The following is a 144179-nucleotide window of genomic DNA, read 5'->3' on the forward strand; positions in this document are numbered from 1 at the left end:
CACTGAGAAAGCTTATTAAAAAGAGAATGACTAAATATGGGAACGAGATGATGGATCCTTTGAAAAGCTGCAGAAGATGATCACAGAACCACCATTACAGTGTACATTGTACTACAATGCTACATTGTATGTTATCACCGAACCAGTGGTAATAAGTCTAGCCGCCTCAAAGGATGGTGTAGGAACTGTGCTTCTGCAGTCAGAGAAACCCATGGTCTATGCCTCTAAAAAATTTACTGAGTGCAAGAAGAGATATCTCAAGTAGAAAAGGAGCTGGCAACAGCTGTTGTGTATGGGACTGGCAAAGTTCAACAGTATGTGTACTGGTACATGAGGAATATCAAAGCGGAGACTGATCACAAGCCACTTGAGAGCAACAACTAGCAGACACACGATCGAGACTGATGTCCATTACAAGAAAGGTGCAGAGCTTTATGTTGCACATACAGTGTACATAGAGCCAAGACTAGAATAGGAGACTGAAGCTGAAGAGTGCAGCTAAGAAGTACAGTTGTACATAGTGGACATACTGCAATGTCTCCAGCAACAGGTCTTGTAGACAAAAACCATCATGAAAAACACGGTACTCTGTATGTTCCAAATGGCTAGCCTGATAAAGCAGTATTGGGACTACCAAGAAGAACTCACAGTGGAAGAGAATCTGCTGTTAAGATGGACACAGTCATCAATCCACCAATGATGAGGAAAGATGTGAAAAAAAAAATTGCACCAAAGTCACCTTCCTGGTTCATATTGAGAAAAAAAAAAAAAGGACTAGCCAAAAATATACTCTTCTGGCCAATCATGGCAGAAGAGATAACCAACACATAGGCAACAGATGTGAAACATGCTCCTCTCACAAGAAACAAGGCAATGCCAAGCGATGTCTCGCCTGCATATTGCAGTTTATGAATATAGTGCTTTTCAATGTAAGTCAACTGAACTTTTGACCTGTGACATTTTCAGACCTGACCTATATTCAAACTTGACAATCATCTTTAGATAACATACCTGTGGTAACTACACTACTCAAAAAAAGTTAAGGACCACTTTTTAATGTGTGTATACAATTTTCAAACCGGGTGTTGTATTTCTAGAAATACCCGAATATGGCTGTCTTGAATCTCCTCAAACACCCTGTAACAATTTCACACATGGGTGGTTTCAGTTGTTGCATGATGTCTCTCGCATTATTGCATATCCTGAAAAGTGGGCCCATTGTGAAGTGGTACAAATGTGGATTCAAATGCATTTTCTGTCTTTAGTCTCTACAATCAACAAATTGCTGACAACAGCAATGCCAAGATACAGCTGTCCAGGATGCCATCAAACACAATTAAATCAATTTCACACATGCAGTTCTTTCATGTCTCTTGCATCATTGCAATGTGCCCGTACAAAAGTGGCTTCCAAAGCATTTTCTGTCTTTAGTCTCTACAATCAACAACTTGCTGACAATAGCAATGCCAAGATACAGCTGTCCAGAATGCCATCAAACACAATGACATCAATTTCACACATGCAGTTCTTTCATGATGTCTCTGGCATCATTGCAGTGGGCCATAAGACAAGTGTCTTCCAAAGCATTTTCTGTCTTTAGTCTGTACAATCAACAACTTGCCTACAACAGCAATGCCAAGACACCACCTAAGTGAAACAGATGTAGCCAGAGCCCTAGGGATGCTGGAAGCTGGCCTCAGTCAGCAAAGAGTAGCCAGAATGATGGGCGTGTCACACAGTGTCATTAGCAGAGCAAATCAAAGACACCGAGAGACAGGGCTATACTCCGAGAGACCCCGCAGTGGCCGACCAGTTTCGACAACCCCTAGAGATGATCGCTACTTGATGAATCTCAGCCTCCGCAACCGCTTTCACAGTGCACGCCGCCTCAACAATGACTTCGCTGCAGCAACTAGAGTGATTGTTTCCACTCAAACAATCCGTAACCGACTTCACAGAGCCAATATGCATGCCAGACGGCCAGCTCAGTGTGTCCCACTCACCCCTGCTCACAGAAGAATTCGTCTCAACTGGGCCCGGGAGCATGTCAGATGGACCAGACAGCAATGGCGTAGAGTTCTGTTCACAGATGAGAGCAGATTTTCCCTTGACCACAATGATGGACGTTCGAGAGTCTGGAGGCGACCAGGAGAGAGATTTGCAGACCCCTGTATTGCAGAACATGACCGTTATGGGGGAGGCAGCGTCATGGTGTGGGGAGGCATCACCTACGCCAACCGTACTCGTCTCTACGTGGTCCCAGGGGGAGCAATGACAGGAGTGAGGTACAGGGATGAGGTCCTTGAACCTATAGTGGTGCCATTTGCAGAAAATGTGGGACAAAACATCATTTTCATGGATGACAATGCCCGTGCCCACCGAGCTAGGGTGGTGACCGAGTTCCTTGAGGGCCAGGGGATTGAGCGTATGGAGTGGCCAGCGAGGTCCCCGGACTTAAACCCGATAGAGCACGTCTGGGACATGATGGGGAGGAGTCTCGAGCAGCTCGAAGCCCATCCACTTGGACTGCAGCAGCTGGGTGTGGCTCTGGAGGCTGCATGGGATGCACTGGACGTCAGAGACATCAATCGCCTCATCAGCTCCATGAGACAGCGCTGTGAAGCCGTTATTGCTGCAGGAGGTGGTCACACTCGTTACTGAACTGCCTGAAAGACACTCAGACATTCGTTTTTACCACTTCATGTCGGTAGCTGATACCCCTCGGGGCCCACTTTTCAGGATGTGCAGTGATGCGAGAGACATTGTGCAACAACTGAAACCACCCATGCGTGAAATTGATTACAGCGTGTTTAAGGACATTTAGGACAGTTGTACTGAGGTATTTCCAGAAATAAAACACCTTGTATAAAATCTTTATGTACGTTAAAAAGTGGTCCTTAACTTCTTTTGATTAGTGTATTTCATGGTCATAGCTGAAAGCTGTGGAAAGGTATTGAGTATTGAGAGTACACCCAAATATTGTGAGAATAGTGTTTTTCAATGTAAGTTCATTGACCTTTGACCATTGACCTTGCCAGGCTTCACCAATATTCAAACTTCACTAGCATCTTTAGGTGATGTACTTGTGGTGTGAGTTTCATCAGACATACTCGTAATCGATATTCAGACTTAACATGCATCTTTTGGTGATAAACCTGTAATCAAGTTTTGTGGTCATAGCACAAACCTTTAAAAAGTTATTGAGAGTAAACTACAATATTGCAAGTACAGTACTAATCAGGGGATAGTTCATTGACCTTTTGCCCTTTGCCCTTGTCAGACTTTACTAATAGGTAATCTAAAAATAAGAGCTGCATGATCACACATTCATAAATAATATAATTTTTATTGCCTAACTGTGACATGAAAAAGTATGAAAAAGTCATAATTGCACTATTAACGCAAACGGTTTTTCATCTGTAGTCTGGGAGACACACCCAGCCACATATTATACACACCCACACATAAATTATGTAGCTTGGCTGGGTAGCAGGCGCGCCTTGCTCCTCTTCACTCTTGTGCTGTGCAACACCACGGCTGGAGGGTCAGATAAGAGATGGAGGAGAATTTGGAAGAAAAGTTGCTAAATTAAGAGAAAAAGCTCAATCTCCTCAGGACTGCTGTCGAAAACTCGTCTACAGCTTCCACTACAAAAGAAGAGAACCTGCCAGACCAGGCCCAAATTCAAAGAGATTCACCCAGCTCTCCTGCTCTTCAAGAGGGTGCGACCGCCAGGCCTTCAAATAGCACCGACCATAACGTTTGTGCAATATCATCGGAGTCTCGAGTTCAGGGTGACTTGTATACCTGTACACATGTCTTGTCCGTGCCTTGTACACTGTATTGCTGACCTCTGGATTGTATCAGTGTTGCACTCCACTAGAGCCTTGGCTTACATTAAACTTATGACAATGTATGAAGTTGTGTGTGGGTGGGTCTCTGTTTGATGTAAATTTCTCAAAACTAAATATCAGAGCTCACTTACATCTCCAGAGGAAATCTAATATGGAGAGATCTGATTTTAAAAAGTACAACAAAATACTTGAAATACTTATTTCCTATGTCATAATGAAGCAGAGTTCTCTTTTCCTCTTCCCTGTTATACGTCAGCTACAGACATAACAAACTAGAATTATCACTGAAGGTGATTAATACCCCCGCCCCTAGTGTTGCTTTATAGTATGTGATGTCATGAGGGCAATGACGTTAATACCAAGTTTGTGCACTTGTCAAATTGGAAACACAATAATTTTAGTTTACTGTACAATTACAGAGTTGACACTGATTTCCACAAGGTTTGGGTAAAAAGTGTGGTTACCATGGCAATGCATTGTCTGATACAAACACAAAGGACATTTTGCATAACTACACTTAAAGACCATCATACACACCAAATTTGACCTTCATAGCTTGAATGGTTTATTTTGATACAAAAATGAGTGGTTACCATGGCAACACATTTTTCTTATATTAACACATTGGTGTCTTGCATAACTACACTTCTAAATCATGATACATACTAAATTTGACTTAAATTGCTTGAATGATGTGGAAGTTATTCAATCCACAAGGTTTTGGTAAAATTATGGTTACCATGGCAACGCTTTGTCCGACAAACACAAAAATTATGTGTTGCACATCTATGCCTCAAGGCCATAATGCCTACCAAATTTGATTTCAATTGCTTCAAAACTGTGGAAGTTGTTCACTCCACAAGATTTCGAAGAAAACATGCGGTTACCATGGCAATGCTTTGTCAAGTACAAACACAACGAGTGTCTTGCATAACAACACCTGTAGATCATCATAGATACCAATGTTGAAATTGATTGCTGAAATACTATGAAAGTTATTCAATCCACAAGGTTTGGTAAAATTATGGTTACCATGGCAACGCATTGTCTGACAAACACGAAAAACATGTCTTGCACATCTATACCTCAATATCATCATTTACCCTAAGTTTCATTTAAATTGCTTCAAAACTGTAGGAGGAGTTCGCGACGCAAGATTTTGCAACAGACCGACCGACTGTCCGCCCGCCCGACCACCCGACCGCCCCCCAACATCATGGTGATTCCTATATACCCCTTCACACTACGTGTGGCGGGGGTATAAAGACCTGACGTAATGAACACAATTTCTTGGTCAATATGACCTCTTTAACCCGTTGAAGACTACAGTCCATGGGCCAGGCCAGATATTGGTACCACCAGAGGTGGCAAAACCTTTTTGGTGTCATTTTGTTTGTCGGGCATAGATATGCTTATCAAGCTATGATAGCATTTCCAATTAATCATAATAAATGAATTTTTAACCAGTTTTTGTCGCGTTGTTATATCCCTATGCTTCTGAATCGAAACTAACCGCAATACAAATAAGAGCACTGTCTTCTGTATGTTCACAGGTGTTCTGTTGTAAACGCGGTGCACTTAGTCTTTCTTGAAGGCAGCGAAGGGAATATCCACAGGTTATGATGTCCACAGTGCTTAGTCTTTATTCAAGACGGCGAAGGGAATATCCAAAGCTTATGATACAGTGTATATCCCTTTATCTAACTAGAAATGTCGCTTTGGCGACTGGTATGCCTCCGCCATAATGCATGATTTTCCCAATAGGTCTAGATAGTACATGTGGACAATGTGTGATTACATTTTCACAAAATTGGCAAAATATTGAAATGACAAGTTTGTCACAAATGTGTTGAATGTTCACCTTCCTTGACCTAGGTTTAATTGGATGAATAGGAGAGCATGTATCTAGGGATTTAAGGACTTTAACTTGACTTTGACCCATTCATACATTTAGGCATTGAGTAAATTTCAAGGTACAGGTGTGGAGAAAAAGTGCAATTTCTGAATTGAATAGTAAATTGTTACCATTTTCATCTGGCCCTTGACCCTAAAATTCATAAGATAATTACTTTCAGGTAGAACATGCATAATATGTACGAAGTTTCAAGATAACTTGAGCCACTTCCGAGATATGGAGGAAAAAGTTAGTTCAGCACTTTCACTTGATCTTTGCCCTTTTGACCTTTGAGGCAAAAAAAGAAGGAAAAAAAAAAACTTTCCATAGAATTTCTATTAGGTTACACACGCATACACCAAGTGTAAAAAAAATAACCCTGCTGGCATTGCATAAATATGAGGGTAATAGTAAAAATTTTGAAGTCTTGCACTTGACCTTTGACCCCATGAACCTTACATTCTCTAGATAATCACTTCATATCTCTTCAGGCATTCAATAGATATGGTGGAAATAGTGAAATTTTATGTATTTGACCCTGACCTTTTGACCTTTGACCTTTGACCTCATGACCCAAACTTTCACCAGAGAATCTTAATTGGGTAATACATGTATACACTAAGTTTCAAGAAAATATCTTCAGGCATTCAATAGATATGGTGGAAATAGTGAAATTTTATGTACTTGACCTTGACTTTTTGACCTTTGACCTTGAGCATGTGCACCCAAAAGTTGATAGGCACAACTTCACCCCCTAATACACATACATGCCAAGTTTCATTAGGATACCTCAACAGGTTTTGATAGTTACATTGTCCACAAAATTCATTACGGACGGACGGAAGGACGGACGGACGGACAACCCGAAAACATAATGCCTCCGGCACCACTTCGTGGCGGAGGCATAAAAACACCCTTAAAAAAAAGCAATGCCTCGTGAATTTTACCGTATTTTTCAATTATTTTTCATTTTTCGGTGAAAATGCTACGGTGAAAACACTAATACCACGCCAATGTCGCTTTATTTCCATCCAACAATGAGAGATAATGCAAAAAAAAATGTACCGGTACACTACAATACATTATGATAAATAATATTGTAAATGAACAGAGTGATTTTTGTTTAAAACTGATGTATTTGTTGAGAGGATAGTATAAAACAGTATAGATAATCCCTTTTATTAGGAACTTTAGATATGATAGCAGTACATTGTTCTAAATAAAGACTAAGCGCACCGCGTGACAGCTGTGGACATCATAACCCTTTGGATATTCCCTTCGCTGCCTTGAATAAAGACCAAGAGCACAGCGTTTACAACAGAACACCTGTGGACATACAGAAGACAGTGCTCTTCTTTGTATAGCGGTTAGTTTCGATTTAGAAGTATAGGGATATAAAAATGAGGCCAAATTGGTTAAAAATTCATTTATTATGACTAAGCTACTCATTTGGAAATGCTATCATAGCTTGATAAGCATATCTATGCCCGACAAACAAAATGACACCAAAATGGTTTTGCCACCTAAGGTGGTACCAATAACCCATTTTTCGGGTCTTGGCCCATGGACTATTAGTCCCGAGTATACTCGGGCAGGTGCCTATGGGAAATGCGTGTTGTAGCAAAATTGGCATGTCTTCAAAAGGTTAAGATATAGCTTCCACTTCACTTCACTGACAGAAGTGCTCAAATACACCTTTATCAGATTGAAGAGATTAACAGGTCAGTTTAGCCTTCAAACATTCATCTTCACTTTCCACAAGGCATGTGCATTCAGATCAAGCATATATCTGCTTCTCTTTTGGATGGTAATCACATGATGACTGTGTCCACATAGAACTTGAAATGTGATTTCACCTGTCTGACAAGAGTGCCAGTGTGGAAGAAATATGTGCTGCCACAGCCAGCAGTCATTTTGCAAACCCCAAATTAATCAATATTGCCATAACAATCAATTTCTAGGTATTATCTGCCAAGTTACTGAACCTCTTGCCAACAGCATGAAAATGAAAAAGTTACCATAAGCAGATGAATAATACCCCCATACTTTTCAATCATGACACAGTTCTGTCCTTCCATACATGATTATCATGGTCTAGCACCTTCCACTGATACAGATTTTGCTCTAATATAACCTAGAGGTTTTATTTTTGGAGACTGTCATGTATGCTCACAACACATAAACGCTTCCATAGCGCCTGAGTAGACTGAGCATGTACCAGCAACTCAGCTTACTGAGATGCAACATGCCAACACTCACAAGTACTTTTGTAGACTTGATTCTTTCTCATCATTGCAGCTGGCCCTGTCTCCCTTTTCTTTCACTTTGGCTTCAGCAATTTTTTGCAAGGAAAGTTCAGAAAGCAAAGTTTCTAGTTTGTTCAGCCTAAGGTCCATGTGGGTCTGCATTGCTTCTAGTCTATCCTCAAGCCTCTTTGAAATTCGCTCCTCCAAAGCAGCAATCATGGGTTGAAGTCGTTCTTCAAAAGATGAGTCTTCAAGCGACGATGTCTCTCTTCTCCGCTCATCTTCACTGAATCTGCATTACAAGAAACACAAACAAGATATTACCTTGTCAATTTAATTAGCCTGGCTTGCATGTCTTGGTTTCCTTGTGTCAAAGAGCAAAACAAAACTAAACATAAGTGTCATATTGTATTGTCTCTATGGTCTATGCCAATCAGATGACACAAACATGGCAAATAACAAACCATGTCAAAGCAAGCTGTAGCTAGAGAACCACACTTCTCCACAAATGCATATTTTTCAAACCAGGAAGTACTGAACAATGTGTAAATGTACCTACACCGTACACTGTATGACCATGTCCCCATCCAGTATGTGCTGGGTTCTGGAGATAACACATACACATGTCCATTCATGTACCCATTTCTGTGTGTGTCCAACAGCTTCAAAAGATGCTGTTTTTTTTTTTTTCACCGACTGATTTGATATCTAATTCTCCCTATCGCATACAACTGTAAAAGCAGGGGTGGCCCGATTCAATTTCCATAACAATATGTCAACAACACTGTGTGGGTACACAGCGCGAGCTCTGTTTGATCGTGCACAAAAAACATGGAGCACTATTTCTCTCTCTGTCATACTTCTGTAGATTTTCTCAACATTTGTTATGTGTTAAGGGAAAAAATGGAGTTATAAGCGCTGACAATGCATTTCTTTGTGAGAAGTGATAATATTTTAGTCATAATAAAAAGGGAAAATTAAATGTGATTACTGCATTACTGCTTTTCTCCGCATTACTGCAAGTGCACAAGTTGACACCAAAATATGACCCACTTGACCTCTACGTGTTGCGTGTGGGTGTGCAAGATCACCTCATTCATTTGCATGGAGCATACAGCCAGCATACAGATCTGACCCAGTAGCAACAGAATGTTTACATTTACATGGCGTATATGCCACAGGGAGATTTGAAACGATACACTGTGAATGGTGAATGAGGTGTGCATTTGTGATTGCTACATTTACATGCTTAAAGAAGGTGCTTAACCCGTTGAGGATGAGGCTCGAGTATACTCGGGCAGGTGTCTATGGGATATGTGTGTTGTAGCAATATCAGTCCGTCCTCAACAGGGGGGTAGTAATGAATGGCATATGAGGCTATGTGTGATACTATGCTGACATCCAATAGTGCAATGGTGGCAAAATGGGATTATTGTGAAAAAGTCTTGTTAGCACTGCATTTAATTAATACAAATTATCCTCTAAATTTTGTGACCTTTTAGATTGCCAATCACATAGAGTAGAAAGTAGTCCAGACAACCTGATTAAAACCATCATCCCCCATGTAACAAATATCAAATGTTCAGTTCTGAATTTGTTCACAGCAGCATGGTGACAGCCCCTATTGGGATATAGTAACAACGAAAAATAAACTTACCTCTCCCTGTGGTCAACTGACTGACTGTTCCTGTTTATCTGATCACTTTCACTTTCCCTCCTTGGCAACCTCAAGTTGGTAACATCTCTGCAGATTGATTTCAGAGTGTTATACATGTCTTCATTGCTCCCAGCATCCCCACCTTGGTTCAGTGAAGACATCAGCTGTGGTGTTTATAGCAGAGAGAGATTTAAATGTACAGTATGAATATTAACGAACAGTAAAAATACAGTCATGCATTTTACTACTTGATGATGTAATACAAGAGACACCCACAGTGAGTCAGAAATGACCACCTCTTTGACCCCGTTTACAGTGCGAGGTTCGGCCGCGGTCGAGCCGCGGCCGAGCCCAGCCCCGCTTCAATGTAAACGTGCAAAAGGCCAAATGCGAGGCCAAAATTGGCGTCGCATTTGGCCTCGCTCTGGAGGTGGCGGCCAAGCCGCGGCCGAGCCCGGCCTCTTCTTGGTGTAAACGCAAACTGGGCCAAATGCGCGGCCAATTTTAGTGTGGCTTCCAGACCCTCTGCCCGTACTATTTCGCTATTCACGATATTAACCCCCTCAACGTGGAAAACTAGTATAGTTTAAGGTGGTTTTGTCCTGCAATGGATTTTTCCTTCGGCAAAGGCCTTTGCCCAAACGGCGACTTCGTCGCCACGGAATCCAGTTGGCAAAGGGTCTGAAAACCAGGCTATACCAAATTGCGTTTGTTTACAAGCAGAGCGCAACTACGACAAAATATTGAAAGGTTTGAATTAAAAGCGCGGCCGAGCCCAGCAGTGTCAACGGACAAAATTGCGAGGCTCGGCCGCGCAATTGAGGTTGGGCTCGACCGCGGCCGAGCCGCGGCCGAGCCCGGCCCCGCACTGTAAACGGGGTCTTAGGTACTAGGTACTACAAAAAACATTTCCCACTTTTGATCCTTAAAAATTCAAAAACTATATATCAGATAACACTGACATTGATATGAGCAATAGCTGAATAGTGTACAATTTTGTTGGAGGTAATTTAAAAATGAAAGCATAAAGCAGTTTCATTTAATCAAAGATTTATTTTCAAATTAAGTTTCAGATTTTGCTCTATTTTCAACCTTCTGTACAAAACTTTAATTTTGCACAGGGGTCAATTGGTGTGTATGGGAATGTGTGGTTAACACCCAGACAATGGTCCTGAACAATGGCCAGGGTTGGAAAGCTCTATTACATATTCATGAGAAATTCCACTATCACAAGCCATGTTCAGATTTCTAGTCCGAGTAAAATTTTATTGCGCAGCAATTAGAATTCAAATTTATGCTTATCTTACCACGACCCTGTGTCCATACGACGGTCGTGGGAAGAAACTCTGACCAATTTACCACGGCCTTTGTGGGGATCACCATGGAGGGTCGGTGTACATGAAACTTTCGAAAGTGGTAGCACCACGCAAGTCAACCATACCATTGCTTTTTACCAGCTGCATTTATCTTCTCCATTCTTGTTGATGAGAATTTCTGAGCGCTAGCTTCTCCGTCATGATCGACTAGGTTAGAATTGTACTGCAAGCACATGTGTACTCGCATTTGACTCCGGAAGTTTTACCTAGGTCATATAAGGTTTGTAAAGTCATAGATACTCCGAGGGCTTGTCCGCACGGGCAATTTACTCCGACCAGCTAGTAGTGGTAGCGAGATACTCCTGAAAAAACTCAGGAGTATCTCGGTCAGAGGAAGAGGTCGTGGTAAGTTCCTCCGAACAGAGGAAGTTACCACGACCTTGTTCAGATGGACACTACTCCGACCAAGCTTCCTCCGACCCTTCCTCCGAAGTTACTCCGACCAAAATTGCCCACGTCTGAACACAGCTACAGTAGTCTTTATTCATCCTGAAATGTAGTGTATGCAAGCACATAAAAACATGTGCTTATTTTTTTCATGTGCATGCATTTACTCTTCACCATGAATTCAGACTAGTAGCGCCCAGGGCAATCCATCATGAATCATTTATAAAGCATTCATGTGCCTTGGAGCAAGAGTCCAGAAGTCTAGTCAGCAGAGCTCTGAAAAGGTGGTATTCGTGGTATTCATGTCTATCGTTCAGGGTCATTGTAAGCACACACTCACATACAATGTACACATAATTGGTTCTTGTGTAAAGTTCCATTTTGTACAGATGGTTCAAATTTGACCAAAATCCAGAACTTAACTTTGAAATTAATCATGGATTTAATAACACTGATTCATGCTTTCGTATTCATATCATCTCCAACTACATATGTAAATTGTACACTATTCAGGTATTACTCATACCAATGACAGTGTTATCTGATATATAACTTTCTTCTTTTTTTTTTTAACTATTAAGGATCAAAAGTGGAAAATGTTTTTTTGTAACACCTAGTATATGATGGCTTAATCACAGCAGAAGACATGGGTCTACTGTAAAAGTGGATATTTTCGCGCGACTAATTTTTCGCGCTAGGCCGGGTCAGAAGAGTTTCGCGTGTTTTTAATTCCGCGGAATCAAGACATCACGCACAGGAACGTATGGCAAGAAAAAATATTCGCGTGTTTTTATTTTCGCGCTAGTTTCTGGTTGCGCGAAATGCGCGAAAATTTCAACACCGTGAAAATTTCCACTTTTACAATATCTCTTATCTGAGCAGCACACTTTCATTGCACTCTATCTGAGTTGAACTATCTAATAAAAATGTCAGATTCAGGGATTGCAGCAGGCTCCGTGGGCAACACCCTCCGAATTTGGGGTATTTGGGTCCCACCCTAGGTGGCCTCTGAGGGCACAACCACCACTTGGTACAAACTGTAATTCCCTCCTTTATTGATGATTCCTACTAGAATTGGTGAAATTCAGGACCCAGTTCTCAGTCACAAGATTAAAATATCAAAAATGTTATAAATAAACTCTTTCCATTTATCAGGGACCACCCTAAGGGTAACCCTATGAAGCACTGTCATTATGATACCCTCCCTCCACTGATGAATGCTACCAAGTTAGATAAAAATGTAAAAAGTCCTGAAAATTTTGCAAATTTCAACTCAACTACAAAAAAAGAAGAAGACAAAAACAAAAAACAAAAATAAAAACAAACTAGAAATGTCACTATGGCAGCTGGTATGCCTCCGCCACAATGCATGGTTCTCCCAATTTGTCAATAGTACATCTTGAAAATGTGAGACAACATTTTCACATACCTGGCAGAAAAAAAAAATGCATATTTGTCACAAATGTGTTGAGTGTTTACTTTCCTTGAACTAGGTTTTATTTGGATGGATAGCTGAATTGTTTGAAAGAGCAGGTTTCTGGGATTTGAGCACTTTCATCTGACCTTTGACCTTTGCCCACTGACCCCATGGACAACAAGTCTTCAAATAATCACTCACTGGTAGTATCCATTTTCATGACAATAATTTGAGCTATTTTCAAAATATGGGAGAAACTGTGACAATTGAACAGTTTTCTTTGACCTTTGACCCCATGGCCAAAATCTTTCCTACAGAATCATTGTGCAGTAATGCATATGCATATACCTAATTTTATCAAGTATATGCATTGAATAATATCGAATGTATCAAGAAAAAGTGTAATTTCAGCAATAGTACAATGTTAGCATTTTAACCTGACCTTTGACCCTTGACCTTTGACCCCATGACCCAAAATTCCGTAGAGAATCACTATCAGGCAGTACATGCATATGCACTAAGTTTCATGATGGTATCTTGTCTTTCTGAGATATGGAGAAAAAAGGGTGAAATCTTAGCATTTTCACTTGACCTTTGACCCCATGGCCAAACTTTCCCAGACAATCTTTATCTGGTAATACATGTACATGTATACACTATTAGTCTCAAGAAAATACCTTCGGGCATTGCATAGATATGGCAACACAGTGTTTGAAACTGATGAAAGATGAAATTCGCATATCTACTTACTATACACGTAGCAGTCACATGTCTCAAATTTCAAGTCAAATGCTCAAAATATAAGGGAGTTAGCTCAATCCACAATATCTTTATATCATTTCCATTTGAAAAAGCTACTAATATGGCAATGCGTGGTTTGACATCGACAAAAGATGAATAATGCATCTAAATAATATAATAGTCACATGTGCAAGATTTTCAAGACAAATGCTAAAAAACTGAGTTACCTCAACCCCCCCCCCACACCATTTGCTCCCTGCCCAACCTCTGAATCCACCATAAATAACCTGAAAGCACATTCACTTTTTTTTTCTTTTTTTTTTACTAAGGGTATCCCAGTTTTAAACAATTTTTTATTTTTTTTAATAAGTGGTTCCAGTGTCCTTGTATTAAGTGTATAAATTATCGCCCTCGTGATAACATGCTGGGTTAGTGACAAATTTAACAATGTGTTTTCACGAAGAAAATGACAATGTGTGCCCCTCCCCCCCCTCCCCCCCCCCGGATCTGCCATGAACAAACAAGAAACATTTGTACAGTCATCAATCTACTCACACATAGCACCAACTTTACTTTTCTTTTCTGGATCTAGATAGACCATAGAAGATTTGTAAAGATTTCTTAAATTTGGGGGTGTTTGCCTTCCCCCACCCCCTTCCACGGGCATTATGACCCTAGGAGCCCCCAGGTGGGAAATGGAGCTCATTTGCAAAGATACATATTCTGTCATCTTGGCAATAATCCCTGCCAAAAATGGAAAAATCTGTCCATGCATTGTCAAGAAGAATCTAACGGTCCCCAACAACCTTGTTAACCCGTTGAGGACAAACTGCCCAAGTATTCTCAGGACTCGTCTTCAACTGGGTGAGCTGGTTTTGTCTTCAGTAGATGCGATATAAGTATATAAGTGCTCTGAAACTCGTAACATACTTTCAGCATAGCATCGGGACTTGGTGGTACTTGTCCTGATGAAGGTGTTCGAGAGACTGTTGATAGAAGGCTTGCCATCTGCCCAATCATGCCTACGTCACTGGCACCTGACTTTTGACTGGTCATTGAGTGGATAGTGGCCTCTTGCAGATTCTGCAACACTGTCCCCTGGTTCTGTATTAAAGGAAGAGAGGAACATTAGGCTCGTTTTCATAAACCTCATCATAATCACAATAGTGTTTACTGTACCATAGTTGTTGAATATTTTTTCTTTACCGAAGTGTGCTCAGTCTTGGTTACTTTCCCATACAGCTCTGCTTTCCTGCATCGTTTTTGTCACCTTCTATGCACACATACGTATGTCTTGTAATATGTGTTATCATAATTTTTGGACTCTTCTACATCAGCTCGGAGATGTATGTATTTTGCTGAATTGCCATCCTTCAGCCATGATAAGATTCTATCCTCCATGCTATTACAATGCATTAAGTTTGTGTCACTTAAACATGACATTGTTGACATTTTTTCTTTTAAAGCTCAGTGACGAGAAACCTACATTTTTCATTACTAAGTTCCAGAACACTAGTTAATATGTCTGCACTTAGAATTGGTGACGTTACCAATCCTTTTATCAGAGACTTCCTAGATGTTGGTGTTGTATAAACGTGTCAATGTCTCCTTACTTTTCTGTACAGATTCATCAAATACTGACTTCTTATTTGGCATGGTCAGACTAGCAAAAGATCGAGAAGTTTAAGATCACAATCTTTAAGATATCAAAGTTTTGCCAGTGTGAGCGCAAACTTCCTGCGAAACTCCCATGAAACTTCCCACTCCAACTGCAAGCTAAGGAATATTTCGCCAAACTTCTTGATCTTTCGTCAGTGTGACTGCTTGAAACTGAAACTTCAAATATTTTAAAATCACGTACATATAACAGTGTATAAACCACTGATGGGGCTAACCTGGGGAGAGAATACTGAAAAAATAGCTAATACACAATGCATCTTTGCAGATTCCGGTGTTCAAAATAGCAAGGAAACATTGTATGTACAGTTACAAATGTATAATACAAACTATTTCAAACGCAATGAATTATTGCATCAAGTTGTTATTTTTATTGCCACTTATTGACAAATTGCCCTACATCAATGTACATATGCACCAAATTAATCAATGTGTTTATTTACGATGATGTAGGGGCAATTTGTCAATCAGTTGCAGAAAAAAAAATATACATTCAAACTGTATAGCAAACTCATGTAAAGATACAGCATGGATACTGAAAGACAAAAGTAAAAATAAACAAACAAACAAACAAACAAATTAAAGTAAAAAACAAAGGGTCTTGCAATATGTCTTGAATACCAGTTAGTAGCTACTAACCTTCTGGTACTGTTCAACAGTGTTCATCAAACTCTCTGCTCGTTCGGATATGGGCTGTTGTGAAGCGAGCAGCTCTCGCACATGATCCATGTCAATATTACCACGACCACCTGATGAGACACCTGCATTATCCCTACTTCTGTTGATCTTTCTTAGTGTTGCTTGAAAGTGATGCAAATGGAGGCGACCTTTGTCACTAAGAGACACAAACTGTGGAATGAAATGAGGGGCTGTGATGATCCATTGCAGTGAAAAGATTGGATCGCTATTATGAAAATTTCATGTTTTCATATCCGAGGGGTGGTACGGCAGGTATACCAGAAAAGGTAACATTTGCGGTCTCAGCGTAAGTTCTAGGTGTCACATGATTTATATGTTGCCTGTGAATCAAAATGATTCCAAATCTGCAGCATTCACATTTCTTTCATGGCACAGTTTGCAATGGATATATTTTCTCATAGGTTTCACTGTTTAGATGCAGTATTGTAATGCTACAGTCACAAACGGCCAGATTTTGAACCAAGTCCATAAGGAATTAAAACCGTATCGACCCAGTTCGAGCCGTAGAGACCCGCACTGACCCGCATCACAACCAGTGTCAATTCCTGATGGATTCCGCAGGCTACAATACAGCGGTGAAAATTTTTTTGTCATGTTCAAAATTTTCTCACAGATTTCAATTCTGTATTGATATCCGAATTGACCTGGTTCGAACCGCATTGACTTGCATTGACCCGCTGCAACCTGCAGCGTAAAACCGTATGGACCCTTGCTGTATACTGCATTGCCATCATGCAACGGATGATGACAAGGTTTACATCCAGGTCGGTACGGGTCGAAGCGGGTTGACATGGGTCGATAGGGGTCGAAAAGGATTCAGTTAAGGATTTGAAGCAGATTTTTATATGGTTCGATATGGGTCAATACAGGTCTCTACGGCTTGAACCAGGTCGATATGGTTTTAATTCCTTATAAACCCGGTTCGAAATCTGGCCGTGTGTGACTGTAGCATAAATTACCCTCCATTCTGGGACTAATCCGGCTCATTTTCACCTGGATCAAATCCGTTTTGTGACCCGCCTGTGTGTGACTGTAGCATAAGATAGCCTACTTTCTCAAGATGGGTTCCCATCATTGTAGTCATTCTAGGCCTGCCCATTCATACCCATAAGTCATGCACTCCTTATCTTTCAAGTTCAAACACGTTTAAGTGCATAAAGATGTCAAATTAGCAATCCCCTGCAATGTCAAGTGAATGGAAAAACAACAATTCAACAAACAGGTTGGCTGAGCAAGTAAGTTAGCATAATTTGCTGTCCTACAGTAATTGATGCATTCTGTAATCTGACATGGATTTGAAGTACTGAGTTGTATACATCAGAAGACAAACACTCATTCTCTATCTAATTTTAAATCTAATTAGAATTCTAATTCTAAATCTAATTCCAAACTCTCCCAAAATATGACAAGAGCATGAGCTCTGGCATTATGATTTCTCCATGATTAATCACAGACTAAGATTTCTGAGACAATCATAATAAAATATACATTGTTATACTGCCAATGTTTCCTACCTTCAATTTAAAAATGTGTTGTGGCCTTCCAAGTGTGAACTCTTTCATGTAGATTGCATATTCCAGTTCTTCTTCCAGCATTATCTTTTCTCCCCTCACTGTCTTCAAGTAGCCATCTGTATTGCTATGAATCTCCACATGACGAGCACTACTGATGATTGCAGCCGAGACAACCTCTCCACCAGGTTTGCATGATACATGCAGTAGACAAGACTCAGACTCTGGAGAGGAGGGTGCCAGAATTACTGTAGACTGACCCAAGCTGCTCATGCCACTTATATCTTGTGCACTGTCATGGTATAGAAATATTATGTGTAAGGATGTAAAATCTCAAATTATAAATGACTACAAATTTGAAGCAATTGCAAATCACATACAATACATGTAGAACAGGAATATCTTGAATCTCACCTCTTTGAGCACATAAGGGATTACATTGCACTCCTGTTATAATGAACACAGCTACAATTGTATAACAAAATTCAAGCTACAACAAAGTAAAAACTCACGTCACAACATTATCTGCTCTATGTTTTTTATTGTTTATTTGTTTGCATGCAGCAAAATTTTGATATAACAAAAGAAAACTGCCTGCCCCTAGAATGAGCTAGCACTGGAGTAAGAGGACTAAATACTTATCACACGACCTTGATGCAGTAGAAAGTGGACATTGTGTCAGTCACTTTCTTCCTCAGCAATACATAAGGGTGATTCCATGAAGTTGGGGCAGTGTCCATGTAGCATCGTGATATTTGAAAAATACATTTCAGCATAACTCAATATTAAGTATGCTATACATTTATTGTTAGTAGGCTTTACATTTGCATTGAGGCCACACATTTTCTTGGAAACTTTGTGCCATTCAGACTCAATTTTGATGAAGTTATTAAACAATATGTAACGGTGTCCTGTAGCATCGTGACGTGTCCATGTAGCATCGTGATATTTTAAAATTTGGTCTTAAGAGACAAATTATGGCAATCAGCTTGACCAAAATTTGATGTAATATGCATATTTACTAGATTAGTCAGGTAGCTAAATATCTCAAATTTCCTGTACAGAGTTTTCATTTTAAAAGAAAATTACAAAATGTATCACGATGCTACGCGGTGTCCTTTTTTGTTACATTTGGTGGACACCGCGTAGCATAGTGACATTTTTTGTAATTTTCTTGTAAAAGTAAGACTGTTGAATGGAGAGTAAAGATATTTAGCTATCTGACTAATTGAGTAATTATGCATATTATATCAAATTTTGGTCAAGTTAATTGCATTAATTTGTCTTTTAGGACCAGATTTTAACTATCACGATGCTACATGGACACGTCACGATGCTACAGGACACCGTTACATTTTTAAAAAATAACTTCATCAAAATTGAGTCTGAATGGCACAAAATTTCCAGGAAAATGTATGGTCTCAATACAAATGTAAAGCCTATAAACAATATATGTATAGCATAATTAGTATTGAGTTATGCTAGAATGTAACACTTTGTGCCCCAACTTCATGGAATTACCCATAAATTTACATTAATTTAAGTTCTCCTCGCTGAAACATACTAAAACTGTCACATATTAACATAACAAATTATGTATAATTCATGGCTAAAACCACACCAAATCAAAACAAGGATATTGAATACGAAAACTAGACTCCGTTCACTTGTCAAACACAAAATTGTAAGGATGTACCTCACAAGCAATGCTGAAAAAAAAGCTGCTCTTTTTTGCTAGGAGCAATTGAAAATGGCTCAAAAAAGAAAAAAAAAAAGATTTCTGAACATTTGAAAACAGCATACAACATTGTAGTCTTTGTTACGTACTTTCAGAAAAAGCAGAAAAATAACCTGTTTCTCCATGTCTAGCATTACAGCATGGGTTAAAAGTGCAAAATTCCATCTTAGAAGTAAGTTAGAATTACTCTCCTCCTAGAACATTACTTCTGACCTTTTACTTTTCTCCAGTAGAAAGGACCACTGTTTTTATTGCATGCAAGGGATGCCCAGGAAAACCCATCTTTGCACGCATCTCAGTCATTTTTGCTTTTTAATATTCTCCCAAATTTGGATATATTGTACTTTGGACAATTGTTTTTTGAGGAAGCATCACTGTTTTTCAATTTGATTAAATGTCATCATATTAAAAATTGTGATTAAATGCAAAGTATCAAAATCTGCCGAGTTTATGTGTTATGTCCATGGAAGGTGATTTTTTTCCCATTCATGCATTGACTTATGTTGTAGCTGAGACAATGAGTTTAATCGAGTGATCTAATATTTATTTATTTATTTTTTTTTTTTGTCAAATGTCCTAATAAGGGCAACAATTTTGTAACTTAAGGGAAAATGGGAATGGAACCCACACAAAATGATTCTTGGTTTATCTTTATTCATGTTCCACATGTTTACTTTGTGGAGACATACATGTAGCTACATTGCTAAGTACTCGGTCTCTGACGCCACAGACAGAAGTTTGGTCATGCACAGGTTCGAACCCCGCAAGATACTAGTACAGGACAAAAATCTTGTTTTCTTTTCCTTTTTCTTTTTTCTTGTTTTTTTTTCAATTTAGCTAATTCTGCTTTTGTCCATGAGAAATCATGCTGTCAAGTAAATGCACCCACAAGCACACACATGCAATTTCTCTTTGTTTTGTATTGTAGGTTGCACTGCTTTGACTGCTGCAAAAATTTTGCAGGCTTGTACAATGTAGATCCGTGAAGCCAGACGCAGTCTCCGCGGAACATATCCCCGAAGACCAGATACAGACCAATCTTTCGGTCAACTGAATACCTAACCCTGGGGCGCTCCTGTTGTACCCTACACAGTTATACTGTGGGAGCGCCCCGAGTTGAAAGAGTGCTGTCACTGAACGTTCGTAGACAACCCCAAATTTTTGCCACTCTATAAGTTATGTATTTCACCAGAAAAAGGCTTTATACTTGTATACTCTACCTACGTCTCTTATCTAATTCATACTTGCCGTTCACTTGCACACTTTGAAAGTGATCCTACGGTCTTGAAAAGACGTTTTTCTACGAGTCCATCTTCGTTCTCCCCGTTCCTCCCTTCCTTTTTCGAAACAATGTGAACAACATAGTGCATTGGCGATATGAATCTACATGAACGGCACAATGTTTTTCGCCTTTGGACAAGGCCCTTTCACTCTCACGCTGTGCGCTCGCCTGGGATATCGCTTCTTCATTCGCCCAGAAATAGAAAGCAACACAATACAGCGAGAAGGCCTTGTTAAAAGGCTACATTACACTCCGGTTCCCCATGCGCACAGGTTTCAAATCCGTCGAACGGAGCAGAAAACATTCTCACAGATTCCTCTTGACCGGATCAATTTTCTTAAAAGACTCTAAAATGGACCAATGGAAGAGCAAAACATACCAAGGCAAGTATTATCAACAATTGGAAAAAAAAAAATTAAGTATTCAAATTCCAACATGCGCACAAATATCAAATCCACTGACCAGATAAGATGTCTGTGTGCGCATGCGCTGGCCGTCAATTCAGTGTAGCTCTCCCACGTTCCTCTCGACCGAGTCACATTTTAAAAGTCATCAATTCGAACAGAAAGGGACTATTGGCAAAACCAAACGATTTCACGGTTGAAAAGCTCCATCTGGAACATCACTCAACGTTGATAACGGTCTGTGAGGGAACGGTATCTAATCGAGCTGTGTGCTCTTTAGCTTTTGTTTGAATATCATTGAGTCCTTTATGAAAATTAATGAGTGGGGGGAGTTCCAATCTTTGGCAGATTTGGGGAAAAAAGACTGTTTGAAGCAGTTGGTCTTGCTAAAAGGAACCTCAAGGGAGAACGGGTGAGATCTTCTTGTAGTCACAGAGGTGTCTCGTTTCTTAAATTCCAAGTAATCCGTAATAGGGAGATCTACATTGTTGTGGATCATATTATGCATCATGACCTGCCTGTTGATGAATCTTCTATGTTGGAGGGATGGGGGGATGCAAGCATGGCTGTGACAGAACTTTCATGTTTATAATCGTTCAGGATGAACCGTGCAGCTCGCCTCTGGACAGCTTCAATTTTCTGTATATTGCTCTTGGTATGTGGATAGCATACTGAACTGCAATATTCAATATGGGGACGGACAAGGCTTTTAAAAGCTTGGATTTTCACTTTAGAAGGGGCTGATCCTAGGTTGCGGCGTAGAAAACCAATCATACCATTAGCTTTGGATACTGCGTTGTCCACGTGAGTATTCCACTTCATGTCGGATGACAGAGTAACTCCAAGGTACTTATGCTGGTGGACTGTTTGGAGGTCTTGATCGCAGAGCCTATAATATTGTGCGCTCAATTTTGGTCAATTACATATGAAGAATCGAATCACACTACATTTGTCTGGTTTGAAGGACATTAGCCAGTGGGAGGACCATCTCTTCATAAGTTTGAGATCCTTCTGGAGCAGGTTACAAACTGATGTGGTTTTGATACGCCGATATACCACACAGTCATCTGCAAAAAGGCTGACATTGGATTCCAAACCGTCTGGTAGGTCGTTGATATACACAAGGAAAAGTAGAGGGCCCAGCACGGTGCCCTGGGGTACCCCGGAGATCACTTCAGTAGGCTTGGAATAGGAACCTTGTCCTACCACTGACTGTGATCTACCTTTAAGGAATGCAGAGATCCAGCTATGTAATGGTCCCTTAATCCCATAGTGGCGCAATTTGTGCAATAGCCGTTCATGGGGAACCATGTCAAATGCTTTAGTGAGGTCGAGATCAATTGCATCTACTTGCTTAGTGTGCTCGTTGGCCACCCAGATCTTATGAACTGTGGTAAGTAATTGGGTTTCGCAGGACCGCCTGGCTCTGAATCCATGCTGTGCGTGGTGGAGGGCATGATGCAAATCAAGGTAATTAATGACATGGATAAATAACATGCTCCATCACCTTGCAGCAAATCGATGTTAGTGAAACCGGTCTGTAGTTTGCAGGGTCTGTACGGGATCCTTTTTTGAAGATTGCAAACGTTGCACGTTACCTGTTGTCAACACTTCAACTTCACCTATTATAAGGGCATATTCGTGAAATGGGCCCCACCACTGCGTGTCCGTACTAATACTACAGTGGCTTGCCTGTTTATACTCGTGAATTCAGCCCCACCATATGGCGTTCATCGGTAGGCATTGGTAGGTATGCACGGCGGTGGGGCTTCCTTCCACAGTATAATACTCGTGAATGTGGCCCCACCAAACGGCGTTTACGCGAGATTGATACAGTGGTGGGGCCCATTTCCACAGCATAGCATCTTTCGTCCTCCCTTTCTCCCGTTTTTTGCTGTTGGAAGGACTCCCTAATGTCCCTCGACTAATTTAACGGCCAATTTAACCATAAATACAACCTTACCTAACCCTAATTATAACTACACGCAGCCGCTGTCTCTACAGCGGCTGCGTGTATAAGTAGCTAACCTAACCCTTAAAGTAAACCCTAATCCTAAACCCTAACCCTAACCCTAGGACCTACCTTTGCTTGCTAACGCACTGCGGTGGGGCCTATTTCACGATTTTGCCCCTATAAGTCTTCATATTGAAGAAAATTTTCGATTTTAAGTTGATATTTGTCCGCGATACTACCCCTATCATAATCCCGACTGACCTCCGTACTCAGTCGCCACGTCTGCACTCAAACATTGCCGCGCCGCCGCGCCTGGCGACACTCACGCCAGTAATCGCTCGCATTTCAGCATTCGCATGGGTCGTTTGACATCGCATTTAAATCCATGATTTTAGATATGATGCCTCAAACCGATTTTGCTCAAATTTCGTAACTAGGAAACTTGTGAAGCTTTATGGACATAATCAAGCGAATTGCCGCAGTCCTTTCATTTTCGCGTTGCATTGCAAAAAAGCGTGGAGACTCCGTATAAGGGTTGCCCCAGGGGTTACTTATAAGGGGGACGGGGTTACTTATAAGGGGGACGGGTTACTTATAAGGAGGGGCTGAATTACGCTACTGAATTACGCTACGCGTTTGGGCTGCTGCTGGTCGCATTTAGCTTTGATAAGAACTAACTTTAAACCTAACAATAACATACGGCATGTTCACCAGAACTCTGTTTTACATCATATTTTGTGCTTTAATATGAAAGTGAGGACTGAAATTGAAAAGAAATTAGTAGAATACAGCACTGGTCTAATGATAACCAAATGATGATACCAACACTTAACACTCCAACAGACTTGTCTACAGTCACACACTAGAAATTCTACGCGCGGGACTAACGACGTGGAGGTCCTAACTAGAACTCTCTCATATAATTTCTGTATCAGATTTATCACACAACTTTAAAAAATTAAAGTAGATATTGACGTCTTACCTGTCTTCTTGAAAGCAACATTTCAGGCATACATGAATGTCATAAGGTCCTTGAATTTTCCACTCGGGTTCTAAGTTAATCGGATTCGATGGCTCCATTCTGATTAGGGTCCTACAGAAAGATCCGTCTGTCCGGAGGTCTCCTCAAAGTCTTCAAAGATCGTACACATAAAACACACAGTCGATATCCGTGAAGCCAGCAAAGATCGTATTAAGCCAGACGCAGTCTCCGATCCACGGAACATTTCCCCGACGACCAGAAATTACAGACCAGGGAGGTGCCTTGTTGAACCCACAAATGTAAAAACGCCCACAAATGTAAAAACGCCCACAAAATGTAAAAATACATCGCCCACTAATGTAAAAATCGCCCACAAATGTAAAAAAATTAAACCACAAATGTAAAAACGACAGCGCCCACAAATGTAAAAAACGCCCACTAATGTAGTAAAAAATTCAAACATCAACCACAAATGTAATTTTTTTTTTTTTTTTTTTTTTTACATTTGTGGTTGACGTATTTCTACTAAGTAGGCGTTTATGTAGACCCTTATTTCGTGCGTCTTACCTGCTACTAGACGCGCGCTATTTAAAGGACAAGTTCACCTTCATAAACATAAGGGTTGAGAGAATGCAGCAATATTAATAGAACACATCAGTGAAAGTTTGAGGAAAATTGGACAATAGATGCAAACGTTATGAATCTTTAAAATTCTTGTGTTGGAATCACTGGATGAGGAGACTACTAAGGCTTGTGATGTCATATGAGTACAACAGTATAAAGAAAATGTAAAGAAAATTCAACATATTTTCACTTTTTTTGCATACTAAAAGAGCACTTGACTTGCCTCTTTCTAAAGGCAATGGGAATAATATTACCCATAACATACTATGTCAGTAACGAGTAAAGGGAATGTGTACTTTTTTCAAAAGATGAAATTTTGTGAAATTCTCTTTATATTTTCGTTATATTTTGTACGCATGTGACATCATACACTGCAGTAGTCTTCTCATCCAGCGGTGACTGCACAAAAACTTCAAAAATTCATAACTTTTGAACGGATTGTCCGATTTTCCTCAAACTTTCAATGATGTGTTCTCCTAATATTGCTACATTCTCTCAATCCTTATGTTAATGAAGGTGAACTTGTCCTTTAATTGCATGTATTACGTGTACTGAGACCTGTCGAAGCCGATCCGTTTTCACTGACGAGCGACATATTACGGCGGGACTGGAGCTCTAAAACTAAGGCCTTAGTAATATTGTCACATCGTGTCTTGGGAAGCCTGCGGGTTGACTTGCGGGGAGTTGTTTTTGTTTTTGTTTTTGTTTTCCCTCCGGAGCTCCCCGCAGTGGTGTTGGCCCGCACTCGTACCCGGAGATGAGCACGCAAGTCTGATTTGCCAGTGTCGATGGTCATCTGCGTGCATGTATAGAGTATAGATATAGTATATTGATGTTATGTTAAAAGACTTTTCGATTATATGCATGCTTGAGACAAAGACAGACATTCCAGATTTTTCCCATTAACATTTTCATGATCACAGAAGTTATGTTTTGAAAAGTGATATTGCGGGAAGGCTTGGTGGTTTTCACGGGATTTGTGTCCTCATTCAGGAAAGTTTGTTTTCTTCTACAACCAAAATAACTGGCACTACATCAGAGTCTATTTTGTGGATTCATTTTAGCAAGTCCTCTTTGGGTTTTGAGTTTATCTTTATAGGAGCAGTTTATTTGCCATGCGAAGGTTCAGTATTTCACACAAATGATATTTTTCATAATTTTCATCAGGATTTGTTATATTTGAAAAGTAGTTATGACGTTCCATTCTGTTTAGTGGGGGATTTTAATTCCAGAACAGGGCTGCTTGATGATTTTATGGTAAATGATAATGCTGTTACTGAATTGTGTGGATATGATGCTTCAGATGACAATATTGATTATAAGAGTTTACTCCAAGAGGAAGGATATGTTACAAAAAAGACATAGTATGGATAATTTTGTAAATAATAATGGTCGGCAACTTATTAGTATTTGCCAGAGTTTTGATTTGAAGATAGTAAATGGAAGATTTGGCAGTGATAAAGGTGTTGGTGATTTTACATGTTACAATAAGAATGGTGGAAAAAGTGTGGTTGATTATGTCATTCTATCTGCAGGCCTATTATCACTCATTTTGAACTGTTGAAGTGGATGTTTTTGATAAATGTATTTCAGATGTACACTGCCCGTTGAATTTGACGATTTCTAATATTAATGTTTTTGATGATTCTGGGGGTAATAAAGTCTGAGCATAGGGATGAAACCTTTCAGAATGTCAAGTATATTTCATTTAAGTGGGATAGTAAAAAGGCATTAGATTTAAGTTTTAAGCTTGATCAGAATATTCATGCCTTGTTGAGTGAATTGGGGGTGGTTGACAGATCATCCACACAAGCTCATATTGGTAGCTTTAGTGCGTTGTTGGGTGATATTTTCATGAATGCTGGAAAAGAAGTTGGTATTTGTGAGGAAAAGGTTCGTAGGATAGGTAATCCTAGGAAACCTCGCTAAGAACAAAAGCCATGGTTTGATAATGAGTGTGTACAGGCTAGATTGCATTATTTTAATTTTAAGAATAGGATTAAACGGAAGTGTAAAGGGAAACCTATGAGAGAGAAGGAGCAAATGCTGGCTGACATTAAGACTGTTGCTAGTAGTTACAAGAAATTGTTGAGAAGAAAGAAGAAGGCATATAGTAAATCACTGCATGATCATCTTCGTATACTTAAAAAGGATAGCCCGCAGGAGTACTGGAAGTTACTGAATGGCCGTAAGCGTGACTCCTGTGCGAAAAAGGTCCCTTTGGTTGATTTTGTGCGTCATTTTAGTAAACTGAATTCGGTTCGAAAATTAATTTCAATTCCAAAGTATGATTTGGATGGATCAACAGGTAATAATGAGTTATATGCACCAATTGTAATTGATGAAGTCATTAAGATGGTTCAGAAGTTAAGGAATAATAAGGCATGTGGTACTGATTTGATTAGGAATGAATTTTTAAAACATTGTTCAAGTCGTGTTTTGGATTGTATTACAATGTACTTTAATATAATTTTGGAAAGTGGTTTAGTTCCAAAAGACTGGTGTCTCGGTACTATAGTACCAATTTTTAAGAAAAAGGGAAGGGATACAGACCCAGATAATTATCGTGGAATAACACTTTTAAGCTGTTTGGGGAAATTATTCACTTCTATTTTGAATCATAGGATAACAACTTACCATAATAATCAAGGTATGCTTGGAGAAGAACAAGCTGGCTTTCGGGCTGGATATTCTACAATGGATCATGCCTTTGTTTTGAAAACTTTAATTGATATACATTTGTCTAAACGCAAACGAATTTATTGTGCATTCACTGACTTTAAGAAAGCCTTTGATATGGTTGATAGGGTATCACTTTGGCATAAAATGTTGAGGTCTGGGGTGGATGGTAAGGTGTTTACAGTTATAAAGAATATGTATGCTCAAGCCAAATCTTGTGTATTAGTAGGTGGTCAACATTCTGAGGCTTTTCAGTGTAATGTTGGTGTACGGCAGGGTGAAAATTTATCGCCTCTGCTTTTTGCATTATATCTCAATGATTTTGAATCGTTCTTGAGTTGCCGTTTCAAAGGACTACAGTTTTTGTTTGAAAAAGTTAGTGTTGATATTTTAGACAAAGAAGTCAATGAGGATCTTATTATACATTTATATACATTGTTGTATGCAGACGACACTCTTATTTTAGCCGACAGTGCAGAAGAGCTTCAGTTGGCTTTGAATGCATTGCATCGATATTGTATAGATTGGAAGTTAAGTGTCAATGCTACAAAAACTAAAGTCCTGATTTTCTCAAGAGGCAAAGTACGTAACTTTCCATTGTTCAGTTTTGGTGAAGACAAACTTGATGTAGTGGATGATTTTGTTTATTTAGGTATTCAATTTAATTACAATGGAAGTTTTAAGAAGGCTATTTCTAAACAGGTGACACAGGCAAGAAAAGCACCTTTTTTCTATGTCACTAAAGGTTCAGAAACTCAAGCTTCCTGTGGATATTCAATGCGAACTGTTTGATCAGTTAGTGTTACCAATACTATTGTACGGGTGTGAAGTTTGGGGTTTTGAGGATTTGAGTCAAATCGAAATTTTTCATAGGAAATTCTTGAAATCGTTGTTATGTGTAAATAAATTTACACCAGATTGTATGGTATATGCAGAAACCGGGAGAACACGACTGGCTAATACTGTTAAATATCGTATGGTTAGCTTCTGGCTGAGGATCATAAAGGGTTCTTCTGCTAAATATTCATTCAGGTTTTATACACTCCAAAGATTAATAAGTCAACAGGACACGACCTTTGTATTTAAGTGGATATCTCATATTGAGGAAATTTTAAACAATGCTGGTCTTGGTGTTGCATGGCTGAGAAAAGGGGAAGGATTAAGTAATAACTGGATATCAAGCACCTTGAAGCTGAGATTAAGTGATATGTCTAAACAGGATTTGATGGCAAATGTTTGGTCAAATAGAGTATGTTTAAATTATAGGATTTTTAAGACGAATAGTCTCTTTGAAAGGTATTTAGTCCAGTTGAGTAAAAGGGATAGAATTTCATTGAGCCGTTTTAGATGTAGGTCAAATCAGTTGCCACTTAATAATAGAAGATTAATGTACAGTCATTTTGATGACAGGGATGTTCATTGCCCTTGTCCGTGTGATAGACATGCAACGGGTGATGAATTTCACTATGTTTTCGTTTGCCCCTTCTTTGAAAAGGAAAGAAAGTTATATTTAAGCAATCATTATTTGGTTAAACGTCCTTGCTCATTACACATGTCCAGATTATTTTCATGCTCGCATTTAGGACAGCTTAAAAGATTAGTATTATTTGTGAGGCTGATCATGTCATATTTTGCAAGTTTGCAGAAGCCTGAACAAGTTGAGTGTACTGTATCGTAATCGTCAAGAAAGAAAATATTGTAATACTCGATGTCTAGTACATATTTTGTTGTTGTATGTCACGATTGTTTGGTCGTATGGTTCATACGATTAGTTAACCTTGCTTACCAATTTGTATATCACTGTATGTTTAGTAGGTATAGACTATTTTATATACATCATTGTAATATATCACAAACATGTATTCTTTTTATATTGTAATGACCATATCTTGTATTTATGTGTTGTACTCTCATACCCCAGAATGGGGTCGGAAGAGTCGAATAAAATCTAAAATCTAATAGACATTTTGTATGACTTTCTGCCATTTCAAATTACTTCAGAGGGATTCCTTTGCAGATAAGTCAGGCCTCACCCGCCGCCCAGAAACAGAAACTTGCAGGAAAACATATGCATACACACACACAAACAGACAGAGGACAAGCATGTTATCACAGTAGTACATGCAACGATACTCTATGGCAGGTCGGCATGCAAATAGCAGGTAAGTGGCACGCGTCTAGCAGGTAAAACGCAAGTACTGAACTCTTTAACATCTTTCATGTCCACCCGCAGAAATTGTTCTGCTCGTACTCGCAACAAGCCCGCGCAACTTGTCCGGAGGCACAGCTGCCCGCCGGAAAGGTGTGACACGCAGCACACCGTAACACACAGACAGACACACGCACACACCTCCCCCGCCGAACTCTCCACTACTATACCCACACACACGCACTCGTCTCCGTACACGTACACATTATTTTACAAAAAGTGCACTGCTATATCCTATAGAAGTGAGTCTATTTATATCAACATACTATAGTACTTGTCGTTTTCACGTTTGTGGGCGACGTTTGAAATCATTTCTACATTAGTGGGCGTTTTCTACATTTGTGGGCGATGTTAAATTTTTACATTTGTGGTCGATTTTCTACATTTGTGGGCGATGTATTTTTACATTTGTGGGCGTTTTTACATTTGTGGGTTTAACATGCCTCCCTGTACAGACCGATCTTTTGGTCAACATGCTGATAAGCAGTGGTTGCACTATTACTGGGTTGCACACACTTGGTTTGTGGTTGGTACAGAGCCTAACTAGAAAACTTCTGCTTTGGTACATTGGCAGCAGGCCTAGGGAGGTGAGAATCGCTGGTATACCGGCTGGAATGCTGCTGCAACATTTTTTATTTGATTATTAGTATTTTTTTTTAATTAATTTATTTTTTTATGGGGGGGGGGGTGCTTTAGTGCGTGTATGCAGGGCTCGACACTAACGATGGCCCGGTGGCCCGGGGCCACCAAAAATGAAAGTCGGGCCACCAAATTTAAAAAAAGGGCAAATTTGGTGGCCCGCCTCGGGCCACCAAAATTTTTTTAAAAGTGTCATTTACGATGTATTTATGTTAAGATGTTGCAACCCATGTGCCTGTCAATGAATATTCATACTTAGTCTTACCATTCAGCAGTCAAATTTGTTTAAAGGATGGATGAAAAGGACTGAATGAGTGCCTGAGAGTGAGTGTTGCGAGTTTGCTGAGGTTTATTTATGAGTAGACATGTCCAGCTTCCAATTCTTACTATGATAAAACTTAAATATTTGACTTATCCAAAAAAAAAAAAATAACGTTTTTTATTGTTTTTTAGAGGCCACCAATTTTTTTCTCTCGGGCCACCAAATAAAAAAGTTAGTGTGGAGCCCTGGTTTATGTATGTGTGTTTGTTTTGTTGTTGTTGTTGTTGTTGTTGTTGTTTGTGTGTGTGTGTGTGTGAGTGTGTGTTTGTTTGCATGTTTGTTTGTTGTTGTTGTTGGGGTTTTTTTTTTTTTGGGGGGGGGGGGGTTCGGCATGCAGCACGACGACAGCACGACTAAATTGGTATCTTCTGTGCACAAAGTGTCATACTGATGTACATGTAGGTCCTCGGTTATACATGTATTTTCAGAGGTATAATGTCAGAGGTTTGGTATACAATCCATGACTGTGTGTGTCATTAATGATTTTCGTGGGACCCTCCTTATCGGATGCAATGAATTTCATGTCACTGGATTTCTTTTCTTTTCCTATTAATTTTATATGAACTAAAACGCAAGGGCAATAAGCCTTCCTTTCTTGCTCGCCATCGAGATCGGAGCAAGGGGGCAGATAACACTAGAAAACAAACAATGACTAAAATGCCTACTCAAAACATATAAATCCAAACAAAGTCCCACTACATTCTATCAAGACATTATCAGATATGCAATAGTTTCATCATTCACCATATTCTATGCAAGAAAAGAATAGAACGGGGGGATGTTAATCACTTAGAAAGTAACATGTAAGAATGAAAGGCACTTAGTAATAATGTAGTAATCATGTAGAATTATTACATTAATTGGGTAAATGTAATGATTTACTGGAATGACATTTGGCACTTATCCCAAAAAAGTGTATAAATTGATAAAGTTGGATTGCCACGCGACATCTTGGAAATGCATTTACAGCGGATATAAATGATTTATTCAAATTTCACTTGATCAGTTAGAAAATTTGATGGAGCATCCTGGACAAAATAACGAAACGAGTCATTGGTAATACAGTGTATGTGTACTACGTGTGGAAATGTATTTAATTTTGTGTAATTAATGTTGTGTAATTGTTGTCAACCTCACATATTTGTTATATTGTTATTTATTCACTGTGTAAGTATTTGTAAGTGTGTCATTACCTGCCATGTGTCCAGAATAGGACCAGGGATCTGGTATATTATGTCAACATGTCCTTTGTTTTACTTATCAATAAAGACATGATTACAACAACTACGTATCAAGAGGAAATCACTTTCTGGGGATGACAGTGAAGTGATCACCTTATTGCATCAAAAAAGTAAACTACAAAAAAACAAACCTCTGCAAGAGCAGCAGACACTATGAATGTGATTGTGGTCTACCCTTTGAAGTAGCAAGGCGCCTGGTCTGTTCCCTGACGGGTTTTGTTTCAATCACTCGACAGCGTACACTTTTAAAAAAGATCCACCATAATCCCTAAACTTCAAAGAAAGAGAAAGAGAAAAAAATGGGGGGGGGGGGGGGAGGGGTGGCTAAAGCCCTCAGCATCCCACGAACCCCTAAAATAATTCAGTTGTTTCACGTTGTTTTATATGATCATATTCCCGGGATCGTATATCATAGTCCAAATTTCTGTGTCTACTTTGTTTTGATGCCGGATATAACGACGCGAGTAAATACGTAAATATATAAACAAATTACATTTTTGTACTTTTCAACCTTGATTTCTCTGACATTTTTCCTCCGACAGGTGTATATATATATATATATATATATACACATACAAATATATATATATATATATATATATATATATATATATATATATATATATGTGTATATATATACATCTAGATATATATATATATATATATCTGTATATATGCTACGCGCCTTGTTGAATAGACCAGTGGCTTATCTCGCGCTTCGTGCGATATTCGTGCCCAATACACTCACAATTCATAAATTATTCGTATAATATATATATATATATATATATATATGTATATATATATATACATATATATATATATATATAATCATATTGCCGGCAAAACTTGCACGAGAGACGTGGTTGTGATGTTAAGTTGGAACCTCTTTAACCCCCTGTAGCCCCTTCACAGCCACGTCTCTAGTGTAAGTTTTGCTGGCAATATAATATTATTTAAATGTCCTTGCACCACCCCGCCATCTTCTGGTTTAGTCCATTGCTGTCACTATATACATAAATAATATATATATATATATATATATATATATATATATATATATATACAGGTTACAGCTCGTTATTCCGAAGGTTCGTTATTCCGAAGGCTTTTCAGCCCGAAGATTCGTTATTTCGAAGGTTCGTTTTTCTGAATTTCATTTTCGGATGAACAAATCTTCGGAATAACGAACCTTCGGAATAACGCCACAAATGTTCGGATTAACGAACCTCTGGGTATAGGGAATTTGTGTGTTTAGGATTAACGAGCCTTCGGAATAACGAACCTTCGGAATATCGAACCTTCGGAATATCGAACCTTCGGAATAACAAACAGCACCCATATATATATATATATATATATATATATATATATATATATACATATATATATATACATATATATATATATATATATATATATATACATACATATATATATGCAGTTATATTATACCGCTAAGACTATAGGCACCTGTACTTCTGACATTTTGACCTCCAACATAATTACCTGGCACCACTGAGTTTGAGTGCATATACCGGTGTACCCGTTTCAAGATAAATAACCACCAACACTTGCAACATCATATATTATGAGTTTCTTTAGCGTTGTGTTTGTAAAAGAGCTTTCCTATTTCTATCGAAGTATGCCTGTCAGCGGAGCTCTAAGCACACACACACACACACACACACATATATAATATATATATATATATATATATATATATATATATATATATATATATGATGTCCCCTCACTCGAGTCCATCACAATGACAAGAAATGTAAAAAACAAAAATAAGACCAGAATATCATATTTTCAAGAGTTAAATGTTTTTAATGTGGTCCTTGTCCAGAGAAACAATACGCTAAAAAAACTTAAACAAATTACACTGAGCAGTGTTGATGACATAGGTGCCTCACATAATGTATTATTTCAGAAATGTAGCAGTGTAATTCCATTACAATACCACTTGCTTAACAAGTTCACCTCTGTAGAATATATGCATGCCATCTTCTTTTGTTCTGCTTCCTTGAGCCCCAACTCATGCATTGTCATGGTGAGGCTGCCATGTCATCATCCTTGTTCATTGCAATTTGTTGTAAATTTTGCAGACTCTGCAAAATTTACAACAAATTGCAATGAACAGCACCCATATATATGGGTGCTGTATTCTTATTCGTCAACCCAATCACTATAAATTCTGAGACCCCGTTTACAATGCGAGACTCGGCCCCGCTTCAGTGTAAACGCGCAAAAGGCCAAATGAGAGGCCAAAATTGGCCTCGCATTTGGCCTCGCTCTGGAGGTGGTCTCGGCCTCTTCTTGGTGTAAACGCAAACTGGGCCAAATGCGCGGCCAATTTTAGTCTGGCTTCCAGACCCTCTGCCCGTACTATTTCGCTATTCACGATATTAACCCCCTCAACGTGGAAAACTAGTATAGTTTAAGGTGGTTTTGTCCTGCAAAGGATTTTTCCTTCGGCAAAGGCCTTTGCCCGAACGGCGACTTCGTCGCCACGGAATCCAGTTGGCAAAGGGTCTGAAAACCAGGCTATACCAAATTGCGTTTGTTTACAAGCAGAGCGCCACTACGACAAAATATTGAAAGGTTTGAATCAAAAGCGCGGCCGAGCCCAGCAGTGTAAACGGACAAAATTGCTAGGCTCGGCCGCGCAATTGAGGCCGGACCCGGCCGCGGCCGAGCCGCGGCCGAGCCCGGCCCCGCACTGTAAACGGGGTCTGAAACTCTGTACTCGGTATAACTAATCTATAGTTATTCAAATGTAAAAGTCTGAAAATCATCAGGAGGTCTCCTTTAATAATTGCTTGATTTGCATGTAGCCCTCGTACATATATAGGAGGGAGGGATGACATAGACCCCGTTTACAGTGCGGGGCCGGGCTCGGCCGCGGCTCGGCCGCGGCCGAGCCCGACCTCAATTGCGCGGCCGAGCCTCGCAATTTTTTCCGTTTACACTGCTGGGCTCGGCCGCGCTTTTGATTCAAACCTTTCAACATTTTGTCGTAGTGGCGCTCTGCTTGTAAACGAACGCAATTTGGTATTGTCTGGTTTTCAGACCCTTTGCCAAATGAATTCCGTGGCGACGAAGTCGCCGTTCGGGCAAAGGCCTTTGCCGAAGGAAAAAAAAAATCCTTTGCAGGACAAAACCACCTTAAACTATACTAGTTTTCGACGTTGAGGGGGTTAATATCCTGAATAGCGAAAGATACAGGCAGAGGGTCTGGAAGCCAGACTAAAATTGGCCGCGCAATTGGCCGCGTATTTGGCCCAGTTTGCGTTTACACCAAAGATAGTAGAGATAAAGATACGAAGGCGCGCGATAACAATGGACACAAAATGGCTACCCTACATGACGATACAAAAGAGAGCTAAGTACAAACTCAGTACACCTAGGAACATCATTCATTTCCAAAGGTAGTGATATCTTTATTATCTTAAAAAGATTTAAAAATTATAGTCGTAGCTTTTTTTCGATTAAGGGTATTATTTTGAAGAACGGGATTTTAAAGCAATAAGGATTATTTCGTGGAGGTAAAAATTTGGCAACAACATGATCTCACAATCAAAGACGCTTGATAAACAACAACATCTTCAAAGACAGCGCGTCTGAGGCAAAGACACACATCAGATTCCAAGAAACGAAAGGTTTTGTACCCATTGTAATGAAGAGAAAATTGGTGATGAATTCCACTACCTTTTTCAGTGTAGACTCTTTAATGAACAACGGAAGAAATACTTAAAAAAAATATTACTGGAAATACCCCAACACTATGAAGATGGATCAATTATTTAATTGTCAAACTTGAAAACAATCCTTTCCAATTTATCCAAGTTTTGTAATTATATAATGACACATGTTAAGATTATTAGTATTTTTTATCCTTTTTGCAAATACTATACATGCCTTTTTTACAGGCTGTGCCTTCTTTACAATTGATATGTAACTTATTTGTCTTTCCATTCTCTCCTCCTTTTTTCTTCCCCTCTCTACTTCTTCTTCTTCTCGTTCCCGTCTCCATATTTCCTTCATTCTTGTTCACTTAGCGTATGGATTCATTTCCGTATGTCTTTGCGTTTTTCTTTTTCTGTTTCTATTTTTTTTCCTGAACCAAAAGTCACTCGTATATCGTTTATTAATTCACCAGTCTTGTGTCCTTCTCACTCTCCCTCTTCACCTCCATATCCCTTCTCTCTCTCTCGTCATATTTTCCTTTCTTTGTTTTTTTTTTTTACCATATATCGTGTATATATTGTATATTTCTGTACATTTTTTTTTTCTTTTCATCAATCGCATTTCATTCTTATTTTGTTTGTTATAGTTGTTTTGTACACTTTTCAGAGTTATTTGCAATTATTATTTATTGATATTATAATGTGCTATATGTTTTTTATTGGACTCCGATACCCAGAGTTTGGGTTGTGAGTAAATAAACTTTCAAAACTTTCAAAACTTTCAAAACTTTCAAAACAAAACTTTCAAAACCTGAGACGCGCTGTCCCTGAAGCCGCTGCTGTTGTTTATCAAGCGTAAAGGCAGCGCGTCTCAGGTGACGTGCGTATACGCTTGAAGACCGCGCGCTGTCCATTTGTTTTGTACAGGATTAGCGCGCACTTTCGTGTCTTATTAGTTAAGCGTCTTTGGTTTACACCAAGAAGAGGCCGGGCTCGGCCGCGGCTCGGCCGCGGCCGAGACCACCTCCAGAGCGAGGCCAAATGCGAGGCCAATTTTGGCCTCGCATTTGGCCTTTTGCGCGTTTACACTGAAGCGGGGCTGGGCTCGGCCGCGGCTCGGCCGCGGCCGAGCCTCGCACTGTAAACGGGGTCTTACATAGAGATAGGATAGAAGAAAGGAGAGAGGAGAGATCTGTCTTGTTTCGCTAATACACAAAGTTAGATCACCTGGATTACTGAATAGTAAAGCATGGCAAAGTATTTTCTCACCAAGATACAGGTGAACAGTTACAGGTCATGGTCGGTTGCATAACATTACGCAATAAATTCAGAACGGCGATATTTCCACAAGGGAATTTCATATCAAATACAATTACAATGACATTATAAGCACACTGATATCCAGAGAGCAGATTTGTCTTTACAGCTTTCTTAAAAGAGTGCATAGACTTAAAAGAGTGCAAGTTCGAATATCAGAAGGAAGAGAGTTCCAAATATCGGGTCCATGGGTGTGTGATAGATTTCAGAGCCATCAGCGTTTTAGGATTTTGTAAATGAAATTTATCAGATTGCCTAGTGGGATAAGAAATTATGTCCTTGTTTAACTGAAATAATGAGAAAAAAGAAGATGGCAACTGACCGTTATACAAACGAAACATAAAAAGTGAATTTTGCAAAAAAATTAATGTCATTTACCTTTAGTTTTTTTAATTCCACGAACAAAGGATCTGAATGGTCCCGATAACCTGAATTGGTGCATATAAGTATAGCTTTCATAGGAGCAATATACTGTCAATGTGACTTTTTTGCAGTTGCCCAAACAATGTTATAATATGAGATGTTCGATGATATCAACGAATTACAAAGCATAGATAAAATATTCTTTGGGACATAATACTTAACCTTACAGGGTATACCAACATTACGAGACGCTTTATCTGAGATGTATTACACATGAGCATTCCATTTCATATTTTCATTTATATATATTGTATAGACGGTTTTCTTCTAGAAACAGTTTTATTAACTATTGTTCACATTTTTATATATTTAGCAATACAGAACATTGATTATACTCATCAACACTTTTACATTAGTTGTTTCTATCCCTAACTCAAATTTTAGAACTATCTTAAAGCATGTACCAAGCTGGGTTTTCGTTTCACTTGCAAATGGGAAATAATGCCTTTAATGCATTATCTGTATAATCCAAGCACAACTTGATTATCGTCACATGAACTCTCTAAAAAAAAATCGAGTGAAAATATTCACTCTTAAAGGAGTGAATACAAAAAAAGAGTGAATTTAGAGTGAAATTAGAGTGAATTTTGAGTGAAAATGTTCATTTTCACTCGTTTTGGAGTGACCTCAGGGATCACTCCTAAATCTTCGACTTTTCTAGTTCTAACATAAATATATCAAAACATCGACCCTTTGTGTCGTGTCGGTGCGTTATTCGCATAACATCGTAATTTTGGGCTGCGGAGTATATGGAATACGGGACTGCCCTCAGCTATGTACGGTTAAAAAAACCCCCACTATAACACACCTACGAAAACCCATCACAATCAGGTATATTCAGGTCTATCCCTTGGCCTACATCTGCTTTACTTCTGACCCCCCCCCCCCCGTGATGATATTTTTAACGATAATTGCAATCTTTTGTTGCGAACTATTGTGGTGTGACTGTAAAGGCATTCAACAATGAAAGAACGTTTGTACCCTTCGCAATATGGCACAAAAATTTGCCTCTGGTACATAAGTTTGATAATCGGCAGATGTTTCTTCAGAAGCTTGTTGATTTTTATGGTTATTACCATTGAAAGGGAACAGGCTCGGCTATGATCACTGCTTCAACGAAAACTGTGCTGTTCCTGTGTGTACTAGGTAAGCTGCCTTGAATACTGATCATGACGTGTCGGTGCATTTCCCTCTTTCTATCTATACAGGAAGTTCAGTTATTTTCTTATCTACGCCCTTCCGAAAATGAGAATTAATGAAATGCATGTGTCATTTTACCTAAGCAAACCAGTATGTTTCACTCTAGTTCTTAAAATCTAAAGGGGTCTTTCTGATCAAAATCAACCGAGAGGCCCTTCAGAGAACACTTTGGTACCGCCACTCAAAAACTGAATGTGTTTTCGGAATCAACGGAGAAATACACTCCCCCTAAAATGCATGTCCAGTCCCTCTCCCTCCCCTCTCCTCTCTCTCTCTCTCTTCTCTCTCTACTTTCTCTCCTATTCTAAAACGAGTGTTAAACGCATCTCATTCCTTTCTTATATCCTTCTCTTTACTCTGTAACCTTTAATTCATTTTAAACCTTATTAATTTCTTTTTAAAAAAGTCCACTAATAAATAATTTTCTCATTGGAGGACAATTCCATCTTTATAAACAGTTTCTGACCAGTCACTGCTGGATGAAAAGACTACTACAGTTTGTGATGTCACTGCATGTGAAGAATGATATAGAGAAAATATGAAGAAAATTCATATTTTCTCTTTTCTCGCATAATAAGAAAACACTTGACTTGCCTCTTTCAGAAGGCAGGGGGGATGATAATATATTACCCTTAACATACGTCAGTGACAAGTCGACGAAATGTGCACCTTTTTTCCCAAAAAAAGGTAAATTTTGTTAAAAAAAAAAAACTCTTAATATGTTTGAAATACCTGCTGTAGCTGTCACCGCTAGTTCAAACTGTGATTAAATACCTACAGTATTCGTTTGTTGATGTTGTTTTTTTTTTTCAGCTGAGTAGAGTTGGACTTAGATTTTGCGATTTTCCTCTATTTCATTTATTCATTTTTGAGACGTTAACTTTTTTTTCTTTTGCCTCATCTGAGGATTTATTCAGGATTCCATTCAGAATACACAATCAAAATGATATCATCGTAACGATGTCACATAAAAGTGATGCAAGCACAATCGTGCATTAGAGGTTCAACAATTCGTTTGGTAACATCCGTAGTATTCTTCTATGTTTCATACAACATATTTCTGTTCTCGTTCTAATTTCTCTCATAAACACATGCTTTAAAGAACAACTTCTTTTATCATTACTGGTTTCATTCCGTTTCAAAATAAGCTTATAAATACTCCAAAATGCTATTGTCAAAAACAAACTATACACTCTTACACTGTATTTTCAGCAAATGTGAAACGTTAATATTTGTTACTGTTGCATGGTATACATCTTGTAACAAACTCCTTACGTATAAAAGAAAATTTTCATTAAGTTTGCATTCAATGAAAGCATGAACAATGTCTTCTTTTACGTTGCAGTTCGGGCACAAATCATCATGACTTAAACCCCATTTGAATAGATTAGTTCTCACTGGCAATAAATTATACAACAATTTCAAATTAAATTCTCGTAATTTGTTTTCTTTTACATATTCTAAATTATATCTGAAAACACTGGCCCAATCAGCTTGGAAATGAAACTTGTTCTCCCAATATAAGGAACATGTATTGGTTAACAAGTTTTTTGAAGGTATCAAATTATACAATGCCTTGCTGCTTAGATCCATAATGAAAACTACTTTTTTTGAAACACATACACTTGGTTTACACAATACTGTTTCTTTTCTGATATAACTATCAAACATTTCCTTATGTATCATGTTATACCATACTAATGGTATTGCTTTTTGTAATGTTGCACAATCAAAAATTGCAGTACATTTTCTTCTTTTAAAATTAATTTCTGACATAATGTATTCAAAAGACCGGAAACCATTTATTGTTACTAAATCTCCAAAATAGAGTATGCCACTTTCATACCAATCTTTATAAAACAGCGAATGCTTGTCAAACAATGTAAGTTTGTTATACCAAACAATCTGATTTAAAACATCAGTTGACCCACTGTTTACACTGTTGATATCTTTCACTGTAGTACAATATCGTATTTGTTCCCATGCCTGTAAAATTTCTTTATAAAACTTTGGAACTTTCTTATCAATATCATTAATATTACTCGTGTTGTAGTTACAATTTAGCAGCAAAATAATACCCCCTAGCAAATCAAACCAATAAGAGCACATTATTTTCCATATATCTCTTGAGTCATTGAGAAAACGACCCAGCCATTTCAACCGATAACTTAGCAATTGTTTTTGTATATCCATCATCTTTATTCCACCTTTGCTGAAATCTTCTGTAATGATACTTCGCTTTATTTTTTCTTTTTTTCTTTTCCATATAAACTTAAACACCTTATTTTCCAAAATCTTCAAAAATTTAAACGGTATTGAATCTACCATTATCAGATGAATAACTTGACTAAGGGCTAAGCTTTTTAAAACAATAACTCGTCCAAAGATGGTTAAACTTCTCTTTGTTCAACTGTCAAGGATTTTTTGCAACTTGAATAATTTTTGCTCCCAATCTAACTCCAAACCTGCATCATTATTGGGGTGAATATAATGTCCCAAATATCTAACTGGTTTACTCGACCACTTCAAATAAAACTTATTTAAATTCCAACGTTCACTCTGTTTACCCAACCAAATCATAAATGTTTTATCTTTGTTAATCTTTGGACCTGCTACATCTCCAAAAGAATATAACTCTTTTAAGATTTCCTCTAACGATTTTTCATCTTGAACAAAAAACAAAGTATCATCAGCATATTGTAACAGTTTAAGTTGAAAATCATAGCCTGCTAATTTCATTGGCCGAATACTTCTGTTTTCTCTGATGCTGTTGGCCATGAATTCAGCTGCTAAAATGAACTAGACTCGGAATTTGTCAAGACTGACAAATTAGGTGATCCGATTTTTTTTTTTAATCAATGATTCGAGTCCTGATCGCAATAGGCGTGACCATATAGGTTTCATCCTTGTTTAGAGACATTGGCCGTGTGATATTTGGATTCTCATTTAGAAAAGAGAGTCAGGTCTGCAATCTTTGGTACCAAATTCGGTACACACTATAACGAAGATACAGAATGAAGTATATTTGACCATTGACCCAACTTTGCACAGCCAAGATGGCATCTGAGCAAAAAGTGGTTATTTTGTGAAATGATTCTTATAACATGGTCTTTGCGTGTGCGAAATATGGGAAAGATAGGACATGTATTCACCAAGATACAGGTTGAAACATTTATGACCTTTGACTCTAATTTACATACCCAAGATGGTGTCTGATTAAGTAGTCGTTATTTTGTGAAATAATGTACGTGATATGAACTAAACATGTGCAAAATATGGGGATGATAGGGGCTGTTTTTCCTGAGTTATTGCAGAGAAAGTTGCAGAAAGAAAGAAATATCTCAATACATCGAAGATAAGTTTGATTTCAACCAAGTTTTTTGACGTGATCTCGGCGTCAAATGAAAAGATGGCAGCATTAACGATAGCCCAAAGTCTCAGCTACAACATATTAAAATCTGGGAGAAATTCACCGAAGAGTAAGTGAGCTAGTGCTCGATAAAGACCGTCATGTCAATTTTTGTTTCCAGAAAAATTCCCTCCCGTAGAGATAACACGTAAACTGTTCAAATTTTACAAGGTTACGTTATATCCATTTTCACGAGGTGAAGACATCATCCGATTAAATCTTTGATGAACAAAACTTAAAGAGTATTAAATTGGCTACAACATACTAAAATCTGGAAGAAATTCACCGAAGTGTTAGTGAGCTAGTCGTCGATAAAGACAATCATGTCAATTTTCACATCTAGAAAAATTCCTTCCCATAGAGATAACACGTCATAACGAAGATACAGGAAGAAGTACATATGACCTTTGACCCCACTTTGCACAAACAAGATGGCATCTGAGCAAAAAGTTGTTATTTTGTGAAATGATCCTTGTAACATGGTCTTTACGTGTGCAAAATATGGTAAAGATAGGACATGTATTCAGTAAGATACAGGATAAAACATTTATGACCTTTGACCCTAATTTACATAGCCAAGATGGTGTCTGATCAAGTAGTTGTTATTTTGTGAAATAATGTACGTGACATGAACTAAACATGTGCAAAATATGGTGGTGATAGGGTATGTTTTTCTTGAGTTATTGCAAAGAAAGTTGCAGAAACAAAGACATATTTCAATACATTGAAGATAAGCTTTAATTTCAACCAAGTTTTTGGACGTGATGCCGACTCCGTATGAAAAAACAAAGGGCACATTAACGATAGCCCAAAGTCTCAGCTACAACATACTAAAATCTGGGAGAAATTCACCGAAGCATAAGTGAGCTAGTGCTCGATAAAGACAGTCATGTCAGTTTTCATTTCCAGAAAAACTGCACTCCCATAGAGATAACACGTAAACTGGTCAAATTTGACAATGTTACTTTCAATCCCTTTTTACGAGGTGATGCCGTCATCCAATCAAAACGTTGTTTTTATATGACTGAAAGACCATTTAATAAGCTACAACATATTGAAATTTGGATGAAAATCAACAAAAGAATAAGTGAGATATGCTTGAATGAACTTAAAATTCAATGACGTCATTTTGAAAATTTACTTTTTTTATTTTATTAAGAAATTTGATATCTTTTCATCATTTTTCCAGCATCGCCAACCCATGAAATGACATGTACAACTCATCAGCTTTCAGAATATGTTAAAAAAATGGGGGGTCACCGTCCATCCTGACGAGTAAAATCGGATTCAAAATTGGCGATTTTTTGGCATTGTTGCACTGTATATCGCCATTGACGCGCGCGCGGAATTTCAACTTTGACGGGCCCGTGTGACGTCATATTGAGTCGGATTGACTTGAAACTTGGTAGAAATATTCCTTGACATTTCAGGCATCCGATAAGTGTGAAAAAATGGGAAATTTCTAATGCATAAGAGCTGTGCGTCCGTATATGTGCGCGCGCGTACGCGTCCGTCCAATTTTTTCAATTTTTCAAAAAATGCTCCGATTGGTCTGAAACGTGTGCAAAAAAAATTTGAGCTCTATTTGAGCATACAAAGATTTCAACGCGCGCGTACGCGCACGTTTTAAGAGAAAATATGAATTTTGATTATATGAGTAGAATGTGCTTGACTTGAACTATATGTGACATAAATTTCATTGAAAAATTCCATTCCATTAATGAGATAGGAGTGAAAATGTGTTTTCATATAATGACGTCATAGTGACGTCACGGTCGACTGATCACTATGATTTTATAAAATTTGTCGTCTTTGGGACATGATACATATATGGTATGAGTTTGAAGTTGATACTCTGAGTACTTTCTGAGTACGTAGATACACAACTTTTGTCCAGAAATAAAGAAGAAGAACAAAGAATCCGTACAGATACAGAAGGTGATCCGAGAGGATACTCGGATCACCTAATAATAGTGATGACAGTGGACATCCTTGTCGGACTCCTCTTTCAACATTAAAACTTTCCGATATCCAACTATTAATCAATACAGAGCTCGATATGTGCGTGTAAAGAGTACGAATCCATTTTCGAAATGATTCGCCAAAATTTAATCTTCCTAAACACAAACTCAAAAATTCTACATCCAAAACATCAAATGCCTTAGCAAAGTCTGCTAGCATTATTGCTCCGGTTTTACCGCTTTTCATAACATATTCAATGATATCTTTCGTTAACCTTACATTGCGAGACGTTAACTTTATCTATTCATTATTTATTCATGTTTTCTTTCAAAAAAATACAGGGTAGGCACATTCAGTTTGCTAAGTGCTTTACAGTGGCGTCCTGTCTATACACAAAATAAAATGACAAATACATACAAATACATTCATAGTTACATGATTCACACAATTACAGAACAATGGCAAAAAGAAAAGCAATGCACTTAACTACATTTTCGTTACATATGTCCCATATAATGTCCAAAAAAATTACAATCAAATTTTTGCATTGATAACACCCAATATTGATTAAACTGTCTAAATGCTACTTCAGGGTCTTAAAAGTTTTTGAGGTATTCACAATAAAAGTTTGGCCAACTTGTATTTCTGTAGGCCTACTTTTCACATGCATGAAAAGAAGAGAAACAAACTTTTCTAGTTCTAACATAAATATATCAAAACATCGACCCTTTAGTCGTGTCGATGCGTTATTCGTATAACACTGTAATTTTGGGCTGCGGAATATATGGGGTACGGGACTGCCCTCATCTATGTAAGGTAAAAAAAAAACAAAAAAAAAAAAACCCCACTATAACACACCTACGAAAATCCATCACAATCAGGTCTATTCAGGTCTATCCCTTGGCCTACATCTGCTTTACTTCTCTTTTGTTGCGAACTATTGTGGTGTGACTGTAAAGGCATTCAACAATGAAAGAACGTTGTACCCTTCGCAATATGGCACAAAAATTTGCCTCTGGTACATAAGTTTGGTAATCGGTAGATGTTTCTTCAGAAGCTTGTTGATTTTTATGGTTATTACCATTGAAAGGGAACAGGCTCGGCTATGATCACTGCTTCAACGAAAACTGTGCTGTTCCTGTGTGCACTAGGTAAGCTGCCTTGAATACTGATCATGACGTGTCGGTGCATTTCCCTCTTTCTATCTATATACAGGAAGTTCAGTTATTTTCTTATCTACGCCCTTCCGAAAATGAGAATTAATGAAATGCATGTGTCATTTTACCTAAGCAAACCAGTATGTTTCACTCTAGTTCTTAAAATCTAAAGGGGTCTTTCTGATCAAAATCAACCGAGAGGCCCTTCAGGGAACATTTTGGTACCGCCACTCAAAAACTGAATGTGTTTTCGGAATCAACGGAGAAATACACTCCCCCTAAAATGCATGTCCAGTCTCTCTTTTTAAAAAAGTCCACTAATAAATAATTTTCTCATTGGAGGACAATTCCATCTTTATAAACAGTTTCTGACCAGTCACTGCTGGATGAAAAGACTACTACAGTTTGTGATGTCACTGCATGTGAAGAATGATATAGAGAAAATATGAAGAAAATTCATATTTTCTCTTTTCTCGCATAATAAGAAAACACTTGACTTGGCTCTTTCAGAAGGCAGGGGGAATGATATTACCCTAACATACGTCAGTGACAAGTCGACGAAATGTGCACCTTTTTTCCCCCCAAAAGGTAAATTTTGTAAGAAAAGAAAAGAAAAAACAAAAACAAAAAAAACCAAACAAACAAGAAACAGAAGCACTGCTGTAATATGAAAGACAATCTTCTAGACCACAGGTAGGGCACAGTTAACAGTTAGTCCATGGGCCAAGACCTGAAAAATGGGTTATTGGTACCACCTGAGGTGGCAAAACCTTTTTGGTGCCATTTTGTTTGTCGGGCATAGATATGCTTATCAAGCTATGATAGCATTTCCAAATGAGTAGCTTAGTCATAATAAATGAATTTTTATCCAATTTGGTCTCGTTTTTATATCCCTATACTTCTGAATCGAAACTAACCGCTATACAAAGAAGAGCACTGTCTTCTGTGTGTGCACAGGTGTTCTGTTGTATACGCGGTGCGCTTAGTCTTTATTCAAGTCAGCGAGGGAATATCCAAAGGGTTATGATGTCCACAGCTGTCACGTGGTGCGCTTAGTCTTTATCCAGAGATGTCGGAACTAGGGTTGGGTATTGGTAAAGCAGAGAGTAGATTGGTGGACTGATAAGAAGATATGCTTTCAAGTTTCCGACAAAGTGCTTCGAGTACACCGCATTAGTTTGCGTCCTGGTTCTTTGTTCTTACTCAATTATGGCACAATAATTTTGAGTTGAGTGGGCATTTACATGACTATATGAAATTTCATGACAATGATTATTGGGCCAAAGGTACAGACAGCTGAATTGCATTGGTGAAGTTCCATCCTGATATTGCTAGAAAGTGAAAGGTAATAATATATCTCTTGTGGAAATGAGTTTAATATAATCAAATGCCAATGAGAAATCTCCTGTCTTTGGTGTCATGTCATAGATGCTGTCATTTTTTATGCTGTCTAAGAAAAGCATGTATGCTCTGAATAAGCACTTTACATGAGACGTGCACAGTTCGTTGGTTGCCCTGCAGAAGGGCCTTTAGCTTAGGTAAATGTTCCTGGCAGAAAGGTCTTAGCATAAAAGTGAGTGTAGCGTAAAAACTTATCATAAGATTATTGAAGAACAATATTGAAGACTTCTGAAGAACAGTGTACAATAATATTGACTAAATGGAAATAAATTTCTAGCCCAGAAAATTAAGAACTCCATTTTACAGAGACATTCGAACATCAAAAATGTGATTATCTAAAAAAAAAAAAGTACTTTTTTGTGTGTATAATGCATCAGGTAAGGCCCTTCTGCAGGGCATTTGACGAGTTGTATGCCAGAATCATGCAATTATAAAAGTGAACAAATTGAATTTAAATTGAGGTATTGGCTTCAAATGAATGTATGTTATGAGTGCACAAGATGAATGTTGCAGTGGACTTTGAGGTAGAGTGAAACTTGCTATGATGTAGTTAAAGATTACACAGAATGTGGGAATGTTTCTTTTCGACAACATGAAAAAGGGAAACATGGGGATGACTATGTTCCTGGTTGTTTGGAGGTGAGAGGATGCATTACCTAAGGGAAATGCACCCTCTAACCTATTGACTTCAAATTTGAAATGATTGGTTTTTTGCAAATGTGTACATGAGCATTGTAAATGCTGCTCAAAAGAAATGCATCCTCTCACCTATTGACTTGAAACTTGATATTATTGGAAACTGTGAAACTGCGATTATAGGCAGATGTGGACACATTGTTCTTTAGGGTATTTTTTAAGAGTTACCAGATTCTGGTAAAAAAAATAATACAGCAACAGCACAATTAATTACTTTCGTGGGAGTCACCCAGAAATATTCTTAAGCTCAATGTGAAATTCTAATGTGGGGATGATTAGAATATAGTGTGGACGAGAGGGATGAGTTTGAAGGGACCTGAATATCCATTTAACATTTTTGAGCAGCAAAGAAGGCTCCCGCATAAAGAACTCATTAAAGGGGCCCTGAAATCCAAATGCATGTTGATCTGTGTTGATTTATAATACCTTCAACATCACTTTTGCGGTGAAACGAATATCTAGAAACATTCCATTTATTTTTAATGATTTTTTCTTTTATTTTTCTTCAGATTACTTGGGAACGCCCACATAAAATCCTTCCAAAGCAATCAATATTCATATTCTTGAGATGACATCATCTGTCAATCATTGCTAAAGTGCTGAAATGTTTAACAAAAGACATTGGAATGCACCTTCCCCTTGGCTCAGCATAACTTGCATGTTTCTGTCATATTAATGTGACTAACAAAAGACATGGCGAGGGAACATGAAAGTTATGCTGAGTTCGAATCCCGATGAAAACCCATTTTCTTTGCTCAAAATTTTCGCTATTTATTATTACAATTGTTTCTGGTCAGTTTTTCTTTCCTTGTTTCAAAATATATTACAAATATATTACAAAAAAAGAAAGAAAAAAAAGCTGCATCGCTTCGGCGATCCCTCACATTTATTCCAAAGTTGATTTACATCATTTGGGTTTATGTCAGGTTGATGTGTGTGTGTGTGGCACACATGCACACACTATAGCTTCTGACCACACGAGCAAAGAGAATTAAGGGTTTGGGACGAACACCGATCTAGGGCTTTCAATAGCTCAGTCGGTAGAGCACCGGTCTAGTAATCCGGAGGTCTCGAGTTCGAATCCCGATGAAAACCCATTTTCTTTGCTCAAAGTTTTCGCTATATATATATATATATATATATATATATATATACATATATATATATACTTATATATATATATATATATATATATATATATATATATATATATATATATATAATGTTATCATATTGCCGAAAAAAATTGAAGCATAACTATAAAAATGTCCAACTCGTGTATTCAACAATGTCATCAAGACCACCAATATAAACCAATTAACCAATATGAGTGTTCATGGATGAAGAGATTAAAACTGCTCATGGATAATCTCAGTAAACTTCTCTACATCACTATCACAATATGATTTGGATGGGCATGTCTTGTACGTCCATTGATTGTTAGTGTTCAAAACTTATCCATGGATATGTGGAGGAAACAGTGTTATCATGCAATCATTCAACCGCATCTGTAGTCTTGCAGGGGTCATTGCTGACACACCTGTATCGTACCAACTCCAAGATATCCGGTACAGCTGGTTTCACTGTACAGCAAGTTCAAAGTGGGATAAATGAACTATAATATGCGTTCGTTTATCGACAGAGTAGAGTTGGGTTTAGATTTGCGATTGACGAAAAAATAGGGTAAAACCATCAATTGTTATCAATGCCTCCCCATTTATTAGAAAGAAATCCATAAGAACTTCCCTTTTTGTCGGCCATTTTGGCTGCCATCTTGAATGTCTCCAAACTGTCAACGAGTTCCATCATCCAGATTAGGATTCAGCACCCACGAAGTAGGGTAGAACCAACAATTGTTCTCAATTTTGAACCACTGAAAAAGAAATACGTGGGAATTTCCGGTTTTGGCGGCCATCTTGGCGGCCATCTTGAATATCTCAAAATCCTCAAGGATGCAAGAGTTGCATCATCCAGATTCGGATTCGGCACCCTCGATATAGGGTAAAACCATCAACTGTTTTCAATTTTCACCATTAAGAAGAAAATACATCGGAAATTCCGGTTTTAATTGGCGGCCATTGTGGCGGCCATCTTGAATATCTAAAAATCTTCAAGGATGCAGGAAATGCATCTTCCAGATTCGGATTCAGCACCCTCGAAGTAGGGTAAAACCTTCAATTGTTTTCAATTTCTCACCATTTAGAAGGAAATACATGGGAATTTCCGGTTTTGGGGGCCATTTTGGCGGCCATCTTGAATATATCAAAATCCTCGAGGATACAAGAGTTGCATCATCCAGATTCGGATTCGGCACCCTCGAAATAGGGTAAAACCATCAATCGTTTTCAATTTTCACTATTTAGAAGGAAATACATCGGAAATTCCAGTTTTAATTGGCGGCCATTGTGGCGGCCATTTTGAATATCTCAAAATCTTCAAAGATGCAGGAGTTGCATCTTCCAGATTCGGATTCAGCACTCTCAAAATAGGGTAAAACTTTTAATTGTTTTCAATTTCTCACCATTTAGAAGGAAATACATGGGAATTTCCGGTTTTGGCGGCCATTTTAGCGGCCATCTTGAATATATCAAAATCCTCGAGGATGCAAGAGTTGCATCATCCAGATTCAGATTCAGCACCCTCGAAATAGGGTAAAGCCATCAATTGTTTTCAATTTATCACCATTTAGAAGGAAATACAGGGAAATTTCCGGTTTTGGCGGCCATTGTGGCGGCCATCTAGAATATCTCAAAACCCTCAGGGATGCAAGAGTTGCATCGTCCAGATTCGGATTCAGCACCCCCGAAATAGGGTAAAACCATTAAAAAACACTGGGTGGACGGCAAAACAAGGTTCAGCCTCTGGCACCCAGGCTATATCTGTTTTTGGCGGTCATTTTGGTGACCATCTTGAATATCTCATATCCCTAAGGGGATGCGAGAGTTGCATCATCCAGATTCGGATTCAGCACTCCCGAAATAGGGTAAAAACGTCAAAAACATTGAGTGGACGGTAAAACAAGGTTCAGCCTCTGGCACCCAGACTAAGACGCCTCATACGCAAAAGAGTAGCATGGTCTACTTGTCGAATTCCTTCTGCTAATACACGGTCTACAAACATTATTTACTCAACTTTGTCGAGCCAGTATTCAGTTACATTAGATAAACTGTATATTTAAAGATATACAAGTGTTTGGGTGTTTTGAGTGTTTGGGTCTAGATCTTGATTGGTGTACAAAACTCTCGGTGGTCCTTTCTCTTGAAGATAATGGATAATTGATCAAATAAGTTTTTCCTTAATCTTTGCTATCACTGCATGGTAAAAACAGATATTTGTCTGTAATTGTTCAACTGTGATCTTTGACCTGAATGTCAATCATATAACGTGTTGCGAGGCCGTTTCCACGCCAATGGCGATGGAACCTTGTTTTGGTCCAACGGCTTGGAATTCAGGGAATGCTGAAATGCTCCATCCATTTAATCCTTTGTTATGAGAACAGGAAACATCACTGTTAGTTTGATTGTCGCTCCAGATAATGGTGTTACAGGCACTTGCGTGATTTGTCTCGAATAATTTTTCGAACCATTATAGACTAAGGAGTATGATAACGGACGCATTAAGTGCTCTTTGTCTGTATTTAATCAGATCTTACTGGATTGCTGGGTTTTTTTTTCCAGTCTCTATCACAGTTCACGTTGATGTATCGGAATCTACTTACGCGAAGTTGGCTCTTGAATACTCGACGATCAGATATTGGAAATATCTTATCATACATGCAGCCTATGCTTCTTCTTCAATTTTGATCTTAGGGACATTGCTTTTTTATAATGGAGAAGGAAATCGATTCAAACAGGACATACAAACTCACAAAAACATTATTTCCACACCGCGATTCCTTGGTAATGTTCAGTCACAGTACATACCCAGAGTGGACTCCTTAGCCTAAACGGTATTCTCCCTCAGGGCTCTGCGGTAATAATTACCACAGTATTTTCGTACTATAGACATAGGTCAAGAGGGACAAGGTGGTGAGAATGTACCAGCTGGTCTAGTTTTATTTCATTTCAACTTTTTTTTTTTAATTTTCAGATTTTTCAAGTGAAGAAACATCAAAACAACAAATACAACCACTGAATGCTCTTACTGAGCATAATTAAAATGGGCATGCTACACACGGTTTTACCGTGGAGTTTTATCGTGTTTTTTTTGAAGATCATGATGGGATTTCTAATCACCTCATGAAACATATTGGAAATGAAATACTTTCACCATTAGTTCACATTTTGAATTTATCTTTATTAACAGGTATTGTGCCCACCATAGGCGCCGGAAGTGGGGGGGCAGGGGGGGGGCGGCCGCCCCCCCCCAATCCAAAAAGTGGGGGGGCAAAACGCATTTTTGCCCCCCCAAAAAGCCCCCCCCCAAAAAACAAAAAAACAAAATGATAATAATAAAAATAAATGAATAAACAAAGAAAATAAAATAAATATGTATATATATGAATAAAAGGGGAAAAATATGGCTACAAACGGCAGCTTTTGGACTGTAAAATGTCAAAATTTTCAAGCTCGCTCGCTTTGCTCGCTCGCATCCAGCAGTTGAGCCCGGTGCGCCTTCCCCTTAATTTCTAAAGCGAAAAACATAGCTACGACGGCAGTTGTTGGACTCTAGAATGTCAAAATTTTCAAGCTCGCTCGCTTCGCTCGCTCGCATTGAATCGTTATGCCATTCTCCTAATGTTGCTGACAGTAATTGCCAGCAGTTGCGCCCGATGCCCCCCCCCCCCTTAATTTCCAAAGCGAAAGGTATAGTTACAAACGGGAGTTGGGGGACTGTAGCATGTCAAAATTTTCAAGCTCGCTCGCTTCGCTCGCTCGCATTGACTCGTCATGCCACTCTCCTAACGTTGCTGCCAGTAATTGCCAGCAGTTGCGCCCGATGCCCCCCCCCCCCCTCCTTAATTTCCAAAGCGAAAGATATAGCTACAAACGGGAGTTTGGGGACTGTAAAATGTCAAAATTCTCAAGCTCGCTCGCTTTGCTCGCTCGCATTGAATCGTTATGCCATTCTAATGTTGCTGCCAGTAATTGCCAGCAGTTGCGCCCGATGCGCCGCCCCATTAATTTCCAAAGTGAAAGATATAGCTACAAACCCCAGTTTTGGAACTGTAGAATATCAAAATTTTCAAGCTCGCTCGCTTCGCTCGCTCGCATTTTATTGTTATGCCATTCACCTTATGTTGCTGACAGTATATAATTTGTCGATCGTTTCACACCGTCATTCCATAATCCATGTAAGGAAAACTTACAATGTTCCTCAATGACTGCGTTGTTGAATGTATCACATTCCGTAATGTATTGTAGTCCCATTATTGCTCACGCACACACGCACAAGCATACAGACCGTCAAAATTACTTTATGGTTCCCCCCATGTTTCGACCCCCCGTAGGCCACTTTACATATATATATATATATATATATATATATATATATATATATATATATATATATATATATAATGTGTGTGCGTGTGTGTGTGTGTGTGTGTGTGTATGTGTATATTGTGTAACATATGCATGGTCTAATCTTGAGCCCCCTCCAATGTTTGCCCCCCCCAATCCAAAACTGCTTCCGGCGCGCCTGGTGCCCACTAAAATGAAAATTGCTAAAGTTATCCCAATTTATAAGAAAGGCAGAGAGGATGAGTTAGGAAATTATCGACCAATATCGCTTCTGTGCTCTTTTTTCTAAATTACTTGAGAAGGTGGTTTATAATCGTTTAATCAAATTTGTAAATGAATGTGATATATTAGCTGATAATCAATTCGGCTTCCGGAAAAAACATGCAACCACCCATGCTATATTACTACTGGTTGAGAAAGTTGTAAGAGGTATAGACACAAAGTCGCATACAGTCAGTCTGTTTCTGGACTACTCCAAGGCCTTTGACACAATAGATCACGAAATTCTTTTGTATAAACTAAATCATTACGGTATTCGTGGAAAGGCCTTGAAGTGGTTCAGAAGTTATCTTACCGGTCGAACTCAATTTGTTTCAGTAAATAATCATGACTCTGAAATAAGGCCTTGCGGAAAAAGAAAAAGGCCTTGCGGATTATCAATCGTGCACATTTTTTTGATCACACTAATGAATTGTTTGTTTCAAGTAAATTGTTGAAAATTTCTGATTTGCATTTGTATCATGTTGGAATTTTTATATATAAGTTGAATACTGGTGATCTTCCTAGTATATTTTCCTCAATGTTTGTTAAAAACAGTGATATCCATATCTTACAAGGCACAGTGAATCCTATCATTTTTCCCGTGTTCGTACAGTTTTAGCCCTTAAGACAATTACATCGACCGGCCCTTCTTTCTGGAATGAGTTAGATTCGGTTCGAATGCAATCAAGTTCTTTAAGTTCCTTTAAGCAAAATCTTAAAGCCAATTTTCTAAAATCCTACGTTTGATTATTTTGCCGTGATCACATGAAAAATTTCTGCATATTCAAATGATGCCTCGCTCGGATGACTTCATTAGTTTGACCAACTTGCTACTTTTCTTAGCATTGATGCCATAAGTTTAATCATATACATCATACAATACTTTGTACATTCCTTAAACTTTATAATATTCTCGACATCTTTTGCATGTTACGTCACTTTTGTCATTGATATACTGTGCTAAAAGCCTATGTTATATTTTTGGAACCCACATCCTACAAGCTTTGCTTTTTAGTGGGTTCCTCATATTCCACGTCAATTATACGTCCTTATACATTTGTGCAATTTTGTTTCAAACTGGCCATTGTGTTAAAAATATTTCTTTTTCAAAATCAAATGGAATATAAAACTTGTATGTAATGTGGAATATGGAACATGAATAAAAAAAAAGAAATTAAATCTTTTCTGGTAAATTCCTTAAATTATGCTTATTTTTCAGGACAAATGTCGGGCGCACAAAAATTGGGAGTAATCACATTAATTCCAAAAGCAAGTCAACCCCGACAGTTTATAAAGAATTGGCGTCCAATGTCCTTATTAAATGTAATATATAAATTGCCATCTGGTTGCGTAGCAAACAGATTAAGAAATTTGTATCGTATTTGATACATGGAAATCAAACCGGTTTCTTGGAAGGTCGATACATTGGTGAAAATATTCGTTTATTGTATGATATACTTTTATATACAGAGTTACATGATATACCCGGTTTGTTACTTTTAATCTATTTCAAAAAGACTTTCGATTCTGTGTCTCATAAGTTTCTCTTTAAAGTTTTAGATTTTTTCAATTTCGGCCACTATATGAAAAAATGGGTTCAGTTGTTTTATAACAATGCTTTTTCCAGTGTTTTAGTGAACGGTTATTTTACAGATAGATTCAAAATAGAACAGGGCTGTCGGCAAGGGTGCACGTCACGAGACCGACACCCACGAGTCATACAGCCCACAAGTCATATAGCTCACAAGTCATACAGCCCACGAGTTATACAGCTCACAAGTCATACAGCCCACTATAGTAATACAGCCCACGAGTTCGACACTGAGTAAATGAAGCCCACGAGTTCGACATCAAGTAAAATAAGCCCACGAGTTATACAGCCCATGAGTTCGACACTACGCACAAAAGGCTCACGAGACCAACACTATGCAAACAAAGCCCACGAGACCGACACTATGCTCAAAAGGCTCACGAGACTGACACTAGGCAAAAGAGGCCCACGAGACCGACACTAGGCAAAAGAGGCTCACGAGACCGACACTAAGCAAAGAAGGCCCACGAGACCGACAGGATGAACAGCGCCACCTATAGACCAATTAATTGTATAGGGCGTCCAGATAATGGCATAAGGAAGATACAAAAGATGGAAAACGAGAGTTGCTAAGGTTTTACCCCGTCAATTGCCCTCCTTCACCCCTGGACGGTTCAAGATCTTTGATTTTGTTTGCGTATGTGAGTGTTTGTGAAAAAGAATAAACAAACTTCAGTAAAAGTGCATCAGATGTTTCAACATTAAATTCGAAAATGCCAAAACACTTTCGTTTCCCTTTCCGCAAAGCCCATACCGGTATACACCTACTTAGAAAAAAAAAATGATAATAAAATGATGTGGACATTCAGATCAACCAACTAAAAAAATAATCAGGTATGAAATGAAGTTCGGTACAAGAAAATTATTCAAAAAATTGTCAATGTTGCAGTGCACACCTGTTTCACATGATAAGGAGGGGGGGGGGTAGTCATCTGCGAAGGTGTTGATTTAGTATAAATTCACAGAAAATAATGTAATCGTCTATTATGGTAGCGTTAAGAATTCGGAAAAAAAAGATGCATCCATGAAAACAACTATTCTATTTCATGAAAATATGTACCGTTTTGAGATTAATTTTAGAAAGACAAGCCAAAAATCGAGGTGAATCGCTGCGATATAAAACGTTTTCATCCGTTGAATTTCATACATTATAGTTACAGAGAAATCACAAATGTATTATACTAAGCAGGCGAATATAAGCAGGCGGATAGGATATCTAATAAAGCCTACTTATCTTGTAAAGCGAGAAAGAAAAGGGCGAAAAAAGGAACTTAGATCCTGTCCAGATCCTCTTCAGTTAGTTACAATCTCTCGCTCGACAGCATGACGAAATTGCACCCGCCAGTATGTAATTTCCCCTTAATGGAACACCCTGTACAGGTACATATTTGTAATTGACATGTAGATGGCGCTGTTCATCCTGTCGGTCTCGTGAGCCTTCTTTGCCTGGTGTCGGTCTCGTGGGCTTTCTTTGCCTAGTGTCGGTCTCGTGAGCCTTCTTTGCCTAGTGTCGATCTCGTGGGCTTTCTTTGCCTCGTGTCGGTCTCGTGAGGCTCTTTTGGGTAGGCCTACTGTCGGTCTCGTGAGCCTTTATTGTGTAGTGTCGGTCTCGTGGGCTTTCTTTGTTTAGTGTCGGTCTCGTGAGCCTTTTGTGTGTAGTGTCGAACTCATGGGCTGTATGACTCGTGAGCCGTATAACTCATGGGCTGTATGACTCATGGACCTATTTTTGATGTCGGTCTAGTGGACCGTATGACTCGTGGGTGTCGGTCTCGTGGGATGACCCCGTCGGCAAGGGGATCCCTTATCACCGTATCTTTTTCTTTTGGTCAGTAAATCCTTGGAATTATTATTAGGCACACGAAATCTGTAGTTGGGTTGCAAATTGAAGAAAAAAAAATCAAAGCATTACAATACGCAGATGACACACTTCTAACACTCAACGGATCAGATCAACATCAAGATCTGAACAGTGTCCGGGCACTATAGCATTGGTATTCTATATTTTTTCCCGACCTGTGTATCTCAAAATAACTACATCTATATTGTTATAGAATAGTATATCATTTACTCATTATTTATCTAGCGATCCACGTCCGACAAGCTTTGCTTTTTAGTGGATCACTATTTTCCATAATCGAATTTATTTTCCGCTCGCCCACGTAGTATTTGTACAGTGTTCCTCTTTATTATTGTACATATATGTTGTTCTATAATTTGTCTCGTATATTACATGAATCTTTTGCAAGCGTTTGAACAATACCATTTAATGACATGTATACATTGTACTATGTTTTTGATTTTCGTTGATTGGAAATAAACTATGATTGATTGATTGATTGAAAATATGTCCTTGAGATTTTTGATAAGTTTGCTAATATATCGAACTTACGAATTAAACCCAGAAAGACTAAAATAATATGGATAGGAAAGCGTCGGAATCGCAGAACTAAACTATTAGAAGATTGTAATTTTAATTGGATTTTTCAGGGTAGGTACTTCAGGGACCTAGGAATAGAATTTTCAGTTAAACTACATGAAATGGTTGAACATAATTACTGTGAAAAAATGAAAGATATCACAAATACAGTGACCTCCTGGTCTAAACGATCACTTACTGTTTTAGGGAGAGTTACTGTAGTTAAATCGTTACTGATGTCAAAATTGAATTATTTGCTGTTATCACTTCCCGAACCAAACTTTAAAACATTGACAGATATAAACCGTTATTTTTATTCGTTTATATTGGAAAATAAACCCGACAAAATGAATAGAAATCAAATGTGTCAATTATATTGTCACGGTGGTACTAAAATGATTGATGTTTTTATGCATGCCAAATCTCTTAAAATATCCTGGATCAGAAGGTTTATTTGTGATTCTCAGACCGAAAATTACACGTTCCACATGTTCCGTTCTTTCTTGCCTCAATCAGTACCATTTCATTTATTCAAGGGATCATCATACCACACACACTCAAAAATGTCAATGTAATGCTCAATGATTTTTGGAAAGAGGTACTTCTGGTTTTTTCAGAATTTTTACAAATTAATACAAATAATAATTTAGCAAGCCAGCCTCTTTGGAATAATCCTTTGACTAAAATGAACGAAAATACTGTATATTTTAAGTCTTGGTGTGAGAAAGGTGTACGTTTTATAAATGATATGTTAGATAATGATGGAAAATTTCTTTCATATTTTGAATTTCAGAGGAAGTTTGGTAAACAAACTAGCTTTCTTCAGCACTGTGGATTGTGTACTTCTATTCAATCATTTGCTAAAAACTGTATGTTGAAGATGACAAAACCTTTTATTCCTCATGGTTTAACTGTAATATTAACACAAGAAAGGTTGTTTTATCAAACGTTTTTAAGACACACGTCAAAATATTGTAACAGCTTTGTAAAGTGGAGTAGCATGTTGGATCTTGATGATGAAACATGGTCTTTATACTGTTTAATTCCTTTTCAATCAACTATTAACATTAATATGAGGTGGTTCCAATTTAAGATCCTAAATAGAATATTATACATGAAAGACGCCCTCTTAAAATTTGGTTTTGTAACAGATAAAAATTGTACGTTTGGTGATGATAGTGAGGAAACCATAATGCATATATTTTGTTTATGTCCTTATTCAAATATTATATGGAATAAGTTTGAGCGATGGTTACTCCTAAAGATAGATAAACAAATTGTATTTACAAATCAACATAAGCTATTTGGACTTCATGGTTCCAACAACAATGCATTAAACTGTATGATGATTGTTATAAGAAGAGAAATTTTCTTCGCGAAATAGAGAAAAATGTTTCGTCATTCGAACACAAAGTATCTGAAATAAAATGTTATTTTGAGATGGAAAAAATGTATAAGTCAGATGAATTGTAGAGAAAAGAACTTTGTGAAAAAATGGGCTCTATTTATCAAGTGTTTTTGAACATTTAATCAAAATTACATAATACCAAAAGTGTCTTTACTGTTGCTTCTGCCAGTTGAAAAAGAATGATATAAATTGCATGTTGTAAAAATAGTTAAAGAAATTTTCTGATTATATGTATAAGCGCAGTAGGTCACTTTTTGTCGATGATTGGATTGAATTATTATTTAATTCTCATTCTGTTTTGTATTAAAAAAAATATTTGTAAATGTCAATTTCTGAATATGTGTATAAATAAAACAACCTGTGGAAGGGGAAAAAAATAATTACAATGGGCGAAATTAATGGTTAATGACAGAGTAATGTAAGGGTAAAAAAAGAAAGAAAAAATAATATAGGACTCAAGCATAAAAGTGAGCTCGTTAGATTTTTTTTAATAGATTAAATACATCAGACAAGTAGTAATGATAAAATGTAAGATAACAAGTGAATTGTGAATTGAAATATGAAAAGTACGATAACCATGTTTAGCTGTATGTAGGGCCTACTGTTGAAGCAGTCAGTTTCCTCATTATCTGATATAGGTGTATGATATATTTAACTAAAAATGCCGTTACAATAAAATATAAGAGCGCAGCTATACAGAAAATGGGTTTGTAAATACGAAAAGAAATTGAAGTATTCAAGCAAGACAGAATAGGTCATGGCAAACTCAGTGACATACAGAAAATACAATAATGTGTTTTTTTCCTCTCTCTCAATGTTTCATACTAAAGATTCGAACACGGGACGTCTCGTTTATCCGCTGTAAAAATATTCCCAAATATATACAACAATCTATTAATGACTGTTACTGTACACGCGCACATGTAAACATACACACAGAATAAGTTTATATTGTGTACAACACTACCCGTACAATGATCATTTCTCTTTCATACGTGGTTTTGCTTAGCACCGGGTGTAGCAAACTGTCTGTACCAAGGGAAAGTCATCGGAGCGTTCGAGGATGGACAAACTGCCCATGATGTGGCGGGTGAAGTCTTCGCTGTAGATGACGTCACCATTCGTCTCATTGGATTCACGTACGATGGAAATGGACCAGGTAGGTCTCACTGATGAGATGAAATTATCGTAAAGCTCATTGAACGTTCCAAAGAAGAACAAACAAAAAAGGAGTTTAAAACATATTACATGGTACCGGTAGGCTACATGTACTTCTAATACTTAATTGTCTTCCGACTGGGTGTGCTGCTCATGTCATGTCACGCTAATTTTCCTTCGAAATCTCCTATATTTTTTTGTTGTTTTCTATTCGGATAGATGCATTTGTATGGGGTGGCGAGGCTGGAGACGATCCTACGGCTTCTGGGTTCATCATTGGCAGGTATATAGTCCTGAATTCGATTCACTCCTCATTATCATAAAAAAGATCTCCGTCATATTATATCAAGAGAATACAATGTATACAGGATCTCTGTCGCAAGATTTGGATTTTGTTTAATGGCGCTGTATCCATGGTATCGCCCTTTATCACCCACTATGGTGTCTAAGTGATTCCCAATTAGGTGAACGCATCCTCACAGAATACCTTATAGAGTAGATTATCTTTGAGGTCTTTGTTTGTTCTATTTCATTTATCTTTCTTTTTCACTTGATTCGGAACAAATGTCGAATAAACTGCTACTTGTAACAATCACGGCAATGTATCCTCGTTAATCATAATCAATGACATCACGTATTTACTTTCCATATTACACATACGCATTGATTGACTTCTGTCCTGTCTCTCCAATATCTAAAGACGAAGATGCCTTTGGTTGAAAACAACGAGCAAATTAACTACAGTGTACATGTATAACGATATTAGTAGATTTTTTGTTCCAGCCAAACAAAGTTGGGGGCATACCAAAATGCGAGTATGGACCTGACACTCCCTGCAGGGAAGTCTGTGTCAAGGCTGAAGTGGATCTCAATATGGTGTCGTGCCTTTGCGGTAAGTTCTTCTCTCTCTCTGCTCTCTATCGTGTATTCATTCGCATAAGTTTGACTACAAAGTTTAAGTTTAACTACAAAGAATACGCGACGGGAATGTTGTCAGTTCATGGTATAGTTTTGCTTATCAATGGGAGTAAGAAGTGGCATCACACGTGTTTTTAACATCTTTTACATGAAAAATCATTTTCTCAATTCACACATTTCACTGAGAATGAAGGAAAGACATTTGAATGTATTCTACAAATCCTCAGATTTGGCAAAGCATCTGACAATACTGGTTATGTTTCAAGTCATCTGACTCTCTCTCTCTACCTCTATCTCAGTGATATTCATAACGTAATATTTTAATCTACATGTATTTATAACAAATAGTTCCCAAGCTTGTTCTGTCAATTACAGCGGCGGATCCAGAAAGAGGGAGGGGCGAAATATATATATATATATATATATATATATATATATATATATATATATTATATATTTCTGATGCAAAAAAAAAAAAAGGCTTCAGCGTATTTTTTTTTTTTACAAAATAAAAGTGGAGGTGCACGCGCCCCTTTTGTTTCCCTAAAGAATAAAGAAAAGGCGCGCGCCCGGTGCATCCCCTCCCCGATCCGCCACTGCACTGATACATAAACGCGTCAACACAGGGAAAAGGAACCCTCTTCCATCTTCAAAGACTAAATCCGACAAAATACGCGCAGAGTAGAATAAACTTTGATCGCAGATCTGAGACATATACACTGAACAATTTGAGGTAAAGTGCATTCTTCCGTGCTTAAAAAGTGTCATGCTTTATAATGCACATAGGCCGATTTCGGTCACGTGGACATCCCTGCCAACTTCAATCCTCCTGCCGAGCACGACCTTGGTGAAATGGGACCAGGACCTAGTTCTTACGGTGTCTTTGCGGAGTCAGTCGTTATCGTTAACGTCAAACAGATCCGGTTCGTGAATTTAGACTACATTGGGAACGGACCAGGTGTGTAGATCTTTTTCCTTTATGTCCTCTCTACACTTCCCCTACATTACCAGCTGGCTCTCAATATGAATCGATAAGATTCCCCTTGCTCGCTCCAATGGCCCCTTCTGCATTTCATTATCGCGGCCCCCACGGGCCTCTCAGCATTCTCTGACGTAGGACTGTAATATTAAAGATTTCTGGTGTTCTGATGTCTATATGACTGCATATCTTAGGCCTACACCTTGGAGGTAATTTCTACTTTGCACAAAACTTTAATCCGTTCCTTACAGGATTTCAAATTATCACTATCCTTTGCACAGAATCCTAGGCAATAGATAAGCTTTTCGATTTTTGTCGCTGTTATTGCGAATTTCATTCTAATGTTTGAGGATCTTAATTCCTTTCAGTAAAAATCCACCAGTCGTCAAAATGGGGACTACCAAACAAAGAGTCACATCTCACTTCTGCTTTTTAAAGGACTTTATTATATTGTATTAGATGTGTAATATATATTCATTTTCTCTATCGCAAACTTTTTTTCAAGTCTTTGGTAATTCGTGTCATTTTTTTTTTCAAACAAAACAGGAGGTAATGAGAGAACAATACAATAAACTCATTAAAAAATATAATTCCTGTAAAACAATATGCTTGCCATGACAATGAATAGTAATTTTAGACATGTTCAACAAAAAATGGAGCACTAAAGACCCGATAAAAAAGGTAATTGTACTGTAATATGCGGCTCTTCAAAGAAAATCGAAATGGGGCCTAAATGGACAAGGAATAAATCTATATCTTATAAAGATAGCTCAAGACTAATGGAGACAAATTCAGGACGGGACATGGGACAGATAATACACAGACGAGAAAGAGATAGAGGACAACATTGAATATAACGTTTACGGAGAGAGAAGTAAGGAGATTGAATGATTTATCTATTTATTGATTGATTATATTTCTGCATTTCTTTTTCATACATAAATTGTTACTTAAATTCAATATTACACAAGGTTATTTAGTACAATATTGTTTTATAGTTGAAACAGGCAAGTGATTAACTAAAATGTACGACAATATTCCATGATAACACAAAATGAAGAGGAGCAAGTGTTTTATATATATATGCAAACTGGAGAATCACATGTACCTGCCGTTCAAAAAGACAAATTAAGCAACATTCAAAACTGGTATACGGAGAGTAGTCATAATGATCTGAAACGTGAACTTCCTGAGATGGAATGACACGTTTACAATATGTATATACGCCTGAAATGGAATGGCTAATACTTAAGATACTAGGTGTTTCAAAAAACATTTCCCACATTTGATCATTAATAGTTCAAAAACTATTCATCTGATAAAACTGTCATTGAAATGAGTAATAGCTGAATAGTGTGCAATTTTGTTGGAGGTGGTTTAATTATGAAAGCATAAACCAGTTTCATGAAATCCATGATTAATTTCACAGTTAGGTTCCAGATTTTGCTCTATTTTCAACCCTCTGTACAAGACTTTCACTTTGCACAGGGGTCAATGGGTGTATATGGGAGGGTGTGGTTAACACCCTGACAATGGTCCTGAACAATGGCCAGGGTTTGAATGCTTCATTATTTATTCATGAGAAATTCCACTATCATAACTAGTCTTTGTTCAGCGTCTGGCAGTATCTGTGTAAAGTCACTTCACTGAGATGTCATTCTAATGGATTTTAAAGCAATCAAAGTATCGCGAAGTGATTTAAGTCATTCAAGGGATAGGAATATTGATGTTGTCCTTGATAATGATGATAATGACAATGATAGTGATAATGATGATGTAAATGATAGTGATGATTATTTTATTTTATTTGTTATTTTATTGAAACATATTTATTCAGGATTGTTTGATCAGCATGAGCTGTTTTTCATCAAGGTCCTGAGATAAAACATAAAAATACTAACAAAAATTTAATCATTACAATGAATTGTCATCAGTATACAGTGTAAAATCCAAATCAGCTGCAGTAATTGAAATATCAAATCAGTTAAATAGTTAATTATCAATAACATAAAATTCATATTTTCAAAATCATTTTTGCAACTCCTTTGGCGAGAAGACTGCAGAGAAAGACAAAGAAAAGATCTGAACCTAGCATCAGAAAACATGTTGGCATAAATGCCGGCATACAATAATGTCACTCTTTTAAAAGGGAGTAATACGCAATTCAGCACACACAGTATAGAGTACACATATCCACCCACTCTCTCGCTCACACACACACACGCACACCCACACACTCACACACACACACTCACACACACACACCCACACACATACACCAAAGAATAATCATAAGATTAACAAGCATAAGAAACATGATAATATTCCCTCGCAGTCTCTCGCAGAAAGAGGTTACAAAAAAAAATAAATAAACAATTTTCAATAGTAGAATAAAAACAACAGGAAAGATTATCTGCAGCTGAGATGGTCACAACAACAAGTACACATTACAAAAAATATAACTGCTTATATACACTCTTAAAATTCTGAACAGTTCGGGCATTTTGTAAAGTGTCTGGTAGTGAATTCCATACTTGTGCTCCTGAGAAACGAAAGCACTTCTTGAAACATGCAAGATTTGGTTTTGAAATGACCACATTGAGTGAGTCGGCTGAACGAGTGTTATGAGAATGCCTGTCACAGACCATTTCTATTTCATTAGCCATACGAGTGGGGGCTAAACCATATATACATTTGTACATTAATGTTGCCAAAAATAATCTCGCCGTTGCTCAAATAATTTCCATTTAAGTTCTTTGATAAGATCAGCGCCATGACTATGATTAAAATAATCATAACTGCTTTTCACCACTCTTGCTGCTCTCTTTTGCAGACGTAACAAATTATCCAATGATTAAGAAGTACAATGGCCCCAAACAGAAGAAGCATAATCTATGCAAGGTTGTATTAGCGTGAGATACAGAAAATTCAACACATTTTGATTGACAAACTTACGCATTTTCTGTAGTAAATAAATTTTACAACATAGCTGCTTCGTTAACTGTCGTACATGATTATTCCATGATAACTTATCATCAATTTCGACACCTAAGTACCGAATACTGTGAACTTGCTCTATACGTTCAGCATTAATAAGAATATTCAGATCATATTTTTTGGAAGTACTCAAAACCATTGCTTTGGTTTTATCAGCATTGATCTTTAACTTATTCCTTGTTAGTAGGCTTGCTTAGGGCGAAAAAAGGGATGATCGCTGCATTTTATAGTACAAATGTCCTATTTGTCACACATGTTCCTCGGTACAATTGGATTTTTTCCATCTAAAGAGACAATCTGTATCTATGCAAATAAGCCTAAATTTGAACAATTTATGCAAAAATACATATAAAAATTGTTTAAAAAATATATGTGCATCTAGCAGAAATACCCAATTTGGTAAAAGTATTCTATAGATTATGTGAAAACAATTCCTGCAAAAATCGATTTCATAACTATGTAAATAAACATAAGATTTGCATAATTATGTGAGTTATTCATATTGATTTGTAAACAATGAAACCCCCCTTAAATCTCTTCCTAGATAGATATAACACTTTAGAAACACTCTATGAAACAAATGAGAAAATGAATTATTGAACCATCATTACTAGCTAATTTACATAATTACTACAGAAAGTAAAGTAAAAACATTATTTCTAAAGTTTTTCTTACAGTATAAGAACTGCATTTTATGATAAAAACTACCAAAGTAGTATGCATATCCTTTAGTCAAAAGGAAATGGTTTGTAATATCAAAACATTATTTCTCGTTTGAAATATCAAAACACTATTTCTCTATGCAAATACCACCTAATTAGCATATTGTGCATATTAATACCCGAATGTAAAAGAAGTCAATGGTCAAGGTCGACTTGTTTCAGTTTACGCGATAACTCAAGACTGGATTAAAAATTTCACCAAACTTGGTCCAAGGATGACGTATGATGGGGCAATTAAGCAATATTTGAGCAACATCGGCAGGAGGTCAAAGGTCAAAAAGTTCAAGGTCAATGCTAAAATTTCATTATTTCCCCCATATCTATGCAATGCCTGAAGGTATTTTCTTGAAACTTAGTGACTGCATACATGCACTATTATACCAAAATAAGATTCTTCAGAGAGTTTCAGGTCAAGAGGTCAAAGGTCAAAGGTCAGGTGAAAATTTTAAAATTTCACTTTTGTCTCTGTATCTCGCAAATGGTTCAAGGTGTCTTCATGGAACTTGGTACTGGCAGGGATTCTCTAGGGAATCTAGGGGTCATTTTTTAAAGGTCAAGGGTCAAAGATCAAGGTCAATTGGGCCCTCAAAATTTCACTATTTCCCTCATATTTTTGCAATGCTTGTAGGATTTTCCTTGAAACTTAATATATACATATATTACCTAATGGAGATTCTCTGGGAAATTTCCTGCTAAAAGGTCAAAGTTCTGATGAAAGTGATATGCAGTACGAAATTTCACTTTTTCTTCCATATCTTGAATGTGAATCAAGGTACATGTATCATGAAACTTAGTACATATTTGTGCATGTTCTACCTGACAGTGATTCCCTTGTTGATTGTCGAAAAAAATGTTAAGCCCTCCCCTCTCAAGTGTTTTTGTTTCCTCTTGATAAGCAGGAAATGACATGGAATTCAGTGACATGATATAGTCATCACTGTCATTGCATTTAATGTATGGGTCGCATGAAAGTTAATTTTGATGTACACATGTATATAACCTCTGACATTCTTACCTTTTACATTTTTACTTGTGTGCTTTTTTTTTTGTTAACCTCTGACATCTTTACACAAAACCAGTTAACATAATTTTCTTTTTGGAAAAGGCTTCAAGATCATGTAGGTCATAATCATCTATACAGGTATTAGCTGGTATGTGGTGGAATATAACATTCCTTTGACCACCAGGGAGTTACATTATCCCGAGGGAAAACAATCACAACCAGGGAGAATATGATATTTACGATCCTCGTAAAAAGTAGCATTTGACGATCTGTTGACAAATCACATCCTAGTAATTGTAAAGGCCATCTAATATACTCTTTTATGGCTACGAACATATCATTTCTGCTTTGATTTATTGTTGAAATTGACTGATTTTAAGTCAGAGACTAAGATTATTTGACTTAAAGTATAACATCTCCTATATTGTTCACATAACAATTTTTGCATAAAGTATTGCCTTATCAAAATGTTATTGAGTATAAATTTCCTAGCATAGTTTCCATGCCATAGCAGCTCATAGTATAGTGAGGGAACTTTTTTTTTTTTCAGAAACAGTTTCTAACTCAAGCTTGTAAGTTCTTAATGTGTGCAGATACTCTTAATCCACATAATCCACATAATTTACACAAGTTTATAATCAGTTTGATAAAAAAAAAAACCCTTATTCGCTTGGGTGCCTACAAAACACAATGAAAATCAGAATTCACACTTTCACTATAATGTTTCTTGTAATGATTTCTAACCATGCCCTCAGTTGTGTGCTGTTTGCAGGGGAAAAACAATCCTTTTGTAAGCAATATTGTTCCGATTTCCATCTGTTCCTATGTAGGCCCTACTGTTATATTTGCATTATCATATTTAAAGAGTGTCACTATCGATTGCTATCTTTTCCACCCTGCGAAGCATTTATGCAATGAGGGAAAATTGATAGTAAAAATTATTTCAAAGATCAATGTGTTTCGAAATTTCATGTCTTGTATACTTATTAGCATAATTCATGCATAAAATACCTAAGTTGATAAGATAATATGGAAACAACTTAAGCAACTGAAAAGTGTTGTTGTGAGAATATTTTCTTATTCTATTAGCTTTTTGGATATTAAGTTCAAAGCGATTTAAAAGACATTGTAACATAATTGCTTTTTGTTTGTTTTGTAGATTTTGATATGCATATTATGCAAATAACAGGTTGTTTGCATAGAGACAGTTTGTCTCTTTAGATGAATCATTTGGTTTTGACAGCAAGGAACATCCATCCCAGGTTCAAACTTTGTACTACAAGATCCAGTGCTTAATAGATTAGAAAGTCTTTCAAAAATGCAGATTTTTGCACAATAACTTGCATGATTATGCAAATTTTATGTTTATTTACATAGGTATGAAATCAATTTTTGCAGGAATGTTTCCACTTACTCTATAGAATACTTCAAACAATTAATTAGGTATTTCTGCTGGATGCACATATATTTTTGAATAATTTTTAGATATATTTCTGCATAAATTATGCAAACTAAGGCTTATTTGCATAGATACATATTGTCTCTTTAGATGAAAATTTTTCATTTGCCCTAGGGAACATCTGTGCCAAGTATGACATTTTGTACTAAAAAATGCAGCGTTTACCCCCTTAGCAAGTCTACTAAGTATACCAAAGATATAAATCATTCAGATCTGACTGCAGACGTGAGGATGCTTCATCAACATGCCTACTAGTGGTATAAATAACCACATCATCCGCATATATATTGCATTGTGAAAATCTAAGACACTGAGTTATATCATTCATGAATAACAAAAATAGAAGGGGCCATAGTATACTACCCTGGGGCACACCCACTCTAATATCACGGAACTTTGATAAAGATCCATGCGCTCGGACAGCTTGACTTCGATCATGTAAATAACTGGAGAACTATTTATACTCATATTCTTAAACTCCATACCATTTAAGCTTGGTCAAAAAATATTCATATCAATACTATCGAAGCATTTAGATATATCAAGAAAACAGGCTACTACACATTCATTGTTGTTAAACGCTTCGTACCAGTCATCCACAACACGATGCAAACAAGTTTGCGTTGAATGTTCGGGAAGAAAAGCGAATTGATCAATATTGATTAAATCGTTACTCTGGAGATATTTCAAAAACTGTTTTTGGACCTCTTTCTCCAAGAGTTTAGATAGATGTGGTAAACTACAGAGATTGGCCGATAATTGGTAGGGTCATTTTTTGAACCCATGCCTTTGTAAACTGGTGTAGTTCTTGCTTTCTTCCAATCTACAGGTACTTGACCATGCAGTTAACAGGCTTTCATTAAACAAACTACAAAGAGACGTATAAATCACTGGTGCAGCAATCTGCAAAAGTTTTGTATCCATTTCTAACACATCCATACTACTATCTGTTGGTAGATTCGATAGTAATGTAAAGATTCTATTTGAGTCGATACTATCGAATTGAAAAGAATGAATGCACTGCGGGTGATACCATTTAAAAACATCGTCTTGAAAAGATCGGGATATTGTTTCACCAACATTAACAAAAAAATGTTTAATTTATCACCAAGTTCACCAGGTATGCTTAATATTAAATGGGTTAGTCAAATACCGGTTAGTGATTGGCTAAACACAGTCACGTGATGGAGGAACATTCGTTATGTTCGCCCATGGGAGAACATACTTTGTAATGTTCTCCCACGGGAAAACATTTTCACGTAACAAATGACAGAAGTACCCGCGCGCGCACAGTGAATTTGGCTCTGCGCGAGCGATCGAGTGCGTTGTGCTGGTGGTTGACGTTGACGTATTTGACTAACCCATATAATATAACAGAGGATGACTTTTGTTGTCGGGAACATGTGCCAAACGTTCCATCCTCAGGGTTTGAAATGCTATTTCGGGAGGCTATAAGTCCATCGACTTCGTCTCGGGACTTATAACCTCCCTCTATAGCATTTCAAACCCTTCGGGTGGAACATTCGGTATGTTCCCTCCCCCGCCAGTCATCATCTATATATTGTCACCTCGAATTCTATTCAATTCCTTCCATAATACTTTACTATTTTTACAATACCTTCGAGTGACATTATCAAAATACAATTTCTTGCTCAATCTAATTTCTTCAGACAACTTATTTCTGACTTGCCGATATTCTGACAAAACTTCTGGAGATTTGACAGAAACAGACTTCTTTAAAAAAAAAAAAAAAAAATCTTTTCTATAGATCAACTTGATAATGTCTGGTGTCATCCATGGATTATGTCTACGTTTCAATCTACATTGTTTAATCGGAGCATGCTTATCACATGTGTCCATGAATGCAGATTTCCATCTGTTCCATTTCATTTCCATGGTATCATCCATATCATTTTCTGAATGAAATATATTACACTTTTCTAAATCATCAATAAAATGAGTAGAATCGAACTCACTATAATCACGAAAATGTATCAAATTATGCCCATACTCTTTCTTATGAAATACCACACATGTATAAATCAAATAATGGTCACTTACGGAGATCTTTGCCACTCCACAAAAATCATGATATTCAGGGATAGAAGTCAATATATGATCAAGGCATTTACAACTGGTTTCAGTAACCCTAGTTGGTTCACTCACAAGTTGGGTCATCATAAATAAATTCTCAATATCATTAATTGGATTACTGGTATCACTTATTACATCATTTCTTTTGTAATCATAATTCATATCCCTAGAATTATAAGTTCTTTTTCTTCCGTCATAATCCTTTCTAATGTATCAAATATAATATCCATATACAAACTATCAGCATTTGGGGGTCTATAAAGACAACCGACAATCAACTTGTTAAATTGATCTTGCAGCATTTGGAGATATGTTTCTCCATTCACATTCCCGTCAGAGAAAAACGGACCTTTCAGCATATAGCGGCAGATATAGCACATCACACAACGACTGAGGGAGGATTTAATATTGTCTGAGTATGATGGTGTTGTGGTTTGTTGTCAGGTGTTGCCCAGATGATGGCATTATGGGTCGCAACATGCCCATCCAGATGGAATCGACTTTCATCAGACATGATAAAATAAGGCAGATTACGAGGAGTAACAAACGCTAAAAGATGACGGCATAATGCAACCCTTCTGGGCAAATCATCCTGTTGTTAAATGATGGAGGACCTGAAGATGATAGGGGATTGGATGAATATCCTGCTTAAGGATTCTCCTAACTGAGCTATATGAAATATCACCCAAATGAGATGCCACATCCCTAAGAGGGGATACTCTGCCTTCATCCAAAATCGCCTGAATTTGTCTCTGTTTAGTGTATCATTGTTCCATGCTAGAGTATACACTTGTGTATATGGCAGTATGGAGCTTTAAATAAATCTACTGTGAAACAAATCGCCCCAATGAAAAATGCTGCTGAACTCTTTACCAAAAATGATCTCTTTTTATCCAAAAGCGACAAATTTGTCAGACTATTAGTAGACAGTTGTATTAAAATGAAGAACTTTAGATCATTTATGCTTATTTATATCCCAAATTTAGTGATATGTGAAGCAAAATTTGAAAATGATTTCCAGCTGGAATGAAATGTGGTGATTGCAAGCACATGGAAACATGTGCTCACTTTTTCCATGTGCATGCATTTTACCCTTTACCGTGCATGAATTCAGACTAGCAGTACCGAGGGCAATTAATCCACATGAATTATTGATTAAGCATTCATGTGCCTAGGAGCGCGAGACTGACGCCTAGTCAACAGGTGGTTCAGGCATGTCCATTGTTCAGGGCCATTGTCAGCACATACTCACATACACATCATTGGTTCCTGTGCAAAGTTCAATTTTGGTACAGAGGGTTAAATTTTGACCAAAATCTGAAACCTTACTTCAAACCAATCTTAGATTTAATGAAACTGATTTATGCTTTCACATTCAAATCATCTTCAACAAAATTGTACACTATTCAGCTATTACTCATACCAATGACAGTTTTATCGAATGAATAGTTTTTGCACTATTAATGATCAAAAGTGGGAATTGTTTTTTTTTTGAAACACCTAATGACATTAGATAATCAATTTGTTAGGAAATATCATTCGAGTGTACGAGACAAGATTTGAGTTTGCCCTTAAAAGAATGAAGTGTATGAGTCACTTTTGATCTTATTGTCAAGGGGAGGGAGGGTGTTAGTGTTGATAGTGCGGCAAGGTGCAGCGCTAGATAGAAAAAAAAACAACAACAACAACAGCTGAAGGCCGAATTTTCGGCTTTTTGTCTTATTTTGTTACTTTTAGAAACTGCGCAATATAAATTCACAATTATTATTTGTCTGTGTGTGTGTGCGTGACGGCGTGTTTATTAGGGAGCTTTAGATTTTCGACATCCAGAATGAAAAAAAAAAAAAAACCTGTTCAGCGCATGCGCAAAATTACTTATCGAAATCGATCTCGCGTCGTCTGATTTTTTACGGTCGACTCTGGGCCAAATTCACGACGCAGAGAACTACTTGATACAATGATCACATGGGGGCGCCATTTTACTTTGTATACGCTGCGTCCTCGTATCATTTAAAGCTGCTTTGCAACACGACGCAGGGAGAGAGGAGAACGGTCAACACAATCGTCGTACGTGCGCGTCGCAAATCTAAAGCTCTCTGTTTACCATGCAATAAGAAATGAAACGTTGTTAAACGTGTTCTTTTCTTGAGTGTCTAGGACTCTTCAAGCCTTTCTGAAAGTGAAATTATATGTTGAACAGAAGTTTTGTCATGATTATAAATGAAACGGATGGTGGTGCCATTGTAGACGCATTTCTGATTCTATTTGAAACACTAGATGAATTTGGCGATCGTTTTCATGAGTCAATAAGATTTTTTTTTTTCAATATACCCTATTATCGCACGTTACAGATGCTTTCTTCTGGGCGGGTGAAGGCAATGAACCAGATAGTTCTGGATTCATAGTTCCAGATGAAACTGGAAGGTAAATATGTCGCACTAGTCACTCTCTTTCTATCCTGTGTGCCTATCACTTTTAACATTCCTCATGGTTATATTTCTGCCATTACTGACAGTGTAATATCATCGCTAGCTCCTTTGCTATCGTGATATTAGGCCTATTTAATTTCTTCCAACAAGTTCAACCACCGACGACAGCAATAATTTTTGTTCGCAAAATCCAATTCGTACGTGCGTTGGTTGATACACAATGCTCCTACGCATGGTTTTTGTTTTATTTTTTATTATTTTTTTTTTTGGTTAAAGGCCCTCCTTTTATAGTATAACTGCAGGAGAAGTGCGCAGGAGGTCATCACGTAAGATAGAGAGCGGCCACCAGCGCAAAGGGTATAGGACCCAACGAGAGGGTCTATCGGGATCCGTTCGCATTTTTTTTTTCTTGTGCTGTGGAATAAGGGAGTTCATGGTTAGCGCCTGTCTTATTTGACCCCTACACCACAGACTTTCAAAAAACATGGACATGTATGTTGTGATCAAGAATTCCTTGTTGAAGCATGCCATCTTGTATTAAATCAATGTTGATAAATGCATGGAGAGAATTTTCTAAACAGTGTTGATGAATGAATTACACCTGTACGTTCTTAGTCTGAAACACATATTGACATAATTCAGATTCTCATAGTTGCCCGAGGATTCTTTTCGTTTTAAAGTCAGTGGCAAATACACAGACATTCTCATTTGACCTTTGCTTTGCACATGCGCAAATCACAACCGTGAAATCCCTTATATATTTCGCTACCAATCATTGCAACAAAAAATCATGACCAGCCACCATACATGTGTAGCTCTATTCAAAGAAGCTTCTGTATAAGACATTTCGCACATTTCGCGACTAACTGAATAAGCCATTTCGCAAAATCGTCTTTGCGCTTGAGCAGAAAAAAAGAAAAGGTCAAATGACGTTTGTCATAACAGTCATGTCGGTTTGAATTCATCGAGATAAGCATCAGTGACGGAATTATTATTGATGTATTTATAGTACTTGCCAGCACATCAACCTGACAGTGATAAAGTGTTCATAAGCCTAGGATTTGGCCAAACTAATAGAAATAGTTTATTACTGCATACAATGCATAATTATGAATTATGCATGAGTTGCGTATGGATTAACACGTACGTGAATTAGCGGGATATAAATCTCGGGATTTGCATCGCGATCGAGATCTCGAGATTTTTGCTCCTGTGGACACAAAAATCTTAGCAATTATCGCGGTCAGCTTTGCGATGCAAATCCCAAGAAATCTGGCGTTTATTTAATTATCCCGACCGTGTGAACGCTGGACCAAGTTTGATATAATCTCGAGATTTTAAATCCCATCATTCAAAGCGCACATCACAACAGCGTGCGCACCACACCACCTTGACATTCAAGAACACAGAGCAAAAATAGGCGCACGCAGTGAAGCGCACTCTGTGCGTCAATAAATAGCGAGATATTTCTGTTCGTGTGAACATTTGCAAAAAATCTAAAGATTTGGATCGCCATCGTTATCCTGCTACATTGTATTTCTGTTGTGCGAACGCTTGAAAAACACACACACACAAACTCGAGATCTGGATCGCAATCGTTATTTGTACGTGTATGTTTCTTTGAAACTAGTGCAGTGCCTTAGCGCTGACGTCCATTAGGGTGCGCGGACAAGCCTAGGAAGGGTTGCGGAAGCAAATTCTGTCATTTCGGCGTCCTGTTCGCGTCAGACGCGGAAAAAGTGTGCGAATCGGCTTGTCCTGGGACTGACTGCAGACATTCCTAGAAGTGTCCTAGGAATTACCCAGGAAGAGCGCGAAATACCCGGAATATGCTAATCGTAGCCGGAGAGCGCGAACACATCTAGGATTACACCAGGAGTGGTAAAGTCATGAACGAGGACAATCAGGATGACTTGCCGACAACCTAAATTAGATAATGTGGACAGTAGGCCGATAAGGAAATAGAGCAAGGTTATAAAATGGGAGTCGACTTTCGATTCTCCTCATATGACAGCTAGCCGTCATGAAGATCAACCATCTGAATTCACTTTATCTTATTGCTTCAAATACAAGCTGTGAGAGATGATCAGATAACACTGGTCCTAGTCCCCTTTGAATGGGTTAAGACGATCCAATTCTGACAAGTGAAATATTTTTTTTTTCAAGCTTTGAACTTAGTATTTTGATATAAGTATTGTAGTCCAGGGCCCCGTTGCTAGAAACTTTGCGTTTAAACGCAACTTGCAACTGATTGTCACTGGCCAATCAAAATCATTGTTGCATGCATGTCTTCTTAATAGGGCAGACCCTGAGCCAATCAGAATGGTTGTTTCAAAATTAGCAATTATTTGCAATTGATTGCAACTTTCTTGCAACGGGGCCCAGATGGCTATCTATACTAGAACATATAATAAAGAATAGAATAGACGTTGATAATATCATGCTCAGTCTTTTCCCCTTCTTGGAGTTTATGAAACCTTTATTTTTGCTACCAGCTAGACTTCCTTTTTTACGTCAATTCTCCTCTCCCAAGAAAAGTCTTTGGTCTTAGGAATTTATGAGTTTGACATTTGCTATTTTTTCCCCGATAGTGGTCAGTTCCATGCACTCCTCATCCCCAAAGCCCCATTCCAAATTACGGGGAATGACGTGTTTTTGCCCTCTGATCCCCAAACATAAATGACCCTCTGGGTTGGAGGGTCGTTTTCCTGCGAGAATTTCTCCCCCTTATTATTTAACGCTGTTTAGTGGAGTGGGTCAGGAAGGAAATCCAAAGACAAATTCAGGGACAACGATCCAGAACAACGATGACGTTGGATGTCATACGGACACTAATACAGAGATGAGTTCGGAGCTCCCCTTCCTTGATACATTATGCCACACTCCAAGTTAATCAACAAATCTTTATCGATGCCGAATGCACCATCGATCTACGCTGTTAATGTGATGAGGATCTGACTGTCATGACTGAATCGGCGAGCAGCAGCATATGAGGAGAAACTGCGCATCACGATAAGACAGAACTTTGGTTTACGCCAATTTGGAGTGCAATTACGAACTCCAATAGTCAACTGGTGTCATCGGAGATGTTGAAGCGCCCTGTCAGACTGATACAAAGTGGACAGTGATGGTGACGAAATGCACGTTTAATGGGGCCGTGACAACAGATCGCTCAACGGCGCCCTAGCCACACTGACGAGATCGACAATGACATGCAGACGAGGACCTCATTCGTCGACCGTACCGATGCGAGATAAGTGGCAGGGGCGGATCCAGGAATTCTGTAAAGGGGGGGGGGGGGGCGTGACTAATATTTCTCGTGCCACTTCCGGGTTTCATTTCATTTTTTCTTTTTATTTCTTTTGTTTTTAACGAAAAATAAAGGGGGGGGGGGCGTGCGCCGGTTGCGCCCCCCTCTGGATCCGCCACTGAGTGGCCACACCCACTAACGCATTTTCTCCCTACTAACCAAATCCCTCCCTTTCCAATAGAATATGACGGTATGTGAAATGGTACTCAAAAGCTGTAAAAGAGTTACTTAAGTGATGAGTGGAATGTTCAACTAAGTTGTGAGGAAAGAAACTTGTTTGTGATGAAGTCTCTGTTTCAGACCTACGGGAAGGCAGGTTTGTTTGTTTGTTTGTTTGGTTTATTTCTGCATTTTCTTTCTCCGAATACAATTGCAAATGAAAACAGAATGATACAGATAACATACAAATCAATACAAAAAAAAATATAATTTGCGTAACAACATTAATCTGAAGTGACATATGAATCAAAATAACATATTAAGGCATACTGTATCTATTAACAAAGGAGAAATCAACACAGGGGACCGTCATCGTAAGCAGAGCTTGACGTGGATGAGGCCCTATCTGAATATGTGATACCAATATAATACAACACCAATTATATATGTACTCATAAAACTGTTAATCTTAATACACGAAACACATTTTGCTAGAGAAAAAAGAAAAAAAAAAGAACAGAAAAATAGTGACTTGGCGCTTTAAAACAAGAAAAAAAAAACAACAACACGCAGCACCATTGACTACTGCATGGTATAGTAGACAATAAAAGTGTAGGTGTGTGCGAGTGACAGTGCGTCGTGTGTGCAGGTGACAGTGCAAGAGAGAATAAAGGCTGTAGCATGCCTATTATGGGGATAAGGTATGGGCTTTACTGAATGTATGCAATATCATTATCAAAGAAGGGAACGGGAGGGAATGGAAAAATCGAAAAAAAAAACACTTTGCATGGATCAGGGCTGATTGAGACTTAAGAAAAATAAGAAAAAAGTACATTGATCAAAGACTACTAACTGGAAACATATTTCAATAATAAATACTTTTTTTAAATGAGCTTTAAAGGAAAAAAGTGAAGTACACTGTTTTAATTGATCAGGTAGGTTATTCCAGACATCGGGACCGTAATGTCTAATTGATTTCTGAGCTAAGACAGTTTTGGGGTTTACAAGGTGAAAGTCTGTCGAACGGCGAGTTGGATATGTGTGTATATTCGAATTTAAGTGAAAAATATCATGAAATAAAGGGAGAAGTTGATTTGTTGCGTTCTTGTACATGAATATACCTGTTTGTAAAATGTGGATGTCCTGAGGCTTCAAAGTATGCAAACGATGAAATAAAGGATCTGTATGAGATAAATATTATATGGAATTAGTAATAATGCGAATAGCACGCTTTTGGAGTAAATACAATGAATTGAGTTTAGTAATACATGTACTACAATTTCCCCATACAATATTTGAATACAATATATGAGGCAAAATTGAAGAATTATATGAAATAATCAGATATCGTTCTGATAAGAGATCTTTCAACTTCCAGAGTACGCCAATATTTCTTGATAGGGTCCTTTGTAGACAGGATATATGTTCGTTCCATGTCAAATGAGAATCGATTGTAATGCCTAAAAATCTAATAACCTGTTTCTCGCAAAGAGAAACCCCATCAATTGATATATTGACATTAAGATCCTGTGAGTAGGGTTTTCTAAAATGAACAAAATTTGTCTTGTTAACATTCAAAGATAACTTGTTTGATTTAAACCAATTCAATATATTCAATAATTCAGTGTTCAAACGATTAACAAGGGTCCCTATATCATAATCTGATGTAATAATGGATGTATCATCAGCAAACAGTATAAAATTCAGAGATGGAGAAGAACTTATAATATCATTTATATAAATGTTAAAACAACAGAGGCCCTAAAATGGAGCCTTGAGGTTCCCCACATTTAATATCAAGTTTCTGTGATTCATAAGACTGAAAACTAACATACTGTTGACGGTTTTGCAAATAAGTTATAAACCAGAGCAGAGCGTGACCTCAGACTCCATACGTATTAAGTTTATATATCAATACTTCATGGTCGATGGTGTCGAATGCTTTCGACAAATCCATATACATGTATATACCTATAACATGCTTCTTATCAGCAAAAGCTTCAGTTATTTTATCACACATGTGAGCGATTGCATAATCAGTAGAATATCCACTTTTAAATCCAAATTGATTGGGTATCAATAAATTATTGGTTTGTAAAAACTGATGTAACCTTTTATACGCAATTTTTTCAAGAACTTTGGATATACTTGGTAATACTGAAATTGGTCTATAATTGCACATTAATTTAGAGTCATCTTTTTTATGAATAGGAATAACTTTTGCAAGTTTGAATGAGTTCGGAGAAATGCCTGTTGAAAGAGACATATTAAATACGTGAGTTAGGGGGTTTGCAATGTAAAAAATTATTTGTTTCAATAAATGAACACTAAGACCATCATGTCCACTCGATTTAGTTGTTTTCAGATTCTGGACAACATTGATTATTTCATGATCATTGGTAGGCGTGAGAAATAATGAATTTTCACAAGGATTGGGTAAATAATCAGTAAAATGTGTATGACATAAATTCATATTAGATGCTAAACTGGGACCAATATGTATAATAAATATAAAATAATCATTAAATGAGTTGGCAATTGTGGTAAAATCAGTAATTTCCTCATTGTCAATGATGATAGAGTTGGTAGTTTCTTTTACCGTCTTTCCCATAAGAGCATTGACAGTTTTCCACAATGAAAAAAGATTATCCTTATTTTTTTCTATATTAGTTGAATAATACAATTTTCGGGACAATCTTATTACTGATGTTAATTGATTTCTATATTTCCGGTATTTCATAAATAAATTATTACTTTGATTCTTTATTGCTTGCTTATATAACTTATTACGGGTTGATATAGACCGCATCATATAGACAGGTCGTTGAACAAACATGCTGTTAACATTATCCATGTAACTCGCATTTTGTATTCGCTGATGTGGAACAAATAGTCTCTTTCATGGGCGTAAATCCGGGGGGGGGGGGCGGGGGATGCATCCCCCCCCCCCCCGAAATGGAGGGGGGGGGATGGCCTGTACAATCATTCCCCCTGAAATTTGAGGAAAAAATGGAGGAAGCAGAAATGTGATTGTATCAATTTTGGCATATTGCATGACGTTCGTACGTCCGACTTCAGACAGGTAACAGAGCTGAACAGTATTCTATTTTGTAGGATAATTATATACATAATTTTCTCAAGCGCTCGCTCGCTTCGCTCGCTCGCGAAGAAAGTAATATCGACACAAGGTATGGTCCAGACGTTGACAACGTCAAATAGTATGGGCCTACATGTAAACATGCTATGACGCGAGCAACTCGGGACCATCTACAAATTATGTACGAAAACAAACAAACAAACAAACAATAACAAAAACTATACCGCCATCCTGAATCATTCTTGAAACGATGATGACACTGATGACTCAGTGAGGATACATCTATGGGCATAGGGATGATCAGGGGCGTCGAATCTTTTTTTTTTTTTTGGGGGGGGGGGGAGTGGCATTTGCTCCGCCCCTACGGAAATGTTGGGGGCAGATATATCATTTGTCCCCAAGCAATTCCCGAGATTAGGACAAATCTCGAACTTTCTTTATGGAAAATTGTCCAAATACCGCCAGAACTATAATGCACCAGATCGTTGAATTGCAGTCATAAACATACAAAAGCTCTGCTACTGGGTCCCTTTCGATAGACTTTGTAGACTTTTGAGATTGACGTATTTCCTAATATTTTATCAAAGAGTGTACAGCAGATCTTTCACTTACAAAAGCTCCCTCATATGCAGAGGCGTCGATGGGGGGGGGGGGGGGATAGTTCCCCCATAAAAGTATTGGGGACAAACATCATTTTGCTCCTCCTCGTAACTCCCGAGATGTGGAAGTGTTCTAATTTTTTGATAGAAAACTGTCTAAATATTTCACCCAAAGATGGCTGAATTTCAATTTTGAAAATACAAAATCCCCCTCGCTTAAGAGGGGGATAGGCCTACCCCTTCCATCCCCGTTCAGTCCTTTCTGCTTAATACGCTTTAGATTGACAGATTTTAAAATGTTTCATTTAAAGTATGCACCAGGTCTGTTACTTCAGTTTAAAAAAATGCAAAAGTTTCGTGGGTGATATGGGAGGAGATATCTAGGGTCCCCCCCCCCTCCAAAAAAAAAAAATGGTATACACTTCTTTCAATCAACCCTTTTCCCGCTTTGTTTCCCATTAAACACTTTAGTTTACTTTGGGGATTGACAGCTTTCCGAATTTTCAATCAAAACTTTTCATCTGTATTACCTTGTATTCAAAGAATAAAAAAGCCCACTCGTATACAGGGATGTCGATCCTGGAGGACGGGGGGGGGGGGGGGGCAAACATGTCATTTTGTCCCCCAATAATTTCCGAAATGAGGAAAATTTTCTTGCGTTTTGTCCAAATATCTTATCCAAAGTGTGCACCAGATTGCAGAATTTCAATTAAAAAATGCCAAATCTCTCGTGCTTGGTACACTTTTCAGATTTACCAAAAAAAACAAAAAAAAAATCTGAATAATTCTAAGTGCACAAGGCTTATCACATATTACGAAAACTCGAAAGTTCCTTCATGTACAAGGGGAAATATCCCCTTTTAACCAACCCTTTCCTCGCTCACTTCCCCCATCACAGATCAGTTTTTTTTTTTTAATTTCCCAAATATTCCATCAAATATGTTTATACGTGATATCTCAATTTTAACTTTAAAAAGGCAAAAGCTCCCTCGTACGGGAAGGGTGGTGATAGCACTGGCCCACGCCTTCTCCCTGCTCGCCCGTCCCCTCCCCCCGCCCCCATGCATACAAGCAGAATGTGTGGCTATAAACCACTTTGAACATAGATAGTTTTCCAGATATGCCACAAAATGTGTGCACCAAAACGTTTACTAAATGTAATCAGAAAATATAGAATCTCCCTCGTGTAGGAAGGGGGAATAGGGCTTCTTCCCTCCCACCTTCTCAGATTGACAAATTTCCAGATATTCCAACAAAAGTGTGCACCAGATTGTTGAATTTCAAAAAAAAAAAAAAAAAAAAAAGCTCCCTCGAATATGGGAGATGCATCTTCCCACCCTCCCATTGCTTGGTCCCCTCTATTATAGACTTATTACACTTTGGGGAATGACAATTTCCGAATTTTCCACAAAAAGTATGCTTCAGATCGCTTTATTTCAATTCTAATAACGCAAAAGCTCCCTTGAGTGGGAGGGGGAATCCCACACCGTCCCCCTAAGCTCTACCTCACTAGACTTTGTACATACACAGAGATCATGCACACTCGGAATAAGAGCTAAATTCCATGATTTTAACACTTCCATTAAAAAGCCCTATTTATTTCCATTTATTTTTTTGGGGGGGGGGGGAGGGGGCGCTGGAAAAAAAAAATCTAAGTATTGCACCAAAAGTTTGCACCAGATCGTTGAATTTCAGGTCTGAAAATGCAAAATCACCTTCGTGTGGGAGGAAAAATGCCCCTCATATACACCCTAGTGTGCTTGCTCTTTCTGTTTGAATTGCTTAAGAGACAGCATTCATTTATTTATTTATTTATTTATTTATTTATTTATTTCTAATCTTTTGTCAGGGTAGTCCATTCACCAATAAATAGTGGTCTTCCATGGAGCCCTGAATAATATTGATGAACATATGTACACATAGCAAAACGGATATAAAGAAGATGACATAATACAGTGTAGATACATACCAGCATACTGTACATTGCAAAGTAACATAAAAAAGCACATGCCACAGCAAGAGTTCACCACAATGCTGAAATAACAATTAAAAACGCTATTATACAGGAATGATAAAGCCCAGAATGAATTTCGTGTGTTACTTACAAATAGCAACTTTGCTTAAACAATCTCTTAAATGAATATATGGAAGAAGCTGATCTAATTGAATGATCTAGCCTGTTCCATTCAAGTACAGAGGATACGATTGGGCTGCACTTGTGACAATCAGAGCGATATCTTGGTACACATAGATTTCCACTGTCTATTAGCCTTGTATGATGTTCATGTACATCACTAGGCTTAACTAAGTGCACCTGAAGGTACGAAGGTGCTAAGTTATGGACGCATTTATATATCATCATAACGCGGCTGAAATCAAAACGTTTGTCTAGTGTCATCCATTTAAGACTTTTGAATAAATCAGCCGACGGTGTGTCAAATGTTTTGTCCAAAATTATTCTTGCTGCCCTCTTTTGAATTTTTTCTAGCTTAGTTGTACGGGATTGAAATCTGTTTGACCAAACAACAGAACAGTAATCAAATTGTGGTAACACTAGACTATCATAAAGTAATTTTAGGGATTGTTGGGGCAAAAAGGCCTTCGCTCTCTTTATCATGCAGACACTTTTTTTGGGTACGTTTACATACATTTTCGATTTGTTTAGACCATTTCAGTTCTTCATCTATTAAAACACCTAAACATTTAGTGACCTGAACTCTTTTAATCCGACTACCATCTAATGAAATACTGAAATTTTCAATTTTCCCGAGATTAGCACGGGAGCCGATAATCATGACAGAAGTTTTGTCAGAGTTAAGGACGAGCCGATTTTTCTTAATCCACCCCATTACTTTATTTAGTGCAACAGTTATCTTTTCTTCTAAAACTGTTGCGTCATTAGCACTGACAGTGAGGGTCGTATCGTCAGCGTACATATCTATAACACCTTCTGAAGTACACTCGGGTAGACTGTTGACATATATTGAAAATAAAAGGGGACCAAGAATTGACCCTAGAGGTACACCCAATTTAATAGTTGAAGGGTGGGACTTGGCTCCTTTGAATTGCGTCACTTGCTGTCTGTCACTTAAATAGGATTTGAACCAATCTACAGTCGTCTTGCTACACCCTATACACTTTAATTTATGTAAAAGTAGGTCATGATCTACAGTGTCAAATGCCTTCCGAAGATCTATGAAGGCAACTCCAGAAATTTGATTATTATCTATATTCAAAGACCACTGATTCACAAGTTTTGCAAGAGCAGTTGATGTGGAATGAAATGGTCTAAAACCAGATTGATTAGGGTGTAGTAAATCATTCGCATTCATGAATTCGCTCAGTTGTTGATGTACGGTCCTTTCGATAATTTTACTCACTGTTGGTAAGATTGAGATGGGGCGGTAGTTATTCAACGAAGAAATATCTCCTGCTTTAAATATTGGTACTACCCGAGCCTTTTTCCATTCACGTGGAACAACTCCCATAGACAGGGATTTGTTGATAATATCGCAAAGAGATTCTGCAATAACATTCTTTGTCATCTTTAAAAGTTTGCAGCCGATGTGATCTTCTCCGGTTGCTTTATCTAAGCCAAGAAGCTCGATCTGTCTCAATACAAAATCTCTCGTTATCATACTTAAATTAAATTGAGAATGAGATGGAACAAAGCCTTTGTCCTCATCTAATATCATTTGAGAAGTATTCCTCTGCAGGTCTTTTGTAATTTTAGTAGCATTAGATATGAAAAAATTGTTGAATGCTTCAGCAATACTTGCGTTGTCCGATACTTCTGCATCATCAACCTTTATGGTATTGGGAGAAATGGGTGATGATTTAGGCGTAAGTTCCCTCAAGCTCTTCCACATTTTCTTACTGTTGTTACGATTTTGTAAAATTTGGTCAGTGTTATACTGTTTTTTTCTTATTCTCATGAGATGAGTAACTTTGTTTTTTTTTTTAGATATTTATAGGTATTCCAAAGATCATCACTATTGTTAGATTTAGCAGCTTTGAGAACTTTATCACGTTCCGTCATGAGCTTAACAATCTCATCAGATATCCATGGACATGCATGTTTTCTTATCCGCTTTTTGCGCAAAGGTATGTGCTTGTTGATAACATCATTGAAAAGAGTCAACCACATATCCCACGCATCATCAACGTCGTCTATATCTTTTATGACCTGCCACGGAGCACTTCTCAAATCACTATAAAATTCCTCCTCATTAAGATTTTTGAATGAGCGAAATTCCGCAGATTCAGATTTTTGATGGATCTTTGCGCTGAAGTCCCGAATAGCATATACCAAATAATGATCACTAATGCTAGTCTCAAATATTCCCCATTCACTGTAAAGTTCTTTGTCTGATACAAATATCAAATCAATTAAAGTAGAAGCAGTATTTGTAACTCTTGTAGCAGTATCAATTAACTGACTTAGTCCGTACATATTTGTATAAAACATAACTTTTTTGGCATTCACATCATATTGGAGTGGCATATAATTACAATTGAAATCACCTAATATAATACAACTCATAATGTTCCGAGAGAGCAGAGTCCAAAGTCCTGTCTAATTCGTCAAAGAAATCGACGTGAGAATTCGGAGGTCTGTAAAATTCCCCTACAAGGATGGAAGGCCTATTTGGATAATGCAATTCAAACCAAAGGCATTCTAAAGTAGATGAATTCAAATCGTCTCTTATTTTATAGTTGAATCTTTTGGAAATATATACAGCCACACCGCCACCATGTCTTGTACGGTCTTTACGTAATAGGACATAGTCATCGATATGCAATTCAGAATCATCAATCATGGAATCACAAAATGTCTCATTCAAACCAATGACATCAAGTGATATATGTCTCAGAAGTAATCTAAGTTCATCAATTTTAGAAATTAAACTAGAATATTTAAATGGGCAAATTTTAGACCCCTCTTTCTGAGCGGAGGAATTGAACCATTCATCAAATTATTAATTTTACTTTTGATTAGTTCATGTGGTCACTCCTGAAGAGCATTTTGTGCTTCGCCAGTGTTAACATTATCATTGCAATTCAAATTTTCGGTACAAACTTTCAAAGCACTGTAAGAAATTGGTTGTTATTTTGACTTCAATAAACGAGAACTATTATCATGATAATTATTCATCGTAAAAATTAATTCAATGAGTTTATTTGAATGATACCATTTAATAGGAACATTTTTTATTGCAATCTAAATCACAATATTCTGCTACCTTAAACAAGTGGGACTGTTTCAAGTCGATAAAACACGCAAACATGCATAAAATCGCACCATTTACAACATCAAAATGCAAAAAGTTCTCATTGTAGGGGGAGGGGGGACACCCCCCTCGCTCGCTCCGCTCGATCGGGCTCGGTCGCTTTCATGACATTCAGTGCAGGAATTAATACAAGAAGTTTATTTAAATGATACCATTTTAGGCAAATTGTTCAATAATAATCTACATCAAAATATTCTACCTTAAACGAGTGGGACTGTTTCAAGTCGATAGAACACGCAAAAACATGCATCAAATTGCACCATTTACAACATCAAAGTGCAAAAAGTTCTCGCCGTGGGAGGGGGAACACCCCCTCCCACACCCTCCCCCTCCCTCGCTCTTTCCGCTCGTTCGGGTTCGGTTGCGTTCATGATATTCAGTGTAAGAATCAATTAATATAAGAATTTTATATAAATGATAACATTTTATAGCAAAATTGTTCAATAATAATCGACATCAAAATATATCAGTTGCTATCTTAAACAAGTGGGACTATTTCAAGTCGACAGAACGCACAAAAATATGCATCGATTTATTTATGGTAATGAGAATAGTGATGTTAGAAATTGTACATGTATAATGGTAATTGTGTTTGTTTTGTTTTGAATGTTGATATTGTGTAACGAATATGTTTGACATTTATTTTTCATTCTATGTATTTTATACAATCTTGTACATATTTTATAGTAATCGTGCTTATTTCTATAAAATGTCTGCAATCCAGCCCGCGGGCTGCAATGGACATTACTCAATAAAATACCCTTTCAATTTAATTCAATTCAATTGAAATTGCATCATGCACAACATCAAAATGCAAAAAGTTTTCACTGTGGGAAGGGGGACACCCCCCCCCCCCCACCCTTCCCTCGCTCTTTCCGCTAGCTCGGGCTCGGTCGCGTTCATGATATTCAGTGTAATAATTAATACAAGAAGTTTATATGCAATTTTATAGGTAAAATTGTTCAATAATAATCTACATCAAAATGTACTGCTACCTTAAACATAATGTGGGACTGTTTTAAGTCAATAAAACACGGGAAAAAACGCATCAAATTGCACCATTTACAACATTAAAATGCAAAAAGTTTTCACCGTGAGAGCGGGAAGGATTTACGCCGTTGGTCTCTTTCTAACCTTTGTATTTTTGATGATGATTGGTGTCTATGTGAGTACCTAATCAAACCTCCGACCAGTACAGAGAGAAGCTAACAAACCAATCCAATATATTGTCCGCCTCCACATTTGTAACGAACAAAACGATAAACTATGTCATGGCAACCATTAAAAATCCCTAAAATGAAAATAATTTCCGAAAAGAACAAAACAAAAAAAGAAGTTTGCTCGGAGCGGAGGGGCTGTTTCCACTTCTTCCTAGTTACCTTTGACAAAGTATCCATTGCCTTCTGCTGTGCCTTGATCTTCTTTTGGGAGACGGGAAATGCTGACATTTACCTGTTCCTCATTAGAGGAAGAGAGGTTCGGCTGCGGGAGGCTAAGATGGGGACCTAACCCCCCCCCCCCCATCTTCTTTTTGTTTTCATGAAGGTGTCAGAGAGTTCATCTCGCGTCCAAATTATGGTCTCGATCAAAATTTTGACGCGCAAAGTTTTCTCTGTCCCGTGGGTGCGGAAACGCTCTGACATGTCTAGGACAGTGAACGGACTCTTTAAAGAACGTGCAGAGAGGTTGCCGAATGAGTGCGGCATTACTAAATTCGCTTTCCGCCTCTTTTCCGCGCCCTTGTGGACGCCTGGTCTAACCAACCGAGAAGAAAAGGGAAGTCATTTTCCGAATTAATGTGCACATATGAGCTAATACGGAATGGCTTATTATTCAGGAGGAGTGGCGTTCACAGACCCCCCCCCCCCCCGCAAAAAAAAAAAAAAAAAAAAAAGTTATCGTGCGCCATGCTCGGCTTCACCTTTACTCGCTCACAACTTTCTGTATAAGTGATAGCGTATAAGAGCCTTACAAGTAGGCAACCGTACTAGCGATCTCATATAGAAAATTGTATGTATAATTACACTGTTTCTGCGTGCACCTGAGATAGATTCGGATGTGGATCCTGTCTTCCCAGTGCCCTTCGGGTTTTCTTTTCTTCTTGAGGATTCCGGGTATAATTGGCACGTCGGTTATCTTAAAAAAAAAAAAAAAATCGTAGTATAATCATGCATGTACATCTGTGTCCGTTACATAGTTATTTCTACTGCGACTATTCAGTCGTATTAAAAAATAAACAGAATTTCGACTTTTGCTCTCTTTTCCCAGTGTTAACAGTATGAGGGTATTTGAAAAAAAAAAGAAAATTGACCCAACAACTCTGCGAAGTCATTGTATTATACAAACAAGGCTAACTTTTCTTTCGCTTCGATAGCGTGCGGAGTATGCAAGGAGTTCTGAATGCAGAATAACACAGTTTCCAAGTGCGTGTATTTGATATGTTTAATTTTATCTAACTTTACGTGTATGATTTTTATATGATATCATGGCTGGGTGTTATGTGAGCATGCAATGTTCATTATTGCATGCCATAATGATAATGATATTCATTTTCCATTTGATTTTCCTGGTGGGCATGTTAAGCTCTGCTGTTCTACGGGGATACTCCAGTGCCACAATCACCATTACTTTGCCCGAGGGAACGACCGTTTTCGACATTGGCCATATCGGCATCTGGTGTCGAGCGTTCAGGGCTGATTTTGGCCACATCGACATTCCCGCGGCTGACACGCTGAATATTCCGCCCACTCCTCTTGCGGATGTTCCACCCATATTAACAACCCAGCAACCTCCTCCGGTATGAATGTATGTCTAGTACATAATCACAAACTGTGTAGATCCATATCGCATTCTAATGAAACATTAACAGAGGGTCAACTTCTTTTGTTTCTGTAACGTTATGCTAGAAGATAATGATATTTTACTTTCGCGTCTCTGCTCTTTTGATATTCACTGTACTACAGAAAACAAAAACAGACAAAAAAATACTTATCGAACAAGAAATTGTCAAATAAGATATCAATATCTTTTAAAAATAATTTAAAAGGAAAGACTGACTTCTAAACATATACATCAATAACTTTGAATGGTGGCGAATTGTATATATTCTGTGATATTCATGATAACCAAAAACAGTACATCACCAGAATTGAATTTTATTGTACGTTTATTGCTATGGGTTTGTTCTCTGAATCAAGTTTATCAAATATCTCAGGTTTGCATAACTTAAAGCCCCAAAAAAGTTCTGGTACGCCTGCAAAAGTTGTCAAATTTTGCTCCAAAATGTGAACGTATGCCTAGGAAATGTGCGGAATAACGCTGTAATAACAAGATATTCGATGGGTAACGACGAAAATGGGAAATATTAACCAAAAACGTTCAGTCTCAGAACTTACCCGAACGGGGTCAGGCTAGACTCGGACTCGGGGATTACTCGGCCTCGCTTTGCTTGACGGCGGGATGAGTTGTATTGGTTGTCCCTCTGGATTGTACAGTGTGGTGTACTGTATGCATATGGGAGCGGCCTGTATAAAGTACATTATAAAATGGGTTCAAGAATGTAGCCAATTGGAAGCGCTGAAATGAGTCACGTGTGCGTGCATTAATTTCTTAGTAAATGCACTAAGAAGAGTCTCTCTTCCACCTCCCTGGCCTGACGTACGTCACAATGTTTACACTAGCAGTGCGCACTCAATCAGTTGTTACAAGTGCGTCACGCGCTACTTAGTCTGGGCTCCGTCCCCTTTTCCTTGGTGCGACCAAGAGAGGGCGCAAATTTTCTGATTGCGATAATCGAGAGACTGCGCGCCCAACGAAAAAGGGGTTCTCGGGTATCGCAGTTCTCGGCGTATCGCAATCCTCGGTTGTCACGCCCTCATACGGCTTGTCGTGTACAATCACGGCTACGAGTAAAAGAGTCCAGAAGCTAGACTACGCGCTACTATACGCGCTGTCAATCCTGTAAACAACTTCTAGTTCGGGCCGTGGGCTGCCACAACAGCCGGCGGCCTTTCTTGTGCATAACACGTGGCGTACGTATACTCTTATACGTACGTACAGTACTTATGTGCGGGATTTCCGAGTGCGACGTGCGTAATTGTTTGGGACGAACATCTTCGGACATCTTGACTTTTGAGCGAGTGCTACGTGTAGCTGACTGGTATTGACCCACAAATGTACGTGAATAATGCTGTTAGTTTTCGATCCATTTTATAAAACAAATGATGCACAGGATTATATCGTGGCGTTAGTGAAGGTGCCGCGCACTCTCGAGTATTGACAACGGTTGCAAACATGCACTCGGCTGCGCCTCGTGCATGTCGCACCATTGTCAATACTCTCGAGCGCGCCGCACCTTCACTAACACACTCTATCCTGTGCATCATTTGTATATTGTCGCGTTCTGGCTACTCGCAGTAATGGTCCGAGTTGTTACCAAAGACGCTTAACTAATAAGACACGAAAGTGCGCGCTAATCCTGTACAAAACAAATGGACAGCGCGCGAACCTCAAGCGTATTACGCACATCACCTGAGACGCGCTGTCTTGACACTTGATAAACAACAGCAGCGGCTTCAGGGACAGCGCGTCTCAGGTGATGTGTGTCTTAAGGCCCCCGCACACTACACGATCAGACTGGTCTTAAAGTCTTAAACCAAGCTGGGTCTTCAGACCAGTCGTACGACCGGACACCGCACACTATACGACCCGACTGTAAAGCGCGCGCAGTGCGCACTGCGTGAGCTTGCATTTTACTGCATTGTGAATGGCTGAAAGATCCCGACTGGTCGTAGAAATTCAACATGTCAAATCTCTACGACTGGCGCTAAGACCCAGTCGTACGACTAGAAAATGGCAAGACTGTGACGTCACACTTCTAGTCTTAAGGTCTTAAGACCGGTGAATCGGGGCAAAATCGTGTAGTGTGCGGCGGGCTTTAGAGCGTGTTTATACAGAGAAGCAAAATACGCGCTCATGCCGGCTCATGCCGGCTCATGCCGGCTCATGCGAGAGGACCTCTCGAATTTTGCTCTGTATAAACACGGCGTATGCCGGCATACGCCGCCAAATGCAGGCTCATGCGAGAGGTTCCGTCCGCCACCTTTTGAGGTGGCCGATGCGAGAGGAGCCTCGCGTATTTTGCTGTGTGTTTATACAGACGACCGAAATTCGAGAGGTAACCGGAAAGCGTGTATTTTAATATCTGTCATGATCGAACCACGTCTTCTCCTTCTTACTGAAAAACAGGGGTGGTATTCTGAGGTCGTAATTAAGTCTGTAATTAACTTCGTGATTAAGTCGTGAAGTTAATAGGCCCTTAATCATGGGCAAAATCGGTATTCTGAGGACGTAATTAAGGTATGATTAAGTCCCCTGTAATTATCTTAGGTCCCTCCCATCTAATTGTTATTCCATCCAATCAGACGCGTTGTTAGAAGCCAAAATGATGATTACACGCGCAAATATGCCCTCAATGCGCGCTCCTTCACGCCCCCTGTAATTACAGCCCAAGAGCTCCGTGCGCACACTCCGGTATTTGATTACAACCCCTCACCTACGCACGCGAAGATCTCAACCTCTTTGCTCAAATAAAATGACAAAATTCCTCGAAGATCGGCTATATTTCTTTTTTTTCTCTGAATTCTACGGATACCATAATAACAAGATTCAACAGCTCCTCGGTTACCGAAGACGGTAAGCATCGCTGTGGCAGAGAAAACACGATGTAATGCGTGATATCGGAGTAGTTAATGACACTCTTTGGTATCATTAAGTTTTCCATTAACTTTCATACTTAATTACACCCTCAGAATACCGATTCGTAATTAACTCTGTGATTAAGTCCTCTCAGAGGTGCGCGCGCATTGATACGCGCAAACGCGTAGGTCCTTCCCGCCAAACGCTTGTTGCTATGGTAGTTAATATACCCCCTACTTAATCATGCTCTCAGAATACCAATTCGGTAATTAAGTGCTAATCAGACACTTAATAAACTCTCAGAATACGGCCCCTGGATTTCAATTGATCATTGGGCCGGGTGGTTGTCAAGAGGAACGTTACAAGAATGACCTTCAAGCTTGGTGGTCCTGATGACTTTGCCGGTGCCATCTTGATTTTGTTCATTTTTTCCCATCATGCAATAAACTGCACTGCGAACGTGACCTATGCTTGACCCCAAAATTCGAGAGGTCCGGTTCAGCTGAGGTCCGCTCGCATCGGCTCGCATCGGCTCGCATGAGCCGGTATTTTGACTTCTGTATAAACACGAGAAATAAGCGCTCATGCGGGAGGCGTTTTTTTTTTTAGACGGCACAGATTGGGGACCCTATCCCTAAACCTAACCCTAATCCTAATCCTCAAACCCTAACCCTAACCCTAACCCTAACCCTGACCCCAACCCTAACCCTAACCCTAACCATAAACCCTAAACCAACGTTTTTCCCATAGGTTTAAAACGCGCCATGCCCCAATCTGTGCCGTCTTTGAAAAAAACGCATGCGGGAGGTAAAATACCGGCTCATGCGCGCCGATGCGAGAGGCTCCTGTATAAACACGCACTTTGCCTGAGACGCGCTGTCTTTGAAGATGTTGTTGTTTATCAAGCGTCTTTGATTGTGAGATCACGTTGTTGCCAAATTTTTACCTCCACGAAATAATCCTTATTACTTTAAAATCTCGTTCTTCAAAATAATCCCCTTAATCGATAAAAAGCTACGACTATAATTTTTAAATCTTTTTAAAATGATAAAAAGATACCACTACCTTTGGAAATGAATGATGTTCCTAGGTGTACTGAGTTTGTACTTAGCTCTCTTTTGTATCGTCATGTAGGGAAGCCATTTTGTGTCCATTCTTTATCGCGCGCCTTCGTATCTTGTTATCTACTATCTTTGGTTGTTACAACGCGCGCATCAAAAACCTCTTTGGCGCGCATGCAAAATTAGTGTGCGCCTCTCAAGCACCTCTAAAAACAATCAAAGACGCTTGATAAACAACAACAAAAACTTCAAAGACCGCGCGTCTCAGCAACTGACGTGATGTGCGTATACTAGTAGGCTTGAGGACCGCGCGCTGTCCATTTGTTTTTGTACAGGATTAGCACGAACTTTCATGTCTGCTCAGTAAGGCCTAGTTTGGTACCCGTAGTATTATAGAGTATGGTTGGGTGTCCATAATATCGGACACCTAACGTTTTTCTATCAATAGAAACGTGAAAAATCTCACAATTTGCCTGAAATTTTACTCACGTGTGGAGAAAATACTCCGGATTCACAAGCGCGCACTGAAAATGCGATCTGAGGTACGCGCTCTAGATGGCGGCTTCGAACGCGTGGGGTGTCATTTTTTCCGCACTCAGTTGCCGGGCTCATATCGACCGACCACCCCGCCCTCTATTGACAATACGTATAAAGCGTACTTAAACGCGTTTTTTCGACAAGCTGCTGTTTTTTTCTAGTCGTAATTTTTTTTCCCAATAATATTTGAATATATTTTGAATCCTTCGATATTACTTTTGAAGGACTGTTTGATGAATTTGACTTGATTTTCATTAGGAAACTTTTCATCGTAATTGAAATAAATTAGATGAGTCGGTTTGTTTTTTCACATTCATTTCTCGTTTCTGCATCAACTCGTACGGTCGTAGCGGGCGACAAAATGTTTATGTCATGTGTATGTGTAACGTGTGTGCACGATCGTACAAGCGGCGGTGACAATTTTGCGGTCAAAATCGTCAAATTTATTACGGAAGGATACTCTACATCTAACAACGAGTCAGCAAAGGTAGGCCTAGTTATATGTAGTTACACGATAAACCTTATTCGATTTTGCTAAATTTCGGTAATTTAGAGGGAATACTTAGTTGTTTTCGCCACATTTTACTCGGTAGCGTAGCCCAGTGAAGAATCGAACACCGTTGCGCGTAGTCCCATGCGTACATTTTCTTTCTGTGCGCGCAATGCCATTATAATGCGCGGCCGGTCGTTATGGACCCGGTCGGTGGGTTGGACCCCTACCATACTGATGAACATGGCGATAACGAACTGTGTGTAAATTTTCTGAAATAGGGTCGAGTTTTCCCTGAGACCGAGTTAGTCTGGAGCCTTCTGGAATAAAAGTCGGTTTACCGACTTTTATTATTTTTCTCAAAATACTCCAAAACGACTCATCATTCCGGCAAACCGCGTCAGCCAGGTAAGTTTCTTTGTAGTCTCTTTCGATATATTGCAAGCAAATATGAAATGGTGCCAGACGGATTCTCAAGCCCTTACCAGAACTTTGTTTTCACTTTAACACTTTGTCAGATGTACGGAGACAACAATGTTCTTTCTTTCTTTCTTTTGTGTAAATCATTGTGAATCAAATGAATGTCCATTGAACTTCATGTTTAAGAAATCTTGAATAATTGGTAAGCAGTAATATCAAAATCTTACGTAAAATGTGAAAAATTGAAGTGGCATTATCTTTCGTATTATCCATTACATTTTCATTTTTACTTTACTTGGAGATAAGTACTAGTACTCTATAAAAAGAAAATCATTCAGAGCCCCGAAGAGCACGAGTTAACTCAGGCAATTACCCCTCCTTCTTTTCTGACTCGGATATTAGGTTTTCAATTGGTTTCATAAGTGAATTAAAACAGAGAAAACTACAGAATTTAGTGTTTTTTCTTGTGTTTTCTTATTACATTACTTGTTATCTTAGTATGAAAACACAAATTACATTATCGTGATATCTGCTACTGTTCCATTCATTGTCGTTTATTTTGAGCGTTCTCCACCAGCATTTACTTAATAGTATATACTGAAAACGCACACCTTAAACAAGTGGAGCCAAACATCATTTAGTCATTCACATTGTCCCTGGATTTTTTTTCCCAACTGTTGGAATTTAAAATTTTCCATTATTCCACCAAAGGTGTCCACCAAATCGTCGAATTTCGAGTCCAACAAGAGACCCGGCAGTTTCGCACTAACCTGATTATAGCAATTTCACCTTCCACGTATTCTTGCAAACCGTTTGTGTATTCTATCTATAAAGTGGCAATAATACCTCCCAAATTTAAAATACAGACATTCGTTTCCAAAAGAAGATCGAAATGTGAAGACTATAGCCCCCAAATTTTCCCCGGTCTGAAGGGGGGTGCACCTCTGGATCTTCCATAAACAAACTTGCAAAGACTGTTGTTATTCAGAGTATTTCTGGTTTTATGTAAGATGACCTTTTCAAAGATTTTGTAATGTTGGGGTTCTGGGCACCCTATGAGGGCCCCAAGTGGGGGCATGGTGTAAATTTGTACTATAATACTCCTAGAAGCGAAAATTCGCACCAGGTTTGAAGAGAAGACGTATTAAACGCACGATGCACGATGGACGCCAGACTATGAACGATCACAATAGCTCTCTTGAGTCATACACTCAGGTGAGCTAAAAATGCACAAGCTCCCTGGTGATGGAGAGGGGATGCCCCCTCCCACTACTTTAATAGTCAACGTCCAAATACACACTGAAGACCCACATACAACGCGGAGCAAGCTGTGACAAATACTATTACTTAGCCATTCACATTGTCCTAACTAGCCCGTCCCTTTTTTCTTACCTTTTTACTTTTTTGACTAAAAAGTTTTAAACCTCCTGCTCGGTAGCTCCCTTGCTTGCGTGCCCCCCCCCCCTTGCACCCCTTCAGTACTGTTTTGCTCGTTTCCCCCCCCCCCCCCTTGAAAATCATGCGCACGGACATGACGGACATGAATGTCTGTTATGTAATTTGCTTTTAAATTATTTTTGGAGTAGTACATCGTTATAATATAGGCCTATCGCTTAGCAAAGTAAGACTACTCGATTTCACCTAACTTTACTCTTTTAACGATACCAGGAATTTCCAAATTGTGAGACGCTGATAGAAGGGGAGGTGCAGGTGAGCTGGAAGATTAACGGAAGTGACATCATATTTCAGCTGCGCAGCAAAACAACCGTACAAGAGAAATATCTGGCGTTTGGGGTCAGCGGCTCGCAGACGGAGAATTTGATGGATGGTGGAGATGTGACAGTTACATACATAAATTCCACCGGCCATGCACAGGCAATTGATTATTATCTCGGCAGTTATTCACAGGTACGTTGGTTCCTACGAACCCCTCGCCATGCTCCACGTAAGTGAAAAAAGAATGATAAATATGAGGTTAATGAAGAACAAAAATTAAATGTGTGAAACACGTGTGTACTATAAAAAAAAATGAAAGAAGTATTAATGACAATATTAAGCACCATGCCATTCCACCTAATACGAAAAAAATTGACAGCGAATTTATAAGCTTCGCTATCCACTTCAGTCTAGATTCAAATGAAGGTTAGGAACAAAAGTATCACACACATCTCAGTACCGTGTTGATGTAATAAAAACGCGAACACTTGTGAAATTCTTTATATATTTCTTTGTGTAATTATCTTGTTTTGACATCACAAACTACTATATGTACAGTTCAAATGAAGGTAGGGTGACACATTGCATTAACCAAAACGCTAAAAATTCACGACTTTTGAACGGATTGCCCGATTTACCTAAAGCTTAAGGTGACTGTTTCGCCAAATTTACTGCGTTTACTGAATCCTCCTGATGTAGGGGAGATCTTTCCCTTCAAACTGTTCCTTTAGTTACCGTGGCTTTATGCGTTCCACATCATGTTTAAGTCATAATTGAGATCGCAGGATTGACTCTAATGTTAATGGAACTGATTCACCATCGTTACAGCTCCATTCAGGTTCAAAGCTGTCCTACGGCTGACTCGAGTCGGTCATTATGAAGACCGCACATAGCGTGGTTGAATTTAAGGTCAAGTTGTGTCAGCAACCGTGTCATCTATATAACATGCAACGTATACGGAGGCTGCAGAGAAAATTAATAAACATCAATTAATAGACAACTAGAAAAGCACTCTGAGAGCACAGACCTCCGCCAAGCAATCAGCTCATTTCCACCACTGATATTGTTCTTCCACAGAGATACATGTATCAGTGATTTCCACCCATACGTACCGTTACTGCACCAGTTTTCGACAGGACCCAGATTTCGACACCCAGCAGATAATTCTTATTAAATTTTATACTCAATACAAACGTCTGACTTCAACAATCAACCAAGTTATCAATCACATTTCTAGTCTAATATAAACACCGTTTGTCACTTCTCATCATAATCCGACGATAGAATATTTAGGAGAAAAGCAACACAGTGTCAGCAGAAATTTTGATGTCGGCCATTTTTAGGGGTTCAAACAATATGACGCATTTTGTAAACATCGCCGTAAAATGAAATTCACCCATGCCGATTATCTTACTTTAGTATCAGTTTGTTTGCCAAATCTTGATGTTTGATTTCATAATCGTCTTTAGTAATTTCATGGCTGAATTCGTGATAAATGAGGAAACTTGTAGGAAGAGTTGGCTTTGAGAATGTGGCACCAGATTTCGACATTCCCATATCAAAACACGTTTATAGAGGAAACAACAAGTTCTTGCGCCGGTATGATTGCTAGTTTGCGTCCACAATGCAGTGTACGCGTACTGTACGCGCCATGTATTTTCTGTGTGATGCGCGCTGTGACTGTGTCGAAAAATGATGCTGGGTGTCGAAATCTGATGCCAGCGACGGCGTGACGGAAATCGCTTAAAAATTGAACGCGAGTGCATTCAATACCATAAATGGGAATCATTATTGGCCTTTGACTTTGTAGCTCAACTTCATATCGAAATTCCGAGGTAAAACGGTGCAGTATTGATGGTAAACAAGGAAATATGCTAAAGTGTCGAAAACCGGTACCCTTACTGTACCGTTACTGCACCAGTTTTCGACAGGACCCAGATTTCGACACCCAGCAGATAATTCTTATTAAATTTTATACTCAATACAAACGTCTGACTTCAACAATCAACCAAGTTATCAATCACATTTCTAGTCTAATATAAACACCGTTTGTCACTTCTCATCATAATCCGACGATAGAATATTTAGGAGAAAAGCAACACAGTGTCAGCAGAAATTTTGATGTCGGCCATTTTTAGGGGTTCAAACAATATGACGCATTTTGTAAACATCGCCGTAAAATGAAATTCACCCATGCCGATTATCTTACTTTAGTATCAGTTTGTTTGCCAAATCTTGATGTTTGATTTCATAATCGTCTTTAGTAATTTCATGGCTGAATTCGTGATAAATGAGGAAACTTGTAGGAAGAGTTGGCTTTGAGAATGTGGCACCAGATTTCGACATTCCCATATCAAAACACGTTTATAGAGGAAACAACAAGTTCTTGCGCCGGTATGATTGCTAGTTTGCGTCCACAATGCAGTGTACGCGTACTGTACGCGCCATGTATTTTCTGTGTGATGCGCGCTGTGACTGTGTCGAAAAATGATGCTGGGTGTCGAAATCTGATGCCAGCGACGGCGTGACGGAAATCGCTTAAAAATTGAACGCGAGTGCATTCAATACCATAAATGGGAATCATTATTGGCCTTTGACTTTGTAGCTCAACTTCATATCGAAATTCCGAGGTAAAACGGTGCAGTATTGATGGTAAACAAGGAAATATGCTAAAGTGTCGAAAACCGGTACCCTTACTGTACTTCTAGCATTAATTGTGTGCTGAAAGTCGCCCGATTTCCCAATATAGAAGCCTTTGTTACGTCATAAACCCTCAGCTGCACGGCGCGCCTCGCCCTAGCAGAAACTAGAGCACGCACTTTAGTGCGCGCATGCAAACCTCAAATACGCGCAGCCTGAACTCCCAGGTTCATTGACCCTACCTGTCAAAATATCAAAAATCCTTCATAAATTCCCCCAGAATTATCGGATCACTACCAAAAGTTAATCATTTGTTACTTGTGTCATTCTCAACCTTTCCTGCAAGTTTCATCCCAATCCATTCACTACTTTTTGAGTTATTTTGCACGCGGACAAACTAACTAACTAGCGAACAAACACACAGACCAACGGTAACGAAAACATAACCTCCTCCGTTGGCGGAGGTAACTAGAAAAGCACTCTGAGAGCGCAGACCTCCGCCAAGCATGCAGCTCATTTCCACCACTGATCTTGTTCTTCCATAGAGATATCAGTGATTTCCACCCATATAGATACGTACATAATATGTAGCATTGTGAGCTGAAAGTCGCCCGATTTCCCAATATAGAAGCCTTTGTTACATCACAAACCCTCAGCTGCACGGCGCGCCTCGTCCTAGCAGAAACTAGAGCACGCACTTTAGTGCGTTAGTGCGCGCATGCAAACCTCAAATACGCGCAGCCTGAACTCCCAAGTTCATTGACCCTACTTGCCAAAATATCAAAAATCCTTCATAAATTCCCCCAGAATTACCGGATCACTACCAAAAGTAAATCGTTTGTTACTTGTGTCATTCTCAACCTTTCCTGCAAGTTAGTTAGTTTGCACACGGACAAACGAACTAACTAACTAACGAACAAACACACAAACCAATGGTAACGAAAACAACCTCCTCCTAGTAGGGCAGATATGTAACAAAATTTGGCTGAGATGCTCACATCCGGCGGAAAGTATGAAATTTTGCATATAGGGGTATTTTGGGGCGCTGATTTCAAATATTGCCGGATTCAAGAGATCTGACCACGGGGTCGGCCGCCATTTTGAATTCCAATATGGCCGCCATCACAAAACAAATCTAAAGATCCCTATCTTCAGTTCTGAATGACCTGTGGCATCAAAATTTGGTACACATGAGCGTTTTGACATATTGAATTTAATGACAGATTGATTTGAAGTGTCTGACAAACATCGAATGGCCGCCATTTTGAATTCCAATATGGCCGCCTCGACGAAATATTCAAAATCCCTATCTCGATTTCTAAGTGGTGAGTGACGCTGAAATTAGGTGTAAACAAGTATTTTAACATACTGAGTTAAAATATTAACTAATGTGATGTGTCTGACAAACGCAATGCCTGCTATTTTGAATTCCAATGTGGCTACGAAGACAAACATCACGACTAACATTCACGGGCATGTCAAAAAGTGCAGCAAAAAGGAAGCATAATGCACCTTTCACTGACGTCACAATGTAAATACAGCAGCGCGCACTCAATCAGTTACAAACGCGCGCTCAATCAGGTAGCCTGATTTACAAACCCGAGATAGAGATTTTCAACACTCCAACATGACAACTTTGTATAAAAATTCAAATTGGCTGCCGTGCAGCTTGTCAGACATATAAAATAAGTCTGTTATTGAAGTCATCATATCACCATGCTTTTATGTATCAAATTCCAATGGCCTATGCCATTCAGAACTGAAGATAGGGATCATTGACGGCGGCCATATTGGAATTCAAAATGGCGGCCGACCCCGCGGCCAGATCTCTTGGATCCGGCAATTTTTAAAATTAGCGCCCCAAAATACCCCTATATGCAAAATTTCATACTTTCCGCCGGATGTGAGCATCTTTTTCACATATCTGCCCCACTATCCCTTGGCGGAGGTAACTAGAAAAGCAATCTGAGAGCGCAGACCTCTGCCAAGCATGCAACTCATTTTCCACCACTGATCTTGTTCTTCCATAGAGATATCAGTGATTTCCACCCATATAAATACGTTGAAATGTTTGTTGAAATGTTTGAATATGTATATGCATGTAAATATATGATATTTTTTTCATTTTTGAAGCGCCATGAGCACTGAAAAGTGGACCTGTGCGCTATACAAGTAGCCACTATTATTATTATTATTATTATTACATAATTATGTAGCATTGTGTGCTGAAAGTCGCCCGATTTCCTAATATTGAAGCCTTTGTTACGTCACAAACCCTCAGCTGCACGGCGCGCCTCGCCCTAGCAGAAAGCATGCACTTTAATAGTGCGCGCATGCAAACCTCAAATACGCGCAGCCTGAACTTCCAAGTTCATTGACCCTACTTGCCAAAATATCAAAAATCCTTCATAAGTTTCATTCCAATCCGTTCACTACTTTTTGAGTTATTTTGCACACGGACAAACGAACTAACTAACTAACGAACAAACCAACGGTAACGAAAACATAAAATCCTATTCGTTTACAAGCGGGGGAGGGGGTTTAATACTGGAAAACAGAGCCGGAACAGCCTACAAAACCGATTCACGAGCAGAACTGAATGCTAGTAGGGAAACATTGTGCTTGGTCAGTTTCTTGCAAGCTGTAGCAAGAAATTTGACAATGCTGCCAAATCTTTATTTTTTATCAATTCAATTCTATAGTTTATTTACTAGTTTATTGAATAGCATGATCTTTTTTTCGATTAACAGTGTACCCCTCAGACAGGACAAGGAGCGTGTCCTGACACCCTGGCGTCTAACCAAGCCAACGATAATGTCGGACTGATTGACTTCTTTGTTGAAGACGGCATAACTTCCATAACCTATCGACGACCCCTGGCAGCTCATGGTAACGGCACAATCGTTCACGTACAGCCAACAAATCATTATCAGATTTGAATGCGCTGTGGCTTTGGAAGTGGTTTCAGCGCAAAGAACGCATTCCAAACTGACTGAAATTAAACAACTATGCGTAATGAAACGAGACCATCAAAGAGAGAGAAAAATAATAATATCGCACTTTAGGCCAGACGCCACCTACGTCTTGGCAAGAGAACGCCTATACGGACATCAGCTATAGAAGTGAAATACCGCAGATAGTACTAGGGATTATGTGTTGCTCTATTTAGACGTCTCGTTTGTCTTGTTAGCAAGTATCACAGCAGCGAAGTATATACGAGACGGCAAACATGTCAACATTTATGGAGGCCTAACGCCAATACAGGCATAAGCAACATACAATATACACTGTCTATTATTGTAGGAGGTAATGTAGAGAACAGGGTTCTCCCCCCTCCCCCCCCCCCTCCTCTCTCTTATTGCGTTTTGCCTCTGGAAGTGGCTTCAGAACTAATAAAGAAAGTACTTGAAACAGGTTGAAATCATAGGTTTAGCATAGTAGAAGCATACATCAACGAAATACTTCGAGCTCGTGATAATGCATGTCAGTAAATATCCTATACTTTGAACATTGTGTTGAACCAGACACCATCTTTGACAAGGACATTCTCCTCGCGCAACCGACCTATATGATCTGGGCGAGAGGACCTATTAACGCAGCTGGGACAGTTGCTATTCACAGTGCTCGTGTAAACAGTAAGTGACCTAAATGTGAGAAGTAAAGGAAACCGAAAAAGCGAACAGCACCTCGTAATATAGAAACTGGGATTAAAGTCCTGTGCATTGTGTGTGTCTGTCTGTCTGTCTGTCTGTGCGTACAGGAATTGCTATAGATATTCTATGGAAACATGTGAAGTTATTGACTTCCCCATACAATAGATATTGCTTCTTCTATATTGCTGAAGCCTTTTTCCCTCAAATTTTACTCTGATTGAAGCACACTTGACACAGGGCGATACCAGTCAGTGATTGGACCTGACTGTAAAATTTAAGAGTAAAATAATGCAAACAGAACAATACAACAGTAAAACTTGATAAGAAAGTTGAAGGATCAATGTAAAGGATTTTACATGCTTCCACATGTACCTGTTTATTATACCTTCTTGTTGAGTAGGGTATGACATTGCCTAATCTAATTTGCACGTGTGATTGGGACAGACAAAATTTAATACATGTCAAAATTGTAGACGTTTACATCTAGCTCTATTTCAAATTTTGTGATTGATTTCACCTCTTTTATGGAAGTATGAATTATGGACATTCACATATCTAATTTCGTTTGTCTTACTTGGCTGAAATCAATTTCGTTTGACACTACCCACTTCATTCGATGACATCTGAACTTAGATTACAGTGCAATACCATTCAATGTCTACATTGATTGTGCATATCAATGCTAAAATCAAACAAACAGATCGGCCAAACTTTCACAATGACCAGACGTAACTAAAGACTTATGGGATCCTGACATTTTAAAGGGTTTTCATAATAAACTGTCAGAAAACTGTCAGAAACATTACTTTATTGACATGAAATCCAGACGAACACCCAATTTCATTTTTTTTCACGTCTGTAGAGTAATATAGCGGTAATCATTAGGTTTGCAACAAAGAAAAAATAAATAAATAAGCCACTCCGTTAAGTTGGTTGCAATTAGAGTTTAGATATTCAATAAAATAATTGTGTTAAACTTTGTCAAGTAAAGCCATCGGGGAACACACACATATAATTATCGTTTATTCCTTTACGTCCCTATCTGATTATTAAGTTTTGGCATTTTCCCCAGGGAATTCAAACTTCCGAATAAACTTTGGGAGAGTGGTCTCTTCATGCCCACCTTTAGTGGCGACTGTCGACACAGTGACGACTCCAACTCCAATCCCACAGTGGAGGATCCCGAGGATCATTGCGCGCCAAAATACCACCTTTACGGCGGAGATGGGTCCATCCGGTGGGGAACAGGGCTACGAGGCAATAACTGGTTTGTGTTACTCTGACATTAGCAGGTCCTTTTGTTCAAGTCGAGACGTCGTAAAGATTGAAACATGTTTCCTTATATAAAAAGAATAAATTCTGGAATTGTTGACGATAAAAAGGAAACCAAGAGATAATTTCCATGTTCAGCCAAAGCATTGATCAGAGGGACATTATGAAGCCTTATTAAAAACCGAATGACTAGAACGAAGCGAAGCAAGTATAAAGTCTTCATATTCATCAATCAATCATCGATCTTATTGCGCTTATAAATGAATTTCCGCATAGCACTGTGTGGTTCTGATTTCCTCATACGTTCATGAAGTGTTCAGAATAGTGCAGGATGTAGTATAAGGATTTTTTTTTTGTTGCGGTGATTAAAAAAGAATATTCTTCATAATCAAACTTAAACGAAGAGAATTTTGTTTTAATAAAACAATATGAACGACATTAAAGTAAAGCACACCTTCATATGCGACCAGTATTCAATGCAATGAGTGAGTACTGCTACTCTGCTAGTTCGGAAAGTATTCAAAGTACGTAGTCCACCATATGATAGGAAAAGGTAGACATACTGATAAGAAGAAACACTTTTTCTACTTTTGGCAAGTTGCTTTTTGTTTTTTTCCTGCCACATCTAAGATAATTCGGTTCCAAGTACTATAATTTCCTTGTCACTTTTGTTTTGCTTTGTTTTTATTCTCTCTTTTTTTTTGGGGGGGGGGGGGGAGTTAACCTCACAACACTTACCTCAGATTCTCTTATCATTGTCAAGTGATTATAACCAAACTATCAGCTTGTGAGATTTCGTTAAAATTTTCATGAAGATAATATATTTGACAACGTGACTAATATCAAACCATATTTGAATAAGAGACATGGTAATAATTTTTCAAAAGCTGAGATTTTTCATTTCATTCATTTTTCGAAAAATCTTCAGTTGCTTTGAATTGTTTGATTACGTTCTGTTAAGACAACATAATATTGTTAACTTTTTCCATATCCGTATAATAGGCAGGATTGGCTGGGGAATAGCATGGTACATCAACGACTATCTTATTCCAGAGCTAGTTGTCGAGCGAGGGCGCACGTACACCTTCCTGGTGCATGGAGGCAATGACTCGACGTTCAGTGCCAATTACCACCCCTTCTACATTACCGACAGCGAGGACGGCGGGTACGAACAGTTGTCGCCAGAAGTTCAGCAGGTAACACTTCGTCTATTTTACTGGAATCCCCCTCGTTATCGATAAGACAGTATAATAACTTTAAAGTGCAACTCCATACCATGTTGAAGTTGACTAAGAAAAAGGGTAAAATTAGACGAGCAGAAGGACGAAAGTGTTATCAAAATCGGATTTAACGTAAAAAGGTATGACTTTTACAATTTTCATAGTATTAAACTACTAGAATTGAAGATGTTATCACCTCGCAAATTTCCCGTTGATTTGTACCCAAACAAATGTTTTAAAATCCTGATTTTACCAATGGTTGAGAAACTTTAAAAAGCACTCATGACTGCGATGCGAAGAATGTATTATCTTACGCCGTGGATTTCTTGTCAAAAGAAGAAAATTCACGAGTATTGGAAAAATACACGAATATTCAGTTTAGTTTGGGACTTGCGCGGTGACGACATGACCACTGCTGACTATACCGCAAATTTGACTTATTATATGAGAACTTGGCAAACTTTAAAATGCCATAACTTTCTTAGATTATTTCCTATTTGCAGTGAATCCTCGGCCATTATGCTCATCTGAAGTTTCTGTTTTCATTAAAGCCAACTTAAACATGGTGTGGCATTGTGCTTCCCTAGATGCGATGCGATGTGATCGTGTGTATACATGGAAAATTCTTAAGAGATGTTTTAATAGCACCATATACGGTTATATAATGCACACAACGGAGATATTGTCTTAACATTATTATATTCATATTTTAACAGACTGGGTGTGTCCACTCAATAAGTCACAAGAAAATACCAATAATACTCAAACAAATATCAAGTCTGTATCACACGCTTGAAGAGACGTTTAAATGGAAGATGCAAAAACGATAAGCTTTTGATCTAAAGCCTTGTTCACAGCTCTAAATGTGATATCAGGACAAACAATAACATAAATAGAATTCATAAAATTAACATTATGAATGATGTCATGCATACAACGTGATATATACGAAATAATAGAAATTACATGTACCTAGAGAAGCACTCTGAGAGCGCAGACCTCCGCCAAGCATGCAAATCATTTTCACCACTGATCTTGTTCTTCCATAGAGATATCAGTGATTTCCACCCATACGTACTTGTAGCATTGTGTGCTGAAAGTCGCCTGATTTCCCAATATAGAAGCCTTTGTCACGTCATAAACCCTCAGCTGCACGGCGCGCCTCGCCCCAGCAGAAACTAGAGCACGCACTTTACTGCGCGCAGGCAAACCTCAAATACGCGCAGCCTGAACTCCCAAGTTCATTGACCCTATCTGCCAAAATATAAAAAATCCTTCACACTCCCAACAAATTCTCGGATCATTACCAAAAGTTAATCGTTTGTTACTTGTGTCATTCTCAACCTTTCAACCGCTCAACCTGCAAGTTTCATCCCAATCCGTTAACTACTTTTTGAGTTATTTTGCACACGAACAAACTAACTAACAAACTGACTAACTAACAAACGAACAAACAAACCAACGGTAACGAAAACATAACCTCCTCCCTTGGCGGAGGTAATTATGGAAATCCTTATGTCTTATGTATGTTAAACAGTCGGGTTCATAATAGTCATCATTATATCCCTCACAAATTGCTTCTCGTCCTCTGATTGGTCGAGAGCACTGTAAACAACAAAACATAATTCTACCATACAAATCCACGTATGACTATTCTCCCTAGGGAAATAGTACAAAAACTAATATCACGCTGGTGAAATTCGCGCCTTTTTTGCTTCGCGTCGCGACGCGAAAGATTTCACGTGTAAATGAATGGGTATCATTACCGTCCAATTTTAAATTTACCTTATTTAAGTAAATTGCTTGAAAAGGTTGTTTTCTCACAACTGACAATGTATCTGCAAGATAATGAATTGCTTGATTCATTTCAATCTGCGTACAAGCCTGGTCATAGTGTAGAAACACTGTTAGTCAACTTATCAGATATTGTGTTCAGAGAATTAGATAGTGGTAACATCACTGCTCTTATCATGCTTGATATGAGCTCAGCTTTTGACACAGTCGATCATGCTATTCTGATTCAACGATTGAGATATTTGGGCATCAAAGGAACTGTTCTTGATTGGTTTATATCCTACTTATGTGATCGATCTCATTATGTCAGAATTGGTGATTCTACCTCTTGTAAAACTATGACAAAGTTTGGTGTACCTCAAGGTTCTGTTGGAGGCCCGCTGCTTTTTTCTCTGTATATGCAACCAGTTAGTGAAGTATTTCGCAAGCATTGTATTAGTTATCATTGTTATGCGGATGATATACAACTTTATTTGTCTTTTAAACCCACTCTGTCTTCATTGTCATCCGCCATTGTAAAACTCGAAGCATGTTTGCAAGACCTGAAAATTTGGCTTATATCCAATGGCCTTAAACTAAATGATGATAAATCTGAGTTTCTGTTATTGGGATCAAAGCGTATGTTAAGCAAAGTTGATTATCAGTCATGTCATGTCAACATCGGTAGCACTTGCATTACTCCGTCGAAAACAGCCCGTAATTTAGGTGTCATATATTTGATCAGGAAATGTCATTTCGAAGTCATGTAACTCATATTCAGCGGAATGTTCGATATCAGTTGCGTAATTTAAGTTTCATAAGGAAATGTTTGTCTAAATCTGCAGCTGAGATACTTATTCATGCTTTGATTTCTTCTCGGTTGGATTTTTCGAATTCATTGTTGTGTAATCTTTAAAAAAAATATGTCACAAAACTTCAACGGTTGCAAAATTCTGCTGCCCGATTGTTAACTTTTACTAATAAGTTTGATTCCATGTCACCAGTTCTCCGTTCCTTACATTGGTTACCTGTAGAAAAAAGGATTATTTTCAAGATTCTGTTATTAGTACATCATTCAGTTCATTCTTTTTCCCCAATATACATAAGTAATTCTGTTCAAAAATACAATCCGACACAAAGGCTACGTTCATCATCAGACGCATTCTTACTCCAAACACCCAGAGTAAAACATGGGTATGGTGATCGTGCTTTTTCCGTTATGGGACCAAAATTGTGGAATCAGTTACCTCTTCAGTTAAGGGAACTGTCATCTACAGAGTCATTCAAATCCAAACTTAAAACTTATCTGTTCCTTTCATACTGAGGACTGTAATTGCTGTATGTCATTAATATTGGATCAATATTGTATTTTCAATATATGTTGTATTCTTTATTTGGTATATATTTGCTTTTGTTTACCATTTTCTTCTTCGTTGAAATGTTTGAATATGTATATGCATGTAAATATATGGGGAAATTACAGAATACCAGCTAAATTAGCATATTGGTGCGTATAAGAGCCGCCTCCGGCGGCTCTCCCTTAGAGATGACTTTCAGCCCGAAGGGCTGAAATTCGTCTTTCCCGTCGTCTGGGGCCCCCAAAAAGCCCGGGAACGGAACGGCCGTCAAAAAGTAGGTTGACCACACAATTTTTATGAAAATTGAGTGGTTTCAGAGGAAAACTGCTCTAAATCAAGATAAAACTCGAGTAAATCGTCGATAAAGAAAATCGAGCCGATTTTGACGGAACTACTTTAAACTTGATGACGTCATCACAGCTGACATCCTCCTTCCTTCATCTCTTTTCGACACAAGTCATTCACGATCAATCACACTACACTGTCACTAGTTTGGCAAGGCAGCGCGTATACGCGTATTGTCATGACACAATTACGCGCTCATCTGCTATACGTACACACTAAGAAAAAAAGGTTCAATAAGGGAGCTAGAAGGATTCGAAGTCGCGAAAATGGGTGCAAACTACACGATTTGAGAAAATGGTGGAACTTTGCTTCTTATATGGTTCATTTTGGGTTCGATCTTGCCACGGTCATTGACGGTGCAATATTACGCCCCAAACTAGTCTCAAAACAAAGGCCATCCTATGGTGTTGCTCGGCACTAAAATGCAATATTACATATCCTTGTGCTGATATTATGAACATATATATTTTGATATCAGGAAACTTAAATATCTTTCATATTCTATAATCATTCATCGAGAGTATATTTTCAAATTAAGGTGAGTCCATGATGAAAGGGGTCTACTAAAAAACAAAAGTAGAATACCTGATTGCTTGTCTGGTATTGACCAATCACATTGTACACATAACCTAGGATGTTTAACAGATGAAGTTCCAACTGGATGTAATTATTCAAATAGTCGTCAGATTTCTATTGCTGTACAAAACAATTCCACAGGTGCATTTGTGCCTTCGCTGATCGGGATTCGATGCCGCCGTCTCACTGAGCAATCTGAAGATTCATTTTGGACGTTTACATAATTTTGGCTATATTTTGCTTCAAATGAAATCCTATACTTTAAGATAAAAACATATAAAACAAAAGTCAATTCTGAACAGAAATATTATTGTGCAAAAGTGTTAATCAGAGCTGTTTCATGTGAAAGTGTTTAAACTGTACCTGGATAGCCGGTTTATTTTATCACTTTTCCTCATGATTCTGACAAAGCAAACTGATATGAATCTTCAAATAGAATTCTCTATCAATAGAAACATCAGAATACTGCCAAGGCATGCCTATTATAATAATGTTCGTTTTATTTCATTTTTTTTTTGAGCAATTTCTATTCGTGTATCCCCGTGTCTTTAACATTCACCTAACCTATCTCTTATTGGTTGGGATGTCGAAACGTAATTACCATTACAAAGACATATCTTCCTGTTTGTGGTTCATTCTTGCTAAGGTGCAATATTAAACCCATAACAAGTCTCAAAGAAAGACCCATATGGTGTTGATTGACACTTGAATACAATATTGCATACCGTCGTGGTGCTACTATGTACATGTTTTTTAAGACATCATAAAACTTGATGTTCTCCCATAATTTCATAATCATTCTTCGGAGCATCTTTAAATGAAGTTGAGTCTTTGATGAAAGGGTCTGCGAACAAGCTAACGAAGAATACTTGACTGCTCGTCTGGTATTGACCAATCGAAATGGAATATGTCACAGCATTCCCCGCATGCTTACTGTGCGATGATGGAATCAAACCCTACTACACGCTAAAGATTTTCGTTGCGACTCGATCTCGGGACAGAAAAAAAAAAAGTCAATATTTTTTCAAGGCCCTCAAATCTGGAATTCCATCCACTCTGATGTGAAATGTACGAAAACGGTACAAAGTTTTAAGGAAGCTTTAAAACGTATTTTACTTGAAAGGTTTTCTGGAAGTTACCAATATCATTTTACGAATTTATAAGAGACTAGCAAGATAGGGTGTGTTTGTGAAAATGACATCTTGTGTATTGCTAATATGCACTGGTCCATGTTTTTGTCTGTGTATGCATGTGTGTGTATGTGTGAGTGTGTGTGTGTTTGTGTGTGTGTGTGTGCCAATGTTTTTCTCTGTATATACAATGTATTCACTTTTCCGGGATTAGTTTTAAATAAGGCCAATTGCCTTCTCACTCACCCCTTCACTTGATATCTTTTGCTGTTTGTTTGCTTTGTTTGTTTGTTTGTCACATTGTCATTTTATTCATACCATTGTCACATTTTATGTATGCATATTTTATTAAGTGAACGTAAAGGAAATGATAAACTAAAATCATTTAGAGAGCAAACTCGCGGATATATAAGGGTGCAAACTACACGATTTATTTGTAAGGGTTGATTTTTTTCCCTTTTTTTTTCATGGATTCATGCACGGTAAAGCCTAAGGGTAAAATGCATGCACATGAAAAATGTAAGCACGTGTTTCCGTGTGCTTGCAAACACCACATTTTAGAATGAATAAAGACTAGCTGTGATAGTGGAATTTCTCATGAATAAATAATAAAGCATTAAAACCCTGGCTATTGTTCAACACCAATGTCAGGGTGTTAACCACATACTCCCATACACACCCATTGACCCCTGTGCAAAGTGAAAATTTTGTACAGAGGGTTGGAAATAGAGCAAAATCTGTAACCTAACTGTGAAATTGATCATGGATTTCATGAAACTAATTTGTGTTTTAAACCACCTCCAACGAAATTGTACACTATACAACTATCTCCCATATCAATGATAGTGTTATCTGATATATAGTTACTGAATTATTAAGAATCAAAAGTGGATTTTTTTTTAAAACGCCTATTAATCCATAGAATACATTCGATGCAAAATAATGACATGGATGTTTCCTAGAGTGTCAATTCACGGACCCAGTAATTTGGTCACCTGGTGTGGGCATGTTCATTCTTTTCTTAAACATGATTTATGAATTCAATGAATTGTTGAGTTGTGCAAACTTATGTGCACATAAGTTGACTCCCAGATGGCTCATTGTACAGCTCGTTCATGCGTGTTTGAGCTGAGCATCTAGCGCAAATTCCATTTCCATAGCAGATCAGCTCTTCTGAGGCTTTTCGTAGCGGCTTACTGCAACTCTGACTTCAAAATTATTTTGTCCACTTCATAATATCAAGACCCCGCAGATTCCAACCACGTGGAAAATGGTGAGTTAAAACATCATCGTAAAGCATGATTTGAAATATCCACAATGTTCTCGACCAAGGCCTTACTCTCGATATTACCCTTCATCAAATTTCTTGTATCTGTTATGTTGTTTTTGGTTGTATAGCCATGTCTTATAATGTAGGCTTGCAGGCAGTAATATCAAAATGTTCATTTTAGAGTTCTGTTAAAACTGTCTAGTTTTATGCGTGCTGTTTTCTGTTCTATTTTGTTTTGTTTCGTAACCATTCTGTGGAATTAGAGCAGCTTTAGCGATAAAATGTCTTGCTAAAGACGTCATGGCATTCCGATTTCAGATTTCAGATTCATTTATTGTTCATTTAGGAAATTCTTTTTGTTGGTACATGGGCGTGCACATAGGCATATCTACATAATGCATAAACTCACATATATTCATGTACATGTACACATTACAAATGATACAATTTTTACTACATACACAATTATACAAGCATAATTTATACTCACAATACAGTGAACACATACATAATCACAAATTTCAAGTAATTCTTTATATTTACCGATCAACAACAAAACGAAATAGTTAAGAAAACGTGGAATCGGATATTCCTATAGGAAGTGTATCCTTAACATAACCTTCACGCCACCTCCCCCCCCCCCCCCACACACACACACAAACACACATCCCCAAGGATAATACATCGCGTCGTGCCATACCATATTTGATTAATGACGAATAAAAGGAACGGAACTGAAGTTGATGAATAATTGTTGATAAACTCATGGATAAATAGACTAGTGTACTAACTGAACTCATAATGGCAAACATTGCACGCTTATCTTTATGCTTGGATAATTCTCTGTAGTCAGGTAGTGTTAGTGGTAGACTTAAGTTCACCCTGTAAGGCTGTATGCAGCAAGGCAGTGTATAAAATTGAACTATACATTAAGCTGCCATGGAGAGAGTTATGTAGTCACATTTACATAAGTTAGCTCTTCTGCAAAATTATTACACACGCATGAACAGTGGCCTTGAACTCATGACACTTGATTTTCCTTTTCAGGTATTCAAGCAAGATACAATAATTTGCCCGCATTCTCCTGATCACGTAAACTGATATGCAATTCTGAAGGACAGAGTGATTCCTCAACAGAATATGTAAGTTTCATTAATGGATTAATCCGTAATACATGTATACACTTGTATATGTATTTTCAGGTTATTGATTCATCTAGATTTTCAGCTTGTGATATCCGTGAAGTATATTATATTAAAGCGTATTATTACACATGAACGCAGTTTTATCAGTTACTATAACGTAGCCACCGTTTAGTGGGTTGCGGAAAATTTGATAAGACTACAGTGCAATTTTTGATACCATCTATAATCGAGAGATATGTTACTCAAGTGGACCATCGCGATCATTCATTCTTGCCTTTTCCGTTCTACGTCTTCTCAGTTTTTTTGGACTTTTTCCTGAAAACTCCATGATGGATTGTAACTCATACAGGCAGCATCTCTACCCCGCAAGAATCTTCATTTTTTTTCATTTTTTATTTATTTATTTATTTATATATTATTTATTTTGTTTTATATTATTTTGTTTATTATTATTATTATTTTTTTTTTTTTGGGGGGGGGGTAATCTTCTTTTCTGTAACCAGTATTATCAAAGTAAATCAAATCAATGTTATGAATAAGTAGAGGGGGCTATATTTTCACTTTTTTGTGTGTGTGGTAGCAGGATTAGAGGTGTCAACCATAATGGGCATCATTACACTCATTGCCATGGCCAGCACCCGGACCATCATCTGTGGCAAGCTCAGCAACGGCTGAATGGCTGAGGTCTATAAGTCTTACTCCTTTTCCTAACTGTGTAAAATATACAGCAAACTGATGTTTAATTGGCATGTAATTTGATGTTGTCTTACTTTGTTATTTTATGTTATGAAGACTTTGAGTTGGTCAGGAAAAATGTGGGAATATTTGAATATGCCCTATGTCATAAATGTATGCAGGCCTACATAAAAGGTGTGTATTTTCATCTCATTCCAAATTCGCCACATTTTTCTTTTCAACATGACTTTACTCAGGCTATTCCACATTTATTCTTTTTTTTTTTCAGCTCTAACGTAGTGATGTCGGCATGCTGTCTCCTAATTCCCCGTCTGCCTGGAGAGGACATGCTGTATGTCTGTGACAAAGTAAGTGCTGCACTTTTATTTTTTTATGGGAGACGGGAATTCCATCTGCTTTGTGACTAGAAATATAAGAGGAATATTTCTTTGCAACATTATCATGTTTTACTTATATGACAAAGAGCTGAAATAAATCTATCCGACCGGATTTGTTTAGAAACCAATATCAAAGCTTAAAGGGATGGTATAGTATTGGTGGAGGTGAGGATTTGGGCTTTTAACTTTTTGTGATATACCAAGAACCTACTTATGAAATAATAGAGAGTATGCCATTCTAAGAGGAATTCTAAAGATTATTTGATGAAAATTGGTTTTGAAATGGATGAGCCATCCAAAAACAAAATAAAACGCAGCAATCGTGATAAAAAGTGAGTCCTATATTATATTATTATTGCTCTGTTTTGGATATCGCAGCTATTTCAAAACCATTTCTCATTATTTCAGCAAAAGACGTTAGAAACCTGAAGTAGATCTATGCAATCAATTTAATTTTCCATTTTCTGGTCAATGGTCATAGTTGCAACCTGTTAGTTTATGTAAGCAACAAAACCGCCTATAGTGTAAACGACCTATTTCCTTCGAAATTTTATTCAGTCATTATTTATTCATGCCAAAATCTCTTTCAGAACCTGGCAGAACTAAATCCCACAATCTTCACTGTGAATGCTGCGCACTATTTGGCTGGATGGTTGTGAAATCTGCCCGAATTCCTGTATACAATCGTGTCTTCCTTCGCTACAATGTTTCCGGCCTGCTGTGCTCTGTGGCTTTCAGTATCCCAGACAAGGCAGAAACACCCGATGCATACTTCAGCAGTACATTGCAAGCCTTGATCTGAACAGGCAACTATCACGAAGAAAAACCTACGGCATTTCATTAACAATATTGTTCAATAATTGTCTTGATATAGTTTACCAGCCTAAAGTTTTCATGGTGTATACTTTTACAAGGAATTGTCACCAGAGAAATGATGTTGTTCAGCTTGTCCCTCCGTTCGTACATCAGTCTGTTATCGATTATGGCAACGTTGTATCACGAAGGGAAATGAAACGAAAAGTACAAGTGGACAAGTTAATGCAGGGAGATTACTTTAGCCGTTGAACACATCGTCACAAATTGAGGAATATCGGAAAATCCGTTGAAGAGCTATATATACACATAATTATATTTAGAGTTTCAGTGCCGCCATTACGACATGAGAAAGCTACATCTTTGACGTCAACCATGGAAAATTATATAAAGAAATGTAAGGAAAATAGGCATAGTTTCACGTTTCTAGCATTACAAAAGGAGCACTTGATTTACTTCTTCCAGAAGGGGGTGGGGGTAATATTACCCTTAACATTATGGCAACGACAAATAAGTGGAGGCAATTTGTACTTTTCATTTAGAATCAGATTTTATGGAATTCCCTTGATATTTTCGTCATATACGTTTCCATACATGAAAGTGACACTGAAACTTTAAAAAATGCATGACTTCCACTGGATCATACGATTTTCCATGTTCACTTATGTGTTCTTGTGATATTGCTCCAATCCACGGGTACATTTGGGTTTCATTCCCCTTTAAAGTGAAAACAAAGTTCTGGTAAGGGCCTGAGAACCCGTCTGGCACCATTTCATATTTGCTTGCAATATATCGAAAGAGTCTACAAAGAAACTTACCTGGCTGACGCGGTTTGCAGGAATGATGAGTCGTTTTGGAGTATTTTGAGAAAAATAATAAAAGTCGGTAGACCGACTTTTATTCCAGAAGGCTCCAGACTAACTCGGTCTCAGGGAAAACTCGACCCTATTTCAGACAATTTACACACAGTTCGTGATCGCCATGTTCATCAGTACTCTATAATACTACGGGTACCAAATGAGGCCTTACCAACTGAGCAGACAGGAAAGTGCGTGCTAATCCTGTACAAAACAAATGGACAGTGCACGGTCCTCAAGCCTATAGCCATGTCTACACCTATCCAAAAACTTGTAGTTATACTAACTACGAGCGCAGAAATGCGTTCCCCTAACCACGACAAAACTTCGATGCCGTTCACACCTACATGCAGTTAGCAAAACCTCGAGGTAAAGATAACTACGATAGAAAATAAAGGGCGCCTAGTTTGCACATAGGGTTGCCCACTATTGTGGAAAAATCTGAGCGTCGTGGTTAACCAAACTCCGTTCACATCTGTCATAGTTTAAGCGCGCTGCCACAGCGCGCTTAAACTACGCGCTTAAACCACGACAACACCCTAAGAAATCTTGTGGTGTTGTCGTGGTGTCTTCGCCTTAAGGTTTTGTCGTGGTTTTCTAAACTACATGCGTCTACATCTACGCTAACTTGGAGTTTAGTGCCTCGTAGTTTACAAAACCTCGAGGTTTAGAAAACCTTAAGGTAAAGGGACCTAGGTGTGAACCTCACTTATATAGTATACGCACATCACCTCAGTTGCTGAGACGCGCGGTCTTTGAAGTTTTTGTTGTTGTTTATCAAGCGTCTTTGATTGTTTTTAGAGGTGCTTGAGAGGCGCACAATAATTTTGCATGCGCGCCAAAGAGGTTTTTGATGCGCGCGTTGTAACAAATCGGACCATTACTGCGAGTAGCCAGAACGCTACAATGTAGTTTATACAGGCCGCTCCCATATGCATAGTACAACGCTGTACAATCCAGAGGGACAACCAATACAACTCATCCCGCCGTCAAGCAAAGCGAGGCCGAGTTATCCCCGAGTCCGAGTCTAGCCTGACCCCGTTCGGGTAAGTTCTGAGACTGAACGTTTTTGGTTAATATTTCCCATTTTCGTCGTTACCCATCGAATATCTTGTTATTACAGCGTTATTCCGCACATTTCCTAGGCATACGTTCACATTTTGGAGCAAAATTTGACAACTTTTGCAGGCGTACAAGAACTTTCTTTGGGCTTTAAGTACTGTTTGAGCTATCCAAATGAAACTTTGCATATGTACGATTGGATGAAGTTACTTCTGCCACCTTGTGGGTGCCAGCGTTCAAGGTCAAATATTGTAGGTCATTATCAAATTCTACAATGTCATTTCGTGCTCTTTCTTTGTATCTCACCTTGTAAGCACTGTCGACATAGTATTGTGGTGTTCTTTTAATAACTTTCCACACTTTTGAGCTATATGACCACCAAATTCACTCCCCAGAACATCTAAGTGATGGCTGTCAAGTGTTGATATTGGTGAAGTCCGACTCCGTCAACAGTCAAAAAGTCAATGAGCTTACATTTGAAAATCAGTGTAATCACAAATTCGATATGTGGGCAAGACATCACTTCGCTTTTACCTTGTTAGATGGTGAATATTTGTGAAGCTTCCGTTTCTAATTCATACAGCATGGCTTGTGCCGAAAGGGTGGGTTGGGTGGTGGCGCGTCGCGTTAATGGGAACACCACCCTTCGTCCAAAGCCCCCCCGGTTTTGCCGAAAGGGTGCGTTGGGAGCGTTGGGTCGCGTCGCGTTGACTGGAACCCCACCCTTCGTCCAAAGCCCCCCCGGTTTTGCCGAAAGGGTGTGTTGGTACTTTTTCTCATGTAATATTAAAAGACGACTTCTGAATTTATATTTAACCTTCAAACAACCATTTTAAAGAGGCTATCGTCCGGATCGGTTTACACTCTATTACCACCTGGTCTACAGCCAGTTGGTCTAATAACCAGTTGGTCTAGTCATCATTTCGTCCAATTACTGTTTGGTCTAATTGTTATTTGGTTTAATTACTATTTGGTCTACATACAATTCGTCTAATAATAGCCATTTGGTCTATTTTTGGTCTATTATGAGTTGGTCTAATTCCATTTCGTATAATCATCAAATTGTCTAAAATGAAACCAAATTTGTCCTATATAAATTTGGTGTACACATCAATAAAAAGGGCCCCCCCCCCAAAAAAAAAAAAATAGCCCAGTTGGTCATATAGACGAAACGATGATTGGACCAAATGGTACCTGATTAGACCAGGAGGCTGGCTATTAGACCAAATGACAATAAGATTAATGGTTATTAGACTAAATGGGTGTAGACTAAGTGATGATAGACAGAGGCTAGACCAACTGGGCAATGGACCAAAATTAATGATGTATACACCAAATTTATATTGGAAAAAATAATTTGGTTTTATTTTAGACCATTTGATGATTAGACGAAATGGAATTAGACCAACTCATAATAGACCAAATCGGTATTTGATGATATAAATTGGTGTTAGACCAAAAATAGACCAAATGGCTATTATTAGACGAATTGACTGTAGACCAAATAGCAATTAAACTAAATAACAATTAGACCAAACAGTAATTGGACGAAATGATGACTAGACCAACTGGTTATTAGACCAACTGATATTAAACAGTCTATTAGACCAACTGGCTGTAGACCAAGTGGTAATAGAGTGTAAACCGATAATAATGATAATAATAATACTAAGAATAATAATACAATACATTTGTAATGCGCTTAATACAAAATGGAATTAGACCAACTTTCGTCTCCTCCCTGTGCGCTTAGAAACCGATCCGGACGATAGCCTCTTTGAAATGGTTGTTTGACGGTTAATTCAAAACTCGTCTTTTAATATTACATGAGAAAAAGTACCAACGCACCCTTTCGGCAAAACCGGGGGGGGGGGGGGGGCTTTGGACGAAGGGTGGGGTTCTAGTCAACGCGACGCGACCCAACGCTCCCAACGCACCCTTTTGGCAAAACCGGGGGGGCTTTGGACGAAGGGTGGTGTTCCCATTAACGCGACGCGCCACCACCCAACCCACCCTTTCGGCACAAGCCATACAGCATCAGCATACCTTATGTCTGAGAATAGTGGTAAAGAAGATTAGATACTTTGGCAACAGCGTGTAAAATTCGCAAAATTTTATTTTGTACCTTATTTGCTGAACAAACGTCGTAGGAGGACTACAACCTGCCAGGCAGTATGGCGGAACAATTACTCTATTATTAGCGTCATAGAATAAATGACAATGATGTAGTTCTGAAGCATGCTATTCATTAGATACTTTTGCAATGACTCCATGTATACTTTTAATCGAACTAGGTATATAATCAGCAATGTCTTGTACTTGAATAACGACAGAATGATTTCGGTGAGGAAAGTTTTCTGTCACGTCATTTAGGAATAAGGGAACGTGTCAATATTATGCTATTTGTTCCATAGTTATTTCTGAAGTGGTTAAATGTATTTTCCTTTAAAAAAATCATTTTATATATACCTACGTTGCATCCAGATGCTTATTCGTTGAAATATATGGGCAATGTATTCAAAGGACAAAGATCATACACTAATGGGCCTAGGGTATAATAATAATAATACAGCATTTCACTCGTTGTTGTTTTGCTTTGTTTTGTTTTGTGTGTTTTTTTTTTGGGGGGGGGGGGGAGAGGGGGGGGGGGACACGGTTCAAAGTGTCCTGAAACCTTGTATAATACATGCATTTAGTCATGTATGATGCCAAACTGTTCCCGCTCATACAAATGCAGCCGTTTCAAGGAAATAACATAAGATTATTCTTATACTCCATGATTTGGTAATGCTTAAGTGGTTCATAAGAGTCCAGTGAAACTGTGTACAGAACAAAAAGTGGATTTGACAATGGTATACGATATCCGCAATTTACTCTTTGACGGGGTCTATCATCCGATTAATATATATATATAAGCACGGTAGTCCCCTATTCGGCAACTACAAGTTAGATAAGCTGCAATCATTTTGCACGCGACCATGGCGTTATACCCAAAGGTGATCTGCAAATCCCTGTGTGCCTACAGAGGATTGGAAAACGTAACAACTTTCTATGTATAGAACAACGAAACAGAAACTGGTGCATGTATTATTCTCAGTCACTTTGTTAGTCATTATGATGATTTGCTCATTGCAGTTCCGGAATATTAGCTCGAGGGACTCGAATTGATCACCCAAAACAAAATCTGAATACATAACCATGATAACTGCGATTCTGCCTATAGTCTCCATTGGTAGCCCATAAGGGCTGGTATCAAGTTCGATTTTCATATTATAATTATACCTTGTATTTAGATGTTTTCATCGAAATGCCCGTATACCTGAATATGGTATGCGTATGTCAGTTAAGTATCTAAACCATAATAAATTGTAGTCGTAATCTAAGTGCCAAGAATCTCATGATTTGAATAAGTGTGAACACCAAGACATGTCGTGATAAGGACTTTAAGACAATTGGCATCGTCATTATAAAACAAACTCCTAATATTGTAAGACATGTTTTAAATTTTAGATAAATTCATGTCTATGCTGGAAACATCTTTTTGATGATTCATGATGACGTCACTGTTACATGAATATTGTACGCATGGAAATATGTAGGCCTATTCGTTTAAATGCATACAAACAACTTGTTAAATCCTCTTACATTTTTTTTTATAGATATGGTGCATACTTTAGAAATGTACGTAGCATGCTTTTGTTTTTTGAGGCTTTGTGTACTGGCAAAAAGCATATCTTATTCTTATAGATTATGTGAATAAGTACGTATTCAAGTACGTTTTGAATAAAACGTATCCAGACAAATGTATATCATATTTTTACCTCTTCCTTCATGCAGATGACTGGGTGATGCTCTTGCCTAGAGGGTTTGTTTGATAGATAATGATAGTGCTCACCTCATTGGAAAGGTAATTGGGTAAATATTTGGTTTTAGTATGTCATTCAAACACAACTATAAGTTAACTTCTACATTAACATTTCAAAACTCACAAATTCCACGCACACATTTCATGATTCACAGGATCCAAATTACACCAATCTTATTTACTTTGCAGAGTGCAACAACAGCATAAGTTTGATATACTGAGCAAACAGGCTTGCATTAGTTCGCACTATTCAAGGTTTAAAGTAGTTAAGTAACCAAATTGTACCTTGTTATGTGATGCTAAGTATATTTACCTTATAGGTATAATGTTGCAAATATGTGGTGCTTATTTCATCCATAACTGCTGCAAAATTGCTTCTTTAAAGGAGCCAATCAGTGTCACTACCTGTTCCTCTAGAGACGCAATATTGCCCAGTAATCTCAAGGTTCACTTGAGGTTATACTGGGCAACATTGCGCCTCTAAAGGCGTAGACAGTGACACTGACTGGCTCCTTTAAAGAAGCAATTTTGCTGCAGTCATGGATCAAATAAGCACCACATAGGTGCAACATTATACCTATTATATGGCACAAAATCGCACCCTCAAAAGAGGCTACAATCTTGGAACTTAGGGTGCTTCTTTGCACCCTCACGAAAGGTGTAAAGTTGCACCAAAAGTAGAGGCAAGAGAGGGTGCAAAGTTGCGCCGAAAATTAAAGGGAGAAAGATCGCACCCTCAAGAAAGGTGCATCTCAGCACCAATTAGTGTGGGTGGAAAGATGCACCCTCAAGAAAAGGGTGCAACTTAGCACCACTTAGTGTGGGTGGAAATATGCACCCAAGGGAACCACTTCGCACCCTCAATAAAGGGTGCAATGTTGCACCTTCTTTGGCGGTGCAAAGGTGCACCCACAGGTTGCAAGGTTATACCCTTGCGCAAAGTACCACTTTTGCACCCATTTCTCGAGGGTGCAAGATAACACCCATGGGGAGCCACCAGTGTGACATCACTTTGCACCCTTAAAAGGTGCAAGAATGAATCATTTTTTCTTAGTGTGTACTCTACACTGTACTAGTAAACATGCGCGTTTTGTAGACTCAATAAGCGCTACCACTGCCACAAGTACGCACAAACTGTTGTGTGTGGATGATGTGTAGTACAGTGCATACATAGAGTCAACATTGTGGGCTGTCAAGCGCACCCACACAGTGCGTATTTTATTTCGGAAGTCTCGAAAGAGACTACGATGCATAAGAGTAATAATAGGAGAGCCCGCACGCGCGTCCAGCAATACGTTCGCGTTCGTTCCAGCCGACAGGAGGTTCTCCTGCATAGCTCCGCGGTTTGAAATTTTTCCATAAATTCATCGCCGGAATTTTCCTTCTCGCGAGGAAATTTTGCTTCGCCGGTCTTCCGGAACCAACTGAGAAGTGTTTTGACTCATCTTTCGAGCCTAAACGTTACGGTGGTTCGATAAATATGAGCTCGAAAGAGCAGCACGATCCATCCTTCGCTTTACGTGCTACACGTGGACAGGAGGTCTGTGCCACAAAGTCAGAGTTACCACCATCAGCGCCTCCCTCCGGCGATGCCGGTACGGCGCACGTACAGAAGAATGTGAGCATCGGAAAGGCTCAAGATTTAGGGAAGAAGACGATGAAGAAAATTCCCAAAAAAGCTCCTCATACGGTATCAAAAGCCCCTTCCGAGGATCGGGCGTCTACCTCCGGGAACGTTAGTTCTCGTCTAGACAAACTTGAAAATCTCCTCGCCGAAGTGGTGAAACACCTTCCCCTATCGCATGATAAAACCACTAGCCGTGCTGCTGTGGTACTTACAGGCGCGTCTACATCGAAATCTACAGCGGAGGAATTTTCCCGCTTGCCTACTAACGTCCGCCATTTTGTTAGGGACGATTTTGATACGTCTGACGACGCAGCTACAGAGCGTGATGGAACGTTCGATTTTGACGAAGGGGTGGAAGAGGTTCCCCCTGCTGCACAGCTACCACCGTTGGCAGCCAAGTATGCTATCCCCCTCGGGATTGGGGAGGCAGTTGACGAGGAAATCGCAAAATCGGTGAACTACTTTATTGGCAACAAACTAGAAGATAAAGCCATCGAGGAAACGGTTGAAAAATACCCCCCACCGAGCAACTGCCCCCACCTCGATACACCTAAAGTGAACGCTCCCATTTGGGAACACTTGCAGTCCGTCACGCGTAATCGTGATTTGAAACTACAGAGAGTGCAGAAATGTCTGACTCGCGGTATTGGGGCTCTTCTTCGCTCTCTCGATGCGCGAGATATCTCCGAGTCTCAGCAAGACGCACTTGCTCTATTGAGTAATGCGCACTTTGAACTGAATTGCGTGCGGAAGGAGCTGATTAAACCGGACATCAACTCGGAATACGTGCATCTCTGTAAGCCTTCTACACCAGTCACGCAGCTGTTGTTTGGTGATGATCTTACAAGACAGATGAAAGATCTAAAAGAACAACATAAGGCCTCTGCTGGGGTCATGAGGACCCAGCAGAAACATACTTCTCGTCCTAGCGGCTCTTTCCATCCGTACAGACGGCCCTTCAACAGCGGAGCTCGCCGGCAGGCTCGCGATGCGGGCTGGACGGGCTCGCGTAGCGCTACAGCCTCACGCTTCGTACATGGAACGGTAAATCGTCCTTTTTTAGACCAGCGCTACCAGGGGAAGTCGCGACCTCCCCCACAGCAACGGCCACAGAGCAGAGCTCATCCACAGGCCAGAAGCAAGACTCCCCACAACAAGTAACCCAACAGCCCGCCTCTGAAGAGGTAGGAGATACAGATTCAACATATTGCTCATTTGACATGTCAGTAACTGACCATGATGCATTTCTACCTTATCTAGAAGAGCAGTATTCTAGATCTACTCCTCAATTTACTAGATCTATAGAATCTAGACCTACCACTACATGTGTAAATGACCATCCAGTTGGAGGTCGACTGAGGCTTCATGCATGTAATTGGGAGAAGTTAACTTCAGATCCCACAGTACTACAAGCTGTGAATGGCTATAAACTTGAATTCAAGCCTGAATGTTTTCCACCTGAAAGGGTTAAACCTTTGGTTCAGTTCAAAGTAAAGAATGAAGATTTGGCCAATATCCAAGCTGAAATTGATTCACTGGTAGCCAAGAATGTTATTGAACCTTGTTCACATGAAGTGGGGGAGTTCATCTCGAACATTTTTACCCGCCCTAAGAAGAATGGCAGCCTTCGGGTCATTCTTGACCTCTCAGAGTTGAACAAAAGCCTAGTCTATCAGCATTTCAAAATGGATTCCATCCATACAGCAATGCAATTTATTACACCTGATTGCTTTCTAGCCTCAGTCGACCTTCAGGATGCTTACTATTCAGTACCAGTTGATCCGCAGGATAGGAAATACCTGCGATTTGTGTGGCAGGGCAAACTTTGGCAATATTGCGCACTGCCAAACGGGCTTAGTACAGCACCGCGTTTGTTCACAAAGCTTCTCAAACCAGTTTTTGCTCATCTGAGAAGAGCAGGTCACATGGTAGTGGGATACCTAGATGATACTATCATTATTGGGACGAGTGAGGCTAGCACTCAAAGAGCAGTCGATGCTACGACTGACCTCTTCGAAGACTTGGGGTTTCTTGTCCATCAGACTAAATCAGTGTTAAAACCCACTAAAGAAATCACCTTTTTGGGTTTTGTCCTTAACTCTGTGAACATGACAGTTACTCTTCCTGAATCTAAGAAGGAAGATATCACTGCTGAGTGCACAAGTCTGTTGCATGCCACAGAATCCTCTATCCGAGAAGTGGCTAGAGTAATAGGGAAACTGATTGCTACTTTTCCTGCAGCCCAATATGGGCCCCTCTACTACAAAATCTTGGAAAAAGAGAAGATTTTGGCATTGAAGGCCAATAAAGGTCATTTTGATAGGAAAATGAGCTTATCTAATAGAGCCAAACAGGAACTTAAGTGGTGGATCGATCACATACAGTACACCTCTAATCCTATCGACAGACCCAGGCATACAATAGAATTGCGCACTGATGCGAGTGGGTCTGGTTGGGGAGCAACAGACATGTGCACAAACATAGGGGGACGATGGAATGAAGTGGAAAGAGAAAAGGCTGTTAACAATGAGATAAATTATCTAGAAACCCTTGCAGCAGGATTGGCATTGAAGTCCTTTTGCTCAAACCTGAGAAATGTTCATGTTCTCATTAGAATGGATAATACAACTGCAGTCTCATACATCAACAATATGGGGGGCTTCAGATCCCAGGAATGCAACAATTTGGCACATGATATTTGGGAATGGTGTATTGAAAGACAAATTTGGATCACAGCCGCCTACTTGCCAGGACGGCTCAATACCACAGCAGACTTCATGTCAAGGAAGTTTAATGATCGAACAGAGTGGATGCTTAACAAAGCCCAATTTACTGAAGTGGTAGAACATTTCGGCCCCCCTGAAATCGATCTTTTCGCTTCCAGACTTAATGCACAGCTACCCAGGTATATCACTTGGCAGCCTGATCCTTCGGCAGAGAATGTAGATGCATTTACAGTGGATTGGGGTCCATTATGGTTCTATGCTTTCCCTCCCTTCTGCCTTATCCCTAAATGTCTGCAAAAGATTAGGGCAGATAAAGCCACAGGGTTGTTAGTAGTACCAAACTGGCCTACACAATCATGGTTCCCAGCACTTCAGGACATGCTGACTGAAAAACCACTTGTCCTACGTAGACATGCACAACTTCTTGTTCAACCTGTGTCTTTCATGCCCCACCCCTTACACAAACATTTGGATTTGCTTTGTTGCAGGCTTTCAGCCAACCCTTCAGGTCGCAGGGATTGAGTGCAGGGACCGTCAAGGTCATCGTAGCTTCTTGGAGGAAATCTACACGACAGCAATATCATAGCTTCATCAGCAAATGGAAAGTTTTCTGCACTGCCAACAACATTAACTATCTCCAGACCTCATCGGAATGGGCACTAGAATTTCTTTCAGACTTGTTCCATAAGGGAGCCAGCTACGGTACTATAAACTCTGCTAGGAGTGCACTGGCTTCTTTTCTGACACTCACAGACAGTTCGTTTTCCATAAGCACTCACCCTCTAATAACTAGATTTGTGAAGGGTGTCTTTCACTTACGACCCCCCCCCCCCCCAGACCACGCTACACGGAGGTGTGGGACGTTAGAACTGTCCTCAACTATCTGAGGAGGAAATCACCTGCAGGCGAATTGGGTTTGAAAGAGCTAACGTTGAAAGTGACAATGTTATTAGCGCTTCTCTCAGCACAGCGGGTGCAGACATTGAATGCTTTGAGAATAGACAAGATGACATTCAAAGACAACTCTGTCAATTTCGTCATTGATGACTTGTTAAAGCACCACAGACCTGGTAATACAGGCCAAGTCGTATGCCTAAGAGCGTACCCTCCAGACAGAAGAGTTTGCATTGTACGATACCTTCGAGAGTATCTGAGAAGGACTCAGATCATTAGGAAGGACCAAAAGTATCTGTTAATAAGTTTTTGTAAACCGTATCACAGGGTTTCTACCCAAACTTTGTCACGATGGATTAAGACAGTTATGACAGAAGCTGGGATTGACACCAGCTTGTTCTCGGCACACTCCACGAGAGCAGCGTCAGCGTCTGCTGCCCAGAGGAAAGATCTGCCTGTACATGAGATTTTGGCACAGGCAGGCTGGAGTAACGAGAAGACATTTCAAACTTATTACGCGAAACCCCTCAGGAATGAGAATGGGGGTTTCAGCCATGCAGTATTATCGTAAAAGGTAAAGCCATACATTGTACCCCTTGTGGTTATTATGGTCATTGGCACAGTTCTGTGTGGCCAAAAAATGTGACTACAGCTTCAAAGTCTCCTATTATTACTCTTATGCATCGTAGTCTCTTTCGAGACTTCCGAAATAAAATAGAAAATTTAAATGAGAACTTACCTGTTTGAAATTTAAATTGTATTTTATGAGGAAGGCGAAGGAAGAGACTACAGTCCCTCCTCTCCCACCCTTCATAATCTCAGGTAGTTCTCAATAGCAGTAGGATGACTGCTGGTATTGGTATTCACATTTTTCGGAGCTACTAATATTGCTGGACGCGCGTGCGGGCTCTCCTATTATTACTCTTATGCATCGTAGTCTCTTCCTTCGCCTTCCTCATAAAATACAATTTAAATTTCAAACAGGTAAGTTCTCATTTAAATTTTCTATTAAAGCTCTACTGTAAGCTAGCACCAGCAATTAGATAAGTGATTGCTTTGTAGTCTCACCTAAATTTCTGTAGTTTTCTTTTTGTCTACACGGATACGGACTATTCTCAACTCCTAAAAACTGAGTACACATCGTAAATTCGGGTAAATTTTAACGGCTAGTCTAGACTAGCATCGTCAGGATCTAGAACTACAGTACATTATTCGGGGGACACCCCCGAAACCCCCGAGAACAACGCCGGTCAATTTTTCCTTATATGGAGTGCACGCTTAGGCGCGGTCAGACTGGGCCACTGGTACGCGCGCAAGCAAGAGTACGCCGTCCAGTGGCTAGTGATTATGACGTAACAATGCACGTTTGTACATGACAATGGTCTTGCGCTTCGGAGACACAGCCCGCACTAGAAAAAACTAGGAAAAATTGACCGAACAAAATGGTGGTGGTAGCAAGTTTTGGTGGCTGCGTATTTCCTGGGTGAACACGCATTCCACTATGTTTTAGTTCGGTGAATGCACCGAGTACTTTAGCGGCTGAGCGCGCAGTTGTCTCTTCATAGTACTCGTACGCGCTGCCCTCCTGCTGCTTTCCCGAGCGTGAATGACTTGTCAATCTTCTTGAAAAGAGTAAAGCAAGATGCCCTAAAATTACAGAATACCAGCAGTCAAATACTCTTAAATTCATTGGGAGGGATATAAAACAAATATACCAGGCCAATTTTTCGAGGCACCGGTTGAAACTATGTGCCTTCGGTGACTTCAGTAGCACTATTTTCTTCGGGGCTGCGCCCCTCAGAAAATAGTGCTACTGAAGTCACCTCATGCACATAGTTTCAACCAGAGCCTCTCAGGCCTGGTATATTTGTATAATAGAAATATTCCGTCATCGTTATAACACATAATGTATTATAATAAATAACCTGTATATCTGTATTATACGCTAACTAAAACAGAACATGATTTATTTGATTGATTTAGTTCATTTATATAATTGTAAAGTTTGTACTACTGTAATATAGATATGTAGCGAAGATGAGAGAATGATGTGGTGACGTATATGAATTAAACGTTGACGGGCTCATATTACCAGGTTATTACGACAAATTATTACGAGGGACGAGAAGTCATTGAGAGGGAAATCACAAATTATCAACTTTGTCCTCTCGCATCATAAAATATGTATCTTTGCGCGTGCGCTCAGTATTTTCACCTGCTAGAAGATTGCCTTTCTTTGTTGTTCTGGATATTGACACACCTGTGAAAGGATCCTCCAGATGATGATCACTCTCTTTAAAGTAAACAGTGCTAGTAAGTAAAGAAAATAAGATAGAAATGTTTTACCGAAACAGTGAAGGTCACAACTGTACATTAGATGAAGCAGTAATGTAAAAGCATAATTTACATTAATATTAGTGTTGGTTTCTGTTTCTTTATATTCTACGCAATTTGCTGACTTGCTTGGTTTACTCATTAGTATGTTTGCATCATATTCAAAATTTTAATCGTTCCTGGTTCTACATCTTACAAGCTAATTCTGCTTCCCAGCATAGACCCCTGTTTTTTTTTTTATTGGTATATATTACAATCTGTAATACTAAAATTATGTATATTCTTTTTCTTCCCAATTGGAATATAATACATAATGGCATTTACTTGTTGTTTTTATATGAAAAATGAACTACTGCTATATACTACAATAAAGAGTATGTCTGTAATCCGTAATCTAGGGCGTGCAAATGACCCTTTCAAATGTTATTATTGCTAAACCACTGCAACTACACAAAATGGTGCAAAGGATATAATCATTACATTTTTCTTGATCCATTTAAAAACAGACAATGTAATGAAGATTGTGTGCAAGGGACAGGAAAATGATGAGCAGATAACAACATGGCATAATGAGAGGGTTACAGCTCGTTATTCCGAAGGTTCGTTATTCCGAAGGCTCTTTAGTCCGAAGATTCGTTATTCCGAAGGTTCGTTGTTCCGAATTTCATTTTCGGATTAACGAATCTTCGGAATAACGAACCTTCGGAATAACACCACAAAATTAATGTTCGGATTAACGAACCCTTTTTCATTTTCGGAATAACGAACCTCTAGGTATAGGGAATTTGCGTGTTTCGGATTAACGAACCTTCGGAATAACGCACCTTCGGAATAGCGAACCTTCGGAATAACGAACAGCACCCAATGAGAGATATGGCTGCTGTGATGATAACAAGGAGACATTTTGAATTAGATAACTTGCTCAAATGTTTAAACTTTGGTTACTGTACAAGTCCTCCGTTCATTCTCGTCAACTTGCAGATGCAGTTTGCTCCCCCCCCCCCTCTCTCTCTCTCTCTTTGAAATGAAATCTCTTGTTTGATGCCTGAGGCTCCTGCTTTTAATAGAATTCTTGATTGATATCATACAGCAATGGATACCATAGAACCATGTCAAACCATATTGAGAGATACGGACATTTCAGTTCTCATATTTCGGGAAATATTGTCTTTTGTTGTCGATCATTAATATCGCGTTATATCTAAACCTGTCCTTATTTCCATTGTCTTGACAGAATGTGACTATAGTTGCTGGACCAGTTGGTAAGTTAAATTTCCATCGCGATCATGGATCATTCCCAGTTACGTTTCTATATTCTTCTCAATTTGGCGACCACGTAAACATTTTCAAAACAACATTCAAATTGCCTTCCTCCTTCAATAATTGCATTGAGATTCTTCTAAATATCAACAGTGTGCAGAAATAAACTTAATATAATATCAACAACATAACTGGCATTAACGATTCATCATCCCATGCAGTAATAGAATAGTATGCTATGAAACATGACGGTAAGATAGCGATAAATTAAAACCATTACAACTCTACCTTCATTTCTCTCCTAGATCACTTTCGATGCTGGCAATAGACGATACTGACAAGAGACTTAAAAATAATAACTACTACCTTTGCTACATTTCACTTTATCAGAGGGGCCACTGTGTCAGTGGCAAGAGCCCACAGGCGGGGTTGACACGCTGACTGTCTCAACGTTTGAAGAGTACCTAGCTATGCTAAATAAAATGTGCGAGCCAGGTGAACCAGCGGAGCTTGTGTGGACCGTTGCTGATGATACACCAGACGTCGTCTTTTACCAGGTGATTACATACCGTATGGGATGAGTTCCGTTTACAATCTAAGTTCCTTTTAATTCAACTCGGAAAATTGTTACAAGGCTATTTTCTTTCCCATCACGTGGGTTACATACATTTACGAAATGTTGATAGAATAAACCAAAGTAATACTTCACAGTTGCAAGTTACTGTCAAAAATCCTCTGTATACGACGATCCACTGTCTTTCATGGTATACATAGGCTATTTCAGAAAAATGTGGTGAAAGTGAAGCACATACTTGTAAAAGATTTCAAGAGCCTTTTGTCCATTTATTATTGTGTATGTATTTGGAGACTTGAACGATCTGCAACACATTCACAAGTTATGGTGCTATTTTACTTTGATTCTCTAGCATTATTTGAAAATGCGAGAATATAAATGAAATACTATATATATGTATGTATATTTATTTATATATATATATATATAGATAGATATGTGTGTGTATGTATGTATGTATATGTATATATATATATACACACACACATATATAATAGAACAACGATATCGATGAGTAAAAATGAGATACATAATTCGTTGAAAGGTGGTGTCCTTATATTGTTTTCTAGTGCTACACTCATCTTTTCTTGGGGTGGAAAATACTTGTTTTGGACCCTGACCAGCCAACGCCAACAGAACAACCAGACGTGCCAGAGCCTATCACCAGTCCTACACCCGATACTACTACTAGTGATGCATCGAACTTCTCTGCTTCAATGATCCTCCTTGTATTGATAGTAGCAGTACTCAGGATTTTAGCCTGATCATTTCTTCATTATTTCAACCTAACTATTCAAGGGAAAACGCTTGGAACAGGCACTAAACTAAGATTCTCCATTTATCTATTAATGTTACAGCTTATCGTAAAATAATCAGGTATAAGTATTGGAATTTGGAACGTTTTGGAAACTAGATGTGTATAATTGGTAATGTTATGTATATAGCTCATTATTCCTTTTGAAAGGATAATAATTAGGCCTATATCTAAAGCCCTTCAGGTGTTTTATCTGTGCATATGAGACACATAGATATTGTCACTTTTTCCATTTTAAGCCGGTGGTGCGTGTCGTTTACATGATTATTATCTTTGCGTATCATTTTCTATTTCTCAACTATGATACATTGTATTCTTTCAATGTACAATGCAGTTGTAAGCACACGAAATTTAATGTTTTAGTGAATATAATCGGAAATCTGCAATAGGCATTGCTTGAATATTATTTTGCTTCTCGTTTTTTGTTTTTTAAATCTACACTAGTGAGGGCAAATGTGGGAAAAGTTGAAGTGATGGGCAAGGTATATAGAGGAGCTACACGAGAAGGCAAGCGCTCTGTTGAGGCATAAAACGTTTCCCTTGCTCACTGTCTGTCCCTGAAAGGGGTAGTTCCAGACGATTTGTAAAAATTTCACATCATATAGTACTTATATCTATAGTGCCATGATTAGATTTGTGGAATTTCTTGTGATCCTTGAGTAGACAAACGTAAAATATCCTAAACGTAATATACTGAACAACGATGATGACATAGAGGCTCAATAGGGATGTCATTCCATTACAATACCTTTTCTTCAACAATCTGTGTAGAATTTACGCATGCTTTTTCTTTTCTTTTTCTTTTTTGCTCTGCTTCCTTGCGCGCCCAACAATGCATTCTGATGTGAAGCTGTTATGTCATCATCCTCGCTCATTGTGATTTATTCTGAATTTTGAAAACATTCTTTTAGTCCTCATCCCAATCACTAAATTCTGAAATTCTGTACCTGGCATAACCAATTTATAGATGTTTAGATACAATAGACTAAAAATCATCTGGAGGTCTCCTTCTTATTGTATGACTTATGAAATGGAAAAAAAGGCCTACAATAACAAATCACTTTCAGCAACAAAAGACCCGTAAACTGTCAATTTGCTTTTCTCCGTATGGACTGAAAAGAAAGAAAGAAAGAAAGAAAGAAAAAAGAACAGAAAAAACGCACAGTTTTGACTCGGAATGATGTGCACTTGGCCGTATTACCTTATGTTGCGCATCGAAGTAAAGGAAAAGTTCTGTCTGAAATTAATTTAAATGTCTCGTACTGGCGCTACTCAATTCATTCAGCTTAAAAGTGGTACAAAAAGAATACAGGTCAATATGATTATGTACAAGCTGGAATATCAAACTCTGCCTCCTATTTTTCCCGACATGTTCCACAAAAACAAATCAATTTATAAGTATCAAACCCTTTATTTGAACGAATTTCAGTTACCACTATAACGAGTAACCATTCTCATCCATTATAAATGGACATTTCCTTGATGACAGTGCTAAATTTGCACCAAATATTACGTAATCTAAACATATACTGCAAAAGTTCCTATACATTGGGTCCTATCCATTACCCATCCATTACTTCTCGTCTTCTTAGTGTCTTCTATCTTTTTTGTCCTTTATCTTCAAACCACGTAATAAGTTTCACACACACACACACACACACACATACAGTACTCTCTCTCCCTCTCTCTCTTTCTCTTTCCTCTCTCTTCCTGCACGACAGCGATTTAGTGTAAAAAGGGATTTGTCCAGGGTGTTTGTTTCGGGTAAGTTAGGTAAGTTATAGGTCTCCATATCTTAGTTTCTTTTGTTTTTCCACTTTTAATGTATATCAGTTTGTTGTATTTTGTGTGGGGGAAAGCATCCTATGAAGCACTGCTTTTTAACATTCTTCCCCATATCCAGCATTTTCGTATACTTACGATATTTTGTACATTTATCCTTTATTATGTATTATGATGAAATTTATGCATGTTCAGTGGATTGTCTAGTGCACTAAATCAGCAAATCTTTGTTGTTGATTTTTGATTGTTTGTAACTCAGATTTTATTTTGACAATTTTGTTAATGAAAAATTTGTAGAAACCAATAAATAAAATGAAATGATAGACAAGCTTATTTCTGTGACAGGGGACAGAGACAGCGAGTTTTAGTATTGCTGGACCAAAGAAAAAAAGACAGTTCTTTCATCTTCCTTTGGCCCTTAAAACTGAATTCATTCGGCAACCACTCCGCATGTTCTTGAAAGAAACCATTGGCTGTAACACATCCTCGAATTCCGCTCAAATGCTCATGAAAACAAGCGCGCCGGAACACTTCTGTTTTTTTGTTTGTTGGTTGTTTGTTTGTTTGTTTTTTCGCATTTTCAGTTATGAGATTGAAAACTTTTAGACAAGAAAAGTACCTTTATTGTTCATTTTTGTCTTTAAATAATTGATTAATCATTTGTTACAGGGGGCACTTTCGGGGGACAAAAACTCGTTTTGCCCCCAACAAATTTTATTGGGGGGGGGGGGGGGGCAAGTGCCCCCCCCCCCCCCCCCCCCGCTTCCGGCGCCCTTGCATGATAACCTCCGCGATGCGGCAGCTCGGAGAAGGCGAGCGGTAGTCGCCCAGAATATTTCAGGAAAGCTCAGACCGATGTGGATCTACAGTGCGCATAAAAAAAGGTAATCCAAATTTGGAGGGCTTCTATTTTATAATTGTCAGCTATGGAGAGCTCAATGTTAGTTGTATGGAAAGGGAAACTCTTCTTCTTTCCATTGATACCTAATTATGCTGACAAATGTCATGCATGACTGAGCACATGAACTTTAAAATCAACAATGACAAATTGCACTTTTTCCAAGTTTGCATGTTATTGTGAAGGAACAATGCCTGTCTCACTGCATGGATGAAATCTGTCAATAAAAGTGCTCAAATCATCAGGCCAGCCTGCACGACTGCAGATTCGAGTTTGCGGTTTCTTTTAACCTTTTTGTGGTTCATAACCTTCAACATGGACACGTTGTCGATAACTTGGTCCTCCTCATAAAGACTAAACCATTATCCATTTTTCTCTCTTCATATTCAAGACATGGTTTGTCACTGGGAGCTATGTGTTGAATATGAACAGAGAAAAATGGACTGTGTGGGTTGGCCTCTGTGGGAGCGACCAAGTTATTGGACAGATGGCCATGTTACAGGTTAAGGACCATAAAATGTTAGAAAAAACCCTAAACACAAACCCGAAACACAAACCTGCATTCGTACATGCTGGCCTACTTGGCCACTTTCATTGACAGATCTCATCCATGCAGTGAGACATGCACTGTTCCTTCACAAAAACACGCTAACTTGGAAAAAGTGCAATTTGCTATTGTTGTCTTTAAAATTCATGTGCTCAGTCATGCATGATTGGGTATCAATGGAAAGAGGAAGAGTTCCCCTTTCCAAACAACCAATATTGAGCTCTCCATAGCTGACAATTATGAAATAGTAGCCCTCCAAAGTTGGATTACCTTTTTTATGCCTCCGCCACGAAGTGGTGCCGGAGGCATTATGTTTTCGGGTTGTCCGTCCGTCCGTCCGTCCTTCCGTCCGTCCGTCCGTCCTTCCGTCCGTCTGTCCGTCCTTCCGTCCGTCCGTAATGAATTTTGTGGACAAGGTAACTATCAAAACCTGTTGAGGTATCCTAATGAAACTTGGCATGTATGTGTATTAGGGGGTGAAGTTGTGCCTATCAACTTTTGGGTGCACATGCTCAAGGTCAAAGGTCAAAAGGTCAAGGTCAAATACATAAAATTTCACTATTTCCACCATATCTATTGAATGCCTGAAGATATTTTCTTGAAACTTAGTGTATACATGTATTACCCAATTAAGATTCTCTGGTGAAAGTTTGGGTCATGAGGTCAAAGGTCAAAGGTCAGGGTCAAATACATAAAATTTCACTATTTCCACCATATCTATTGAATGCCTGAAGATATTTTCTTGAAACTTAGTTTATACATGTATTACCCAATTAAGATTCTCTGGTGAAAGTTTGGGTCATGAGGTCAAAGGTCAAAGGTCAAAAGGTCAAGTAAAAATATTAAAACTTCTTTTTTTTCTGCATACCTTGGAAAATTGTTCAAGGTATCTTCATGGAACATAGTATATACATATACTGACTGGAAGTGATTATCTAGAGAATGTAGGGTTCATGGTGTCAAAGGTCAGGGGTCAAAGGTCAAGTGCAACACTTCAAAATTTTACTATTTCCCTCCTATCATGCAATGCCAGCAGGGTTATTTTTTTTTACACTTGGTGTATGCATGCATGTGTAACCTAATCGAAATTCTCTGGAAAGTTTTTTTCTTTCTTCTTTTTTTGCCTCAAAGGTCAAAAGGTCAAAGATCAAGTGAAAGTGCTGAACTAACTTTTTCCTCCATATCTCGGAAGTGGCTCAAGTTATCTTGAAACTTAGTACATTATTATGCATGTTCTACCTGAAAGTGATTATCTTAAATGAATTTTAGGGTCAAGGGCCAGATGAAAATGGTAACAATTTACTATTCAATTCAGAAATTGCACTTTTTCTCCACACCTGTACCTTGAAAATTACTCACTGCCTAAATGTATGAATGGGTCAAAGTCGAGTTAAAGTCCTTAAATCCCTAGATACATGCTCTCCTATTCATCCAATTAAACCTAGGTCAAGGAAGGTGAACATTCAACACATTTGTGACAAACTTGTCATTTCAATATTTTGCCAATTTTGTGAAAATGTAATCACACATTGTCCACATGTACTATCTAGACCTATTTGGAAAATCATGCATTATGGCGGAGGCATATCAGTTGCCAAAGCAACATTTCTAGTTTCTTTTTGATACGCACTGTATAATTATTAGTCCATGAGCCAAGACCTGAAAAATGGGTTTTTGGTGCCACCTGAGGCGGCAAGTTCTAGTTGTGCATTTTGAAATGGCACATATCTAAGGATTATTTTTTGCTATGATAGCATTTCCAGGGTAGTAGCTTAGTCATAGATATCAGCCATTAACCCGAACAATACCAAACATTTTTTGACCCTCCGTGACCAAAGACAGGCACAATTTGCCCCTTGATAATTTTCAGATTTTTCAACCAATCCCTCTGAAATTTGGCGCATATGTACTGTATATAATGTTCTACAAAATGACACCATCAAAATTTCACTAAAAACACCGGATGGGGGTGCACTCAGTCAAAATACACTAAAAACAAAGAAAAATTTACAAAATAACATTCAATTGATTTGTTCTAAATTATTAATTGGGCATATGGAGTAAAAAAAAAGAATCAAATTGTGCTGTTATTTCAAATCTATAAAGACAAAGGAACACATTTATAGCCTTGTTTCGACAAATTTAGTGCATTTAAAGGTCCAAAGCTTACAAGAAAACAGTGTTTACCACATTAGAAATAAAGACAAAAAGCAAGAGGGCGCTACAACTGTTGAACATTATTAATGAATATTTCCTTAAAACAACCTTTGTTATGGTTATGCCTGTACAAATGTATTGTTCTGAAGGAGATTAGCAGGTGTTATCGCAATTTCTATGTAGAAGCTACTAAAAGAAGGTGTTAACTAGGCAAGAAATTCACTTCATACAAAATGTAAAACAAATGCACAAAACTTATCAAATCATGTTTCTTATCTTACGTGAAGAAATTATATCGATCCACGCGAGTGACTTTCCCAACCGTACATCATTGGGAAAGCACTTTAAAGTTCTTTACAACTTGCTTTTGTATGCTGGTTGCAGTGATAACCGGAATGGGTTAACACGAATAAAACATATTTCGTTTAAAATAATTTTCTAAGGAAACTCACCACTGGAGGTCATCGGACGAGAAACTTAGCAAAGGACGTATGGTAGAAAGGGAGCCCCTCACTTCAGTGTCATTGGCTCCATAAGCATTTAAAAGTTCTTTTAATTTCGCTTTTGATCAAGCGACTGCCGTAATACAATTATATCTAATTATGTAGCAATAAGCAAGAGTGATTGTGTCCAAGTAATTATTGACTGTAACTTTTACTTTTCATCTAGATTTCATCATCATGATCAGCAATAGTTGTTTTGAATATCCATTTTTCTTTCGCCAAACACGTCATGTCGACTACTGTAAAATAATCTCCATTACATGTTTTTCATAGATATCTTTATCTCTAATATTCATCTGTAATTGCATTATGAACTTCATATTGTGTTTATAATATGAATTGACATCTTTAGTTTAATCCGGATCATCAAATTCCCTATTTGTGATATTCATTCATCATACTTATTTGCATCATGTGTAATCCACGTGACTGTAGACTTTTTAACTTTCAATTTAAGTTCAAGTAATGTATTTTTTTGATGGACAGGTTTAATTTGAATACTCTTTTTTAAGAACTTTTCTTTTTACCAATAAGCGAAATTGAATACTGGTGCAGAAGGAGTTGAATAACCTTTGCCGAAAATGTACGAGCATTCTGCCATCAATAATTTAGAATGCGCAAATCGGTTAATAAATTAGTTAATTTGAATGATGACAAACGGTTTTGAGTGACGATATTTTGATGCCTGTGCAAATGTGACAACGTTAAATGCTCAGTCTGATATGAAATTGAATGACAAAACAATGAAATTAGCCTAAAAGCCTATATCATAAAGGAAATTTCACTTCACTTATTCAATCTTGACGAAGTCTGAACTAGGTTTAACATAAACTTCGATATTCACTTACAGCGAATGTGATCCTCGAATTAGCTGTAAAACATTTAACCTATTTTCTGAAAACATCATTGAATTATAATATTTGGCATATAATATGAATCAAACACACAGTGAAGTGTAACAACCTCGTCTTATCTCGGGGACGATTTCTATTCGTACTTCCACTTGTCCTAGCTGGCGATGGAGTTGCGTGTCGTCAGATCTCTCTGACTTGCTTTTCTGGTCCTTCTTTTTTTCTCTCTGACCTTCATATTATTGTACTGTCCTCGTGTTCCTAATTTCTGCTACAATGCTGCGTCTTTTGATTATGTGTCAATTCTTTCTGTTTCTGTTCTTCCCTTTTGCCTGATCAACAACGGTATTCTGGTAAACACTGCTGAAAATAATAAAGGGCGGTTACATAATATTATTTCATATCTAAAGTTTGGATGTCCTCAGAATAAAAAACAACAACACAGTCTATGCTGGGTTTTTTTTTATGTATTACCCTCAAAATGTAATAATGATAATGATAATGATAGTGAATAATATAGCGCACAGGTCCACCTTTCAGTGCTCATGGCGCTTTAAAAATGAAAAGATAGATTATGTTCAAACATGACAACAGAGAACAAAATGGCAAACAACAAACAAACATACCAGATAAAGAATACAATTATTCCGAACATTATAGAGAGCAAGTATAGTCCTCATGCAGAGTGAGAGGAACAGATACTACGTTTTAAGAATGGATTTGAATGTTTCTGTAAATGACAGTTGCGCTAACTGAATAGGTAACTGATTCCACAATTTTGGTCCCTCTGGGTGTTTGGAGTAACAATGCATCTGATGATGAACGTCAGTTATTAAAAAAACAAACAAAAAAAAACACCTCTAATTCTAAGTAGATAAATATGGATACGATATTGGTGCAATGTTTTTGAGTGATCCACCCTTCACAAGCCTTGTTTTTCAGTAGATCGATCTTTTTACGTCACTATATTTATTTACAATATTATTTATCATAATGTAGGGCCTATTGTAGTGTACACTGAATTTACATTATCTTTCGTTGTTGGCTGGAAATAAAGCGAAATTGAGTACCGTGGAATTTGCGTTTTCAGCGGAAAATGATGACTAGTTGAAAAATATCAAAACGCGGCAATATTTACATCAGAATGAGTCGTTTTATTTTCTTTGTTGTGTTTTATTTTTTAGAGACAGGGATATACATTGTTACCTAACCTTTGGATGTTTCAGGTTTCAGGTTTATTTAACACTTCCATAAAAAAAATCAACATATAGCAGAAACATACAGCATTACAATCAATTAGACTACACAAAAGCATTATTATTACAACAACATTCATAAGAAATATAACAAAACAAAATGATTGGATAGTGTTAAGAGACAAGCAGGAAGGCACAGCCTTGTATTCAAGCCTGTCTCAAAAAAAAAATACACATAATCATGTCATGGAAAATATCTTTGATGAATATAAACACATCTCAATTACAACAAATTAAAACATGATTATACACACCTATCAGATACACACACACACACACACACACACATACGCACACCTACACACAAACGGCCTAACAATCAGAAAATTCGGTGTATTGATTTAGAAGGTATAACTTGTATCTCCTTTGGAATAATCGTAATGATGTGCTGCTTCGAATATCAGGAGGAATTCCGTTCCATATTATTTAGGTCCATTGACAAATATCGATTTTTGAGACAGCAAGATTCTGGCAAAAGGAACAGTATATACATTAACATTTCTCATGTTATATCTACAATTAGTAGGCCCCTATATAACTTAAAATAATCTAATAAACTTTTGGGAATCATATTGTTAAAACACGAATACATAAATATTGCACACTGATAAATGTAAATATCTTGAAACCTCAAAAGTTTCAATTGGTAAAATATTGGAGTAGTATGGGCATAATAATCACTGTGATTTATCGAACGAATAAGTTTCTTTTGAAGCAACAATATTCTATTTACATTTGACATACTGGAATTGGCCCATATTACCGAACAATAATTCAAATGCGGGAGAATTAAGGTATTATACAATGTAATCAAAATATTTTTTGGTAAGAATTTCAATCTGGTAAAAACTCCAACATTTTTGGCTAATTTGTTGCAGATGACTCGAGTGTGCTCATTCCAGTTTAACTTATCAATTGTGACACCAAGAAAATTTATAAAATCAACTTGTTTTATCATAACATCTAATCTGTATATCACATACATTAATCTTTCTATAGGTAAACATTATATAATTTGTTTTATTTACATTAATCATAAGCCTATTACAATCAAACCAATCAACAAGTTTACTAAATTCCTTATTGAAATTACTTTGAAGTACATGAGGATCAATGTCGGACATAAACACACTCGTGTCATCCACAAATAATATAATTTGTAATTTATTAGAAACATTGACTATGTCATTAATATAAAGCAAAAAAAAAAATGGATCCCTGGGGCACGCCGCATCTTACTGACATCAACTTTGATTCTACAGCTTCAGAAGTCACAAACTGCTTACAATTACTTAAATAACTTACAAACCATTTCAATACTACTCCACGAATTCCATACAAATAAAGCTTATGTAATAAAATATCATGATTAAGAGTATCAACTGCCTTACTTAAACCTAAAAATAACCCTATCATTATATCTCTATTATCAAAAACATTTACAACTTTATGAACAAATTCAATAATGGCAGAAGATGCGGAGTGACCTGCCCTAAAACCATACTGACTATTTGTTATAATATTGCACTTATCCAGAAATTTTACATTGCATGTATATAAACACTTTTCTAAATTTTTTGAAAACAACGGTAAAATAGAAACGGGACGGCAATTCGATATCTGTTCTTTATCTCCACCTTTAAAAATAGGAATAACTTTCGCAATTTTCATTTGATCAGGAACAGTGCCTGTAGTAAATGATAAGTTGATTATTGCACATATTGGGATACACAAAATATGAATAACTTTCTTTACAATAGCTACATCAAGATTATCAAAACCAGGACACTTATCTTTTAATTTACACACAATATGATTTCTTTTGGAGTGCATGGCAAGAAAAAGGCACTTGATGGGTTTTTATGAACATATTGCATACATTTGTCGTATTCTATATCATCACATTATCCTGCCACACTTTCTCCAATATCAATAAAATATTCATCAAATGCATAACTTATTGCACATTTCCCAGTAATATCTGTATCATTCCAATGAACAGTCGTGGGTAGCACATTTTTCTTAACTCCAGAACCAATAATGCCATTTATTATCTTCCATGTGCTTCTAATATTGCCAGAGGCCTTGTCAAATTTCTTTTTAGAATAAAATCTTCTTGCATTTTTAATTTCCTGAGTTACATAATTTCGTAATACTTTATATTTGTCATATCTCTCTTGAGTACGTTTTCTCAAATATCTTTTGTGCATGATTTACTTTTTATGACAACTTTCTTAAATCCTTATTAAACCATGGCTTGTTTCTGAACTTTTTCTCACCAATCTTTTTCAAAGGAAAACACAAATTATAAACATACTGAAATTTCTTCAAAAATTCATCATAGGCTACATTAACATCGCTAACATTTACATTCCAATTTGCAACATTTACCTCTTTCACAAATTGACAAACATTATCATCATTTATTACATGCTTATATATTGGATCAGAATTATGAAAGTCTAACTCTAGATGAGAAAAAGAAAATATTGGAAAGTGATCACTTGATTATCTGCCAATAATACACCAGTAAACATATCCTCTAAGTCATTAGTAAGTATGTTGTCCAGTAAAGAGGTTGTACTATTTGCCGTGCGAGTTGGGCTATGAATAAGTGGGTATGTACAATTTACCATACAAATTTTAAAAATCAGCTACTTTTTGACAAACAGAAATACTTAATAAGTTAATGTTAAAATCTCCTAATAAATAAATTATTAAATTTCTTTATTTACAATCATCAAAATATCATTCAAAATTTCAGTAAAAGATTGCACACATTGATCTGGTGGGCGATACACAGCATCAACTACGATATTCTTATTTAAAAAAAAAATTTATTTATATATATATATCAAAATATGAATCTTTACATCTTAACCACGTTTCAGAAATACCCATGATTGAAAATTGTACATCAAGAACATTAAGTAATGACATCATATTATCAAAATTTGTATTCATGCTCCTACAATTCACATGCAGGCAAGAAAATGATTTTTCAGACATGATTTTATTTTTTTTTTTAATTCATCAGGAGTATACATGGCATGTGAGGGTTCAAAGTCTTCATCATTACTGACATTTAGAGAAGATAGATATTGAGATACTGCTTTCATATCATATTGTTTCAGAGATTGTAAGAGTGATTTTTTGTCAGGCACCATCACAACACACATACACAATACACACTTAAAATTACGTTCAACACACACACACACACACACACACACACACCTAAAGATAACTAATTAAGCACAATTATTCAAAACATATGAAAATACATTAGAGAGAATGAAAGAAAGACAATCTGTTGCACCTGGAGATTTCGCTGTTTTTCATCAAAATGTTGTAAACAGAATAACTTTGAGAATGCAGGATTAACGTAGTTGTTTTGCAGGTTTTACAACATATCTAGGTCTCTTCTGGAATGGATCACTTTCTTTGTGGCATGTCCGCCTGCAGAGTTCAACGCAACATACACCCGCCTGTCCATGGTCCACGCGTGCTGTATCTTGCTGTTCGGCGTCTTTATGTGTTGAAATGCTTCCCAGAGAAGAACTCTCCTTGCATCGGTGAGATCCTCGTACAGGCTGATGCCCTTGTTTTTCCCTCTGGCTTCCTTGAGCTTTCTTTTGTTGCGGAACAGAAGTTGGCGGTACTTGTATGACGTAAGTTTGACAATGATCGGTCTTGGTTTCTTGGCAGCACCTTCAGGAGGGGGATTCATCCGCCGGATACGGTGACTTCTGTCTATGGCAGACGGGGGAAGGTCAACACCCATTGTCTCCCGAGCAATGCCCGCCTGATGGTCTCGTCGGTATCTTCGGGTTTACCCTACTGCTTCTGAAATGCCGAAAAATCTCACACAGTTACGTCTGGAGTATTGTTCTTGTTCATCCAGTTTCCTTTTGAGAGAAGCTGACTCTTGTCTGTGCGATTCATTTTTTTTTTTTCAGATGCTCGATTACCTTTTCACACCTGTCTATCTTGTTTTCCACGTCCAGACTTTACCCTCCTGCTGTTCCAGGCGAGAGAACACCTCATTCAGCTTTAATTCCACCGCATCCATTGCAGCTGCCTTTATCACGGAAAGAACTTCATTGTCTTGCAGAATTTCTTTCACAAGCGCTTATGTGTTTCGGGTTGCCATCATGGGCAAGAATTTGGCTTTTGAGCAGGCGATAGATACTGGGGCAGGAAAGAGTCACCACCAAAGACACACGAAAACATCCAAGTGGGATGTTCCCTTGACTGTCATGAATAAAGACTAAGCGCACGGCGTTTACAGCAGAACACCTGTGGACAGGGCTATTCGTTGTAAGGCGGTTAGCCTCGATTCAGAAGTATACGGATATAAAAACGAGACCAAATTTGTTAAAAGTACTTATATCATGACTAAGCTACTCATTTGGAAATGCTATCATAGCTTAATAAGCATATCTATGCCCAACAAACAAAATGACACCACAAAGGTTTTGCCACCTCAGGTGGTACCAATATCTGGCCTGGCCCATATGTATAAAGCAAGTGCGCTGTAGACATTTATTTTGCGATCAGGATACGTGATTTAAAGTGTGGGGTTTTAACCTCACAATAAAATTCACCTTTATGCCATTAAATACAAGAAATCAAAGAAGGGAGGCAAGGATCTCATCAGAACCGGTGAATTCCTCTGGGCCGAAGGACGATTGCAAAGCCACAGATCGTATAGATCCTTTGTCGATATTTTCTACAAAGAAGAGGAAGTAGGTCCCTTCAGATCCTGCTCAAGTTACTTTGATTTTCGGGATTTTTTTTAATTATTATTTCTTTATTATTATTATTATTATTATTATTATTATTTATTCGGCATTTGCAAAACAATACAAGTGATAACAGAGAAACAGAATAAACAAACAAAACACATGAAAACAAAGTGTCAGGCTTTCCCTGTTGGGCTTCCCGAAGGAGCCGTGTTGGAAAAAAGCAATCAAAATCACTATGACCCTTGGGCCTCTCCAACCAACTTAAGGAAGCACATCAGGGAGTTGTTGAACATAAAAGAAAAGAAATAATACAATTTGAATTAAGCGTGTACACCAGATGGATTTTTTTTCTTCAAACAAGCTAAAAATATTTTGGCAAATGGGTATACATTCCACCCCCCGTAAAAAAGAAAAAAAAATCCAGTATACAAAAAAGTGTTATCAGAGTACATCTCAACAACAACAAATATCCCCTCTAACTACTACACTACAGTGTATGAAGCCAGCAAGTATCATCAACATAGCCGAAACCATCTTCGATACACAGTAAATATAAAAATAATTTCAAAACTTTAACTTCATCATTACCCTGAGACTACATAACCCAGCACTTTCTTTAAAATTTCCTTGTGTGGTATTACACACACCACTGTGCAATATACATCTTCTTCTTCTTCTTCTTTTTTTTTGGGGGGGGGTATAGTCTTCTTTGTACAAACCTTCTTTGTTTTTCGTTACATTTGTAAAGTTAATTAATGTAATATATAGAGTCACTACTGAAACACAGCAACCAGCAACATTAACTCCGAACGAGGCGGTTCCGTAAAGTTGAGAGATATGCCCCGATGGCTGATTCGTCCGAGACTGGTAGCAGTGCCCAGGAGTAGGAGGAAGAGGAGGGGGAGGAAGAGGAGGAGGAGGGGGAGGAAGAGGAAGAGGAGGGGGAGGAAGAGGAGGAGGAGCTCTAGGAGGAAGAACCAGACACAAGGGCTAGCAGGCATAATGACAAAAAGAAACAAAAAACAAGCAAACAAACAAACAAACAAACAAACCCAAAATAAACTCGGAATTTATAACTCATCTTGATTGTCCTATATGTCAATGATTTTGATCGAACCGTCAAGCTATTACGATCAGCATTATCCGCAGCATTTCACAGCCTGCCCTATTTATTCCTATAGGACACTCCCAGGTGTGTTTGCAGCCAATTATAGGCAGATATCCGTCGCAACGTCTTAGGAAACGAGGATTTGCACACTTTTCCTGCGTCTGACCAAGAAGGTTCGAGAAATGGAGTCACAACAGTCTTATTCGCTTTGATCTCATGCTCGAAGCCGCCACTCAAAAATATTTGAAGTATGTGTCAAACTGGATCTGCCGCTCAGATGCGAAGACAATATTGACTCGTGTCTCATTGCATAATCACCAGCCACTTTCCAAGGAAGATATGTCTTTGTGATGGTAATTACTTTTCCCTATCCCTACTTACAAGGAGGTTTAAGAGATGGAGTTCCAACTGGCTGTAATTATTCAAACAGTTGTCACTTTTCTATTGATGTACAAAAGAATTCCACAGGTGCATCTGTGCCTTTGGTGACGGGGTTTGATGCCGCCGTCTTGCTGAGCAATCTGAAGATTCATTTTGAACGTTAACTTAATGTTGGCTATATTTTGCTTGTTTATCTATTAAATGAAACGAAATCTCACTTAATGATAAAGCTCATTAAACAAAGGCCGATCCCTTCAAGAAATATGTGCAAAAGTGTAAATCAGAGCTGTATCATGTGAAAGTGTTTAAAACTGTACCCTCCCGGAAAGCCGGTTTTATCACTTTTCCACTTAATTCCTCCAAATAAAACTGATATGGAATAATCTTCGAGTATAGTTCTATATTAATAGATATATCAGATTAGTGGCCGGGCACGGCCAGTCGAGTAATTTTCATTTTCATTTCATCATTTCTTGCGCAATTTCTATTCGCGCATCCCCGTGTCTTTACCATTATATACCACCTATCTTTTATAAGTAGGGATGGCGAAAAGTAATTACCATCACAAAGACATATTTTCGTTTGAAAGTGGCTGATGATTATGCAATGAGACATGAGTCAATTGTCTTCCTATCTGCGCGGCAGATCTAGTTTGCCACATGCTTCAAATACTTTCGAGTGGCGGCATCAAACGTGACTTCAAAGGAAATACGACAGTTGTGACTCCACTCTCTTGAACCTCCTTGCTACTTACAAACGATGGGCGGTAGACAATGGTAAAGGCACAGGGGTGCGCGAATAGAAATTGCTCAAATGCGTAGGACAGGTATTATGCTAACAATATTGTATGTCATTAAGTAAACCCCTTGCAGGAATATTGATACATGGTTTTATTGTATCGAAAAAGTGGCTTGTATGTATAATGATAATTCATAAAGAACTATATTTGAAGATGATACCATATTAGTTTCATTTTGCGGAAATAAGGAGAAAAGTGATAAAACCGGCTTTCCATGAGGGTAAAATTTCAAACACTTTCACAAAATACAGCTCAGATTTACACTTTTGCACATATTTTCGAACGGAATTGACTTTTGTTTTATATGCTTTATCATTAGGTGAAATTTCATTGCATTTGACATATAAACGAGCAGCATATACCCGATATTATGTTAGCATTAAAAATGAATCTCCAGATTGCTCGGAAAGATGGCGGCTTCAAGAATCGAACGTCAAAGGCTCAAATGCACATGTGGAATTCTTTTGTCCATCCATAGAAAACTGACAGCTGATTGAATAGTTATTGTCAGTTGTAACTCCATCTCTCGAACCTCCTTGGTCTGACATGGAACAAATGCCGAAAGGACGTAATTTGCTTCGGCAACCTTTCCCAATCTTTAGGCTCTAGTGGACGCCAGGCCTACATACATTTCATTGACTGCGATTCCATAAGCTTTCAATTTATCAACTGCAAACTGGTCTATTGTATGATTAAAGTCAGGTATATGCATAATTCTAATATTATGTTTTCATTAAACTTCGAATTTTTGTATATGTTAGTTGAATTCTTTCGCCATTCTCCTCTCATATAAAGGTT

At 38.3% G+C, this 144179-nt stretch overlaps 4 protein-coding genes and 1 pseudogene across 4 annotated transcripts; 4 read left to right on the forward strand and 1 right to left on the reverse strand.

The window, feature by feature from the left end:
* Window positions 1-7143: 7143 nt before the first annotated feature.
* Window positions 7144-23917, reverse strand: LOC140241826 (uncharacterized). Its single transcript, XM_072321580.1, has 6 exons — window positions 23820-23917; window positions 17463-17751; window positions 15889-16098; window positions 14503-14676; window positions 9652-9815; window positions 7144-8286 (listed from the first exon to the last, which is right to left on the reverse strand). Exons 1-6 carry the CDS (start codon window positions 23915-23917, stop codon window positions 8004-8006), a joined length of 1218 nt encoding a protein of 405 aa, XP_072177681.1. The 3' UTR covers window positions 7144-8003.
* Window positions 23918-27239: 3322 nt separating this feature from the next.
* LOC140241980 (uncharacterized) lies at window positions 27240-28838 on the forward strand (annotated as a pseudogene).
* Window positions 28839-29271: 433 nt separating this feature from the next.
* LOC140241981 (protein Skeletor, isoforms B/C-like) lies at window positions 29272-60976 on the forward strand. Its single transcript, XM_072321725.1, has 5 exons — window positions 29272-29284; window positions 29356-29424; window positions 58944-59093; window positions 59932-59984; window positions 60797-60976. Exons 1-5 carry the CDS (start codon window positions 29272-29274, stop codon window positions 60974-60976), a joined length of 465 nt encoding a protein of 154 aa, XP_072177826.1.
* A 32533-nt stretch (window positions 60977-93509) lies between these two features.
* On the forward strand, window positions 93510-128420 carry LOC140241982 (protein Skeletor, isoforms B/C-like). The gene is made up of 8 exons (XM_072321726.1): window positions 93510-93569; window positions 94023-94262; window positions 99461-99599; window positions 100235-100345; window positions 101436-101630; window positions 102638-102841; window positions 127354-127520; window positions 128107-128420. Exons 1-8 carry the CDS (start codon window positions 93510-93512, stop codon window positions 128299-128301), a joined length of 1311 nt encoding a protein of 436 aa, XP_072177827.1. The 3' UTR covers window positions 128302-128420.
* LOC140241721 (uncharacterized) lies at window positions 119603-120910 on the forward strand. Its single transcript, XM_072321469.1, has one exon. It carries the CDS (start codon window positions 119603-119605, stop codon window positions 120908-120910), a length of 1308 nt encoding a protein of 435 aa, XP_072177570.1.
* Window positions 128421-144179: the final 15759 nt, after the last annotated feature.

This window comes from Diadema setosum, chromosome 18, assembly GCF_964275005.1.
Source record: "Diadema setosum chromosome 18, eeDiaSeto1, whole genome shotgun sequence".
In the NCBI taxonomy this organism is placed as follows: domain Eukaryota; kingdom Metazoa; phylum Echinodermata; class Echinoidea; order Diadematoida; family Diadematidae; genus Diadema; species Diadema setosum.

Bases quoted from the DNA above. Each gene is read 5' to 3' on its own strand.
- LOC140241826 (XM_072321580.1), bottom strand. From the start codon at position 23,917: ATGGAGCCATCGAATCCGATTAACTTAGAACCCGAGTGGAAAATTCAA. The intron at 16,099-17,462 runs GTAGGAAACATT...TTCATTCCACAG, and splicing joins AACACATTTTTAAATTGAAG to TTTGTGTCTCTTAGTGACAA. The intron at 9,816-14,502 runs GTATGTTACGAG...TAAACACCACAG, and splicing joins GTCCCGATGCTATGCTGAAA to CTGATGTCTTCACTGAACCA.
- LOC140241981 (XM_072321725.1), top strand. The intron at 29,425-58,943 runs GTGTGACACGCA...GGTTTTGCTTAG, and splicing joins CACAGCTGCCCGCCGGAAAG to CACCGGGTGTAGCAAACTGT. The intron at 59,985-60,796 runs GTAAGTTCTTCT...TAATGCACATAG, and splicing joins TATGGTGTCGTGCCTTTGCG to GCCGATTTCGGTCACGTGGA.
- LOC140241982 (XM_072321726.1), top strand. From the start codon at position 93,510: ATGCACGATGGACGCCAGACTATGAACGATCACAATAGCTCTCTTGAG. The intron at 94,263-99,460 runs GTACGTTGGTTC...TTCGATTAACAG, and splicing joins ATCTCGGCAGTTATTCACAG to TGTACCCCTCAGACAGGACA. The intron at 101,631-102,637 runs GTTTGTGTTACT...TCCGTATAATAG, and splicing joins GGGCTACGAGGCAATAACTG to GCAGGATTGGCTGGGGAATA.
- LOC140241721 (XM_072321469.1), top strand. From the start codon at position 119,603: ATGAGCTCGAAAGAGCAGCACGATCCATCCTTCGCTTTACGTGCTACA.